Below are 144,179 nucleotides of genomic sequence, written 5' to 3'. Positions count from 1 at the left end.
TTCCCTCCTACTTTTCTCTCACCTTTTAGTCCTTAGTATCCATATCACTTCTCATCTACCTACTGGCTTTTACCGTCTCCCTCTGATTCCCTCTCCATCACTCCCATTGCCTCCTCTGCCTCTCTGTTACCTAGTCGCCAAAACCCTTCCTTCATCTTTCACCCATTTCCTTAGTCCCCCATTCCCATCCTCTCTACTCACTCTCTTAGCCCTCACACACCCTCCACTGTATCTCATCACCCTATCAGTCCCAGCTCCATCCCTGTCTCTCCTTCCTTCCCTTGTCTCCTCCCTCCTCCCCCACCCTCATTAGGTCCAGTATCACTCGCTCTCTCTCCTCCACCCACAAGGTCCAGTGTCATTCACCCTCTCTTCTCCCTCCCTCCAGGAGGTCCAGTGTTGCTCACCCTCTCTCTCTTCCCCCCCTACGAGGTCCAGTGTTGTTTGCCCTCTCTCTCCTCCCCCCTCTATGAGGTCCAGAGTTGTATCATTCTCCCTCTCTCTTCTCCCCTCCCTGCAAGGTCCGAGATCGTTTTCCCCATCCCCTTCCTCTGGTGCTGCAGTCTTTAATGTGTACGGGCCACCAGCAGCATTAGCAATGTAAGCACACTGCCTTCGGCCTGCCCCAGAAGCCTTTTCTTCAGTGTCCCACCTACATGGGAACAGGAAGTTGCAAGAAAGAGAAGGCTTTCGGGGCAGGTCGAAGGCAGTGTGCTTACATCAAAGAGGTTACATCGAGAACAGGAGATGGCATGACATCAAAAAGTTGAAGCTGAAGCAGCCCCGCCTTCCCCATCCTCAAAGCAAACAAACCTAGCAGCTGCTGCATCCACTTTGTCGTTCTATATTGTTGGTAGCATTTCTATTTGATCTTCCTTATATTTTCAAACATACCTGCTTGTGCAGCATACAGATGTACACAGAGGAAGTATTGGTTGCATCGGTTAGAGTACTAATTTATTCTAAATTGTAATCAGTGTGTCATGTGGAGGGGCTGGTTATAGGGACTCCCTGTATTTGTGCAGAGATTTTTTTCAACTAGTTAAAGGTCACCAAAACACATATCACGTTATGAGAATCGGGTGCTCAGAATTCATTTATAAGTACAAATGGGTTTTTTTAAACCTTAATTAGGTTGAAACCTGGGAGCATTTAACATTTTTTTCCTGTACATACTTCAAAAGAAAAAGATGGTATGTGAAAACGTGTTCCTTTTGTTTTGTGGAATGTAGTGGTATATTTAAAAAATGCAATTAATCTTTTTATTACTACTATTTCAAAGACAGGTATTGAATAATGAGGGAAGATCTTGCAGAGGTTCTGTCCAAAGTCAGTCTAAATGTGCCAACATTGACAAGTTCTGTTGTATATATTTATTTCTTTCAAGTCTGTGTGGTTATAAAAAGCATTAAAAAAAATATTTGTCTCCTGGCTATGTTTTTGTATATAGACGAGTATGATTTTATTATGAAGGCAAACAATACACCACCAAAATACAGTAGCCAGCAGCACACTATTAGTCATCAAGTTCATACAAAGTTAATTATGTTCAGTGGAAAATAAATCTGTTGGCTGCCTACTATGTGAATATTCCATCACAGTTTAATTATTGCTACCAAGAATCAGGGCCGGTCTTAGAAAGTGCGGGGCCCTATGCAGACCAATTTGATGAGGCCCCTCCCTAGCCCCGCCCCCTAGCCCCGCCCCCTCCCTAGCTCCAGGGCCGGCCACCCCTCCCTCCAAGCTCCCAGACCGCTCCCTCTGAGCTCCAAGGCCCCCAGCTCCAGGGCCTCCCTCCCTCCCAGCTCCAAGGCCCCCCTCCCTCCCTCCCAGTCATTTTTTAACATCCCCCTCCAAAATCCAGTACTAGGTATGCCGAGAATACAAAACACTCAGGACCTATAGAGCAATTCTACCATACCATAAGCAGTCATTTCTACTAATCACACAAAGAAAAGGAAAACATCTTAAAACACTACAGTGAGCACTAGAGCATCAATTCACCTATTGTAAAATGAAACCAGACAGAATAGTACAGATCGTCGTCGATCCTGCACAGTCAATGCCAAGTGAAAGCCATGTCTTTTTCACAAACACAGATACACCCTAATCCACTATAGAATAAGTAGTAATATTAAAACTTTCTATTAGACAAAAATTAAACTGAACCCCCAAGATGCCAGACTCTGCATACAATGCAACACCACAGAAACAGAAAATGTCCCCTAGTACTGTGCAAAATATAAAGACAGCAGATGTAAATTTGAAAAAAAAAACCTAACAAATACCAATCACCACTTTACAAATTAACAAATAGAAATAAAACAAATATAGAAAATAAAATACCATTTTATTGGACTAATAGATTTAGCTTTCAGAGGCCAAAACATCCTTCCTCAGGTCAATATAGTATAGTACTGTTACAGTATCCTATCCTGACCTGAGGAAGGGGGGTTTGTTCTCCGAAAGTTAGACAAAATATATTAAAAATGTATTAAAATTAGTCCAATCAAAAGATTACCTTGTTTACATGTTCTATATTATAAACATTTATTAACACATCTACAATACTACTTTATCGTAAAGCAAAAAAATTAAAGTATATATTTTATTTACAGTTTGTTGTCTCAGGTTTCTCCTTTCCTCATCTTCTTTTCACTGTCTTTCTTCCATCCAGCATCTGTTTTCGGTCTCTCTCTGCCATCCAGTGTCTGCCCTCTCTGCTGTCCCCTCCATCCAATGTCTGCCCTCTCTCCCTGCCCCTTCCATCCACATCTGCCCTCTATCTCTGCCCCTTCCATGATCTATCCACCATCTGCCCCTGTCTGCCCTCTCTCTCCCCCCCATCCATTCACTGTCTGCCCTTTCAATCCCTTCCATCCACTGTCTGCCCTCTCTCTCTCTGCCCCTTCAATCCACCATTTGCCCTCCCTCTGCCATCCATCAAGGGTTTGCCCTCCCTCTCGCTCCCCCATCCAGGATCTGCCCCTCTCTCTGCCCCAGCCCTTTTCTCCCACCAGTCCCGAGCTTCAGCCCCCCAACCACTTCTCCCTGTCCCCTTTTCAGCCCCCAGTCCCCAGTTTCAGCCTCCAGTCCCAGTACTAGCCCCCTTATCCCACCTACCCTCCTTTTCAGCCCCCAGTTCCAGCCCCCTTCATCCACACGCCTTGTATTAGGGCCCCCTTTTCAGAACCATTCTCCCACCTGACCCACGCATGCCCCATTTTCCCACCAGCCCCAGGCCCCATATGGCCCCTTCTCAGACCCCAGTGACAGTCCCCTTCTCCCATCCAAGAACCCCAGTCCCCTCCCCACCCATCCCCTTCAACCATCCAAGAACCCCCTCCCCACCCCCTTCTCCCATCCGTGATCCCCTCCCCAACCCCAGTCCCCTTCAACCATCCAATAACCCCTCCTCAACCCCTTCTCCCATCCGTGATTACCCCTCCCACCTCAGTCCCCTTATCCCATTCAAGAACCCCAGTCCCCTCCCCACCTGTCCTCTTCTCCCATCCGTGACCCCCTCCCCAACCCCAGTCCCCTTCAACCATCCAATAACCCCCTCCTCACCCCCTTCTCCCATCCGTGAACCCCCTCTCCACCTCCCCATTTGAGTACCCCCACCCTACCCTTCCCCCACCTGAGAACCCCACCCTTCTCCCATCTGAGTCCCTCCCCCCCCCGACCCATCTACCAGCTGAGCTCCATTCTGCCGCCCACCACCCTCACTGCCTTTAAAAAAAACAATTTGGAAGCGTCGGAGAGACAGTGACAGGCAGCGCCTCGCGTTTGCCCTGCTACTAAAAATCTCTTCGACGTCGTTCGGGCCTTCCCCACATTGAGTCCCGCCCGCTCTCGCAGTAATTGAAAGTTACCTCAGAGGAGGCCGGGACTCAATGTGGGAAGGCCCAATGACGTCGAACAGAGTTTAGTAGCAGGGTGGGCAGACGCGAGGCGCTGCCTGTCACTGTCTTCGGCGCTTCCAAATTGCGTTTTTAAAGGCAGGAGTGACAGGAGAGCAGCGACTTGGAGCACCCCCCCACCCCGCTGACATCTGGGGGGGCGGACCGCCCCCACCACGCCGCTGTCGTGCATCGGATTCGTTGGGAGGGAGGGAGGACGGAAGGACAGACTGGAGCTCGGGCGGGCGGGGCGACCTGAGGCGCGCGCGGGGCCCTATGCAGCCACTTCGGTCGCCTCGCCTTAAGACCGGCCCTGCCAAGAATAATATATAGATTGTTTTAATTCATTTATCCAGACCTTACATACACAGGGTATTGCTTGTTAAACCCAAAGGCAAAACCTAAGGGTGGTTAAACAATTTGGAATAAACTGTTGTCCCGTAGCAGTTGTTTTTTTTTAACTTTTGCAATGTGTGTATGGATGCCTGTTCTGGTGTGTGCATGTTATAACATTTGAATAACTATCTATACTTATGGCTATGGTTTCTGAACATGCAGCATCACTGAAGGACACACTTTTAAATACCTGGTTGGGTATGTATGCCAATCTTATCTTTGTTAAATATTTCAGACATATCCATTGACTTGCTCCCATGATGTTATTGAATTCTATTATTATGTCTCACTGTATTTTCAAATATAAGCCTAATTGAACCCAGTTTGCTTGGAAGTTTACAGCACAGAGAGCGTTCCAGAAGCTTGGGGAGGGACTGAAATCGTTGGTTCGGACTGTGGCTTTTTTTCTGAAGTAATTCCTATATGGAGGAAGGGAGAGGAAAGACTACACAAAACAGTGGAATTCAATAAGTGGCTTGAGTCTTGGTGTAAAGAAGAATGTTTTAGATACATAGGAGCATGGGGTAATACGTGGAAAAATAACAGGCTGTACTGTAATGAAGGGCTAAATCTTTCGATGATGGCAAAAAGGATCGTTGTGGAGAAATTCAGACAGTATGTTTCTAGACATTTAAACTAGAGGGTGGAGGTGAGAAAAGGCAACAAGGGATTTCGGAGTCACCCCCAGAACAAACATGATGGCAGAGGGAAAGTAAAAAGGTTCAAGACTTGAAAGCCCTGGTGTTTGAAGAAAACTTGGATATTGTTGCTATTATGAAGACATGGTTCAATAATTCCCATGAATGGGATGTGACCGTACCGGGCTATAATCTTTTTAGGAAGGATAGAGAGGGCCGAAGAGGTGGAGGAGTGGCACCGTATGTGAAAGACAATAGAGTGGCTGAAATGTGGGGAACCTGGGGAAAGGAAGAAGCTTTATGGATTGTCCTGGAAAGAGAAGACAGAACCTGTATCCACACGGGGCTTATCTACAGACCTCCTGCTCAAACGGAGAAGTTAGACAAGGATCTGATAGAAGATATTCAAAAGATTGGTATGAAAGGGGAGGTGCTACTGCTGGGAGATTTCAATTTGTCTGACATGGATTGGAACATCGCATCTGTGGAATCAGAAAGAAGTAGGGAGATTGTGGATGCCTGTGAATGTGCCTTGCTCAGACAAATGGTGACAGAACCCTCGAGGGAAGGGTCGATGCTGGATCTAGTGCTCACGAACGGAGGAATATCCAATATCCGGGTGGGTGCCCACCTATGTAAAAGTGATCATCACACCGTGTGGTTTGATATAAGGGCAAAGGCGAAGTGCAGACGCACAAAACTCAAAGTACTGGATTTCTGACATACTGCTTTTGATAAAATAGGGGAAATACCTGAAGAAGGAGCTGTTGGCGTGGGAAGGCATAGGAGATGTGGAAAAAAAGTGGTCCAAGCTAAAGGCTGCTACAAATATGGTGACTGATCTTTATGCGAGGAAAGTAAACAAAAACAAGAGAAGCAGGAAGCCTATATGGTTCTCCAAACAAGTACCTGAAAAAATAAGAGCAAGAGAGGCTTTGTTCAAGAAATACAAAAGAACGCATCAAGAGGATCATAGAAAAGATTATCAGATTAAACTCACAGAAGCGAAGATGGAAATACTGCTAGCAAAAGCACAAGAAGAAAAAATGGCTAAAGATGTAAAGAGAGGTGACAAGACCTTTTTCAGATATATTGGAGAAAGGAGAAAAGATAGGAATGGAACTGCGAGACTAAAAGATAATGAGAATGGCTATGTGGAGAGTGATGAAGATAAAGCGAACGTGTTAAACAATTATTTCTCTTCGGTATTCACGGAGGAAAATCCTGAAGAAGGACTGCGGTTGGCTGCCGAGGGAACATCTGGGAATGGAGTGGATACTGCGCCGTTTACGGAAGAAAGAGTTTATAAACAGCTGGAGAATCTGAAGGTGGACAAAGCTATGGGGCCGGATGGGATTCATCCCAGGATACTGAGGGAGCTCAGAGAGGTCCTGGCGGGACCTCTTAAAGAATTATTTAATAGATCTTTAGAGACGGGAGATGCTCCGTGAGATTGGAGACGAGTGGATGTGGTCCCTCTCCACAAAAGTGGAGACAGGGAAGAAGTGGGAAACTACAGACCGGTAAGTCTCACGTCAGTGGTAGGAAAAATAATGGAGTCGCTGCTGAAAGAAAGGATAGTTAACTTTCTAAAGGCCAATGGGTTATAGGACCCAAGGCAACATGGCTTTACCAAAGGAAAATCCTGCCAAACGAATCTTATTGACTTCTTTGACTGGGTGACCAAAGAACTGGATGAAGTACGTGCGCTAGATGTAATCTACTCGGATTTCAGCAAATACTTTGATACAGTCCCCCACAGAAGACTCGTGAATAAGCTGAAAGGGTTGAAGTTAGGTCCGAAAGTGGTGAACTGAATAGGAAACTGGTTGACTGACAGGTCGCAGAGAGTGGTGGTAAATGGAATCTGCTCAGAGGAAAGAAAGGCGAGCAGTGGAGTTCCTCAGGGCTTGGTGCTGGGGCCTATTCTGTTTAATATATTTGTGGGAGACATTGCTGAAGGGTTGGAAGGAAAGGTTTGTCTTTTTGCAGATGACATGAAAATAGCTAATAGAGTGGATACCCTGGAGAGAGTAGAACCGATGAGAAGGGATCTCCGAACGTTAGAAGAATGGTCGAGGGTCTGGCAGTTAAAATTTAATTGATGAATATATCCAGAAACCATAATTCAAAACAACATACTAAAAATATATAAATTTGTGCAAACTCAAAAAATAAAAAACAAAAAAATAAAAAATAACCACTGTTTAAATGAATAATTTTGTGCTCAGTTTTTTTGGTGTGTTACTGTAACCCAAAGAATTGAGAAGCATATACACACATTGCTCACATCATCGCACACCCTGCCTCCAGCCAAATATTGTCATTTAGTAGCAAACCTTTCAAACACTATATGAACAAGTGTTAGAACTACTTAGCTTAGATTGGATGTGGATGGAATTACTGGTCTTCACTCAATTCCCAATGTGAATACAGCACCACAATAGATCATAGTTTGCGGACGCTGCACTGAGTCAATTGTTACTGTAACACTTTTTCATTTGAATCTGTGCAAAGGTGAATTTTCAAAATTCCCTGTTCCCAGCATAGGCCATGTTTCGCCAGTAAATCGGCGTCTTCAGGGGAACTGATCTACAAAATTTAATGCCAAGAAGTGTAGAGTGATGCACTTGGGGTGCAGAAACCCGAAAGAGAGATTCCGGATAGGAGGGGTAAGATTAGTAAGCTCGACTCAGGAGAGAGACCTTGGAGTGTTGGTGTCTGAGAATCTAAAGGTGAAGAAACAATGCGACAATGCGACGGCCGTAGCCAGAAGGATGCTAGGCTGCATAGAGAGGGGTATAACCAGCAGAAGAAAGGAGGTGTTGATGCCCCTCTACAAGTCATTGGCGAGGCCTCACTTGGAGTATCATATTCAGTTTTGGAGGCCATATCTTGCTAAAGATGTAAAAAGACTGGAAGCGGTGCAAAGAAAAGCTACAAAAATGGTATGGGATTTGCGTTGCAAACCGTGCGAGCAGAGACTTGCTGACCTGAACATGTATACCTTGGAGGAAAGGAGAAACAGGGGTGATACAGACATTCAAATATTTGAAAGGTGTTAATCTGCAAACAAATCTTTTTCGGAGACGGGAAGGCGGCAGAACTAGAGGACATGAATTGAGGTTGAAGGGGGGCAGACTCAGGAGTAATGTCAGGGAGTATTTTTAAACAGAGAGGGTGGTGGATACGTGGAATGCCCTCCCGCGGGAGGTGGTGGAGATGAAAACAGTAATGGAATTCAAACGTGCGTGGGATAAACACAAAGGAATCCTGTTTAGAAGGAATGGATCCACAGACTCTTAGCAGAGATTAGGTGGCGACACCAGTAATTGAGAAGCGAAACCGTTGCTGGGCAGACTTCTACGGTCTATGCCATGATCATGACTGAATAGTTAAGGATGGGCTAGAGTGTAAATTTTAAGGGGTTTCGATGTTAGCTTCAGAACTTAGTACAAGAACAGTGCTGGGCAGACTTCTATGGTCTGTGCCCTGAGAATGGCAAGGACAAATCAAACTTAGATATAAAGTATCACATACCATGTAAAATGAGTTTATCTTGTTGGGCAGACTGGATGGACCGTACAGGTCTTTATCTGCCATCATTTACTATGTTACTATAATAATGTGGGCTATAAATGTAAATTAAAAAAATAATCCTTTATCCTCCACCTTTTATGGCACTGCCTATTCAACTGGATGGTGATGGCACGAGGAAGGCAAGTTTGGTCCAATGAAGACTAACTCAAAATAACCTATTCCTTAGCTGGACTCTAGTATTACTGTATTGAAAATGTGACCATACCATGCCTTTGTGGTTATGTTCCACTAATAAGTTAAACAATTAACTGGCTTTCTTAAAAGGATTATATAACATTTGGATGCATGACTAGGAACAAAAACATACACATATATGCAAAATCACAATTCCTCATAACAGCCACAAATCAACCTTTTAGGGTGGATAGTGTTCACAATGAGCTTCTTTTATCAACCAGATAGAAGTTTTCAGTTTTGGCATATTATAAGTTATCACAAGAACAAAATATAAGAAAATCAATGGACTGCATTAGGGGCTTATGGCCCTTTTAGTTATTTTTCAACAAATGAGAGATCTGCATGAAACCAAATATTTAATTTGACTTATAAAACCACTTGTTCCTGAAACATGCGCAAAAACAGAATAATCCATTTGTACATCTAAAATTTAAACTTCTACAAAAGAGATGAGGTGAAGATATTATTCCATGTGCCCCAATAAAAGGATAGTTTAATTTTACTTCCATTTAATTTCAATATATTCCATCTTTATAGGCTTCCCAAGGCAGATTACAACAACAGTTAACATGAACCCATCAGGAAACAGGATGCCCTCGCTGAGATTAGGCCTATTACTGTATTGTATAGAACAATGAAGAAAAATTTGCACAAAATACAGAGTTTATTACTGCTGTTTCTACCAGCTACAATCATTTTAATGCTGATTTAGTGATATTCAATTTTATTTCATGATATTTATAAAATCTGTTATCCTCCACTTTTTAAGGCACTGCCTATCCAACTGGAACAGCTTTAGACTTTTTACAGATGAACCATGCATAGGCAGTCCATTATTTTTAAATAAGCTTTTGCTATTTTTTTCAATAGTGTTTGCCATTGTTTTGGGTGAACTAAAATGGTGGCAAGCTCCACCTTACTGGCTTCAGCCCCCATAATGGACTAGATAAGCTCATGCCATCTGCTGTTCTCAATCAAACCTCCTTGGCTTACTTCACTAACCAAGGAGGCCCAGACAGATTAAAGAATTAAGCGCCGGAGGAAGAGGAGGGGGAGAGCGATCCCAGATCCTGCAGGGATGGGAGTGGAATTAAAGGTAGATGCCGCACCACTCAGGGCAATGCCAGAAGTGGCAAGCCATGAGGGGCGGTAATGCCCCCCAAACTACATTTGTGCTCCCAACCACCTTACTCCCTGTTTGTAGTTCTAAGGATTTTGGGGGGGGGGGGGGGGGACAACCATGTCATCTTTCACCTGCAATCGGCTCCATGGAAAGACAAAGACTGGAGTGGTCCAACACATGCAATGGAGCGACTCAAAAGTTTTGATTGTGTTCTAAGCTGGAGAAGATTCTTACATGGGATCACTTATTGCCGTCACCTATGATATGAGGACATGCATGCTATCCTGCCTTGGGAAAAATTGCTAGTTGTCAGTTATTTGGATCATCTTTGTACAGTCAAGAATTTCCATGGTCTACATACTCAAAGCTGGGGTAAAAATCCATTTATGAACAGATATATATCTTTCATATCTTGTCTTTTATTTAATACAGAGAATTTCACTTGCATCAGCAACCAATTCTTGGTAGAATCAATAAATGCACATATATCTAAAATTGTGTCAGTGTGGTACAAATTGACACATGCAGCATTTGTACTTAATTGAGGTCCTGTTCCATTATTGATATTTCAGCCTTCCATGGATTGTATATTGCACTTCATGAGCCTATCATATTTTGGGCTCTGGGTGGTTTTGAAACAGGTGGGAAATCAGGAGACGAAAGGCAAATTTTGGTTCCAAACAAGGCAACTTTATTGCTAGCAAGTGAACAGTACCGAGTAGTCTCGGGACACTGTGTGTCGCGAATCACCTGACACTTACAATTATACTTCCCTACTGGGCCTGCGCACTAGGCCCCTTACACATCACATTTGGCATGCGCAGTAAACAATTGTAGTTCTTACAGTACAAAATTGTAGTCCCAGTACGTACACACGTCATAACAGCGAAATGATACTGGCAAGAAAAACGAAACTTAGCAGCTTATTCTTCACACACACACACAATGCTCCTGTCTAGCACAGGAGATAAGGTTCGGCTCAGGAATGCAGGGGGTGTCAGCACCCTCCAAGGTCGCGTTGCTACATGTAAGCTGGTCTTGTATAGGCCTTGCAAACTACTGTTACAAGCTATAAGTCTAATAATCCTGCATTCTGTCCTTACATTAGTAAACAGCAAACTTCTTTCGTTAGTAAACAGTAAAACTGGATAAGGCACGAATGTCCAGTGCAGTAATAAAGTATGGCTAAACAGCCAAAAGCAGAGGTAGAGTGCATAAGTATAAGTCCATCAGTAGGCACAAACATGAGGTTGTTCTGTTGTTCAGTAGTATTCGGGTAGTACTCATAGTATTCGAGTAGTATCCGGCGTTCCACTCCTTCATTCCCCCCTTTTGATACTTGAACATCCATTCTGGTGGAGAGTATCACCTCCATGGACCCTGAAAGGGAAAGAAAGGACAAGAATAGTTAGCGAAGGAGGCATCAAGCGAGCCCTAAGCCCTTGCGCAGCCGTCGGTTGCTTCGCCGGGGTTGAGACGGAGGGTCCCTAGAGGAATCCCCCCCCCCTTTGTAGCCGGTCTTTTGCTGGCACAAGGGTAATGGCCCATTAAGTGACTCAGGGGGTTCAAAGTGCACATCAGCCACAAGGTGCTTCATCGTAAGCTTCATCAGACTGAGGAATGGGGGAGTACATCTGGAGAGTCATAAGTTGGGCAGCAGCCCGGCGATCAGCGATGCTTTCCATGGTGGAGCGGAGACACCTGAAAACTAAGGGAAGAGATAAAGGAATTAGTAAACAGGACAACAAGAACAGGCCACCCATGACGAGGAGGCCTTGCAGGCTCCCGGAGGTTGGCAACCAGCTGGTTAGGGAGGAGGTCCAGTCCCACGCGCTGTTCCAGGTCTGGACGGGGACGTGGGCTAATTTGACCATCCGGTCAGTTATCTCTTTGATGACATGGCTCTGGTCATCAATCTGTAAGCAGCAATTACTGAGGTTAAACTTGCCACACACCCCGCCCTCCTGGGCTAGGAGGTAGTCAAGAGCCAAGCGATTTTGGTAAACCGCGGTAATGAGCTTAGTGTTTTGTCGGGCTAGGATATTAAGGGCAAAGGCCGAATCGTTAGTAAGGATTTCGAGCACGGCCTGTAGGCGAATAATGCGATTCAGCATATAGATAGGGGTTCGGTACCCATATGTGCCATCTTCAGCCCATGTGGCCGGTCCATAGTAATGAATGATGCGTTCTGGCGGCCACTCGTTGTCTTTCCAGTCTCCAATTTGGACCTTGGGCTTGGTGTTTAGAAAAGACCGTTTACGTCTGGCAGGGTTATCTGGCCCCTTTTCCACGTATAGGGGGATACCCAAAGTTTCGCCGACTAGCAGGGGCAGAAGGAAAAAGCTAGGTCGGACAGTACCCAAGAGACAGGTACCGTACCAGCGGGCCGGGAGCTGTTCGTAGGCCCTGCGCCCACAGATATAGTAGTAGCCCCCCGGGGCTACCCACTTGAGGGAGGCGTTTCCTCCGTATGTCCATGTCGTGTTCAAGGTGGGTTCTGTCCAGATAGGCTCCGGGACGGGCCGGTTATCCGTTTGCCACCAGGTCGTCCGGCTTCCATTATACTGAAGGACCCCCGTGCAAGCAGAATCTCCCACTGGTACAGAGTACCGCTTCGATGGCGCTCGACTAGCGCAGAGGGTGCCTATGATATTTGTTCTTAAGGCCCATTCGTACGGCTTCGGCCGTTGGGGAAAGGTAATGTTAGTGGTGTTGAGTGCATCCCATGTTTGCTGTCGAATCTCTCTCGCTTCCCAGGGCCATTGTTCACCCATGTCAGTGCCTCCACAGACAAAACAGTTGGCAATTCCCAGGGAGAGGGCAATGTTTTCGGCCAAGTTGAGGAACATATTCCGGGCTTCTGGGGAAATGGGGAATTTAGTCTCGGTCTGCTCAGCACGAGTGATTTCATCGAACACCTCTTGGTAGCCGACGACAGTAGTCTGGTAGTGCGTAGGAGGCTTTGTTTCGAGGCTCTGATATATGGTAATATATGTCAACGGATCCATTCCTCCTCCGTCAATGCCAAGGCCCCACGTCCCTCTCCATGGCATATCGTGTCCTCGAATGGGCCAGTCTAGGGACACATAGTTCCCAGAACCTCGACGAAACTCGCCCAGGCCGGTGCATCCGGCATATCCTCCACCCGTATAAGCACATACTCGGTCCCAGCCCGAGGCTCGAGTGTCACCGGCACATGGGAGCCAAACCCACGGGGAGCAGCATCTCATATCTGGACTGAAGGGGCAGACATACTTGTGGTCGTTCATATATGCCTTACGCCAACTCTGGCTGCCACATTTGCGGGACCACGGGTGTTTGTCCATGGCGACACAGACGTCGAAGGTTAGGGTTGCTACAGTTTGGATGCCACCGACGAGGATGCGAGTGGAGTTTATGTAATACAGAATGCCATCTCCCTCGACTCCCGGAGGCCCGGCCACATACGCAGGGAGTCCTACGCTGAGGGTGACATTGTAGTACCTTGGCTTGGTAGGGCTATGGCAGATAGTGAGATTGCCTTGGAGACATCTGTGGAACTGTTGGAGGCCATTCGGGGTAATGAGGGCACACGTCGGTAGAAGCTTGCAATCGCCTTCTGGGGGTTGCGTCTGGTGGATGAGGGTGGTAACCAGGTGATATCCTCCCTCTATACGATGGCGCACCAGGCGCAAACATTCAGTGCAATTCTTGCTCAGGGTGGTAGGATAGCTCGGGACTGCGCACAGGAGAAGGAAGATGCTCAGCATTATAGATTTGGTGGGAGGTATCCGAGCTTTTGCAGCAAGAAGATAATGAGGCCCACGATGAAGGCTGCGATAAACAGGGAGCCAAAAACGCAGTGGGTCCAGAAGCTGAGTTCCTGTTGCTGGGCAGGCATGAATCTGGTGGGTCACGTCTTTCTGAGAGTCAGCCGTAATGGAGCGTCAGGATGTTGATGCGCAGTCCAACGCTTCGGGGTGCTGCTAGTGGGAGCAGCAGGTTTCAGTCGGGTCCAATGTATCCACACTGGATTTCCTGCAATTTTAACAGCGGTTGGGGTCGTTAGGAGAACAAGGGAGGGTCCTTTCCATTTGGGTCTCAGACAGTCGGAGTCATCCCACTCTTTTACCCATACCTCATCTCCTACCCTGAACCGATGGGTGGGACTGGTGAGAACCAAGGGAGCTACTCTTTCAGTGTATTGCTGGATGTCTTGCACTACCTCATGTAATGCTTTCATCTGTTTCACTAGGGAACTCTCACCCTGTATCTGCAAGGAGTCGGGAAAAGAAGGTAGTGGTGGTGGCCTAGCATACATCATCTCGTAAGGAGTAAGGCCTGTAGCCTTGGGGGTACACCTAAGATGCAGCAAGGCCAGTGGAAGCAGATCGGGCCATTTAGCTTTTGTTTCTTGGCACAGCTTGGCTAGCTGGTTCTTCAGGGATCGGTTAGCCCTCTCCACTACTCCACTGCTTTGGGGTCTCCAGGCACAATGCAACTTCCAATCGAGGCCCAGTCTGGTACTGAGCTGCTGTGTTACTTCGCTGGCGAAAGCGGGCCCGTTGTCAGAATTTATTTGCTTGGGGAGACCGTATCTGGGTAAGATTTGATGAAGTAGTAGGGAGGTGACTTCTTTAGCCATCTCCGTTCTGGTAGGCTGGGCTTCAATCCATCCGGTGTAGGTACATACGACGACGAGGATAGCTTTATAGCCCCGGGCTGGGGGCATGTGTGTGAAGTCAATCTGGCAGACTTGGAAGGGGCTTGTGCCTCAGAGGACATGTCCTGGCATAGGAGCGGGCCCCGCTCGAGGGTTGTTCCGGGCACAAGTTGCGCATCGGCTGGAAGCATTTTTGGTCCACAGGGACAGTTTGTTGATGTAGTAGGTCTTCTCGAGTAGGCGCCCCAGAGCGTCCCTGCCCAGGTGGGTGCGGTCATGAGCCTCCTTGGCCACCGTCCAGGCCAAGGCTTCGGGTATCCATATGCGCCCATCCTGTAGTATCCACCAACCGTTGCGTGATTCTAGGCCCTCTTGTCGGGCCCATTCCGTTTCCTGGGGGGTGTAGATGGGGATCTCTGCAGGGAGGTGAACAACGAGTACAGGGTCAGAGGAATGAGTAGAGTGAGGGAGCTGACTTGCCCTTTTTGCAGCATCATCCGCCCGTTGGTTACCGCGGGCAATGGGATCCGTCCGGCCTGTGTGGGCCCTGCAGTGCATCACAGCCACCTTCTTCGGTTTCCATACTGACTCGAGTAATTGGCAGATCTCAGTGGCATTTGCAAGTCCTTTCCCCTCAGCAGTCAGAAATCCCCTTTCCTTGTACAAGGCTCCGTGCACCTGAAGGGTGAGGAAGGCGTATTTAGAGTCGGTGTAGATATTAACAACTTTTCCTTCAGCCCACAGGAGGGCTTTGGTGAGGGCGATCAGCTCCGCCTTCTGGGCTGATGTTCCGGGCGGCAGGGCCATAGCCTCGATCACATGGTCTTCAGACACGACAGCATAGCCAGCTCTTCGAATTCCCTCTATCACCTGGCTGCTTCCATCGGTAAAAAGGGTGATGCCCCCTTGCCAGGGTTGGTCCTTCAGGTCAGGTCTGCTCGAATGCACAGTGGCCATTACCTCTTCACAGTCGTGGAGTGGTGGTTCAGGGGCCGGAAGGAGGGTGGCGGGATTAAGGTTAGTTGTGTCCAGGATCCGCACCTCCGGATTTTCACACAGGAGGGCTTGGTATCTAACTAATCGGGAGTTGGTCATCCATCTAGGTCCGTGGCTCTCGAGTAGGCCGCGGATGGTGTGGGGTGTGGTCACAAAGAGTGTTTGGCCAAACGTGAGTTTATTGGCCTCGTGTATCAGCAGACAGGCCGCCGCAATGCTTCGGAGGCAGCCCGGCCATCCTCGTGCCACGTTGTCCATGCTCTTGGAGAGGTATGCTACAGGGCGTTGCCAGGTGCCGACCAGTTGGGTAAGGACTCCAAGTGCCAGTCCCTTCTTTTCGTCGACGAACAAGTGGAACGGCTTAGTCACATCTGGCAGTCCGAGCGCCGGTGGGGCCACAAGGGCCTCCTTGAGGTCCTGAAGGGCTTTCAGTTCGGGTTTCTCCCACTGGAGGTTTTGGCCCTCGAGTTCAGGTCCTTTTAGCTTGGCGTACAGATCATGGGTCAGAACAGCGAAGTTGATGATCCATATCCGGCAATATCCAGCGGCTCCGAGGAGTGCTCGCAATTCCTTCTTATTTGCAGGAGTGGGTTGGTTGCGGATAGCTTGGGTTCGGGGGGTACCGAGCCTCCGGGTTCCTTCTCGGAGGCGGAAACCCAGGTATTCGACTTCGATCTCGCATATCTGGGCCTTCTTGCGACTGGCCCGGTACCCCTGGGCTTCCAGGGTTTTCAAGAGGTAAAGGGTAGCTTCTGCACAGTCCGTGTATGTTTCACGGGCCACCAACAGGTCATCCACGTATTGGACGACCGGCCCATACTCGTCCTGATACGTCTTCAGGTCCTGAGCGAGTTGGTCGCCGAAGAGGGTGGGGGAGTTCTTGAATCCCTGGGGGAGTCGTGTCCAGGTAAACTGCTGCTTATTACCAGTCTGTAAGTCTTCCCACGTGAAGGCAAACAACTTCTGGCTGTCGGCAGCAAGGGGGATGGAGAAGAAGGCGTCCTTCAAATCAATGACACTGTACCACTTGGTCTGGGATGGCACTTGGGCTAGGATGGAGTATGGGTTTGGTACGAGGGCAACTATGTCGGCTACCTGGTTGTTGACTTTCCTCAGGTCCTGGACGGGTCTGTACTCGGATGTTCCTGGCTTCTTAACGGGCAACAATGGGGTGTTCCATGCGGATCTGATTGGTTTAAGGACTCCCTGTTGAAGGAGTTTCTGTAGATGTGTGTGCATACTATGCCGGGCTGCATAGGGGATATGGTATTGTCCTTGGTTGACAACTTGAGCATTTGGTTTGAGCTCAATCCAGATGGGGATAGCGTTAACGGCCAGTCCTCCGGGGTTTACTTCTGCCCATACATCGGGCACTTCATCCATTATGGCTCGCCTCTGCTGGGCAAAAGGGGATTTCTGGTCGTAACGACAGTCGCCAGGCCCTACAGTCGGGGGAGCATGTAGTCTCCACTCTTCTCTCACTGGACAGATAAGTGTTACTGGCCGATCTTCAAAACGAGCTTCCACTTCACCCGTGGTCCTGAACTTCAAGGTGGCCTGGAGCTTACAAAGTAGGTCTCGACCAATCAAGGGGACGGGGCATCCAGGAATGTGTATGAACTGATGAGACACCATCGTCCCTCCGATCTGGACTTGGCGCTCCTTGAGGAGGGGGGCTGCAAGGGATTTCCCGGAGGCTCCCACAATTGGTATAGTCTCTCTCGTGGCTGGGGCTATAGCAGTGGTGATAACGGAACGTTGGGCCCCTGTGTCTAGTAAGGCCTTCATAGACTCTGTCCCCACTCGAATTTCCACCAGAGGGTCAGTGGGGACTCTGCCCTCCCGGTCTCTTCATGCGGTGCTGTCTCGGGTAGCCTCCATAGCCATCTGCCATTCCCTCCGGTCATCCCGTCCCCTATCTCTTCGACCCCGGCTCCGGCCTTGTCTGGGGGCCCCTGCACGGTTGTCCGTCTCCTCCTCTCTGGGCCGGTCCCATGGTTCTTCTTCTCTCGGGTGGTCCCGTATCTCCTCTGGGCAGTCAGCCCACCAGTGGCCTTCTTTTCTACAATTCGCACACTGGTTACGTCCTATGGGGGACCGCGTCCCTCTTGTTCTCCTGCCTCTCCCCTTTGGTCTAGACCTCATTCGTTCCTCCAGCACCGTGGCCAACACATCTGCTTTCTCCCGCATCCGCCTGGTTGATTCCTTTCGGGCTTCCGTCTTCTCTTCCTGATCGCGATATCCGAACACGCGATCAGCTATAGCTTTCAGTTGGCTGAGGCTCATCCCTTCGAACCCCTCCGTCCTCTGTAGCTTCCTTCGTATATCCGGTGCTGACTGGCTAACAAAACTCATAACCACGGTTGGGAGGTTCCTGGGGTCTTCGGGGTTTATTGGGCTGTGCCTTCTGAATGCTTCCATAAGTCGTTCAAGAAAGTCCCCTGGACTCTCGTCCTTTTGTTGGACTACACTGTGAATTTTTCCCATATTGGTGACCTTCTGCTTCCCCTTCTTTAAGGCGGCCAGGTACGCCTGCTGGTATCGGCGGATAGAGGTTTGGCCTTCAGCGGTTCGATAGTCCCACACGGGGGCAGCCATGGGCGCCTCCGTCTCTATTAGGTTCTGCAAGTTGGCATGGGTAGGGTTCGCATCCCGGACAGCTTGCTCCATATTTTGTTGCAAAAGGCGGCGTTCTTCGGTGGTCAGGATGTGGGCGCTCAACTGCCTAAGGTCTCCCCAAGTCGGATTATAACTGTATATAATGCCTTCCACCAGCTCCACCAACTGCTCGGGTTTCTGGTCGTAGGACGGCCCATGCAGTTTCCAGTTATACAAGTCGGCACTTGAGAAGGGAACGTGGCTATAAACTGTCGATTCAATGGGCTGGCCCCCCCCTTCCGCCGGGTTAGGGGTATAGGTGGTAGATTGTCGAACTGGGAATAAGTTAGTGGCTCCCTCTTTCCTGCTCGAAGGAAGGGCACTGCGTGGACTCGATTGGGGGAACCGAGTAATGTTCTTCACGACTCGTTTACTCTTCCGTATGGTTGCGGGGCCAGGTGACTCAGGTGATTCAGGTGAGTCCGGACGGGACGTCTCTCCGGCATCCGACTCTGACCCGGAAGCCTCAGCGTTATCCGGGCCCTCCTCCAGGCTCGCGATGTCGGGGTATATCGGGGCATACGGCGGTGGCGCGATGTCGTCTTCGTATGCTTCCGCCGTAGCAAGTATCGGGGCCTTCGGGAGCTTCTTTTCGGGCAAACCCTGAACTTTCCCTAGGGTTTTCTTTGGGGGTTTCATTCTAGGAAGTGTGTTGGTCGTACTGGGCGTGGCTCCTACCTTACCAATGGTAGCAGGGGGCGTGGTCTCAGTGGCTTCAGCGCTAGGGGCGGTGGGCCGTATGGGGGCGGTCCCTGCGGCCTTCTGAACGGCAGCGGTTGCCGAGCTTTGGAGAGCGAAGGCATGGGTCGGCAGGGTTCTGAGCTTAGTTTTCCGGCCCTTCCTCTGCTTTACCAACATGAGGGCGGCCTTTTCTACCTTCCGTTGGGCCCAAGCCGGCGGGTCCCGGACTACATCCAACCATGCTTCTATGTATGGAATGTCTTCGGGACAGCCTGGGTTTCCCTCAACTATAACAATATTCATGACCGCCGCCACTTTCTCATACTCGAATGACCCTTCCGGGGGCCATTCGGCAATTCCTAGCCCTGGCCACATAAATTGACATCTCTGTATCATCCCGGCCCTGCTACATTATCTAGGTCGAACACTTCGCTAAAGTGTTCCGTCATTAAATCTAACGGTGAAGACCCACCCCCGCCCATCCTAACCTGAGTGCCAAAGGACAGGTGACGGACAAAGGGGGAAAGGGGCGGTGGAGGAGTAAGGGGTCTCGTTCCACCAGACACAAAAGGGTCAACACTCGGCCTGACCAGGACGCGGTCGCCCGGCCTGGAACTGCAAGCCCAGTCACACACTTTCATACGCCACAAGAAACCCTCCCATTCGCCGCTCGGTTTCGTCGTCGAAGCCTAGTGAGTTTCGGGACCTAGTCGTATACCAATAGTCCGTATTAGTCACTGGCTAAAAGAGGGTGATCACGCCTCTTCTTCGGTCCTTACTGGGCCGGTCACTACGTAGAGTATACTCGCCTGTCCGCCGGGGTCGCAGGCTGCGCCGTCGTACGCTTCTCCCTGAAATAGAAAAGGTGCCTTGTCGGAACCACACAGCCCCCTCTACAGTCAGGCAGAGTTGATCGGCCCTCCTCCGGGAGATGGACGCTGAAATCAGCGGTGGCCACTCACCACCTCCTCGGGTGGGAATCGATGACCCGATCCGACTGCAGTGGGGGAGGGGAAGAATATAATCCGATTCCCCTTTCTACTTCTGTCCCATCTGGGTCGCCAATGAAACAGGTGGGAAATCAGGAGACGAAAGGCAAATTTTGGTTCCAAACAAGGCAACTTTATTGCTAGCAAGTGAACAGTACCGAGTAGTCTCGGGACACTGTGTGTCGCGAATCACCTGACACTTACAATTATACTTCCCTACTGGGCCTGCGCACTAGGCCCCTTACACATCACATTTGGCATGCGCAGTAAACAATTGTAGTTCTTACAGTACAAAATTGTAGTCCCAGTACGTACACACGTCATAACAGCGAAATGATACTGGCAAGAAAAACGAAACTTAGCAGCTTATTCTTCACACACACACACAATGCTCCTGTCTAGCACAGGAGATAAGGTTCGGCTCAGGAATGCAGGGGGTGTCAGCACCCTCCAAGGTCGCGTTGCTACATGTAAGCTGGTCTTGTATAGGCCTTGCAAACTACTGTTACAAGCTATAAGTCTAATAATCCTGCATTCTGTCCTTACATTAGTAAACAGCAAACTTCTTTCGTTAGTAAACAGTAAAACTGGATAAGGCACGAATGTCCAGTGCAGTAATAAAGTATGGCTAAACAGCCAAAAGCAGAGGTAGAGTGCATAAGTATAAGTCCATCAGTAGGCACAAACATGAGGTTGTTCTGTTGTTCAGTAGTATTCGGGTAGTACTCATAGTATTCGAGTAGTATCCGGCGTTCCACTCCTTCAGTTTGGGGCTCTAAATGAACTAGAAAGCTATTCTGAAAGAAATACTAATTATACAGAAACCTTCAAATGTAGGAGCCAGATCTGTAAGTCCCAAGCACCCCCGATTGTTACGTCTGTGGCCGTGACCACCCTCAGACTTACCCTGTTTCTGGGAGTCAGTGGCTGTGCTGGCTTCTGCTTGTCTCTGTGTCTGTCTCTGTCTTAGTTTCTCTCTGGCTCTGTGTGCTGATTGCCCTACTGAACCTCACCTGTGTGGGCTATGCCTTTTCCAAGATGGCTGCCGCCGACTCCTCTATGCCAGCATCCAAGATGGCTCCCGCTGGGCTGACTGCTCTGTGTGTCAAGCCTCTGTTTGGATGCAAGGTGATTGCTGCAGCTGTGCCTCTGGTGTGGAAGGGCTTTATTAATCACTTAGAGACTACAGCCCTGGCCTTTGCATTGTTCATCTAGGGCCCTGGTGTATAGAGTGTTCTGTACACTGTTTCAGTGTTTGCTCTTTGTGAGTTTCTATGTTTGACTAGATAGCTTAGGCACCGTGAGGCTTGTTAGCCTGTGTATAGCTTTGCTAGTGCTCTGTGTTTGTTTAGACTAGCCAGCTTAGGCACCGTGTGGCTTGTTAGCCTGTGTATAGCTTTGCTAGTGCTCTGTGTTTGTTTAGACTAGCCAGCTTAGGCACCGTGTGGCTTGTTAGCCTGTTTACAGCTTTGCTAGTGCTCTGTGTTTGTTTAGACTAGCCAGCTTAGGCACCGTGTGGCTTGTTAGCCTGTTTACAGCTTTGCTAGTGCTCTGTGTTTGTTTAGACTAGCCAGCTTAGGCACCGTGTGGCTTGTTAGCCTGTTTACAGCTTTGCTAGTGCTCTGTGTTTGTTTAGACTAGCCAGCTTAGGCACCGTGTGGCTTGTTAGCCTGTGTATAGCTTTGCTAGTGCTCTGTGTTTGTTTCCAGTGCATGACTTGTTAGCTTGGGCACAGCTTGGTTGTTAGCTGGTGTATAGCTTTCAAGTCTCCTGAGTGTGCTCTGTGTATGTTTCTTGTGTATGACTGGTTTGCCTGGGTATAGCATTTCTATTAGCCTAGGTACAGTTTACTAGTCATTGTGTTTAAACCTGCCGACTGCCAGAACCCGGACAGTCCCTGCCTGTCGGCCCTGCCTGCGCCTAGGTGCCAGGGGGCACTCCTGGATCTTCATTCCTGCTGTTCCTGCTTGCAAGTGCCAGTTCCGGGTTTTCCTGTAAGTCCTACCGGCTGCCAGAACCTGAGGGCTCAACTCTCGGGGAAAGGTGGTCAAGCGTAGGTGAAGCCTAGGTCCAGTGTGTTCCAGTCCAGCGGGTTTCACTCCTGTATATTCCAGTCCTGTGGGGCCCTCCAGTGTGTTCCAGTCCAGCGGGCTCCACTCCAGTGCGCACCCGTCCGGTGCGTTCCAGTTCCGTGTATTCCGGTGTAGAACTCCAGTCCGGGGTTCCGGTCCAGTTTTGTCTCATCTCTACCTTGGAGGTGATCTTGCCTGCCACTGCCGCTCCACGGTAGTGGCCCATGGGCTCACGAACCCAGTGCTCCCGGGGAAGAAGCCTGACAGTATGCCAAGGTCCGCGAGCACGCGACACCGATATTGAGCAAACTCCATTATACCCAGGGAGGGACAAGTTGTACTGTGTTTGGCACCCCCAATAATACCTATGCCTTCAAATACATGTAGCCAGTGCTTGGTTAACCCCGATTCATGAGGTAGATTGCTGGGGGACAGAACAATTTCTGCACTTTATTGAGTCTAGAGGGGAGGGGGGAGGAGGAGACTCTTGAAGGCCCTACATGCATACCCACTACATGACCATTCTTCCACTTTAACCCATCCTTGTTGAGGGGGTGGGGAATAGAGTCTTGCAAATAACTTCACAGTACATGTGGATGTATAATTGAACTTCACTTACTGAACAAACTTTGATCCAATGTGAAGGTTATAATACCTTCTCTGTAAACTTTGCGCCATATTTACTATCCTTTCAAGATGTTAAACAATTGTTTCCTTTCATGGTCTTTCCACCAGGGCATAGCCAGCCCCCAATTTTGGGAGGAGGGTAATATATTCTTCCTTTACCCCCACCCCACCCATGCATTAAACATACCTTTCAAGTTTATTAGGATTTACTAATTCACCAGCTGGCAATGCCATCTAGTGGGGTAAACAAATTAAAAGGAGAAAAAGGGAGGTTAAGTGAATACACACAATCAACAGACAGTGAGGGAAAGAGGGGGAGATCTTCATATATTCAAGAAAAAAAAAGGAGAGAGCAAACCATAGGGCTTTGACACCCCGACCTTTGCTGGTGGGAATGCCGAAGCCCCACCAGCCAAAGAAACCCTGTAGCTGGTTTAGGTCTAGAAGCAATCGGAAGATCCCGAGTGACAGTGCACTAAGCACAACCTCTAATAATGGCTTTAGCTGGTAGAGACCTGTCATCAAAACTCAGAAGACAGACTGTCTTCACAGCACAGCTGTTGTTTTCTCACTGCTTCTTAGTGTTCTAGATTCAGGCGTACGAGTGAGGAGCAGTAAGACCAGGAATGTTATGTCACCCAGACATCCTTTGATTAGCTGAGAACGAAATGGCGAGTATTGCCGGATGAGTTTGGGAGGCAAATCCCATACAATACTCTGAGGAAGGGAAAGCGGGGAACGAGCTGCAATTAAGCACCACACCTCTGGCATCCATCCTTTACACCTGGTGGAATATTTCACCGAGAATGATCAGTGACAGCCTATGTTGTGTTCTAGATCCCCACCACCCTAAACAATACTAAGAGGTTTGCTAAACGTAAACATTGATTTTGTGGATCCCTGTAATTTTAACATTCCCAATGCTTGGAAACAGCAATCCTCACGGTTCCCTAAGGTGAAAAGGGGCGCAACCCAGTCCTGGAGACACACTTAACCCAGTCTGGTTGTCTGGATAATCACAACTGTGCATGAGAGAGATGTGCAAGACACTGCATCTCAAAAGTCAACAGATATATCTCGTACATATTTCAATGCATAGTTTTGTTTTAATATAGGGTTCAGAGACCTCAAATCTGACTCCATCTCTAAATAGCACTAGTACTGGGATAATCAAGAAGTTGTGAAGTTCTAAAAGGAATTGCCACTAAGAGAGACGTTAGGTCTAAGGAAAAGATACCAGCCTTATGACAAACTGGATTTGGATTACAAGTTATATACAATGCAGCGAAAGATAGCCTGATACAGCAAAAGCATTTATGCTTACAGCCTCTGATCATAACGTGAAGTCCACAGAACATCATTTGAGATGAGGAATTTATTTGCCAAGATACAAGTCAAATCAGTGATTGATAACAGGCACGTACAATCAATTAATTATAGGAATATAATCCAGCTGCAAACAGGTGTTAATTAGTTCCTAATCTAATATAATAAAACGCACCGTGAACGTTCTAATGAGGACAACGTTCTGAAGCCATCTGATGTCACTCCCTGGCTGTAGGGTTCGTGGCGTTCGTGGTGTGAAGCCACCCAGCCGTCTCTGCCCAGCCCTCGCGTCAAACGTCATGATGTCGAGGGCGGAAACAAAAACAAACAAATCCGGCAGTGCAGCGTCAGGGAAGGAGGCGGCGCTCCCGACGTCTCCAGCCTTCCCTTCGCTGTGTTCCGCCTTCTTCTGACGTCACGTCAGAAGAAGGCGGAACACAGCGAAGGAAAGGCTGGAGACGTCGGGAGCGCCGCCTCCTTCCCTGACGCTGCGCTGCCGGAACCGCCACGGAGGTAAATTTAAAAAGAAGAAGAAAAAATAAATAGAAATAGGGGAGAGAGAAGAGAATGGGCAGTAAAGTTGAACAATGGGAGCGGGAGGGCAGGGGAGAAACGACAGCATGGATGCGAAGGGGGGGAGCATGGATGCGAAGGGGGGGAGAGAAGAGGGCGGGCCAGGCTGGGATATGGGAGAGAGAGGAGCATGGATGCGAGGGGGGGTCATGGAAGGGAGAGAGGGGACTTGCTGGAAAAGGATGAATGGAGGCGGCAGGGGACAGAGGAGAATGGATGGGCATGGATTGGGAGGGCAGGGCTCAGGGAGAGAGGGGAATTGCTGGAAAGGGATGAATGGAGGGGGCAGGGGACAGAGGAGCATGGATGGGCATGGATTGGGAGGGCAGGGCTCAGGGAGAGAGAGGAATTGCTGGATAGGGATGAATGGAGGGGACAGATGGCCATGGATGGATATGGATTGCAGGGCAGGGCTCAGGGAGAGAGGGGAATTGCTGGAAAGGGATGAATGGAGGGGGCAGGGGACAGAGGAGCATGGATGGGCATGGATTGGGAGGGCAGGGCTCAGGGAGAGAGGGGAATTGCTGGATAGGGATGAATGGAGGGGACAGATGGCCATGGATGGATATGGATTGCAGGGCAGGGCTCAGGGATAGAGGGGAATTGCTGGATAGGGATGAATGGAGGGAGCAGGTGACAGAGGAGCATGGATGGGCATGAATTGGGAGGGCAGGGCTCAGGGAGAGAGGGGAATTGCTGGAAAGGAATGAATGGAGGGGGCAGGGGACAGAGGAGCATGGATGGGCATGGATTGGGAGGGCAGGGCTCAGGGAGAGAGAGGAATTGCTGGATAGGGATGAATGGAGGGGACAGATGGGCATGGATGGATATGGATTGCAGGGCAGGGCTCAGGGAGAGAGGGGAATTGCTGGATAGGGATGAATGGAGGGGACAGGTGACAGATGGGCATGGATTGGGAGGGCAGGGCTCACACTCTCTCATATACAATGTCTTTCTGACTCTCACTCTCACACACTCTGTCTCACACTGTATCACATTCACACTCTATGTGCCACACAGTCACTCACACACTCGCTTGGTCTCATACACTCACTCTCACAGAGAATCTGTGTCTCACACACACTCTCTCTCTCGCCCACACACACACACTCTCTCTCACACTGTGTCTAACATACACACTTGCACACACTCACATTCTCACACACTCTCTCACAAACACACTCACACCCAGACTCACTCTCTCTCTCACACACACACACTCACACTTTCACTCTGACTCTCAAACAGTCACTCTCACATACACTCTCCCAAACATACACACTCCGAGGAAAACCTTGCTAGCGCCCGTTTCATTTGTGTCAGAAACGGGCCTTTTTTACTAGTCTTTTATAATTTCTTTTACCAATTAAAGGTTTTACAAGGGAAAGCAATTAGGTAATTTGTCAATTCTGCTGGTCACATTGGTTTCCCTTGGAGAGAGAGAGTGGCAACCCTTCTCTCTAGCTCAAACCAGGAAATACTCTGATTTTTATAGGTGCCCTCAGGATATGGATAACATCACAGTAGATATACCTGATTGGATCTATGCTAATGTCATGGTTGTCACTGATTGGCTCATACTAATGAGTAGCTTCTATCTTGCTAACATGGTTTTGTCTCTAGCTTGCTTGACCACAAATCTTAAGCAAGACCCTGCATCCAGCTACACCTTTCCTTTCTCACACCATGGCTGACCACAATGTCACTCTGTCCTTTGGACCCCCACCCTTGTGTTTCCTGTTGTTCTCTTTAGAGCTCCAACACTGGGAGTTCAAGCAAGAGTCACTCAGGCCTGTAAGCTTTTCCCTCATTTTAGAGCCTGAACCAAAGTCTAGGCAGGGGACTAAGGCTCATAGCTGTAGCATTTTTATACAGTTTGAAACGCAGCCCAATTAGAAAACACTGCATAGCACATCAACATTCGTATTCATGAGCAGCGAACATGAAAGCCATACGTAAACATTCATTTCATTCTAAGTAACTGTCAGCTCTGCCTGTGCTTTTTAACTCCATCACAGGGGTCATTTAATAACTGTGGAGCACTTTTACTTAAGGGTATCAAGCCCTAATGTACACTTAGCTCGTGAAAATCAGGTTACTGCGAAATGGGTCTTAAATATTTTGCAGTATTTTGCCTGTTAAGTTCACACTAACTCACATATTAGCTATTTTCTAAAAATATTTTTTGGAGGGGGTGTGTCATGCACATAGAAGCGTTAACTAGCTGGCGCGTTGCGCATGCTAACTGGCTAATGATGGCTTAGCGTCCCCCTAAATCGGCACCTAACCACTACACCTCTATTCAGGAAATCTTGACTGCCCCAACTTGACATTTCGTCCTTTAGATTGTAAGCTCCTTCTTGCAGGGACTGTCCTTCTTTGTTAAACTGTACAGCGCTGCGTAACCCTAGTAGCGCTCTAGAAATGTTTAGTAGTAGTAGTAGTAAATGCGGTGCCTGAGCTGCTCCCCACCTACTTGCGCTGCTTTTGTAATGTGAAAGTCAGTGGTTTGCCTCCAGGCACCGACTCCAGGACTCCATGAGCATCCTCAGTTCTTGAGCAAACTGTACAGCACAAGAAGTCCCAACTTTGGTGGCAGGAGGCACGCCACGGATTTCTGTATTACAGTACAAGCGCAAGGAGGCAGGGAACAGTTCAGGCACTGCATTTCTTTGGCTGGCGGCATTTTAGCATCCCCGCCAGCCATTTAAGGGGATGCTGCAAGTTTGGAAGAGGCTCGAGCCCAAGGGCCCCTTCCCCATGGCTATGCCACTGCTTTCCACACAACCTCCAGAACACTTAACTCATTGCCTTTCTTCACTAATTATTGGAGGTTCTCTCTTTTTTCCCAGATCTCAGCTGTATTAGCTTCTAAACCGCTCCCACTTTCAAATTTTACTCCAGGCCTGTACTACTGGGCTCCTTGCTGTACTTGGCAGCAGGAACAGTTTTCTGGGGAACAGCTTTCAGACTTGGGGATCAATTCAGCCAAGTGTGCTTAGGCTTTGCACAATTTTGTGTGTGCACAATGTAAAAAGGAGTTTTGCGCACAAGCTAACCCTGCACAAAACCCTAAGTGCACAGCCTATTTAAAATCATGCTAATAAGGCTAATTTACTATTCAGCACAAATGCAGAGAAGGGTGAAAGCCAAAGCACACCACCAGGGTTTTAACACCAAGTCATAACAGGTGTACAGGATCTGCTACTTGACTTCAGTGATCTGAAGTGCGGCACCACCTCAGATCATAAGTCTCCCCAGACCATGAAGATGAACCCCCAATCTCCCACCCCCTTGAACCCAGAAATGACCCCCTGATTACACTCTGATCTACACCCAAAACAATCTCTGGTAGTCTAGTTTATCCCCAGTCTCCTAACCCATGACTTTCCTCCAAACCAAGATCCCCTGATCCCTTCAAAAAGTACCTGGTAGTTTAGTGGACCCAGCTCTTCCCATGGCCCCCCAGTCACCCCTGAATACCTTTAACTCAGAAAGTAGGAATGAATTCCTACTCACTCTGGCTTCTGTACTGACCTCTTCCAGAATGGCAGCACTTGACCCACACATAGTGAATCTTGGAATATATCATGTGGGGTCAGTCTACTTAACAAGGGTTTGTTTCTCTTATTTGGCAGAGTCTGTGTGTAGTTGGTCTAATAACGCAAAAATACCCTTATTTGGCAGGCTGACCCCTTGCAGTACATCCCAGGATGCTTTATAAGAAGACAGAAAAGAGGAAATAGACCCTTTGCCTCCAAAACCTGGATCTTAAGTAACTAAAGGAACACCCTGGCTACTCACTTGGGTGAATCCATTGGAAATCTGGCTAGAACCTTTATTGCCTGGACAGCTCAGTCTTTTGTAGTCTATGGGGCTCATTGTCAAAAGAGAAAAACATCTAAAAAGTGGCATAAAGCAGCATTTGGACGTTTTTCTTAACAAAACATCCAAATCAGTATTTCCAAAACCCATTTTCCAGATTTTTTTTTTATGCAGTTTGCAGTGCATCCAAATCTCAAGGGGGCATGTTCAGGGCGGGATTTGGGCGTTCCTAAGACCTGGACATTTTTCAGCCATAATGGAACAAAACAAAAACGTCCAGGACAAAATCTAAGATGTTTTGAGCTACACATCTTTTAATAATGACTAAGCCACAAAGAAGTGCATAAGTATTGCCACACTGGGACAGACCAAAGGTCCATCAAGGCCAGCATCCTATTTCCAACAGTGGCCAATCCAGGTCACAAATACCTGTTAAGATCCCAAAAAAGCTCAATACATTGCATGCTACTTATCCCAGAATAAGCAGTGGATTTTCCCCAAGTCAACTTAATAATGGTCTATGGACTTTTCCTTTAGGAAGCTGTCCAGACCATTTTTAAATCCCGCTAAGCTAACCACCTTTATCACATTCTCTGGCAACGGACTCCAGAGTTTAACTACATGTTAAGTGAAGAAAAATGTTCTCCAATTTGTATTAAATTTACTACTTTGTAGTTTCGTCGCATGCCCCCTAGTCCTAGTATTTTTGGAAAGAGTAAACAAACGATTCACGCCTACCCGTTCCACTCCACTCATTATTTTATAGACCTCTATCATATCTCCCTTCAGCTGTCTCTTCTGTAAGCTGAAGAGCCCTAGATGCTTGAGCCTTTCCTCATAGGGAAGTCGTCCCATCCCCTTTATCATTTTCGTCACTCTTCTCTGTACCTTCTCTAATTCCACTATATCTTTTTTGAGATACGGTGGCCAGAATTGAACACAATATTCGAGGTTCCTCTTTCCCACATGCATCACTTTGCACTTGCTCACATTAAACGTCACCTGCCATTTAGACACCCAATCTCTCAGTTTCTTAAGGTAATGTAATTTTTCACAATTCTCTCGCAATTTAACTTTGAATAACTGTGTGTCGTCAGCAAATTTAATTACCTCACTACTTATTCCCATCTCTAGATAATTTATAAATATGTTAAAAAGCAGTGGTCCCAGCATAGACCCCTGAGGAAACCCCACTATCTACCCTTCTCCATTGAGAATACTGACCATTTAACCCTACTCTCTGTTTTCTATCCTTTAACCAGTTTTTAATCCACAAAAGGACACTACCTCCTATCCCATGACTCTCCAATTTTCTCTGGAGTCTTTCATGAGGCACTTTGTCAAACGCCCTTTGAAAATCCAGATACACAATATCAACCGGCTCGCCTTATCCAATTGTTTGTTCACCCCTTCAAAGAAATGTACTAGATCAGTGAGGCAAGTTCCCTTTACTAAATCCATGTTGGCCTTCTCATTAATCCATGCTTTTGAATATGCTCTGTAATTTTGTTCTTTACAGTAGTCTCTACCATTTTGCCCGGCACCAACGTCAGGCTCACCGGTCTATAATTTCCCAGATCCCCTCCGGAACCTTTTTTAAATATCGGCATTACATGGGCTACTCTCCAATCATCCAGTGCCATGCTCGATTTTAAAGATAAATTACATATTACTAACAATAGTTCCGCCAGTTCATTTTTAAATTCTATTAGTACTCTGGGATGAATACCATCCGGTCCAGATTTGCTACTCTTCAATTTGTGCCCTAAATGACCAGATGACCACTGGAGGAATAGAGGAATGACTCCCTTACTCCCCCAGTGGTCATTGACTCTCTCCTACCCCTCCCAAAGATGTAAAAGAAACAGTACATACCAGCCTCAGATGTTATAGCCAATCCTATTAGTGCAGCAAGGATGTCCCTGGAATAGCTTAGTGATCGGTGCAGTGCACTGTGGAGGAGACCCAGGCCCATAACCCACTCTGTTACACTTGTGGTAGAAAGTGTGAGCCCTCCAAAACCCACCAAAAACTACTGTATCCACATATAGGTGACATCTGCAGCCATAAGGGCTATTGTAATGGTGTACAGTACATTTTTGGTGGGTTTTGGAAGGCTGACTCTACAAATTAAATTCCAGTGCTGTTAAATGTCTATATTTGTATACTGTTTCACGGTAGTTCTGTTATTAGGTTTCAATTTACTGTTTTCAAATTTACCTCATTTATTGTATTTATGTTTATTCTTGGTAATTTTACTATTGTTATGTTAACACAATTAGTTTTATGTTAAACTGTACCTGATGTACAACGCCTTGGGTAAAATCTCTTCACAAAAGTGGTTCATAAATTCCAATAAATAAATAATATATGGGAGCAATGGCAAGATGTGTACCTGGAAGCTTTTAGGTGAAGTCCATGCATAACCCTCTAGGGCGCCTCACTACCCTGCTGGGATGTCTGTGTGGCCAATCTACTAAGAATGCTGGCTCGTATAATTTACAGTTTACAGCTTCCCCACTACAGTGACCAAAGCAGTTTACAATAAAAACATAATCATAACACAGAAACAGAATTCCATTAAAATAGTAACGCTCACTCAAACAAGACCAACCATCCATCCCATTCAACTCCATATTCAACGAAACAAGCACTTTTCACAGATAGTAATTGTATCAGAAAACCAGTCCCTGAACACAATGCACGACCTGGTACATACTGCACCAAGTGATCTTTCAATGTAGATGGCACTCCCGTATAATATATATTATGGGTTAGAACAAGTACTTTAAATCACACCCTACAGTAAACAGGCAACCAATGATGAGTTATATATAATGGAGTTACATTCTCATACTTCTGCGCACTATGCAAATGTACTGTTGGCCGGCCACTCTCCCACAGGTAGAATTGCATAAGTTACAAACGTTGCAAATTGAAGTGTTTTGCAACGTTTGTAACTTATGCAATTCTACCTGTGGGAGAGTGGCCGGCCAACAGTACATTTGCATAGTCTAATTGAAACATAAACAAGCTATGCAGTAAAGTAAACAAAAAAAAGAATCAGAATCCAAAAAACTAGACTGTCGTAATTTCCTTTGTGTCAAATAGCCACGATGAATTAAGCCAGCCACATGAGATAAAAATGATAATTTATCATCAATCAGAACCCCAAGGTACTTGAAAGAATTAACCACTGGTAAAACCTGCCCAAATAATTGCACTGAGGAATGCACCACTTCCTGACCACCATGTACCCAACAAATCACTGTTTTATCTACAGATCAGTCTATTCTCCACCAACCACTGCTCAACTACCACAACCCCAGTTTGTAAACCTACCAAGTTTAGATTAACTTGCTAAACCAGTAACAAAACATCTGCATACATGTAGGAACTAAACCCATAACTCTGAACCATGCCCTCCAATGGGGCAACAAAAATATGAAACTAAATGAGTGACAAAAAGCTGACCCCTGCGGCACCCCACAACGCAGAGACAGAACATCCGAAATTTCCAGCCCCTGCACCACTGCAAATGAACGGTTGAGTAAAAAATCCACAAACCAGTGCAAAACCAACCCATCTACACTGAACATACGCAACTGCTCCAACAACAGACCATGATTTACTGTATCAAAAGCAGAGGCAAGGTCTAAAGATAATGGCTTGATTTTGTGCGTTTTTCTCTTGGGACTTTTTTTTTTTAATTGACCAAAAAGATAACCACCAGAGCACAAAAACATCTAGCAAGTGGCCATTAAAAAAAAAAAGTTTTGCTGTTTCAAAAATGGCTATATTTGCTATTCGGATTCTGGACATTTTTTTTGTTACATGTGTACCCCGCGCTTTCCCACTCATGGCAGGCTCAATGCGGTTTACATATTGTATACAGGTACTTATTTGTACCTGGGGCAATGGAGGGTTAAGTGACTTGCCCAGAGTCACAAGGAGCTGCCTGTTGAGCAAAACATCCAAAAAATGCACTTCCACGTCTTTCGTATTTTGTAAGAGCTGACATATTAGGTGTTTGTTGTAGCATGTGCCTCCATATTCTCCAATGGGCCTGGGGAGATTAGTTGAAGAAACTAATTCTCCTGTGGGGGATACTTTGTGTGTGTGTGTTCAGGGTGTGCAAAGCCTGGGGTCTTTCATTAATCCTTGGAAACCACCAGGCAGTGGAAAAGGTGCCAGTATTCAATACCTCCCCTGAAAAAAAGCCCTGGATATATCTGAGATAAAGATTATGTTCTTGGGATTAAAGAGTATTTTTTTTAACAATGTCTAGAAAATAGTCTTACCATAAGTTACTGTATGGAGTGCCTGGTTTCTTGTATTTTGCAATTACTGTAGTTTCTTAGTAGTGTTATTTTAGTCAAAAGATAATTACACCGTGTAAACACCTGGACATTGGATTATACCAATCCCATTTTTGACAATCTCAGTAAGCACAGGACTAAAATTATTTTTAGAATTAAAGCAAAAATGTGTTGCTGATTTTAATGTGTGCACTAACCTTGGCCACGCACAATTAAGTGAATTTAAGACTTACTACCCTAGGCTTGTCTGACTGGAAGAGAGGGAGAGGAAAGATGATTCTTCAACTTCTGATTCAGATCTAATACATTCATACTGCATTGAGATTCACAGCCAAGTTCATGCAGCCCAGCTTCTCCGCCTGGCATTCCACACACGGCCACGTCAAAGACACATACTGGAATTAAAGGTCATTTATGCACCTACTAACTACAATGATAGTCCTTCATAAACATCTGTATTAGGAAAAAATAAATTAGTTTTCACAATATTAGAACTCTCCCAAAAGGCCTAGGGAAGATAATGAAGTAAGAAAATGAAGAGGAATGTGAATCTTTACTTAATGTTGACCCATTTCTAGACATGCAGTACAAAGATTATTTCCCCCCTGTGAATGATACACTGTACCAGCCCATCCCGAAGCCAGGGTCACTTCAAACCAAAAGAGGATCTGAAATCAGCATTTATTTATTGCATTTGTATCCCACATTTTCCCACCTCTTTGCAGGCTTAGTGTGGCTTACACATCATGAATGATGGAAATACAATTTGTTACAATTTGATTATGGGTTACATGGTGAGAAATTATAAGAAGACAAAGTAAGATAACATTATGAGGCAATAAGAACTATAGGATAAGAACTTGAAGATAACTTCATGTGACATGACACATTTCTAGCTATGAGGGAGGGGTTTCATATGTGGTGAAGGTACGTAAGATGAGAGTGCAAAAGGAAATATTATGAGACATTTCTAACTATATATAAGGAATTTATGTGTTTTGATCCTTGTGATATATTTTGTCAAAAAGATGGGTCTTCAGTAGTATGCGTATTATTACCCTCTGTTAAAAAGCCAGTTTGTCAACCCAGAGCTTTTCCTTCCTGAAAAACAACCCCTCTCATGCAAGAGCCTCTTAAGGGCTTTTCCCGTGCCTGGGACACAGCAGAGGGGGGAGAGGAGGAGGCGAGAAGTAACTCAGGTGTATTTTATTGAAGCGCACGTAGAAGGACAAAGAGCCAGTCAGTGGGTTAATTCAGCCCATTCTTGCACACTTAAGTCCCCGCCCCTCCCCCCCCCAGCTTTCTCTGCGCACTTTTTCTTTTCTGTTAAGTCGCCGCCCCCACCGCCGCGCGTGGCCAGTAGCAGCCAGAGAGTCAGCTTCTGGGCGCCGGGTCTGAGTGAGGAGAGAGAAAGAGCGCCTCCTCCTGCCTGAGGGGAACAGCCCGAGAGAGACGTGTCTGGAGAGCGCCGCCTGCCGGCGAGGCCGCAGGAGGACAGCCTCCCTCTGCTGCAGTAGTCATGGCTGCTGATGCTGCGGACGAGCGGTCTCCCCTACTTTCGGCGTCAGGCTCGGGCAATGTGACCCCGTCCGCGCCCCCCTACATCGCCGACAGCGGCTTGAGAGGTAAGGCTGGTGGGGGAGAAGGCGATCCATCTGTGTGTGTGTGTGCGCGTAACCGCAGCTCTGGGTTCCGCTGGCGCTCCTCTTTTGTATTTTCGGGGAATCGGGAGGACGCCCGGCGGCACCCCGGGGCCTGAGCCAGTGCTGAGGAGCAAGTCCTCATGTCCTAGCAAGAGGTAATGGTGTGGGAGAGAGAAGAGGGAGCTGCTAAGCTTTCGATCCTTACAATACGGTGACCAGAAAGCATTGTACTATCAAGGACACAACTGAACCAGTCCTGGTTTTTTCGCTCTGATCAGTGGCACAGTGCTGATCTTCAAAGAAGAGACTGCTGCTGCGGCCTCGGCCAGCTGGTAACGTCCGTGGACTTTGCTTTCCTTTGAAAACCCTTCTTACACCCTTTTTGCTGAATCAGCCATCCACCCGCTTCCCCCCTCCACGAACTGTAAATTGAAAATGAATGAGCATCACTGGATTTCCTTTCATTTTAAATAATTTGTTGCTATATTGGTCAAACGTATCAGAATGATTGGGGGGGTGCCCTCCTTGTACATAGTGTAGGAGCTTGTTCAGTATTGGATGGGAGGGGGAGTTGTCGCCTATGATTTGGGGGGGGGGGGGTAGAGGTTGTGATATGTCTTATTACTGGAGCAACAAAAAGGGGATGCTAGTAACTGTCTGTAGCTTAGGTTTCAGGATCCCTCGTTTTTCTAAGGTCAAGAGGTACTATGCAATAATAATAACATCTAGTTTCTATTTGCTGGGCAGATAAGAGGTAATTTTCTGAATAAAACTAATGCAAACTGTTATCAAGGTGCAGCAAGGACTGTGGTCCATAGGTTTCTATAGATGAGTTTGACCTGATCTTTCAAAAGTGAAATTTTATAAGCCAAAACATCTTAGAATCACCATCCTTTTTTTTTTTAATCATTTTTGCCTGTCTTCCTTTTTAAAGGGCATTCATACATGCATGCCTCACTGCTAGAATCGCTGGCCCAAAAAGGAAAAAAAAAACCATGCCCAAATGTGATCATTTGTGGGGGAAAAGTGACTGAAGTCACCAGAAAAAAAAGTTTGAATGAATTCTGTTAGAGCAAACAATTTGCAATGCAATAATTGGAGGAGTGTGGTAGCCGTGTTAGTCCACTCTTAAGGTTATCAATAGAAATCAAACAAAATAAAACATGGAAAAGAAAATAAGATGATACCTTTTTTATTGGACATAACTTAATACATTTCTTGATTAGCTTTCGAAGGTTGCCCTTCTTCCTCAGATCGGAAATAACCAATGCAATAATCAAACCACATTCTTTTATGTGAGAAAAGTAGTTACACTATTTCAGACTGCTTATTGACCCATGAAGTGAAAAAAATCAGCCATTCTAAACATTTTGGATCCGCTACTTTAGTCAGTCGACTTTTCCCAGAAACGGTAACAAATATGGGGTTAGTTCTATATGGAGGGTGCCAACATGGTGTGTCAATGACCAGAATACCAGCAATGTGCCACTCTATAAAATGGTGCTGAAATGTAATGATGCACAGTTTGAAGGTGGACATACACTTGTTTGGAGTCTGGGCTGGACATACAGTTACATGCGCTATAATGTACTCATTCTAAGCACACACATTTACACCAGCTCTGTGGTTGTTGTAAGTGGAAACATGTTCTCTTCTACACTAGTAGTCAATAAAGGAACGTAAACTCCTACTTATTGCACTGAATATAAAGCTCTGGATGCGCTGTACTTCTGGGAGATGCCATCTATTATCTAATGTCTGTTTATTCTCCAGTGATAAAATTACAGAAAGAGCACGTTTGAGAGAGGGTTTTATTTTGTTTTTTTTTATGTATGTCTAGTTCAGCGGTTGTCAACCCAGTCCTTGGGTGCACACCCAGTCAGGTTGTCAAGATGTCTACAGCAAATATGCACAAGATATGCATTTTTGACGAATTATTCGCCCATCCTAAAGGCTTGAGAAAAAATTGATTAAAGATCAGAATAACAAGTGAAGACAATACACCACCACAATAAATACATTAAGGGGTCCTTTTACTAAGGCACGCTAGTGATTTTGGAGTGTGCTAAAAACGCTAGTGGGCCTTTGTAAAAGACCCCCTAAATAAATATGAATGTAAATGGCCAGAATCTGCCTCCATCATTAAAGCTGCACAAGCGTTCTGGTGAGTAGAAGGAGTGAGTGAGAATCCACCAGTATACACAGGGAAGGAAGCAACAGAATTTTGAAAAGGAGAAAAAAACCTCTTCAAAGAATTAGATCAGTAAACAAGGAAACACAAGTGGCAAATGCAAACGTACAACGGGCAATTGTACACTTTGTTACTCCAGGAACCATTCACTTCACTGGTCAAAACCAGACACTGAATGATTGAACTGAACCCTATGGATGAATGACTAATAGTTGCAGCCCAGGACATCACATTATGGACAAGTGGGTGCACGGTTAGCATTTAAAAAACCTGGTGTAACAGACATCTGTAGATTCTGTAAAAAATAACTGGATATAGATACTCCATCTCGAAGCTGGTTGCAAAGTTCTGATGGAAGAAAATTTCTATACAGGATGGCACAATAAGGTGGCATATCTCATCCATTTGAAACTTTTTAAACATTACAACATTGCTGTGCTGGAAAAGCCCTGGGATCATGACCCTAAGAGAATTATGGAGAATAAAGTCATTATGATCACTTAGGATAGTGGTCTTCACTACTTTGGAAGTTGGGGCCACTTGGGATTCAAAGGAGCCAAAGGAGGGCCACCAGATATCTTCCCATGCAGGGCCACAACACTGCTGTGCAGTGTGTGACAATGACATCCATCACTTCCAGCTCCCTTTGAACTTTTCTTCAAAGATATCGGGGTTTCATCAAGGAGGTGTGTGTTTTCAAGTGCATTCTCTTCTTCTATTGAAAAATTCCTTGTTCTTCAAGCATGGAACTCTTCCTCCAATCCATTTCCCCTTTCCGACCTAAGCTTGGCTAGAGAAGCAGAGAGTAGTGGGGAAAAAATAGAATGAGAATGGGGGCTGCACTTCTCCCATGCTATCTTGAATTCATATACAGTCCTTATCTCCCCCACCTTCGCTGGGAGGCTGTTCCACATAACCACCACCATTTCTATAAAGAAATATTTCCTTACATTACTCCTGAGTCCCTTACATCTGCACCCTGTTCCTTTTCATTGAAGATCTTGTTTTAAGTTGAAAGAGGCTTGCATCCTGTGCATTTAACATAGGAATAAGTATTGCCATCTTGGGACAGACCAAAGGTCCATCAAGCCCAGCATCCTGTTTCCAACAGTGGATAATCCAGGTTACAAGTACCTGGCAAGATCCCAAAATAGTACATTTTATGCTGCTTATCCTAGAGTGGATTTTCCCCAAGTCCATTTTAATATTGGTCTATAGACTTTTCCTTTAGAAAACCATCCAAACCTTTTTTAAACCCCACTAACCTAACTGCTTTTACTACATTCTCTGGCAACGAATTCCAGAGTTTAATTACACATTGAGTGAAGAAATATTTTCTCAGATTTGTTTTAAATTTACTACTTTATAGCTTCATCACGTGCCTACTAGTCGTATTTTTGGAAAGCTTAAACAAGCGATTCACGTCAACTCGTTCCACACCACTCATTTTATAGACCTTTATCGTATCTCCCCTCAGCTGTCTTTCTTCCAAGCAGAAGAGCTCTAGCCGCTTTAGCCTTTCCTCATAGGGAAGTTATCCCATCCCCTTTATTATTTTCGTTGTCCTTCTCTGTGCCTTTTCTAATTCCACTATCTTTTTTGAGATGCGGTGACCAGAATTGTACAAAATATTTGAGAGGCGGTCGCAATATGGAGCAATACTTAATATTCTATTTGCTTTCTTAACCGCCGCTACACACTGAGCAGAGGGTTTCAGTGTATCTGCAACAATGACACCTAGATCCCTTTCCTGGTCGGTGACTCCTAGTGTGGAACCTTGCATTACGTAGTGTATAATTATACTACAGCAAGAGGCCCTCACTGGATGCCCACCGGAAGGGTGGAAGGCCAGATTTTAGGACTAAGGCTGTAAAAATACCAGCTTGGTTTAAAAATCTATGACTGGCTGAGCAAGGACATGCTTTTCCTGTAAGTTAATATGTGTCCCCGCTTGGGATCCATCCACTGGAATAGTGGTGGGTCAATTTACATACCTTAAACAGCTTAAACTGCTAAAAGGCACTGACTAGGCCTCATTAGAATTTAGTGTGACATTCAAAAGCAGTGCAAAAGCCAAGATCAAGGAATTGATGGCTAAAATCCTAAGTCAGATCACAAGATGATATAAGACAGAGATGTCCATGTTTGGATGTTTGGATGTCCGTATCTAGGGAAGTGTTTACAAAAAGGGAGCTGTCCAAGAGAGGAGGGAGACTTTCCTGTGAGCAGGGTCTTGCTTAAGAAGCGAGCTAAAGACAAAACCATGTTAGCAAGATAGAAGCTACTCATTAGCATGAGCCAATCAGTGACAACCATGACATTAGCATAGATCCAATCAGGTATATCTACTGTCATATTATCCATATCCTGAAGGCACTTATAAAATCAGGGTATTTCCTGGTTTGAGTTAGAGAGACAAGGGTTGGCACTCTCTCTCCAAGGGAAACCAATGTGTCCAACAAAATTGACAAATTTCCTAGTTGCTTTCCCTTGTAAAACCTCCAATTGGTAAAAGAAATTATAAAACATTAGCAAATAATTAACACCTGTTTGTAGCTTATTATATTCCTATAATTAATTGATTGTACATGCCTGTTGTCAATCACTGATTTGACTTATACCTTAGCAAATAAACTCCTCATTCCAAATGATGATTTGTGGGCTTCACTTAATGATCAAAGGCTGTAAGTATAAATGCATTGTATAACTTGTAATCTAAATCCAGTTTGTTATAAGGCTGGTATCTTTTCCTTAGACCTAACGTCTCCCTTAGAGGCAATAACTCCTTGATTACCCCAGTACTAGTGTTATTTAGAGATGGAGTCAGATTAAGGTCACTCTAGCCTTCTTGGGGGGGGCTCGGGACCCCCCAATTCTCAACATTGGTGACCCTCCGTTCGATTTGAACACGCCACCAGAATTTTTGTCAAAGTGGGGTTACTTATAGTTCTTGACTAAAATTCTGTTGTTTTATCTTCCAATTGATTGCTGTCCCTCATAAAGATCCAGAATTTCCTCCCCGGTGTTTCATACCCCTTATTACAGCATTCTGCTTTCTCTCTCTAAGCTTTCACTCCTTCCTGTGGTTAAGCCACTGTCAATTTCCCTTCCGTTATACTTTCCTATCGCAGTCAGTGAATTCTGTCCGTCCTTTCGTATACTCAGTTCTTTTCTCCCTGTTCTCCTGTCCCTCTTCCTCTTATGTTCATTCTCGTTATGTTCTTCTCCATCCCTGGCCGTTTTGATTGTGGTCCTACTCTGGTCTGTGATACTCAAGGTAGTTCTCTATAATCTTCTATCTCTCCCTTCCAATCATTCTGGTTTGTGTGGTATCTGTCTTATGCTTCAACACTGACAGGCTTGCCCCCACCTCTGTTCCTGCTCCCTCAGATGCTCACTCTCGCCTATTCTGTTTCTGGCCACTGTTGATTTCTCCCCATCCCTGTTAGAAACTGTCCTGATGTGTTGTTGTGCACGATTTATTGTTTAAATCTTCTTTCTAGTTGTGCGTTGGCTTCACATTTAAAACTGCGTAGTAAGTCTTGCTTCCTTATCTTTCTGTTACTGCCAGACTTTATGGGCACTCTTTCTCCGCCCCCCCTTCCTTCCTGTCATACAGCTTTCATAGCATAATTTTTGGCTGAATTTATAAACTGCTGTTTTATTTTTGCTTTCTAAAACTGTTTCTGAGACTTTCAGAATTAAGATGCTTTATTTGGCAATCTAATCTGTTGCCCGGTTTCGTTAAAAGTCAGAGACAGGGTTTTTTTTTGTTTGTTTTATGCTGCAAGAGACAGTTTGGTAGATCTTATCGTGTTCCACAATGTGGTTATGAAGTTTCAAAGGTTTGATTAATACAGGAGTTCACGATACTAAATCTTATCTCTATTTCTCCTGCGTAGTCCCTTTCCTTTTTTTACTGCGACATTTTTTTCACTTCCCCTTTTCTCGCTTGGGCGTAAACTTTTTTCCTGTTGTACTCCTGTACAGACTGTTTCTAAGATGCTCATTATTGCTTGGCAACAGTTTCCGGTGCTTATTTCCTGTTTCACTGAATCTATTGCCAGTCTGTCAGCCTGATTTCAATTTCTCCCTTACATTCTATTTTTCAAGTGGGTAGAGCCCCTGCTATTGCTGCACGTATTTTATGGTTTCTGCATTTATCCCTTAGCTGGTGATTGTTTTAGCAGTTTTTTCAGCAGGTGCCTAGCCGTCCTTCTCTTACTTACTCTCCTCCAGCACTGCCCCTCCCTTTCTTGATGGTTGCTCTGTCTCAGTCTCTAGTGGTGTTGCACTTTTTTTCCCCCTTGCTATCCTTTATATTAGCTTAAATAAGACTTGCTCACCATGCTGTTACAGGGCTTTCAAAATTTATTTTGTGTATATTTCATGGACTGCTTATTGATTGATATGTTAAATCCATTTCTCTGAGCTATCTGCCAGCGTTAAGTTTAGCTCAGCCTTATACAACTGCTTACTTATTGGTTCGCTACGGTTGTCTGTCAATATTTTTAATCCCACCCACTTCCCTTTTTAGGCATGATACTTTTCTTTCAGACTTTCGTGCTTGAATTGCAGTGCTCATTTTTGTATTTTGATTTGTGGCTGAAACTACACAACTTTTTACTTGTTTATTTCTAATTAAATTGTCTTCTTCACTCCTGACATAACTGAACGAATGAATTTGTACTGTTTGCTTTTGCATTATAGGCTTCTTCACTGTCAGCTGTTCCGTTCTAATGCTTTTGAGTTTCCTTCTCCTGGTTTGTTGAGTGGAAAATATATTGTCTAGTGAATGATGAACGTGGAATTTTTCACATTTTTTGTCCTGACTAAGGTGTTCCAACTAAAGGCTCTTTTTATGACTGTGCCTTCCCCGAAGAGCTTACATTTGTTTTGTTTTGCTTTGGAATATTTCGTTTTTTCTCTATTTTTCTACCACTTCTATAGTAATTTTCAGGGGCTTTTCCCCGGGACATACTATACTTTTATTGTTTTCTTATATACTAGTGTCACGCTATAATCATTGGGTTCGATACCGATGCCTGGGGCTTACATCCATCAAAGGTTACCCTTAAATGGATGACGGTATCTCAATTAGTAGAAGCAGACTTCCATTCCATTTTCGGAGTGGCCTGCGGATTCGGCATTATTGCCCACATATGCGTTACCTAGTACAGATGAGCGTGGGTGCAATATAGAGACGTCTGACGCATTTCGTTGCGAGTTTGGACAAGTTAACGAGGGCTTCTCAATATTTTTGAACTGTTAGTGGTAGACGAGCAAACTCCTAACTTTTTCAATGTTTTAGGAAGGTTAGTAGTAGAAGAGCAGACTCCTAACCAGGTTAGTGGTAGAAGAGATGACTCCTGACCATAAATTTTTGCTTGGTTTATAAGGTTCATTGTGGAGGTTAGTTGTAGAAGAGTAAAACTCCTAATCAGCGGAAACTCTGTGGACCGCTGCTCCTTGATTCATGATACCTTGTTCGCTGGTTTCTTGAGTTCTTTTGGGAGTGTTTGCGATATCCCTTTTTGGGGATTCTACCATGGGTTGGAACCCATGGCCAATAGTAGCAGGAATAACTCTTGGCAGGCAGTAGCAGCAGAGAACACTCCTGTCTTTAGAAGCACACTCTGGGGAGTAGTTTTCATTAATTAGGGGTAGAGTAGTATAAATATATAATAGCTGACACTACGTATTTATTTACTTTTGTACTGTCTCTCTAGGCATATTTCTGTTTACAGTTTTTGTCTTGCTTTCTCCTAATGTCACTTGCGGTCAAAGCGTTGAGCTTTCCGCCAATTAGTAATTTTTATTTTGGGTCCCTTTGTTGGAATACATTAATAGATGCGTGAGTATGAATGTGTTATGTCTCTGCATGTTCTACTATCCGGATAATCATCACATGTTTTTGTAAACTGTTAGCACATTATCATTTCTAGGTCTCCTTGCTATCTCTGAAGCTGCCTTTTGAACCACTAACTTTGTACCAGGTTCTAGGTCTGGTCAATATATATATTATTATTAATCTAGTTCATTTTTTCTATAGCATGTTACAGGTCTGAAGCTCATTTGTAGACCACTTGCTCACTAGGTCCCGTGGTTATACATATTGGGTGATGTTGTTCACTACCCATTATGTCATATCTTCCGCAACCAACACCAGATACTGGTGATCTGACATCTATTCAGATCTCTGGTAAGGACTTTCTGGAACAAACCTTTCTATTTTGCGGTTGACCTCCCTATGCCACCGAGAGTTCAGAAGGGCATAGTGATCCCGCCAACTGTTCTCTTTCTCAATTGATTTTCTGCGCTGGAGATTACATTGTATGAATCGTGAGTATATTTTCATTTATTGTATGTGTTACTATTAAGCTTGCCGTTGTATACTTTCATGGCATGTTGGATTAGCTCTAATTTGAATGTTTTATTTTACCAAATTTAGGATTAAGATTTTGTCCTCAATACACAGGGACGCCTCTGTATGTGGGACAATAACTGTGTCTGTGTATGACTGTGGTTTTCCTTTTCTGTTTGTGTGCTGTGACTTGTGATTGGCTACTGGAATATTTATTTTTATATTTTTTTTTCCTTTTGAAACCCTATACAATTCCTTAACTGTGCACAATTCCAATGATTGCTTTTGAACTACATTAAAAAATATCTTGCTTCCTCTTCTGAGCTTTAAGTTTTCTACATATCAGGATTAGGTTACAGTTTTAATTTCACGTCTATATGTTCCTGTGTGTCCTGTGATAGATGGCATATATTAAACCAGTTAATTATTAAGGAAACATTTCTTTAGTTTTAAATTTGTGCTTTAAGGTTACTCTGCGAGATTACCTATCAACTGCAGTGGTAGTAAATCTCAAAGGAGTGTTTTTTTCCAGGATTGTATATTATTTCATTTAAGCAATGTTTGTTTGATTTGTGACGTGATGTTAAATACCTGATTGTTTTTGACTTCTGGTAAATTGCTTTCACTAGAAATGCAAGCACTTTTTAGTTTTAATTTTATAGGTGTGCGTCCGTGTATGTGTTCTTTGAAAATTACATAATTGTTTCAGATATTTCCTATGAAAGGTTCTATATTATATGCCATCTAAAACACTGTTTCTTTGTGATGTTGGTTAAAATAACTAGTGCTGATGTTCACTTCCTGGTTCTCTATTGGGGATGTGTTCCGTAATAATGTATTAAGTGTTTTAATTTTTCTTTTCACGTCTTATCTACTACTCTCAAACTTCCTTCCCTGCCTCTTAAAGATTTATAGTTTTAAGATATATTATTGTATAGAGTTTCAGCATTTTTGGTTCTCAAACCCCAAATGGCACAGTTAAATTTCGTTTCCGGATTCCATAATACTACGGTGCCTGCCTTATTATGTATGCAATAGGGTTCGGAGATTAACCCTTGCATAACATAATTAACTAGTAAATCTGAACTAAAGAAATTCAGGTTGCTATTATTTCAGAGCTATGTTCAGATAAGACTAGCTACAATTGCCAATTTCCTCTTCATTGAGAACCGTACCTCTGGTAGCAGATAAAGTAATAACCTTCTCCTCTTTTCCTCTCCTGAAGTATTAATTCTATGAAGACTAATTACACCAGCATGAAGTATTAATATAAAAACTTCAACTTACAGTTTTGGTCTGATGTATAGCCCTATTTTCAGTCACCATAATATCCAATGCTTGCAGTGAGCAGTAAACTCAAAATAAGCACAGGAAACACCGTTATTTCGTGATTTCCTTAGGACCGAATGACAGAGATTAACCCTTGTAGTTCTTATTTTCTCTTAAGTTCATTTTTACAAAAGCTTTGAACTCAGTATATGATACAGGAATTCATTACGTGTTTCAGATTTTTAATAACTAGATGGGTTTTTCTATGATTCTGTATTATCCTTGCTACTCTTTGTTTAGAATTCAATTTACAATATAGGCTTACAAGCTGTTCCATTTATCATATGAACATAGCCTACTGGTCAATTGTGTGCATTTATTGCATTATATCTTTAATTTTTTGAATTTTACTAAGACATGCTTCTACGTGTCTCCTGCTTATAAATTGGCTCCTCCTCTGTATTTAAAATATACTCTAAATTGTAAATTGATTCCTGGGAATATATAAGCTTATTTTTAGCTATCCCTCTGAATGTGAATCTTGATATGCTGTCATAATTTAGGGCCCAAATTGTGAAAGCATAGAAAGGATCAGTTTAAAATTTAATATAATTTTCATTTTCCAAATTGGCTGTGAACTATTACAGAGGACTATAGGTTATTGTCCTTCTCATTTGACCTATTTAAACCTTGTAAAGGTCACGTGAGGAGGCCTCATAGAAATATATAGTTTTTACATCTTTCTTTTCTGATATTGGCTTTTCTCTATCTCTCTAAATATCATATTAAGGGCTGTATTTTCCTGGAGCAGACTCTGACCACAATGTTTCCTCAGACTATGCTGACTTCCTGTGCCAGCAACATCTCATCTACAGAGAAAAATTGTTTTCTACTTGTAACTTATGATTTTATATATTGAAACTATGCTCCACATACTGGTGCACCAAGGAACTAACAATACATTCTTTGATTTTTTCTTTCTAATGATCCTGTGCTAAGATTTAAATACTAGGCATTACTTGTATGTCATCTCTATTTAATCAGTACTGTAGGTTGACTAAAGACTGCAAAACCAATTCCTGATCTACCACCTCTATTCCAGTTTAGTACTTCTACTGCAACTGACCTCTGGCAAGAAAAAGGAGCACCAACTTCTCCAATGAGAATTTTCTTTTGTCCAAATGAAGTCATTAATTTAGACCTTCTTGGTTATGCACTTAAATATTCTACTGTATTAAATATTTTTGCAGGCTCATCTTTTCCAAAACCTACATGACACTTTACATATGAGCTCTCTGTTACAACAGACAGCGACCGTGATTCCAGAAGATACTTCCAACCTGGACTAGTTATGAGTTTTAAATTTCTGCACATTAGTCTTCTGCTTTGATTATGACTATTTCCTAAGCTACCCTTCTTTCTGGATCATCTAACTCATAAGTCCTGCTGGCCTCCTGCAACTGAGGGCTCAACTCTTGGTGAATGTTAGTCATCGCAGGTGAAGATTCTGCAACACATTGCCCTCCATACATCAATAACTTGAACATTTACCATCATCTCTAAATTTTAATTTTTACTCTTTTCTTTTGTTCCATATACTTAACCATTGTTATTTGATCATGTCTTCGTAATAATTACCAATCTGTCTCGCACGTTATGCAAGCCAGAAGTGGGGATATATTATGCACATCCCAATTTCTAGTATTAAGAGGGTTGCAATTGACCCCTACCAAACAGGAGATATAATTTTATATATACTATTGCTATTTATGAAAATTGGCTTTTCATTATTTAACCCTTATGGTTTCCCTTTTGTTTTTGCACTTAATTAGCACTGTTTTCTCCATGTTTACATTGTCTTTCATTTCTCTTGACATTTATTCAATTCACACTGATTATGCCCACCAAGATATGGCAATGTATCATTCAGGCATACAGTCATTTTGCTTATTCCTTTGCCAGCCTCTGACTCTTGATGGACTTGATGGTATATGCCTAGAATAAAGACATGGAAAGATCCCATTTTATACACCACAAGTACGTCTTCAAGATCTATCCAAATGATGTTAGATCCCCCAAGGTTGTGGCAATAATCTTTACACCTTGCAAACTATTGGACCATAAGTTTTGGGTCCATGTGAAAGATATACGCAGAACCAGCCTAACCATCTCAAGACCAGTCACTTCCTTCAGCAAGCCAGCCTGAAAATCCAGCCCTGTTAGATCTTCCAGATTCTTCAGCGCTTCCACCGCCTCAACCATGATCGATGAAAGAGAGTTCAGAACTGATACTTCATTTGAGATTAACTGTTGCTGTTTATGGACATTATAGATTCATATTTTGTTTTATTTTCCAGTTTAGCAGCAATCCTGTCTATATATATTGAAAAGGTTTTATTTTTATTTTCCTATTATTTCCTTTATTGTTCTAATTGTTTTTCTAAGAGTTTCCCCGTTATTTCTGTTTATGTAATGCAGGTGTAAACCCTGCTTGTATCAACCTGTTATGCATTTGTTTAACTTTGGTGTAGGCTTACTTAAGCTGCATGTCTTTCTGTAGGTTTGGCTAAGCTCCAAGTGGGGTAACGGATATATAAAATGCTTCCCATACTTCCAGGTCATTATGCATATGTCAAGATACATGCATGACCTTTGTTAATATAAATTTTCCTAGGATTGACCCTTTTTGCTGTATGAGGCAACCTCATACTTGCTATCCACTTTTTAGTGCTCATGATTGGATGCTAATGATGAGTACTAGTAAGGTCCAGGAATTCCGATCTGTTTAAGGATTCTGAATACCGACAACCTAAAACAGCCTGCAATCTGAGTACTAACCATATATTTGTTGAGCCCATAACAATGCTTAATCAAAACCACTATTCCTTCCAAAGACCACTGAGATACATACATTAGATTATCTCCCCATGCACTATGCAACAGATACAATAGAAGCCATAGAAAGACCTGAAAGTGGAGGAAGTGACGTCAGCCGACGGCATGGTAGCCTGAATTCACAGCTCCCTTCCCCAAAGCTGTAAAATTGGAAACAACACGATCCAAACGGCGATAAAAATTGCAAAACTGTAAGAAAATACTTCCTGGCATACAGACGCTATGAGTAAAGCGGCCTCGACCCGGAAAAAGGAGATGGAAAAAGCGGAGAAAAGCGTGGCGAGTAAGGCCTCCAGACACCGCGAGTCCCCGGAGCGCGGGTCTCCTTCGGATTCAGATTCAGCGTTATCTATGGCTGAGACGCGAGCCCCCCCTTCCAAGAAAGGACTGTCCGTTGAGCTCCGTAAGTTAACTGCTACGATACAGTCGGAGATTAAGCAGTCAAAAGTAGAAATTTTAGAGCGCATGGATACGCTCAGCTCGGACCTCAGAGAATTGGGCGGTAGAGTGGAGGAGGCAGAGTTAAAACTAGATGAGCACGCTGAACTGCTTGATAAGCACACTAATATGTTACAGACTATGGAACAAAAACATGAGCTCCTGCAATATAAACTAGATGATATCGAAAACAGGGGACGAAGAAATAATCTCCGTTTCCGAGGAGTCCCAGAGGGTGGAGACACAGAGAACGTGGCAGAAATAGTGCATACATTGTGCTCTACTTTGTTGGGCCCTGAGGCAGATGAAATGAGATGCGAGCTGGACAGAGCGCACAGAGCTCTTGGAGCACGAAAAGAGCAGCAGACAAGGGACATCATTGTGAGATTTCACAAATATGAGATTAAGGAGAGAATTTTAGCCTCAGCTAGGAAGACAAAGAGCCTGGAGTATGGTGGAGCCCCGGTTCAGGTCTATCAGGACCTCTCGTTATTCACGCTCCAGATGAGGAGGCTGATGAGACCGGCGCTGGAAGTTTTGAGCAAACAACAGATACAATATAGATGGGGCTTCCCCTTCTCATTAAATTTCTCTCTGAAAGGCACCAAATATCGGGTGCAAACTCTTCAAGAGGCATGGGACGCCTTGCACGCAGCTGAGATGGTGTCCACAAAGACTGCACCTGGAGTGATGGCGCCAGCTACCAAGACGAGGCTTCAGCGATGGCAGAGAACCCCGGGACCCGCAAGGCATAATAACCAGAAGCGTTGAAGCAAGTTGGATCGGGACACTGGGGACATGCTTCCAGGAGATTACCTTGATGGGTAGGCATTGCCGCAAATGCCAGTTGACTCTGAACATTGATGGTAGGGTTGACAACAACCTTAAAATGTATGATTTTGAAGAATGTTGAAATGGTAAATTGAAGGGAGGGCATAGTAATGAAAGATGTAAGGGTGAGGATTAAGTGGGATCGTGAATGAGCTGATATTGATGGGGAGGGATAGATGTGGGTTTGGGAACTATGTGGTGGGTGAATAACTTCCCAAAGACCCACTTGGAGGACATTGGTCTTCCAATTGGTGTGAATGGAGGGGGTGGGAGGGAGGGAGGGGGGGGGCGGGAGGGAGGGGGGGATAGTGAGATATGGGAAAATAAGGGAGAGAGAGGGGCACTGCTGGGTATGCAGGGAGTATATTTTGCATTATGGCACTGTATAGAGATATCATGCAGGGGTGCGATAGAACAGCTTTATTACAAACTACGGTGATTGATACAGACTTAAAAATTCTCTCCTACAATGTAAAGGGCCTAAACATGCCTCAGAAGAGGCAAAAGTTTTATAAGGAAATAAAGCAGCATAGACCACATGTGGTTCTCCTGCAGGAGACGCATTTGGTGGGTAGACATGAAAGGCTTCTTTCCCATCCAGAGTACCCAGTAGTGTATTGTGCATCAGCAACTGGGTCAAAGAAAGGAGGAGTTGCGATCTTGATTCATGCTGCGGTTGGGGCGCAGGTTCTTAAGGTAAAACGGGATGTGGGTGGACGCTATATTTTTATGCATACCAAGATTGATAATGTGGATTTAACCCTGGCCTCTATATATGCGCCTAACACGGGACAGGCTGGGTTCCTGGAGAAGGTTAGAAATTCCTTGGCTACTTTTGCGCAGGGCTCACTAGTAATAGGGGGGGACTTTAATACAGTGATGAACCCGAGCATAGATCGTTCAGGGCTCCCCAGAGGCGAGGGTCATAGGGAATCTTTGGCCTTGAAGTCTTTGGCGCTTTCGCTGGGCACAGTGGACCTATGGAGGGTAAAACATCAGAGGGTACGAGACTACACATTTTATTCTGCAGTACATAACTCTTACTCACGCATAGACTATATATTTGTGGATGCAACCCTGGTGGAGCATGGTCCTGAAGCAGGGATAGGTAATGTGACTCTGTCGGATCATGCCCCCATATGGGTGACTCTACCAAATATTAGGGCCGAAAAAAAAAAATAAAAGATGGACACTGAATACTGGTCTTCTGCGGGAGGGAACAGTGGTGGATGGCTACAAGCAAGTGTTGAAAGAGTATCTTGAATTTAATCTAGGCTCAGGACCCCAGCTTAGTATAATATGGGATGCTATGAAGGCGGTGACCCGGGGATATTTCCTACAATTGGCCAGTAGACAATCGAAAGCTCGTAGGGCGCAGATCGCGGAATGCCTGGAAAGCATTCGTTTGCTAGAGGAGCAGCATAAGGCTACTGGCGCAGCTAGGGTTCTGAGAGAACTTAATTCCCAGAGAATGCGCCTTGACTCCATATATTCAGAACACCTAAGCATGCTACAGGCAAAGAATAGGGTGAGCTCATATGCATATGCTAACAAAATAGGGCGCCTTCTCGCCATTAAGTTGCGCAGGCAAAAAGTTGAGCGGAATATCATAAAGATACGAGATGGTGGAGGAGATACCTTAAGTACATCCGAACAAATACGACACAGATTTGGGGAATTTTATAAAGATCTATATGCCCAGGAGCTCAACCCTTCGATGGAATTGATAGATCATTACTTACAGGATAGTGAACTTACCTCTCTGAGTCACCAGCAGCAGACAATGTTAGATGAGCCAATTACTCCCGGGGAAATCCAGGAAGCAATTAGTAGTCTCCCCTCACATAAATCGCCCGGGCTTGATGGGTTGCCCAATGAGTTCTATAGGAAGTTTGCCCCTGAAATAGCTCCGCTCCTAGCAGATTTGTTTAATCAGGTGGGGAGAGGGGGGTCATTACCTCAATCAATGATGGAGGCATGGATAGCGGTCTTGCCTAAACCAGGCAAAGATCACTCTGAATGCGGATCCTACAGACCTATTTCTGTGCTTAATGCAGATGTCAAAATATTGGCTAAGGTACTGGCGAACCGTCTGGCCCCTATTTTGCCAGTACTTATTCATCCAGACCAAGTGGGTTTTGTTCAGTACCGAAAGGCGATGGACAATATTAGAAGGGCGGTGGATATAATGAACTTGGCAAAAAACAATCAGAAGCCGTTATGTCTTTTAAGCCTCGACGCGGAAAAAGCCTTTGATCGGGTTCACTGGCCCTTCATGTATAAGGTGATGGAAAATATGGGGTTTGGAATACAATTTCGTAGCTGGATTCGGGCCTTTTACGAGTTCCCTAAGGCCTGTGTTCGGGTCAATGGAGGAAATTCAGACTTATTCAATTTACACAGAGGTACTAGGCAGGGATGCCCTTTGTCTCCCTTATTATTTGCAATGGTAATGGAGCCTTTTGCAGCCCGTGTGCGGTCTGATCCTGATATCTCGGGAGCTAAGATAGCGGATAGAACACATAAATTGGCCTTATTTGCAGATGATGTATTATTGTTCGTCACTAGACCCTTGACCACATTCCCGCACTTAGAACACATGATACAGCAGTATTCAGCGGTGTCCGGATTTAGGGTCAACATGGCAAAATCTGAGGCCCTGAATGTGACAATTCCGGAGGATGTGGTGGAGTCTTTAAAGATTTCATCCCCATTTCGGTGGGCCCACAAACATTTAAAATACCTGGGGGTGAATCTGACTAGGGATCCTGCGGAGCTCTTTAATGCAAATTATAAGGGGTTGGGTAAAATTATCATGGAAGATCTAGAGAGGTGGGGAGATTTGGGAACATCATGGTTTGGCAGGATAGCTATTCTTAAAATGAATGTCTTGCCAAGACTGTTATACCTTTTTCAGGTGCTGCCTGTGATAATGCCCAGGCGATTCTTAGCTAATTTACAAGATAGGCTGGTGCGATTCGTCTGGGCAGGAAAGCGTCCTAGGCTAGCGAGGTCGCTCCTATATAAGGAAAGGAAAAGGGGTGGACTTGGGGTACCTAATCTTGCATGGTATTACAGGGCAGCGCAGGGGAAAGCAGCACTGGAATGGTATCAAGAATACCCGGACCGCCAATGGGTGCAAATAGAACAACACTCTGTGGGTGACAAACCTTTGAGTGCACTAATGTGGCTGCCAAAATCCTTTAGAAGTATAAATGAAAGAGCTTGTCCCTCCATAGCGGTAACGCTCCATTATTGGGATAGTTTGTTCCCTAAGAGACAATGTATATTGACTCGCTACACGCCGATAGCCTTTAATCCTTTATTTTTACCGGGGACGGTTACGGGGATCTTTACTAAATGGTATGAGATAGGGGTGAGAACCTGGGGCCAATTATTTGAAGCTGATAAGCTGGTATCTTTCGACACATTGCGGGGCAGATATCCTGGGGTGGAGGGAGGTGACTTTGCATACCGTCAATTAGTATCTCTCCTTAAAAGCAAGGCGGTGAGGGAGGTGATGCAGCGTGAGAAATTAGAATTGGAGGGGATATGTGAGCGACATGCTTCATCTAGGGGATTGATAGGTTCCCTGTACCATAATATAAGCAAGCAGGCGCCCAGTTACGGGGCACATAGGAAAAGCTGGGAGCGAGAGCTGGGGACGAGTTTGGGAGACCCTGGGTGGGAGAGCATAGAAAAAGCAGCTGTGAAGGTGTCAACCCATGTACCCCTGCAGGAGAATGCTATGAAAGTATTATATCGGTGGTATCTCACGCCTGCCCGATTGAGGCGGATTTTCCCAAATGCCTCGGGCATGTGTTGGAGAAGGTGTGGCCAAGAGGGTACTATGGGACACATTTGGTGGAATTGTGTTAAAATTCGTGCCTTTTGGAAGGCGGTACATTACAGGCTGCAGGCTTGGATAGGGTGTACAGTGCCCTGGGCCCCTGAGGTGTTCCTATTTTCAGCTAGGATTGCAGGCTTACTATCCTGTCAACAAACTTTGGCAAAGTATGTGGTTGGTACAGCAAGGGTGGTTGTAGCTTCACAATGGAGGAGGGAGGGAGTTCCCCCGCTGGCTAAGTGGCTTAATAAGTTGAGGTATGTACGTGAAATGGAAAGATTGGTGGCTGAGCATAGGCAACAAATGGGGAAATGGCACTCTGTTTGGAAATACATTCCTGTAGACGCTCTGACGAACTAATATGTCTGAGAGAAGAGTGCCTAGTTAAATATATTAAAAAAAAAAAAAAAAAAAAAAAGAGGTAGTGCTCAGCGGTGCTCTCTTGGCGGAGAGGGGTAGGGGGGCGGGAGGGAGGGTAACCTCTGTTCTATTAAACAGTTGGAAAAAAACAAAAATGTTGAAGTTTAAAAATGTTGATATCGGAAAGTTGAAACTATGATGAGTTATACTGTACAAAGCACTAGTGGAATACTGTATTAGTCAAAGGTAAATGTAATCTGCTGGATAGTATTTTGCATTCTTTGTGTTGTTTCAATGAACAATAAAGACTTCATACAAATTCAAAAAAAAAAAAAAAAGAAAGACCTGAAAGTGTTTATTAGTACGATCCACCTTAAATTGCTATTACCCACATACCTATACTTCATGAGATTTTGTAGATGAACTAATGGATTTGTCCCATTCATAAAACCTCTCTCACTACAGGTTTGAGTAAGCCTCAAGAGGGGTAACATCAAGATTAAGGCCCAAGGGATTGGATAATATAAAGGGAATTCCATATGCCCAAATAATATATAACCTGAGAATGAAGTTTCCTATCTTGCACCATACCTTCTAGCAATTTGTAAGACCCAAACTCCCCCTCTCGTTTGATAGCTTGCCACCTTCTGGAATGGATGATGACGAGCTTGACGAGCTTTGTGTCACCCCTCTCCAGAGGGGGTGACAAGTGGGGAATGTATAATTATACTACAGCAAGAGGCCCTCACTGGATGCCCACCGGAAGGGTGGAAGGCCAGATTTTAGGACTAAGGCTGTAAAAATACCAGCTTGGTTTAAAAATCTATGACTGGCTGAGCAAGGACATGCTTTTCCTGTAAGTTAATATGTGTCCCCGCTTGGGATCCATCCACTGGAATAGTGGTGGGTCAATTTACATACCTTAAACAGCTTAAACTGCTAAAAGGCACTGACTAGGCCTCATTAGAATTTAGTGTGACATTCAAAAGCAGTGCAAAAGCCAAGATCAAGGAATTGATGGCTAAAATCCTAAGTCAGATCACAAGATGATATAAGACAGAGATGTCCATGTTTGGATGTTTGGATGTCCGTATCTAGGGAAGTGTTTACAAAAAGGGAGCTGTCCAAGAGAGGAGGGAGACTTTCCTGTGAGCAGGGTCTTGCTTAAGAAGCGAGCTAAAGACAAAACCATGTTAGCAAGATAGAAGCTACTCATTAGCATGAGCCAATCAGTGACAACCATGACATTAGCATAGATCCAATCAGGTATATCTACTGTCATATTATCCATATCCTGAAGGCACTTATAAAAATCAGGGTATTTCCTGGTTTGAGTTAGAGAGACAAGGGTTGGCACTCTCTCTCCAAGGGAAACCAATGTGTCCAACAAAATTGACAAATTTCCTAGTTGCTTTCCCTTGTAAAACCTCCAATTGGTAAAAGAAATTATAAAACATTAGCAAATAATTAACACCTGTTTGTAGCTTATTATATTCCTATAATTAATTGATTGTACATGCCTGTTGTCAATCACTGATTTGACTTATACCTTAGCAAATAAACTCCTCATTCCAAATGATGATTTGTGGGCTTCACTTAATGATCAAAGGCTGTAAGTATAAATGCATTGTATAACTTGTAATCTAAATCCAGTTTGTTATAAGGCTGGTATCTTTTCCTTAGACCTAACGTCTCCCTTAGAGGCAATAACTCCTTGATTACCCCAGTACTAGTGTTATTTAGAGATGGAGTCAGATTAAGGTCACTCTAGCCTTCTTGGGGGGGGCTCGGGACCCCCCAATTCTCAACAGTAGCTATAGTTTGGTTCCTCTTTCCCACGTGCATCAGTTTACACTTGCTTACATTAAACGTCATCTGCCATTTGGATGCTCATTCTTGTAAGGTCCTCTTGTAATTTTTCACAATCCTCTTGCGATTTAACAACTTTGAATAACTTTGTGTCGTGGCGCAAATTTAATTACCTCACTAGTTACTCACTTCTCTAGATCATTTATAAACATGTTAAAAAGCAGCAGTTCCAGGACAGACCCCTGGGGATCCCTGCCATCTACCCTTCTCCATTGAGAATACAGACCATTTAACCCTACTGTCTGTTTTCTATCTTTTAACCAGTTTTTAATGCACAATAGAACACTACCTCTTATCCCATGACTCTCGGTACTTTGTCAAATGCCTTTTGAAAATCCAGATACCTAATATATCGACCGGCTCACTTTTTATCCACAGGTTTGTTTACCCCTTTAAAGAAATGTAATAGATTGGTGATGCAAGATTTCCCTTCACTAAATCCATGTTTGCTTTGTCTCATTAATCCATGCTTTTGAATATGCTCTGTAATTTTGTTCTTTATAATAGTCTTTACCATTTTGCCCTGCACCGACGTCAGGCTCACTGTCTATAATGACCAGAATTGAACACAATATTTGAGGTGCGGTCGCACCATGTAGCGATACAAAGGCATTATAACATCCTCATTTTTGTTTTCCATTCCTTTCCTAATAATACCTAACATTCTATTTGCTTTCTTAGCCACAGCAGCACACTGAGCAGAAGGTTTCAACGTATCATCAACGACGACACCTAGATCCCTTTCTTGGTCCGTGACTCCTAACGTGGAACCTTGCATGACATAGCTATAATTCGGGTTCCCTATTTCCCACATGCATCACTTTGCACTTCTTTTTGAAAGTTAAATGCTAATGTATTGGATGTCCTCAGTGTACTTACTCCAAAGCCGATATCAAGTTTGATCATATTATGATCACTGTTATCAAGGGTTCCCATCACCATTACCTCCTGCAGCAGATCATGTGCTTCACTAAGGACTAGGTCTAGAATTTTTCCTCCTCTTGTTGGCTCCTGTATCAGCTGCTCCATAAAGCAGTCCTTTTCATCAAATTTTACCTCCCTAGCATTCCTAATGTTCTCCGAGGACAAGCAGGCTGCTTGTTCTCACTGATGGGTGACGTCCACGGCAGCCCCTCCAATCGGAATCTTCACTAGCAAAGTCCTTTGCTAGCCCTCGCGCGCCCGCGCGCACCGCGCATGCGCGGCCGTCTTCCCGCCCGAAACCGGCTCGAGCCGGCCAGTCTTCTTTTGTCCGCACTCGGTACGGTCGTGTTTTCGCCGTGTCGAGCCCCGGAAAGTCGACCTCGCGCGTCCAAATTCTGTTTGAGCGTGTTTTTTTCCTTCGGGAAAGCTTTGTTAGTCGGGAAGTGCTCCGGAAACCCTTCGAGGGTTTCGTGTCAATCCTCCCCGTACTTCCAGCTTTTTGCCCCGGTAAGTTTTCTTTCGTCGTCGGGGTAGGCCTCTTTTCGGCCTCGGTCGAGATTTTTTCTCCCTCTAAATTTTTGGTGCTTCCATTTCGCCATTTCGGCTTTTGATTTCGCCGGCGTGATTTTTCCGCCCATGACATCGAAGCCTTCCAGCGGCTTCAAGAAGTGCACCCAGTGCGCCCGGGTTATCTCGCTCACTGATCGACACTCGTCGTGTCTTCAGTGTCTGGGGGCCGAGCACCGCCCTCAGAACTGTAGTCTGTGTTCCCTTCTTCAAAGGCGGACTCAGGTAGCGAGACTAGCCCAGTGGAACGTGTTGTTCTCGGGCTCTTCGTCGGCATCGGCACCGGGATCTTCGAGTGCATCGACGTCGTCAGCGTCCAGACCATCTTCCTCGGCCGCCCCTGCATCGAGTGCATCGAGGCATCGGGCCTCTGCATCGGCGCCGAGACATCGGATAGCTGCATCGACGTCGGTGGTACCAGGACCTCGTCTGCTGATGTCGTCGGACGGTGGTGCATCGGGTGGAGTGCAGGTGAGGGCTGTCCATTCCCCTGCTGGTGGCGGTGAGCCCTTGGGTGGGTCTCCTCCTACCCTGAGGGCTCCTGCGGTACAGCCCCCCCGAGATCGACCTTCTTCAGTCTCGGCCCCGAGGAAGCGACGGATGGATTCGACGTCCTCCTCGTCGGTGCCGGGGAGCTCCGGTGACATGCTTCGGAAGAAATCGAAGAAGCATCGACACCGGTCTCCTCCCCATGTCGGCACCGAGAGCTCTGGGTCGCCGAGGGATTCGGCACCCAGCAGGCATCGGCACCGAGAGGACCGCTCACCCTCTGTTCAGGAGGTGTCGATGCGCTCCGCTCTGGACAGCCCGGTACAGCCTCCACGCCCGGAACAGGTACTGACGTCGACGCCTGCATCGACCTCACAGCCTTTCTCTACAGCCGCTCTAAACGAGAGCCTCCGGGCCGTTCTCCCAGAGATTCTGGGAGAGCTGTTGCGCCCTACCCCTCCGGTACCGGCGGTGCTTGCGCCTCCGGTACCGTCGAGCGTGGCGCCGGCTGGCCCATCGCCCAGGTTGAGGTCCCCGACGTCGGTACCGCGTGCGGTACCGACCGCGGCCACCTCCCAGGAAGGCTCCCCGACTACGTCGGCGGAGGGAGCTTCGCCGATGCGGGCGAGGGAGTCTACCTCTCGACGCCCCCATCGTGGACGTGGCTCCACTGAGTCGAGCAGGGCGAGGTTGCAGACACAGGTTCGTGAACTTGTATCTGACACCGAGGGTGAGGCCTCGTGGGAGGAAGAGGAAGATCCTCGATATTTCTCTGACGAGGAGTCTGAGGGTCTTCCTTCTGATCCCACTCCCTCTCCTGAAAGACAGCTTTCTCCTCCCGAGAGTCTGTCTTTTGCTTCCTTTGTCCGGGAGATGTCTACGGCCATCCCCTTCCCGGTGGTTGTGGAGGACGAGCCCAGGGCTGAAATGTTTGAGCTCCTGGACTATCCTTCTCCACCTAAGGAAGCGTCCACTGTTCCCTTGCACCATGTCCTGAAAAAGACATTGCTTGCGAACTGGACCAAGCCATTAAGTAATCCCCACATTCCCAAGAAGATCGAGTCCCAGTACCGGATCCATGGGGACCCAGAGCTGATGCGCACTCAGTTGCCTCACGACTCTGGAGTTGTGGATTTGGCCCTAAAGAAGGCTAAGAGTTCTAGGGAACATGCTTCGGCGCCCCCGGGCAAGGACGCTAGAACCTTAGACTCCTTTGGGAGGAAGGCCTACCATTCCTCTATGCTCGTGTCCAAGATCCAGTCCTACCAGCTCTACACGAGCATGCACATGCGGAACAATGTGCGGCAGTTGGCGGGCTTGGTTGATGCTCTTCCCCCTGAGCAAGCCAAGCCTTTTCAGGAGGTGGTCAGGCAGCTGAAGGCGTGCAGAAAATTCCTGGCCAGAGGAGTTTATGACACTTTTGATGTTGCGTCCAGGGCCGCTGCTCAAGGTGTGGTGATGCGCAGGCTCTCATGGCTGCGCGCCGCCGACCTGGAGAATAGAATCCAGCAGCGGATTGCGGACTCGCCTTGCCGTGCGGACAACATTTTTGGCGAAAAAGTCGAACAGGTGGTAGAGTCTCTCCACCAGCGGGACACCGCATTCGACAAATTCGCCCGCCGGCAGCCTTCAGCTTCTACCTCTACAGGTAGACGATTTTTCGGGGGAAGGAAGACTGTTCCCTACTCTTCTGGCAGGCGTAGGTACAATCCTCCTTCCCGACAGCCTGCGGCCCAGGCTAGGCCCCAGCGCGCTCGCTCTCGTCAGCAGCGTGCGACTCAGCAAGGCCCCGCGGCTCCCCAGCAAAAGCAAGGGGCGAGCTTTTGACTGGCTCCAGCAGAGCATAGCCGACATCCAAGTGTCCGTGCCGGGCGACCTGCCAGTCGGAGGGAGGTTGAAAGCTTTTCACCAAAGGTGGCCTCTCATAACCTCCGATCAGTGGGTTCTGCAAATAGTCCGGCAAGGATACACCCTCAATTTGGCATCAAACCCTCCAAATTGTCCACCGGGAGCTCAGTCTTACAGCTTCCAGCACAAGAGGGTACTTGCAGAGGAACTCTCCGCCCTTCTCAGCGCCAATGCGGTCGAGCCCGTGCCATCCGGGCAAGAAGGGCTGGGATTCTATTCCAGGTACTTCCTTGTGGAAAAGAAAACAGGGGGGATGCGTCCCATCCTAGACCTAAGGGCCCTGAACAAATATCTCGTAAAAGAAAAGTTCAGGATGCTTTCCCTGGGCACCCTTCTCCCCATGATTCAGCAAAACGATTGGCTATGCTCTCTGGACTTGAAGGATGCCTATACACACATCCCGATACTGCCAGCTCACAGACAGTATCTGCGATTTCAGTTGGGCACCCGCCACTTCCAGTACTGTGTGCTACCCTTTGGGCTCGCCTCTGCGCCCAGGGTGTTCACAAAGTGCCTAGCTGTGGTAGCAGCGGCACTTCGCAGGCTGGGAGTGCACGTGTTCCCATATCTCGACGATTGGCTGGTGAAGAACACATCCGAGGCAGGAGCCCTGCAGTCCATGCAGATGACTATTCGCCTTCTGGAGCTACTGGGGTTTGTGATAAATTACCCAAAGTCCCATCTTCTTCCAGTGCAGAACCTCGAATTCATAGGAGCCCTGCTGGATTCTCGGACGGCTCGCGCCTATCTCCCAGAGACGAGAGCCAACAACTTGTTGTCCCTCGTCTCCCGGGTGCGGGCGTCCCAGCAGATCACAGCTCGGCAGATGTTGAGATTGCTGGGCCACATGGCCTCCACAGTTCGTGACTCCCATGGCCCGCCTTCACATGAGATCTGCTCAATGGACCCTAGCCTCCCAGTGGTATCAGGCCGCTGGGGGACTAGAGGACGTGATCCACCTGTCCACGAGTTTTCTCGAATCCCTGTATTGGTGGACGATTTGGACCAATTTGACTCTGGGACGTCCCTTCCAAATTCCTCAGCCACAAAAAGTGCTGACCACGGATGCGTCTCTCCTGGGATGGGGAGCTCATGTCGATGGGCTTCACACCCAAGGAAGCTGGTCCCTCCAAGAACGCGATCTACAGATCAATCTTCTGGAGTTACGAGCGATCTGGAACGCTCTGAAGGCTTTCAGAGATCGGCTGTCCCACCAAATTATCCAAATTCAGACAGACAACCAGGTTGCCATGTATTATGTAAACAAGCAGGGGGGCACCAGATCTCGCCCCCTGTGTCAGGAAGCCGTCAGCATGTGGACCTGGGCTCGCCGGAACGGCATGGTGCTCCAAGCCACATATCTGGCAGGCGTAAACAACAGTCTGGCCGACAGACTGAGCAGGATTATGCAACCTCACGAGTGGTCGCTCAATTCCGAAGTGGTGCGCCAGATCTTCCAAGCGTGGGGCACCCCCTTGGTGGATCTCTTCGCATCTCGAGTGAACCACAAAGTCCCTCAGTTCTGTTCCAGGCTTCAGGCCCACGGCAGACTGGCATCGGATGCCTTCCTCCTGGACTGGGGGGAGGGTCTGCTGTATGCTTATCCTCCCATTCCTCTGGTGGGGAAGACTTTGTTGAAACTCAAGCAAGACCGAGGCACCATGATCCTGATTGCTCCTTTTTGGCCGCGTCAGATCTGGTTCCCTCTTCTTCTGGAGTTATCCTCCGAAGAACCGTGGAGATTGGAGTGTTTTCCGACCCTCATCACGCAGGACGAGGGGGCTCTTCTGCATCCCAACCTCCAGTCTCTGGCTCTCACGGCCTGGATGTTGAGGGCGTAGATTTTGCCTCTTTGGGTCTGCCAGAGGGTGTCTCCCGCATCTTGCTTGCTTCCAGGAAAGACTCCACTAAGAGAAGTTACTTCTTTCATTGGCGGAGGTTTGCCGTCTGGTGTGACAGCAAGGCCCTAGATCCTCGCTCTTGTCCTACACAGACCCTGCTTGAATACCTTCTGCACTTGTCTGAGTCTGGTCTCAAGACCAACTCTGTAAGAGTTCATCTTAGTGCAATCAGTGCATACCATTACCATGTGGAAGGTAAGCCGATCTCAGGACAGCCTTTAGTTGTTCGCTTCATGAGAGGTTTGCTTTTGTCAAAGCCCCCTGTCAAGCCTCCTACAGTGTCATGGGATCTCAATGTCGTTCTCACCCAGCTGATGAAACCTCCGTTTGAGCCACTGAATTCCTGCCATCCGAAGTACTTGACCTGGAAGGTCATTTTCTTGGTGGCAGTTACTTCAGCTCGTAGAGTCAGTGAGCTTCAGGCCCTGGTAGCCCAGGCCCCTTACACCAAATTTCATCATAACAGAGTAGTCCTCCGCACTCACCCTAAGTTCTTGCCAAAGGTCGTGTCGGAGTTCCATCTGAACCAGTCAATTGTCTTGCCAACATTCTTTCCCCGTCCTCATTCCTGCCCTGCTGAACGTCAGCTGCACACATTGGACTGCAAGAGAGCATTGGCCTTCTACTTGGAGCGGACACAGCCCCACAGACAGTCCGCCCAATTGTTTGTTTCTTTTGATCCCAATAGGAGGGGAGTGGCTGTAGGGAAACGCACCATATCCAATTGGCTAGCAGATTGCATTTCCTTCACTTACGCCCAGGCGGGGCTGGCTCTTGAGGGTCATGTCACGGCTCATAATGTTAGAGCCATGGCTGCGTCGGTAGCCCACTTGAAGTCAGCCTCCATTGAAGAAATTTGCAAAGCTGCGACGTGGGCTTCTGTCCACACATTCACATCCCATTACTGCCTGCAGCAGGATACCCGACGCGACAGTCGGTTCGGGCAGTCAGTTCTTCAGAACCTGTTTGGGCTTTAGGATCCAACTCCACCCCCCGAGGGCCCTGTTTGTTCTGTTCCAGGCTACACTCTCAGTTAGTTGGTAAAATTTTTTTAGGTCAATCTCTGTTATGTCCTCGCCGTTGCGAGGCCCAATTGACCATGGTTGTTGTTTTGAGTGAGCCTGGGGGCTAGGGATACCCCATCAGTGAGAACAAGCAGCCTGCTTGTCCTCGGAGAAAGCGAATGCTACATACCTGTAGAAGGTATTCTCCGAGGACAGCAGGCTGATTGTTCTCACATACCCGCCCGCCTCCCCTTTGGAGTTGTGTCTTCCCTTAAGAGTATTGTCTTGCTACATACTGGACTGGCCGGCTCGAGCCGGTTTCGGGCGGGAAGACGGCCGCGCATGCGCGGTGCGCGCGGGCGCGCAAGGGCTAGCAAAGGACTTTGCTAGTGAAGATTCCGATTGGAGGGGCTGCCGTGGACGTCACCCATCAGTGAGAACAATCAGCCTGCTGTCCTCGGAGAATACCTTCTACAGGTATGTAGCATTCGCTTTACATTTACCCAGTCAATATTGGGGTAATTGAAATCACCCATTCCTTAGCTTCAGCAGCAGATGAATCCAGAAACTGGTGGGTTGTGTCCATCTAACAGCAGATGGAGATAGAGGTTACTAGACCGAAGTTAGTGATACCAGACAACCAGCTCCTTCAGTAGTCAGTATATCTCTATCTCCAGCAAGAGGTGGATGACCTCTCTTCAACTCCTGCATTCATCTTTTGTGGGGCAGCTCCTGAGCCTTTGCCAGTTGAGTTTGGGGGCAATTGGCGGAGTGGTACCATCCTTGGTGGCATACCTGGTTTCCAGGTCCCTGCTTCACCCCTTAGTTCCCCTGCCTTTTGGCTCTTCTGCTGTCTTGTTTTTGTTGTTGTTGTTGGCCGTGCCTCCCTCACCAACCATTAAAAAAAAAAATTATCAGACAGCATGGAGAGCACACACATAGCGGGACCACTGCTAACAGGGAGATTAGCCAGCACTTGGGGACCCTGTTTGGCGGCGCCCTGTGTTGTGAGTTACTGCTGCTGCTTCTCGCATGGTGAGTAGTACCACTGCTTTTTTTTTTTATTCTGTCTTGTTCCGAGGCACGTCTATGGTGGTGGAAGCATTAAGCTTTGTTCCCTGCAGGAAGAGGAATCCGCAGCAGGAATCTGTGGCAGGCTATGTAGAGCTTTTAGCGGCAAGCGTTTCTCTTCCCAAGCAGTCTTTTTCCTGGTGGAGGTGTTGAGAGTGCTCACCATTTTACCTGCTCCCGCTGACGGGGTTCCCACTCTGCAGGTTTTGGCAGGTTTGGAATCCTCCTGGCTGCTGGTGGAATCTGGCACTATGTCAGCAGGGGGCTGTGGTCCGACATGCGCTGCTTCTCCAGGGTTCTTGCCCAGGTCTGCAGGCACAGGGGAAGATTTTTCCACAGAGTTTATTTTGCTCCTTCAGGCCTACATTCTTAAGCGGACCTTGCCTATGCCTCAGTCAAACCCCTTGTTGGAACCTACAGGGGGTTCTTCTGGGGATTTGGGATGCCTGATTCCTTCCCCTATTGAGGATTCTACTCTTTAAGAGGAGGCGCCTGACCTCTTGCTCTCTTTGAAGTGGGGGGGGGGGGGTCTTTGGGCATCATCTTCCCCTCTCCCTCACTGGTGGCAATTTATAGGGAGTTCCTCCGACAGTCTCGCGTCGATCAGCTGGAGGAGGGCGAGTTGTTCCAGGGGGAATCTGATGACCCTTCCACGGTTCGCCTTTTTCATAAGAGCCAGTTATCCTCCTTGATTTTTAACACCTAGGAAGCTTTTTCTTTGATATAGACTCGTTGAATTCTTTCTCCTCCCCCTAATTGTGGTGATCTAATGAAGAGAATAGAATTTATTTCCTTTGGATTTTTTTTAGAATGGGTGTAAAGGTTTTCTTTTTTTCTCTGCTTTTCTGACAACAAGTGTACTACTTGTCTTAATGTCAATTAATAAATAACAATTTTGATCTTTCAAGGCAATTTTTATTCCCTAAAACAAATGCAGCACCAACCAGTGCTCTGGCCTGTGTGGATACCAGTTAAAATGACGAGCTCCTGGAATACTTTAATTCCTGTCCAGACGAGTACAAAGCCCACAAAGGTTCATAAATCTGAATCCTCGAACCTTAGGTTTAGTGAAGCCTTACCTTGAAGGAATTAAAAAATCAGCATAAACAACTCAATTTTCAGATCTTTCAATTATTTGAAAAAGATTTTACTATTAGCTTTTTCTTTATTGGCAAGTCCCTTCAAATGTTTTCTTAATGTATTACATCTAATATGTCTTCCTACTTTGTTTATTAGAGATTGTTTTCTAACAAATAGCATGCTAGAAAGAATTATGTAAAAAGGATGACTGCCCATCTGTCTATTGGCAAAATAACTCATTTCATTTATTTTGTATTCTGTACTATTCAATAATGTACTAGATGAATCACAGTCTAATACACATAATAAAGGAAAATACTAAAACATACAAAGTCTATAAAACAAAAAAGCTATAAAAGAATCCACCCCAATACTTTTTAAATCAAGCACTAAAACAGAGGTATTCCTTTGTTACGAGAGGCTTGGACATAACAAAAGGCTTTAATTGCTTTCTAAAATTTAAATTATCAGACTTTCTTTGCTGAACAGAAAGCAGAGGTGGGACTAGCTAATGAAACAGCAGTTCTACATGTAATGAATAATTCTTATAATCCTGCACATGGCACTGAAGGAACATTCAGTTAAGAAGTACCAGTAAACGTACACAATTTATTTACAGTAGTCTCGATTATTCAACGTAAATCGGACCGACAGGTGGTTGGATGATCAAAAATTTGAATAATACGGAAAAAGTGGATGAGGGATACAAAAATAGGCATATTTCAAAGAAGCAGCAGCAACAAGAGTTTACAAACTTAAGGGTCCTTTTACCAAGCTGTGGTAAAAGGACCCCTACAGTGACATCGGTGTGCAGGTTTGCTGCTTGCCATGGCCCCCTTTTACCACAGTGGGTAAATTCAAATTAGGTCTGATGTACTGCTACAATCCCCTTTCCAGCGTTCTGTCCGGTTTAGGTCAATTAGATTATGCTGCTTAGCACAGCGCAAGATAAATCAACCCTATAAACAGGGTAAAAGGCTTTAAAAACAAACAAAAAAAGGAAATAGCTGTGCAATAAGTTACATGTTCAAACAAATCCGCAGTCAAGCGGAGAACTTGAACGCCCCACGGGAGAACACAGGTATATGAGAAAGTGGGATGTTTGACCAAGGCAAAACAAAACCTGGAGAGATGAATCTCAAGAGCACTTGTTTATTGATGGAAAAAAAGACTCGACACAAACGTGTTTCGGCCGTAAGGCCTGCATCAGTAGTCTCGCTCAACAGTGTTCCGTAGGTCTCAAACGCCGACAAACAGCTGATGCGTGCGCTAGGGGACACGTGATGTGTTGGCCTGTGAAGCAGGTCGTAGACGAATAGATTGTTCGCATGAAAAGCTTTTCATGCTTCATGCGAACAATCTAATCTTGGTCAAACATCCCACTTTCTCATATACCTGTGTGGTACGTTACCCACTTGCCTGTGCAGCTGTTTCCCAGGCTTACTGCCACCTTTTTAGGAGGCAGTAAGGGCTCCTCAGCTTACGTGGCAGAAGTGTCGCGCGGTGGGGGAAGGAGCTACTGCCAGGTTCCTGTGGTAGCCTGGTGATAGTTGCCAGATCACCATGCGGCAAGCCTGCGGTAGGCTTACCTTGCTTTAGTGAAAGGGCCCCTTAATGTGCTCCAAACATTTACCTAGGACTGCTGCCTCTATCAACACTGTGATGTCACCTAGGTCTATGAAATGTTGGATAAGCTAGACTTTACTGTATTTATTTACAGAGACTTGATATACTGATTAAACAAAATAAAAAATCTGAGAGAATTCAACTAGATGACCTGGAGTGAAAAGGTAAAAGTTAAGTTAGTCCCCTATACTCAAGCTGCAAACAGTGGTTTCTTGGTTAACTTTCAGTGATGTGGTTTGCTATTGCCTTCCCCAGTCATCTTCACCTGTGGTAACAGCCCTGCTACAAAATTCAAGCAGGTCTGAGAACTTCACACAAATGAAAGAAGGCTGAGGAAGCTAATTAGAAACTAAAAAGTTTAGCTGGGAGATAAAATACATGCAGGCTGTGTGGTTTTTGTTGAGGAAAAAAAACCCTTAGATTAAATGACAGAGAAAATATTAAGGGCTTGATTCATCAAGGTTCTTGTTTCATTTTGTGTCTATGGAGCAAGAGCTTCATGAAGCAGATTCTGAAGTGGCCCAGAGGAGTCATAAAGAAATTAGTAAAACGGTGTTAACTTATTTGCTGCCTGCTGCCGAAGCAGTACTCTACTGATTGACATTTTTTATCCATTGCAAAAAAAAAAAAAAGCCTTCCATTAGCATTATTATTGTGCTTTATCCTAGAAAAATGCCTTAACAGTAGTGATTTCCAATAAAGCTTTGAGGTGACTTGAACTGAGCAATAGTTATGACCCAAACAGCCTTCTAAGAAGTCATTGGGATAACCTGTATCTTGAAACTGAAACATCAATGGGGAGAGACTGGATGGTGGCTTTTATTAGTTTTAGTGATTGCGTGGCTTGTTAGAAAGCTTGGTGGTGAGATGTGGAGCAGGACCTGGGTGCTGGATTTGGTGTTGGTCTTATGGGAATCCTGGAGAAGGATGATATATAGTAACATACATAGTAAATGGTGGCAGTTAGAGACCTGTGTGGTCCATCCAGTCTGCCCAACAAGCAGCCAAAATTGTACCTGCCACTCCGTATAGGTTACATCTTTCTGTGCCCTGTTAAATGACCTTCACACTTTGTTTGGCTTTAATTCCATCCTTTGTATATAGAGATTCTCTGTGTTTATTCCAGGCATTTTTGAATTCCATTGTTGAGGTAGTGATCATTAGTTCTATATATTAAAAGATATATTTAGGACTGATGTGATGGGAAAGGGTTGACGGCTCTGGCAGGGGGTGTAGGGAAGGGGTCAGGATCTGGTGTTCGATCCAGTATGGAACTTCATGTGCTTGTTTACCAGAAGTGGAAGAATCTGAACAGGGCAGCCTGGATGTACCTTTTTTGATCTTTTTCTGTTATTTACTAACCCCCCCACCCCCGTTTACTAAGCCGCACTTAGTAAACGGAGGGGGGATGTTTTCTCAGTTGAAAAAGGGAGGAGAAGGAAAATAGATTGTGCCATGTCCTACTTTATTCAACTGCCATATACCTTGCCTTGATTTAAGTAATAGAACTGTGAATAGGCTGTAGATATTATTTTTAACTAATTTAACAAAGATACATTTTGTCAAAAAGTTAATGACTGCATAAAAGAAGTAAAACATTTAAAAAAAAAAAAAAGCACTAACAAATTCTCATCTCAAAAACAGTTCAATAGAGGGCCACAGGGTTGGAAATACTGTGTTGCTTCTTTTTTCCAAGTAAAACCACTTTGTTTTGGGAACAACATTTTCTTTGTCCTATGTAATGACTGGTCTGCTGAGCTAAAGCAGATAAAGGAGACTTTATTCAAGAGAAGACTTTAAAGTGTTTTATTTTTGTGTGACCAGATTGTCAGATGGTTTCAGTTAATAAGAACTCGTAGCCAGATGAAGAAGAAAGTGAGGCACCCAAACTGTCAATTTAAGATGGTCCAAGAAAAAAACCTGGTAGTATCTTGCTAAACAGACAAAAAGCTAATGAGTCCTTGCTTTGAAAACAGTAAAAAAAAATAAAATACAATTCAAAAGATGATCATGGTGTGAAAGTTTATGCAGAGAAGCTGGCTAGATTTTCTGCATTGGTCTTTCAAGGGGATTCCAAACCATTTTCTAGGGATAAAACTGGATTAAGTTCAGGTGATTGATCTTAGTGAACTGGTACTGTTCAGTTTGATACCATTCACCCAAGACTTTAAATATAAAATTGCAGCACTAGTAGCAAGCCCTGGAGAGTTTGAAGTTCCAAATTTAAGCAACTTGTATATCCTCTTCCTTTTGCTTGCATTGTTTTGAAATAATACAGTAATCCTTTAGATTTAATGCTAAAAGGATGCAAGATCTTATATGGGTTTTGGTATTTCATTGATACAAAGTCCATTTTTAAGATACACTTCACCAATCAAACCTGTCTTTCTGTCCATTCATACACATGTACCAGGTAATAGTGGGTAAAAGCAGCTGGGATTCTGGGCCTGTGGTGAGGTTTATGGGAGTAGATATGGCCTACTGAGCCAAGGTTCAGAAGAAAAGGGAACATTTATTTATTTATATCAACAGGAAGTGTGCCTGACTTACAGGCGCAAAACAGGATTACAACCAAGTATTGTACACATTCCTGATTCAAGCATTCCTGAGGCCTTCCTTTTTTCAGTCTGGTCCTCCCTCTTCCCTTCTGGTCCTGAGAGGTTTTAATTTCTTTTTCTAGCTATGGCCTTGTTAAGGTGGCCTGAACTAAAGGAGGACGAAGATCCCTTCTGTATACACTAGGACATAGATGAAATTTGGTAGATGTGATTTCAGCTCTTGTGCCAGATTTCATTCCGGTCCACTGCAGAAGGCATCCAGACCAGAAGGTGAGGCGGGTTACCATCTCAACTGACTGGTGGACAGGTTTTCTGTTCTCTGTACTGGTGCTTTGCGAGAATGATGGAGTCAGTTTTTATACTGCATATAATTTCATTCCCCATACAATTCTGTTACTAATATGGCCATATGCACAGTGATTAAGTGCTACAGAATAAAACTGTTGTAATATAATTTTTTATTTTGGATAAAGCTTTTAGGACTCTGACCATTGCAATATTTTGGCATATAAGTGGAATTTACTGTTACCTTGTTGATGTTGTCTTTGCAGGTGAACTGCCGCCTCCATATACAGCCATTGCCAGTCCTGATGCAAGTGGTGTTCCTGTAATAAACTGCCGAGTATGCCAGTCTCTTATCAATTTGGATGGCAAGCTACGCCAGCATGTGGTTAAGTGTACAATCTGCAATGAAGCTACGGTAAGTACATCCTATATCTGAATGCAGAGTTAAGGCAACCTAGTAAGAATATTACTGGCATTACCAAAGTTAGAGGCGCACTGGTCTCTCTTGTGCCTTGGGAACCTTCAAGGAAGCAACTTATTATTTTCGGTAATGCATTTGTGTGCTAAGTAGTCTTTCATCTCTTACATTTTGTCCTTGTTGCATTTGGACTATGAAACGGAGCATATATAGTTCCAGTGAAAAAGACAATGGATTATGAACTCTCAACATCAAGTAAATCAGTTTTGTACTTCACCTTTCTTACATATGAGGCATATTATCATTTAATATCAAAGACAACGGAAGGACCCAATTATTTTTATTTTCCCCAGTTAACCAACATATGCCTCACATAGTTTCTTTGCTTAAATAGCTACAGATGACTTCAGCAAACTAAAATAAATTTGAAACTGATTTGTTGACTCTAACCTGTTTTTGTTTACTTCAGTAATCCCATCTGTTTTCTTGCTGTGTCATCCTACTTCTTCCCTATTTCACCTTTTCTCTGAAGCCCCTACTAGTTGGTGACATATTTCTTCACTGGTTCAAGACTTATCGCTTTACTCATACTACCCCTCTCCTCAAGTCGCTTCACTGGCTCCCTATCTGTTTTCGCATCCTGTTCAAACTTCTTCTACTAACCTAAAAATGTGCTCACTCTGCTGCTCCCCAGTATCTCTCCACACTCGTCCTTCCCTACACCCCTTCCCGTGCACTTCGCTCCATGGATAAATCCTTCTTATCTGTTTCCTTCACTACTACCAACTCCAGACTTCGCACCTTCTGTCTCGCTGCACCCTACGCCTGGAATAAACTTCCTGAGCCCCTACGTCTTGCCCCATCCTTGGCCACCTTTAAATCTAGACTGAAAGCCCACCTCTTTAACATTGCTTTTGAGCTCTTTAAGTCTGCCCCACACGCTTTATGATGAAGACCACTGACAAATTTAGTAGCCGCCATCTGGACAGACTCCGTTCAGTTTCCAGAATTGTACATAATATTCTAAATCATAGGAGCCAACTCTGTGGGTGCTTGAGCACCCCCAATATTGAGAAAATACCTTGTAAGTGTCCAGAGAGGGGTTATTTCCATTGGGCTTAGCACCCCTAATAATTTTGAGCAGTTGAATCTAAATGAGGTCTCACTTGAGTCTTATACAGGAGTATCATCTCCTCCTTTTTCCTACTGACCATTCCTCTTCCTAGGCACCCAAGCATCCTTCTAGCTTTCGCCATCACCTTTTCTACCTGTTTGACCACCTTAAGATCATCACATAAGATCACATCCAAGTCCCACTCCTCTTTCATGCACAAAAGTTCTTCACCATTTCCTTGGGTTTTTTGCAGTCCAATGCATGACTGTATTTTTTAGCATTAAATCTAAGCTGCCAAATTCCAGGCCACTCCTATATTTTATTTTTGTTACATTTGTACCCCGCGCTTTCCCACTCATGGCAGGCTCAGTGCGGCTTACATATAGTATACAGGTACTTATTTGTACCTGGGGCAATGGAGGGTTAAGTGACTTGCCCAGAGTCACAAGGAGCTGCCTGTGCCTGAAGTGGGAATCGAACTCAGTTCCCCAGGACCAAAGTCCACCACCCTAACCACTAGGCCACTCTATTGCTTTGCTAAGTCCTTCCTCTTGTTATCCACATCATCAGGGGTGTCTACCCTATTGCAAATTTTAGTATCATCCACAAAGAGACAAACCTTACCAGACAGCCTTTCAGTAATACTGCTTACAAAAACATTAAATAGAACCGGCCCAAGACCCGAACCTTGCGGCACACCAATGGTAATATCCTTTTCCTTAGAATGAGACCCATTTACCACTACCTTCTGTTGCCTTCCACTCAACCAGTTCCTAACCCAGTCAGTCAATTTAGATCCCATATTGAGGCACTCAGTTTATTTATTAGCCATCTATGCAGAACCGTGTCAAAGGCTTTGCTAAAATCTAAATACACCACATCTTTTGCTCTGCCTCAATCCAACTCTCTGGTCGTCCAGTCAAAGAAATTAATCAGATTTGTTTGACAAGACCTGCCTCTAATGAAACAATGTTACCTTAGGTCTTGTAATCCAAAAACTACTATTCTCTGTTTTAAAAGTTTCTGTTAATTTATTTTTTTATTTTATTTTTTATTTACTACATTTATATTTACTTACACAGAAGTCAGACTTACCAGCCTGTAGTTCCCAATCGCTTCCTCACTACTACTGTTTCCGCTTTTGTGGAGAAAGGACAACATCTGCTCTTCTCCAGTTCTTTGGGACCACTCCTGTCTCCAGAGAAGCATTGAAAATGTCAGCTGTGGAGCCACTAGAGCTTCAGTACCCTCGGATGTATGCCATCCGGCCCCATCGTTTTGTCCACCTTTAGTTTAGCCAGCTCCTCACGAACACAGTCCTCTGAAAATCGTTCAGGGACTACCACCCCTTTCTGTTCCTATTTGTGCTTGTCTTCTGTGGTCCTGCTTCCGGCCCTTCAGCTGTGAATACAGAAGAGAAATATTTGTTAAGCAATTCTGCTTTATCTTTATCAACTTCTACATATTCCTCCCCTTTACATTTGAGTCTCACAATGCCACTTTTGCACTTCCTCCTGTCACCTATCTAACAGATGTCTTGTTCCCCCCCTCCCACCATTTTACCATAGTGGCTGGGGTTTTTTTCTCTCTTCCATTTGCATCTTTGCTTTCCTGACTACTCTGCCCACTTCTCTTAGCTTTTGCAGTTATTTATTTATTTGTTGTATTTGTATCCCACATTTTCTCACCTATTTGCAGGCTCAATGTGGCTTACATAGTACCGTAAAGGCATTCGCCAAGTCTGGAAGAGAAAACAAATACAAGGTTATATTGTGGTCGAATAAAGATATGTGTGTCAGGTACAATGGGGGTTGAGGAGAGGAAAGGTTATATAGAGGCATATTTTCAAAGCACTTTGGGAGGCTAAGTTCCATAGGTTTCTATGGAACTTTGGGAGGCTAAGTGCTTTGAAAATGAGCCTGAATGTGTCCATTACGAGCTTTGGTTTTGCTGTGTTGCAGAGTGTAGGTATCTATGTTGGGTCGGTGGGGTATGCCTTGTGGAATAGGTAGGGTTTTAGTGATTTCCTGAAGTTTAGGTGGTCGTAGGTTGTTTTCACAGCTTTTGGCAGTGCGTTCCATAATTGTGTGCTTATATAGGAGAAGCTGGATGCGTAGGTTGCTTTCTTGTTTATAAAGGCTAACCTCTTTTTTTTTTTTTTTTCCTTTACCTTTTTAGCTACTACTTTTGAGAACTAAAATGGCCTCCTTTTTCTTTCTTTTTTTAATTTACTTTCCTTATAAAAAGAATGTTGCCTTTAAATAGCTCCTTTCAGTTTTGCCCTCTGCTTTTCAGCTTCTTCCAGATGTTCTCATCCAGACAATTCCTTGAGGTAATTTCTCATCTGAATAGTTAGGTTTTTTTTTTTTTTTTAGGTCTAGAGCCTTCGCTTTTGAATGAACCCTCTCCTCACTTGTTTTAATATTAAACCACATCATCTGGTGATTGCTGGATGATCACCTACTGTAACATCAGAAATACTCTCCCCATTAGTAAGCACTATAGATGTAAGCCTGGAACATAGTCAGTATAAAGTGACTCTTTTGGATTTGACAATTCTTAGAGAATTCCATGGAGCTAGGTCCTTCTATTTCAATCGACATTTCAGGTGCTTTTGATCTAGTTGATCATGAAGCGATGTTGAAGTTATCGGATCATTATGGAATAGAGGGAGAAGTATATAGCTAATTCAGAGGTTTCCTAGCCAATAGATTCTATTGAGTTAAAATGTCTGAGGATATTTCCTCCTCCTGGAAAGTCAGTTACGGAGTGCCCTACGGCTCATCCATTTCACCTATTTTGTTTAATATATTGATGACATCACTAGGGTCAAAATTATGTGCCATGGGTTTGCACCCATTTATATATGCAGATGATATCACAGTTTTTATTCCCTTCAAAGATGATTTACAGGGGATATTACCTGAAATCAAAACTAATCTGAATGTTGTGGAATCCTGGGCAACAACTTTTAGGTGAAAGCTACACTGGCAAAAGACAAAACTGTTAATATTAAGTAGCTCTTAATCCACTTTCTGATACAGTTTTGATAATTGATGGAATAGTGTGTACTTGCCAGCAGCAACTGCTTCTACTACTAATCATTTCTGTAGCACTACTAAGTGTACGCAGCACTGTACAAATTATATGCAGGTACTTTCTCTGTCCTTAGAAGGCTCACAATCTAAGTTTTTGTGTGTGTGTATGTTTTTGTTTGGGGGGGGGGGGGGAGTTGGCCCTGGGGCAATAGAGGGTTAAGTGACTTGCCCAAGGTCACAAGGAGCTACAGTGGAAATTCAACCCAGGTCACCAGGATCAAAGCCTGCTGCACTAACCATTAGGCTGCTCAACTCCACTCCGCTGCGTTTACAGGCTTTCACTTCCACTGGAACTAAAAACCCTACTAAGCACGGTTTGCCATCTGCAGAGCCTGGGAAGGAGCGCAGCACTAGGATTAGCGTATCTGTGTCTCCTCTGCTGGCCTGTTTCCTGCTGCTTGCTCTCTCTTCTCCCACCCACTGCCCTGAAGGCTGAGGCTGCACTTTTTGTGTGTGTGTGTGTGTGTGGGGGGGGGGGGGGGGGGGGGGGGGGCAGGAAACATAGAGCTGCTGGACTGTAGAGAGGGCAGAGGAAACATGGAATTGCTGGGCTAGAAGGGTTTGGAAGAGAGAGGACACAGAGTTGCTGAATCATAAGAGAGGAAGGGGAGTTGCTGGACCATAAGGGGGGGAGGTGGATGGAGAGGAGAGAGGACAGGGAATTGCTTGACTATAGGGGTGGTAGGAGACAGGGCCGGTCTTAGGCAGAGGCGACCGAGGCGGCCGCATAGGGCCCCGCGCCTAAGGGGGCCCCGCGCGGCGTGCCTCGCCTCTGCCTCGCCGACCACGCTCGTCTGCCCTCCACCCATGTCCCGCGACGCGAGTCTCCTCGTTCCCCTGCTGCTCCCCCTCCCTCCAGCCACCTGAGACATCTCCCGTCTAACTCCCCCCCTCCCCGCCCCGCCCCGCCCCGCCAAACGACCCTCTTCTATCGCCCGCACCTCACCTGACCCGACCCAGCATTTAAAAAAAAAAACCTTCAAGCGGCGGTGCCGGTGCCTCGCGTCTGAGGGCAGAAAACTCGCTTCGTCGTTGGCCGGCCTTCCCTCAAGTCCCGCCCTCTGATGTAACTTCCGCAAGGGCGGGACTTGAGGGAAGGCCGGCCAACGACGCAGCGAGTTTTCTGCCCTCAGACGCGAGGCACCGGCACCGCCGCTTGGAGGTTTTTTAAAATGCTGGGTCAGGTGAGGTGTGGGCGACAGAAGAGGGTCGTTTGGCGGGTCGGGGGGGGTGTCAGACGGGAGATGTCTCAGGTGGCTGGAGGGAGGGGGAGCAGCAGGGGAACGAGGAGACTCGCGTTGCGGGACATGGGTGGAGGGCAGGGGGGGGGGGGGGGGGGGGGGGTTACTGGACATAAGTGGATGGCAGTTGGCAAGGGGGGCAGGAGGGTCGCTGGACATGGGGTGGATGGAGGGGAGGAGGGCTTCTGGACATAGGGGGATGGCAGGGAGGACAGGAGGGGCGCTGGACATGGGTGGATGGCAGGGGAGGGGGTTTCTGGATGTAGGTGGAGGGCAGGGGCACAGGAGGGTCGCTGGACATGGGTGGATGGCAGGGGAGGGCATAGGAGACGGGGGGTTGCTGGGCATGGATGGCAGGGGGACAGGAGGGTCGCTGGACATGGGTGGATGGCAGGGGAGGGGGTTTCTGGACATAGGTGGAGGGCAGGGGGCACAGGAGGGTCGCTGGACATGGGTGGATGGAGGGGAGGGGGTCTCTGGACATAGGTGGAGGGCAGGGGGCACAGGAGGGTCACTGGACATGGGTGGATGGAGGGGAGGGGGTCTCTGGACATAGGTGGATGGCAGGGGAGGACAGAGGGGATAGGGGGGGGGGTTGCTGGACATAGATGGATGGCAGGGGGGACAGGAGGGCCGCTGGACATGGGTGGATGGAGGAGAGAGAAGAAATGCTGGACATGGATGGAGGCGAGGGAAGAGTGAGGAAGGAGATGAGGTGAGGGAAAAGGATGAGAGGAGAAAAAGTGCACATGGATATAGAAAATAGGCAGAAGCTGGATCCACTGGACAGTCAAGTCTGCGGAGGACCCAGCTTTTACTTACGGATGTAGGGCAAGAAATGAAGAAGAAAGGCGGAAAGTAAAGAAATAAATGGAAAGGAAGCCCTGGAAACGGAGTTAAGAGGACAGATAGCAGCACAATTGGATACTGAGCCAGCATGATCAGAAAAACAAAGTCACCAGACAACAAAGGTAGAAAAAACTATTTTATTCAGGATTTATTAATTGGAATAAGTTAGTTTTTGGAAATGTGCATCTGTGATATTTTTCATGTAAGTTTTAATTTTTGTAGTATTACTACATACTGAGTCTGACTTCTTGAGGTAACTTTCCAGTTCAGTATTTTGCATTCGTGTTTTTTTCAGGTATGATCAAGGAAGGTGCAGTATTCTGCTAGCGTATAGTTTGCAGCCCTTTTTGTTTGTTTTTTTTCACTAGGTTGTGCACTGGTGTTTTAGAGCCCGGTGTAATTACAGTTGCCTTTCCACGCCACGCATAAGGTTGTAGCTCGTCCTGTCCTTGGAATTAGTGCTGTTTATGGGTTGTTAAGGTTATGAGTGTGTTTTTGCACACGTTTGTGTATAGTGTTTTGCAGTGGAGAGATTGTGTGTTGGCCTTACTAAGGTGGCACCAAACATCGGAAAGGGTGTAGAGCCTAAATCATGACACACTCTCTCTAAAAGGGTGTTTTGTGGCTCTACATGAGAATTGTGATATTATGATCCCTTGCTAGCTTCATATTGTTGATAATCTGCATTTTCCGTATGGCTGGTATATTGGTGTATAAGGTATTAATTGTGACTTTTTTTTTATTTTTACTTATTATTTTCTGTGTGTTGTCAGACAATTATGGATGACAGAGTCGGAGTCTTCTTGAGTCAGAGAGTTGTGGTATATATTTTAAAACAATTTTAATACCTTGGTGGTCTATATGTTTTTATATTGTACATTATATTTTACATATCACTTAATTTTATTGTATATCTTTTCATTTCATTTTTATTTTATTGCATATATGGGTTACAGAGTAATAGGGGAATTTGAAAGTACTGAATCTTTTCTTAATATTTTTCCTTTATTCTCCTTTGTTATGAGAATTGGAACTACTAATTGTAGTGGACTTGAACTGAATAATTTCTGGGGAGGGGAGGTTTCATGATAGCATTGTGCTTATTATTTCAATCAGTTTTTTGTACAAGTTTAGCTTCATTTGTCTTTATTTGAAATTTCATAAATAAAAAAATGTTCTAAAAATGGAATAATTTTATCAATGGGGTGGAGCTAGGGTGGGGGCGGGACTACAGTGGGGCGGGGCTATGGTGGGGGGTGGGGCTAGGATGGGGCCCCACCAAATTGGTCTGCATAGGGCCCCACACTTGCTAAGACCGGCCCTGGTAGGAGAGAAGGGATGTGAAGCTGCTGGACTGTAGGGTGTGGGGGGACATGAAGCTGTAGGACCTTAAGGGAGAGGGGACAGGAAATTGCTGGCCCATAGGGGTGGGGGAGGGGACATAAAGCTGCTGGACTATAAGGGTGTGGGAGAAGAGAGGCAACACAGAGCTGCTGGATCATGGGTTGGAGGGAAGAGGGGACACAGAGCTGCTGCACTGTAAGGTATAAGGTATAGAGCTGGTGGATCACAGGGGTGGGGGAGCAGTTGCGTTCCTAGGGGAGCTGACACCCGGGGCGGATCACCGATGCACCCTGCCCCCCCCCCCCGGGTGCAGCGCGACCCCTCCCCCCCCCCCCGGCGAAAGGACAACCCCCCCCCCGGGTGCATGCCGCTGGGGGAGGGAGGATGCGGCGCGCATGTCCGCTTTGTTTGTTTCCATGCTCCCTCTGCCCCGGAACAGGAAGTAACCTGTTCCGGGGCAGAGGGAGCACAGAACGAAGGTAGCGGACAGGCACGCGGCACCCCCCCAGCGGCGTGCACCCGGGGCGGACAGCACCCACCGCCCCACCTTGGTACGCCACTGTGGGGGAGAGAGGGGACATGGAGCTGCTTGACTATAGGGGTGGTGGAGGGAGAGGGGACAAGAAACTGCTGCACTATAGGGGTGGGAGAGGAGTGAAGGAGGGAGGTAGAGGAGGGACGTGAAGCTGTAGGACCTTAAGGAAGAGGGGACAGGATGTTGCTGAACTGTAGAGGGGGAGGGGTCATGGAACTGCTGAACTATAGGGGAGAAGGGGCATGGGGTGTGAGGGGAGGGAGGGAGGGAGGTAGAGGGGGGACTTGAAGCTGCAGGATCTTAATGGAGAGAGGACAGGGAGTTGCTGAACCATAGGAGTGGGGGGAGGAGATATGGAGCTGCTGGACTATGGGGTGGGGAAGAGAGGGGACACAAAACTGCTGGATCATGGGTTGGAGAGGAGAGGGGGGGACAGAGCTGCAGAGCTGCTTCACCATACGGAATGGGGGACAGGGAGCTGCTGGACCATAGATGTATAGGAGAGACAGGGTGATGCTGGATAATAGAGGTGTAGAGGAAGGGACAGGAATATTCTGGACCATAAAGGTGGAGGGGAAGGGAGAATAGACAGAAAAATACTGGACCAAATCAAATGTTATTGTATACCGTTAATATCCCGTTTCCAGGGTTACAAAAGTACATAAGTATTGCCATACTGGGAAAGACCAAAGGTCCATCAAGCCCAGCATCCTGTTTCAAGCAGTGGCCAATTCAAGTCACAAATATCTGGCAAGATCCCAAAAAAGTACAAAACATTTTATATTGCTTACCCCAGAAGTAGTGGTGGATTTTCCCCAAGTCCATTTAATAATGGTCTATGGACTTTTCCTTTAGGAAGCCGTTTTTAAACTCCGCTAAGCTAACCGCCTTTACCACATTCTCTGGCAACGAATTCCAGAGTTTAATTACACGTTGAGTGAAGAAACATTTTCTCTGATTCGTTTTATATTTCAACGGTTTTTATTGATGTACCACGTCAAACAAAACCAAAAAGTCAAACATTTTGTAAACATTCAGTCATGTCATAATTGTACATATGCATCTAGTCATCATCATTATTTTACATCCTTTCCTTCCCCTTCCCCCCCCCCCCCCCCCCCCCAACCTCTCCTTTATTTTACTCCTTTACCTTTATCTACTTATTTCATGGTAATTATACTAGCAATATCTATTACAGGTCTTAACCGGTCCAAAATCCGAAGCAAATATCTGCTGGATGTCTCACTATCTAGGGCGTATCCAATTTGTTAAGCACCGCACTTCTAGCCTTGTGGGAGATATTTTGTAAATATTTAGACCATATATTAACAAAGATCTTTCTTTTCTTTGTGTTACCGTAAGCCTCCCTGGCCTCCCAGAGCATTTCTCCGATTTGTTTTAAATTTACTACATTGTAGCTTCATCCCATGCCCCCTAGTCCTAGTATTTTTGGAAAGCGTAAACAGACGCTTCACATCTACCTGTTCAACTCCACTCATTATTTTATAGACCTCTATCATTTATTTATTCAGAACATTTATACCCTGCTTAATACCACTTAAAGCAGCCTCGAAGCGGCTTACAATGAACTGATGAGCCAATTACAATGACAGTGGAAGGGACAAAGGAAGAAGGAAAGAGAAAATGAAAGGCTTTGGCAGATCAGAGGATATCTCCTCTCAGCCGCCTTTTCTTTAAGCTGAAGAGCCCTAGCCGCTTTAGCCTTTCCTCAAAAGGAAGTCCTCCCGTCCCCTTTATCAGTTATGATGGAGTTCTGTTAGAGGCAGGAGAGTGTTTGACGCTATTTGGTTCTCCACTGCTATGGTATCGACAGTACTGAGATAAGGACCACGTATAACAGATCTCAGACGTTCTCTCTATCTCCACCTGCTGGTAGGGGGATATAACCCACAAGTCTCTGGATTGATGTGTTGGGACTAATGGAAAGAAAATTATCAGGTAAGAACTAATTTTTCCTTTTCCAATTGACTAGCAGATTCATCTTTTTCCCTTATGCCCAAGCTGGGCTGATGAGGGTCACATGGCTCACAGTGTTAGAGCTATGTCTGTGTCGGTAGTCCACTTGAGATCAACCTCTGTTGAAGAGTTTTGTAAAGCTTAACATAGTAAATGACGGCAGATAAAGACCTGTACGGTCCATCCAGTCTGCCCAACAAGATAAACTCATTTTACGTGGTATGTGTTACTTTATATGTCTTCAATCCATACATTCATATCTCAGAATATCCGAGGTGACTGTCTGTTTGGTCAGACAGTTCTGCAGAATTTGTTTGGTGTCTAGAATCCAACTCCACCCTCCTAGGCCCATTTTTATTCTGTTCCAGGCTGCATTGTCCTTTATTTGTTGTTTTCAGTGAGCTTGGTAGCTAGGGATTCCCAAATGGAGTGGCCTAGTAGTTAGGGTGGTGGACTTTGGTCCTGGGGAACTGAGGAACTGAGTTCGATTCCCACTTCAGGCACGGGCAGCTCCTTGGTGACTCTGGGCAAGTCACTTAACCCTCCATTGCCCCATGTAAGCCGCATTGAGCCTGCCATGAGTGGGAAAGCGCGGGGTACAAATGTAACAAAAAAAAAAAAATCCTGTTTGTTCTCGGAGAAAGTGAAGTTACTCATCTGTTTCAGGTGCTGTCCAAGGACAGCAGGTCCTATATTCTCACACCCTCTCCCACCTCCCTTAGGAGTTATATTCTTTAGCTTTGACATTGTACTACTGGTCCTGCATGCTCATGTTAGGCAGGAAGGCACTTGCGCAGTGAGCAGTTCTTAAAATGATAAAATGCTGAGTAGCGTCTGCACAGAGTGCCATTGTACGATGTCGCTGATATGTGAGAATACATGTCCTGCTGTTTTTGGAGAACACCTACTACAAGTAAGTAAATTCGCTTTACTATGGGATAGGAGGCAATGGCGTGTTGCAGATTGGGAACTGGTTAAAAGATACAAAAACAGAGAATATTTATTTATTTATTTATTTGTAGCATTTGTATCCCACATTTTCCCACCAATTTGCAGGCTCAATGTGGCTTACATTATGCCGTAATGGCGATCGCCATTTCCAGGTACAGAATTACAAAAGGTATTGCATTAAGGTGCATACATACATGGTAAAGAAGAATACATTATGGCATTGCATAGAGGTTTCTGAGTGATAGAGTGAATTGTAACATAAGTTAGGTCATCGACTATAGAGAGATCATTTTTGACATAAGAAATAAAGTGGTAGTGCGTATTGAGTAGTTTTCATTAATAGCAATGAGGTTAAACAGTCAAGTGACTAGTTCGGTTTTGTCTAGTTCATGTAAAGTCTATTTTGTATTTAGGATGGATCGTTATGGTAAGCCTTCTTGAACAGGTCAGTTTTCAGTAGTCTACGGAAGATTGTTAGGTCATGCATTGTTTTTATGGCCTTCGGTAGTGCGTTCCGTAGTTGCGTGCATATGTAGGAGAAGCTGGATGCATATGTGGATTTATATTTGTCCTTTACAGCTGGGGTAGTGGAGATTGAGGAATGTGCGTGCTGATCTTTTTCTGTTCCTAGTAGGCAAGTCTATGAGGTCTGACATATAGGTCGGAGCTTCCCCGTGAACGATTCTTGTGGACCAGGGTGCAAACTTTGAACGCAATTCGTTCTTTTAATGGGAGCCAGTGTAGTTTTTCTCTTAGGGGTTTGGCGCTTTCATATTTCATTTTCCCGAATACGAGTCTGGCTGCTGTGTTTTGAGCAGTTTGAAGCGTTTAATGATTTGTTCTTTGCATCCGGCATAAATGGCATTGCAGTAATCTAGATGGCTTAGCACCATCGATTGTACCAGGCTGCGGAATATTTCCCTTGGGAAGAAAGGTTTGATCCTTTTAAGTTTCCACATTTGAGTGGAACATTTTCTTTGCAGTGTTTTTCGCATGGTCTTCAAGTGTGAGATTTCGGTCAGTTGGGACTCCCAGAATTTTCAGTCTGTCTGAGACCGGAAGGGTGTAGTCTGGGGTGTTCATGGTGCTGGGTTTGTTTGTGTTATATTGTGAGGACAGAATGAGACATGGAGGCATATTTTCAAAGCACTTTGGGAGGCTAAGTTCCATAGGTTTCTATGGAACTTTGGGAGGCTAAGTGCTTTGAAAATGAGCTTGATTGTGTCTTTTCTGCGTTTAGCTTTAGTTGGAATGCATCCGCCCATGAATTCATTATTTGGAGGCTGTGTTTGATTTCATTTGTGATTTCGGTTAGATCGTGTTTGAACGGGATGTATATCGTGACATCGTCTGCATAGATGTACGGGCATAGATGTAGAGCTAAAAGGCCAGTTTTTTCAATAGAGGAGGGTGAATAGTGGAGTACCACAGGGATCTGTACTGCAACCAGTGCTTTTTAACATATTTATAAATATATGGAAACAGGAACAACAAGTGAAATGATCAAATTTGCAGATGACACAAAATTATTCAAAGTTGTTAGATCACACGCAGATGAGTACTGCAAGAGGGCCTTGTGATGCTGGAGGACTGGGCATCCAAATGACAGATGAAATTTAATGTGGATAAATGCAAAGTGACACACGTAGGTCAGAATAATCCTAATTATAGATACAGTGCTAGGTTCCACATAGAGTCGCTGCCCAGGAAAAGGATGTAGGTATCATTGTGGACAAAAAGTTGAAATCTTCTGCTTAGTGTTTTACAGCAGCCAACAAGCAAACAGAATGTTAGGAATGTATTAGGAAAGAGAGAGAGAATAAAATATCATAATCCATGTAAAGCTCCATGGTGCAACTGCACCTTGAATATTGTGTGTAATTTTAGTCACCGCATCTCAAATAAGATATAGTGGAATTGAAAAAAGATACACAGGAGAACAATCAAAATGATAAAGGGAATGAAACAACTCTCTTGAGAAAAAACTAAATAAATTCGGGCTCCTCAGTTTGGAGAAAAGATGGCTGAGAGGAGGTATAAGTCTGTAAATCCTGTGGAATGAGTCAGTGTGATTGTTTACTCTTTTTCAAAAAGCACAAAGACTAGTGGACATGAAGTTACAAAGTAGTATGTATGTTTAAAACAAATAGGAGAAAATCCTTTTTCACTCGGTGGCTTTCCCCAGAACAACCTTAACAGGTTAGGGCTTTTCAGCTTGGAAAAGAGATGGATGAGGGGAGATATTGAGGTCTACAAAATCCTGAGTGATGTAGAACGAGTAGAAGTAAATCATTTTTTTTTTTTTTTTTTTACTCATTCCAAAAGTACAAAGACTAGGGGACACTTGAGGAAGTTACATGGAAATACCTTTAAAACAGGAGGAAATATTTTTTCACTCAACGAATAGTTACGCTCTGGAACTTTTTGCCGGAGGATGTGGTAACAGCAGTTAGTGTATCTTGGTTTAGACAAATTCCTGGAGGAAAAGTCCATAGTCTGCTATTGAGACAGAAATGGGAAGCAACTCCTTGCCCTGGGATTTGTAGTATGGAGTGTTGCCACGATTTGGGTTTCTACCTGGTTGTGACCTGACTTGGCCACTGTTTGGAAAACAGGATAGTGGGCTAGATGGACCATTGGTCTGACCCAGTATGCCTACTACTTATCATTCTAAAGCACTACTAGACGTACGCAGTGCTGTACACTTGAACATGAAACTCTTATGTTCTTATGTAACAACAGTTTATGGCCTTTCCCTCCAGGAATTTGTGCAAACCTTTTACACTAACTGCTTTTACTTCAGTCAGATGATGAAGTAAAAGCAGTTAGTGTAAATGGGTTTGTAAAAGGTTTGTACAAATTCCTGGGGGGAAAGGCCATAAACTGTTAAGATTGTTCTGGAGAAAGCCACTGCTTATCCTGGGAGTAAGGTGCATGGAAACCTTTTTGGATCCTGCCAGGTACTTGTGACCTGGATAAGCTACTAGGTGTGATGGATCTTTGGTTTGAACCAGTATGGCAATTCTTATGTTCTTATGTAACTATGTTTTTGCAACATGAGAATTCAAGTAGTAATTTCAGAAGCCCACACAAAAGCTATGGACAGTGGTCCTTAAAAAATATTATGACAGAAGAAGAATACTAACTGAAGATTCTACTTCTAATATAATAATTTGCTATGTGAACGTTCTAAAGTGTCTCACTGGTATCGTAACCACTTGCTGACGTCACTGACCAGCAGTAGATCCCTGCTTGCCTGACGTCAGCAGGGGGTTACGATCCCAGTGAGAGACGCGCGTTGAAGAACAGCAGGAGTGGGCAGAGACGTCCCTACGTGCACGTCGCCCCCCCCCCCCCTCTTACCGGGGTCCCGGCGGCAGAAGTGAAGAGCCTCGCGAGTCTGCTGCCTTCCCTACTCTTCGCTCTCAGCTCTGACTCTGGTCCCGCCCTTGCGGAAACAGGAAATGAGGGCGGGACCAGAGTCAGAGCTGAGAGCGAAGAGAAGGGAAGGCAAAAGACTCGCGAGGCTCTTCACTGCTGCCGCCGGGACCTTGGTAAGAGGGGGGGAGGGGAGGATAGCAGAGGGGGGTTAGCGATTTTGGAGGGGGCGATGTGCACGTAGGGGGATGGGCGGGGCCAGTGTCGGGGAGGGGTTGGCCGCGGGTGGAGGCATCGCAAGGACGTGTCTATGAGACAGAGAGGAGGGGAGGACTGGAACTCGGGGGAGGGATAGAGGGAGGGAGGGAGGGCCTGGAAATCGGAAGGGAAGAAAGGGGGCCGTGGGACTTGGAGGGGACAGAGGGAGAGAGCGAGGGAGGGAGGGAGGGAGAGAGGGATAACCTTGCTAGCGCCCGTTTCATTTCATACCGAAACAGGCCTTTTTTACTAGTATTCAAATATACTCCTTTCAGTATTCAAAACAGGAAGAATTATCATGAATTCAGGCAACCAGGCCTTTTTATACTGTTTGCTATTTGCATGAATGCTTCCAATTTACCCTGAGATTTTGGGACTTCATTAAAACATTCCTAAATGGAGCTGCTTGTGCATTTTACTGCCATGGTAGGATTTTGCCTTCTATTAGATTCCCCAAATCAGTGGAGAGTACATTCAGAATCAGAAACTTATCAGGACTACAGGAATATGTCACTTTGTTTCACCCACCCTGTCTCTTGTATTTATATTCAGACTGTTCATCCTCCTTAGCCAGATTTACTTAATTCTCCCACTCTGTCATTGACCTTCTTTGTCTTTGCATATTTAGAGAGAGGAAGGTAGGGGTTTGATTGTGCATGCTCACATATATATAGCACCTACAAGGGCTGATCTTGTCTGTTAGGGTCATTGCTATATCTTCTTATAATAAAAAGTTTCATTAAATACAATGAAAATATATTAATAATATTTGTGATGATATCTTTGAAATAAGTGTTTTTTTTTTTGGGGGGGGGGGGGGGTTACAAATAATTCTGTTAGGGGGTCTTTTACTAAGGTGTAATAGCATTTTTAGCTTGCGCTAAATGCTGAGATGCCCATTATATTTCTATGGGCGTCTCAGTGTTTAGCAGCAGCTGATTTTAGTGTTTTGTGTAAAACAATTTTTATTGGTGACAGAAGAAACAAAGAATGGTACAATCCAGTAGGACCACATCAGATACAATCTTTTTTTGATAACTAGCTATTGCAGATTTCAAACCAACACAATCACCATTTTAGCGTGAGCTAAAAATGCTAGCGCACTTTAGTAAAACACCCCCTTAATTTGCTAAGAGTTCCGTCTTTTACACCAACCAGTTAACATACATGTTTTCATAACCTGTAATATCACACTGCACATCTTACAGCTCACATTATTTTTGTTTTCATTTCCTATCCACTATTTTCAGTTCTGTTGAGCCCCCCCCCCCCCCCCCCCCATGCACACTACCACCTCTCCTTCCCCCCATTACTACCATACTAGCAAAGGACTTCACAGCTAGAATGTTTACCAACAGATTTTGCAATCTGGCTGTCATCACTGATATACTCTCCCTTCTCAGCAGATCATGCATCCGATTTCACCACATTGTTAGACTGGGAAGTGTCTGTGCTACCCACTGTATCAAGGGGAGATCTCTTGGCAGTCAGACATGTTTTCCTGACAGTTCAGCTGCATTGACACCCAGTGAAATGCAAAATATTTTATGACAATTTTAAAATCAGATTATTTAATTATCAGATTTTTGTCATCCTATGTTTTTGGTCTTTAGGTAAACTTATTTAGTCTCAAAAGAAGCTTTTTTTTTTCCCTAGACATCTAAACATTAAGAGAGCAGTACCAGAAATTATAGATCATTGCTGTAATTTTCCTTCTGGTGGTATAAGTGAGAACAAATATAACAAAATTCCAGTTTATGTTCTTACTGTAGCCAGCAGCCAGAGAACATATCTATTTACACTAGCCGTTAAGCCCGTTAAAACGGGCAAGATTTGTGTTTTGCAAAATGTAATAATTCTCACCTCCATCCATCCATGTCCAGCAACCCTCCTCTCTCCCCTGCCCTCCCCTCCCCCGATCCATGTCCAGCAACCCTGCTCTCTTCCTTGCCCTCCCCCCATGTCCAGCAGCCCTCCTCTCTCCCCTGCCCTCCCCCCATGTCCAGCAACCCTGCTCTCTCCCCTGCCCTCCCCCCCATGTCCAGCAGCCCTCCTCTCTCCCATGCCCTTCCCCCATATCCAGCAACCTTCCTCTTTCCCTTGGCTTCCCCTCCCTCCGTCCAGCAACCCTCCTCTCTGCCCTGCTCTCTTCCCATGTCCAGCAACTTTCCTCTCTCCCCCCTGCCCTCCCCCCCATGTCCAGCCTCTCACCTTCCACACGGAGGTGAGAGGCGCTCTCATGTCAGTGCAGGGGGCCCGGCATGGAGGGGGAAGGGAGCAGCGACATCGGGGATGGAGGGGTGGAGGTTGGTGCGCCGACGATGTTGCTGCGGCTCCAGCGGTAGCGGCCGTTTTCCTCTCTGTTCCGCCCTCTGACATCATCACGTCTTGACGCGAGGGCGGGGCAGAGAGGGAAATCTCTACTGTTCATTTGCGGGTGAGTCGGTCACTTGTCATTTATATAGTTATATACAGTGGGGGAAATAAGTATTTGATCCCTTGCTGATTTTGTAAGTTTGCCCACTGACAAAGACATGAGCAGCCCATAATTGAAGGGTAGGTTATTGGTAACAGTGAGAGATAGCACATCACAAATTAAATCCGGAAAATCACATTGTGGAAAGTATATGAATTTATTTGCATTCTGCAGAGGGAAATAAGTATTTGATCCCCCACCAACCAGTAAGAGATCTGGCCCCTACAGACCAGGTAGATGCTCCAAATCAACTCGTTACCTGCATGACAGACAGCTGTCCGCAATGGTCACCTGTATGAAAGACACCTGTCCACAGACTCAGTGAATCAGTCAGACTCTAACCTCTACAAAATGGCCAAGAGCAAGGAGCTGTCTAAGGATGTCAGGGACAAGATCATACACCTGCACAAGGCTGGAATGGGCTACAAAACCATCAGTAAGACGCTGGGCGAGAAGGAGACAACTGTTGGTGCCATAGTAAGAAAATGGAAGAAGTACAAAATGACTGTCAATCGACAAAGATCTGGGGCTCCACGCAAAATCTCACCTCGTGGGGTATCCTTGATCATGAGGAAGGTTAGAAATCAGCCTACAACTACAAGGGGGGAACTTGTCAATGATCTCAAGGCAGCTGGGACCACTGTCACCACGAAAACCATTGGTAACACATTACGACATAACGGATTGCAATCCTGCAGTGCCCGCAAGGTCCCCCTGCTCCGGAAGGCACATGTGACGGCCCGTCTGAAGTTTGCCAGTGAACACCTGGATGATGCCGAGAGTGATTGGGAGAAGGTGCTGTGGTCAGATGAGACAAAAATTGAGCTCTTTGGCATGAACTCAACTCGCCGTGTTTGGAGGAAGAGAAATGCTGCCTATGACCCAAAGAACACCGTCCCCACTGTCAAGCATGGAGGTGGAAATGTTATGTTTTGGGGGTGTTTCTCTGCTAAGGGCACAGGACTACTTCACCGCATCAATGGGAGAATGGATGGGGCCATGTACCGTACAATTCTGAGTGACAACCTCCTTCCCTCCGCCAGGGCCTTAAAAATGGGTCGTGGCTGGGTCTTCCAGCACGACAATGACCCAAAACATACAGCCAAGGCAACAAAGGAGTGGCTCAGGAAGAAGCACATTAGGGTCATGGAGTGGCCTAGCCAGTCACCAGACCTTAATCCCATTGAAAACTTATGGAGGGAGCTGAAGCTGCGAGTTGCCAAGCGACAGCCCAGAACTCTTAATGATTTAGAGATGATCTGCAAAGAGGAGTGGACCAAAATTCCTCCTGACATGTGTGCAAACCTCATCATCAACTACAGAAGACGTCTGACCGCTGTGCTTGCCAACAAGGGTTTTGCCACCAAGTATTAGGTCTTGTTTGCCAGAGGGATCAAATACTTATTTCCCTCTGCAGAATGCAAATAAATTCATATACTTTCCACAATGTGATTTTCCGGATTTAATTTGTGATGTGCTATCTCTCACTGTTACCAATAACCTACCCTTCAATTATGTGAACTGAACTTGAATTGTACATGCCTGCAGGTCACATTTTCCCAGACCACTAAACTAAGCTATGCACTTGATACCTGCTTGGCATTCTTCACATGTAAGAAAAATGTTGACCTTGGTGCAGTGTAAAACATTGGAACTATAGAACTATGAAGTTTATTAACGCTAAAATAAAAGGTTAACATAATTTCTTAAAGATATAATACTGATATGTACATAGTAAAAATATAGTAAGAATAAATGCAGCATGACAGGGTTACAGTTGCCATTTAGGTCCAAGAAGTAAGTGGCTCCTGTTTTGAAAACTTTTAAGGTGTAACATGAACTATCTTCGCAGCAGGAAAAAGACTTTCAATTAGCGTCATTATAGGCTTAGAGGAATTCAGGTTGTGTGCTATATGAAACACATATTAAGTAAACAATGTCAGTTTGCCCCCAAATATTCAGCCCACAGCAGTCAGTGATTTTAAAGCTGATTTGAATTTCTGTTTTGCCAGCCCAAAATTTGGATTCGCTCATCTTTTGGTTTAAACCAACCCTCCCAACAAAAAGTACAACCACTCTCTATTCTCTGCCCCTCCCCCCCAAAAAAGCTGCTGCCCTCCTACCACCCGTAGGTCCTCTCCAGGCCTATCTTAGAAGCCCTGGTGGCCTCCAGGGCGGGAGCATCCCCGGTTGCTCCTGCTGATGCTGGTTCCATTGTCTAAATGGCTGCTGTGACCTCCTAAGTGGTGGCTTTTTTTTTGGGGGGGGGGGGGGCTGCAGCTCACTTTTGGTTGAAGGGATGTGCTGCCTGGTTTTGATTTCAGACAAAACTGTGCAGTGAATTTTGGCTGCTGGTTCATTTTCAGTTGAAAACAAACCCCTCAGTTTTGGTCACCCTCTATCGCTGACAACCGTGGGCTGAATTAGACCCAGAAATTCAGACCTAGTGTGAGCACCAGCATTGAAAAGCTGTGTTATGTTATGCTCACGGCAGTTATTAAGGTGCTAGCTGATATTCAGACTGATGCCCATATAGCTGTGTGTAAAGTTAAGACAACCTTTTTGCTGTCCTGTCTAAATCTGGGTAGTTATCCAGTTAGTGACTGAAAATCACTGCTGACTGGGTAAGTTCTTGCTCTGCTCTGGCAGTAACAGCTGATATTAAATACTGTCTGATAATTGCTGAATATTAGCCAAAGGCAGCTTAACTAACTGGGCAGAAGCCTCTCCTGCCCAGTTAAATCATTTTGAATATCTACTTTTTTTTTTTTTTAATCTAGAGCTTGATTCCAAACAAACATAAGGCGTGTTTATTCTATCATTTGTATTTCACCATATGCTCAGTGTATCTGTCTTCATTAAAACCATCTGCTGCTGCAACTCAGTTGCACAAAATACTTTTTTTTTTTTTTTGAAAGAACAAACATGAAACATGTTTTACCCTTCATATTTTTCCTTCAATTGATATGGCTTTTGTTCAGCATTTTTTTTGTAAATATCTTATTTTCAAAACAGAAAATTAATTGATAAATGGCAAGTTATGTGAAGTAATATCAGAACATAATAGTAATCCAACATTTTGTATAATCTGCTGCATTTTGCCATATTATGTTTTTGTCTTTAGCCAATCAAAAACCCTCCTTCTGGAAAGAAGTATGTTAGATGTCCTTGTAATTGTCTTCTTATCTGTAAGGACACATCACGGCGAATAGGATGTCCTAGGCCTAACTGGTAGGTGCTAAATTTGCCTTATTTTTTTATTTTTATTTTATTTGTTGCATTTGTATCCCACATTTTCCCACCTCTTTGCAGGCTCAATGTGGCTTACAATACATCATGAATAGTGGAAATGAGAAGAGACTATTGGTATTACAGAAGGATTTTTGGTTATTTGATAATGATAAGCATTATAGTGAAATAACAAGAAAACAATATAAGATAGTTCTGGGTACATATGGGGATTTCATATGCATTGATCTTTGTGATATGTCTTGTTGAAGAAATGAGTCTTCAGTAGTTTGTGGAAGCTGGTTAGTTCATAGATCGTTTTTAGGTTGCGCGGCAGCGCGTTCCAGAATTGAGTGCTCATATAGGAAAAGGTTGATGCGTGCGTTAGTTTATATTTTAGACCTTTACAGTTGGGGAAATGAAGATTAAGGAACGTGCGAGATGATTTTTTAGCATTCCTGGGTGGTAGGTCTATCAGGTTTGACATGTAGGCTGGGGCATCGCCATGGATGATTTTGTGAACTAGGGTGCATACCTTGAATGCGATGCGTTCTTTGAGTGGGAGTCAGTGTAGCTTCTCTCGTAGGGGTTTAGCACTTTCATATTTTGATTTCCCGAATATGAGTCTAGCTGCAGTGTTCTGGGCTGTCTGGAGTTTTTTGAGTATTTGCTCTTTGCAGCCAGCGTAAAGTGCATTACAGTAATCTAGATGACTGAGTACCAATGATTGAACCAAATTACGGAAGACGGTCCTTGGGAAGAATGGTCTTATTCGCTTTAATTTCCACATTGAGTAGAACATCTTTTTGGTAGTGTTTTTCGCGTGATTTTCTAGTGTTAGGTGCCGATCAATAGTAACTCCAATAATTTTTAGGGTGTACGAGATTGGTAGGTTCAGTTTTGGTGTGTTGATGGTGGTAAATTTGTTCGAGTTGTGTTGAGAAGTGCGTATTAGGCATTGGGTTATTTCTGCATTAAGTTTCAGCTGAAATGCATCTGCCCATGAATGCATGATCTGTAGACTTTGGTTGATGTCATTTGAAATTTCCTTTGTCTTGTTTAAATGGGATGTAGATCGTTACGTCATCAGCGTATATGTATGGGTTGAGGTTTTTGTTTGATAGTAGTTTGGCCAAGGGTATCATCATTAGGTTGAATAAGGTTGGTGAAAGGGGGGATCCCTGTGGAACTCCGCATTCAGGTGTCCATGTGGCTGATGTAATTGAATTTGATGTCACTTGATATGAGCGTGTGGTTAGGAATCCCTTGAACCAATTGAGAAAGTTACCTCCAATTCCGAAGTACTCCAGGATATGTAATAGTATTCCATGATCGACCATGTCGAAGGCGCTGGACATGTCGAATTGTAGAAGTAATATGTTCTTGCCAGTTGCAATCAATTGTTTGAATTTTGTTATAAGAGTTACTAGTACTGTTTCGGTGCTGTGGTTAGACCAAAATCCTGAGTGGGAGTTGTGTAGTATTGAGAATTTGTTTAAGTAGTTTGTGAGTTGTTTGGCCACTTTTAATATTTTGACTTTTCATTTGTGTTCATTGAACTTAAAGGGTGAAAGTAAAATTTGTTGAACATAAACTATTTTAATTAAGCATAGTAGCATGGCAGATGAGAAACGGGTAAAGAACAATTGACTAATAAAGTCAGCCCAGTTACTGTGGTCCAGATCACTAAGGGGGGATGGGATTTGATATACCGCCTTTCTGTGGTTACAGTCAAAGTGCTTTATATATTCTCTGAGGACAAGCAGGCTTATCTATTCTACAAGTGGGTGATGCCGACCTGTGTTGCCTGATCCAAAGTAGAGCTTTGTGGAGCCCAAGACACACTCCACCACACATGCGCACGTACCTTCCCACCCACTGCTTGAACGTGGTCGTGGTCTCCTCAGTTATTTTTCTACCGTGGTGAGGGAGAGGGTGTGTTTTTCTACCGTCTCCTCATGCCGCTCAGTCCTAAAGAACTTTTTTTTTTTTTTTTTTTGTGCCTTTCAGCAATTTTTTTTTTTTCATCCAGAATTGTGTTCCCAGTTGTGGAACTCCCTCTTTGTCTTTCCCTTATATTTTTAGTTTATTTTGCCCAGCTTTAAGTTTCTTTTCTTTTTTGTTGTCTGGCCACTCTTAGGCCTTGGCTTTGGCCAGGAATTTTTCCCGTTTTTTGCCTTGCCTTGCCCCTTTTTCAGGCACCATTGCTTCATTTAATTTAGCCAAGGAACTTTTTTCCTTCTATGACCATGAAGGTTCCCAGTGGCTTTAAGTGCTTTACCCAGTGTAGTCGGATGATCTTTGGGAAGGACAACCCATTCTTGGTGTCTGTAGTGTCTTGGGCCAGAACATAGCCCCACTAACTATGTTCTCTGTCTTCGCATGAAGAAGAGGACCCATATTTCCAGAGAGGCTCATCGAGAGAAGAGTTGTGGAGCCAAGTCCGGTTCCTCAACATCGGCATCAAGGTCGGAGGCGTCGGCATTGACATTGAGCCTCACGCCAGCATTGGGAGCGTCAATAAGCATGGCTGCTGCTAGACCCTTAGACACTGGGAGCAGTGAAGCATCAAGTGGGTCTCCACCTGTCTCGAGGCCTCCTGCTGTGCAGTGCCCCTAGGACTGTCCTTAGTCAGACCCAAGCCCAAGGCGACGTGTGGATTTGACATTGTCCATGTTGGCACCAAGGAGATTTGTCATTGGTTGCCCTCGACACATGGTGCTGGGAACTCCAGGGTGTCAAAAGATTTGGCACCTGAGAAGTATCGGCGCCAGGAGGCCCACTCCCCCCCTCCATACAGGAGATGCCGATTCTCTGCGCCTGAGCCGGCAACCCAGCCTTTCCCGGTGTTGGCCCTCGATGAGTGTATCCGGGCCTTGCTGTTGGATGACCTCATGCTTGTGCCAACCTTGCCTACCTTTGTGGCTCTGCTTGCCCTCAGCCTGTGGTGTGGCGGAGGAAGCTGTTCTCAAGGACATGGTTCCTCTGCGTCGAGTTAGGTTCAGTTTCACCACTCCCAGGAGGTATTGTCTGATGCTGAAGAGGAGCACTCATGAGATTCAGAGGAATATCAAAGGTACTTTTTCCTCTGAGTCCCGTGGAATTCCCTCTGAACACTCCACTTGCCTTTCTTTCATTTCCTTCCCTTTCCTTTGAAAGAGAAGAGAAAGGGAAATGGGACCTGATACACCAACGTTTTGTGGTTTTTGCAACTACATTCAAAGCAGTTTGTACTTAGGGCAATGGAGGGTTAAGTGACTTGCCCAGAGTCACAAGGAGCTGCAGTGGGAATTGAACCCAGTTCCCCACGATCAAAGTCCGCTGCACTAACCACTAGGCTACCTCTCCACTCCAAGATGCTCGAGGTCCTGGACTATAGGTCTCCTCCTAGGGGAGGCTATGACTGGCCCTCTGTTGGTCCCAGTACTGCCCGACACCCAGTATTGGATCCACAGCCCACCTGGTTTTTATAGGCCACAGTTGCTTCACAATCCCATGGTGGTGAAATCCATTCTCAACAGACCAAGAGTTCTAGAGACTGTGCTTCAGCGCCCCCATACAGAGAAGCCAACACCTTGGACTCTTTTGGGAGGAAGATGTTCCAAGCCTCAGAGCTCATGTTCCTTCAGCATGTGCCCCCAACATTCCCAACCCCTACCACCCTCATCCCCCAAAGCCTGCCACCCAAGCAGGAGCGGCCCGACCATTAGGCCATCTGAGACAGGGGCCTCAGGCGGCACTCTTTAGGAGCGGCATCTCAGGGGGCGGTTTTGCGGCGTTTTAACTGGTCACGGTGACTTTCCAAACCCAGCAGCGATGCCCATACATTGCCCTGCCACCACTGGCACCCGCCTCTTCCCTTTACTGTCGCCGCCTGAAGTAACTTCCTTTTTCACTCAGGCAGCCACAGTAAAGGGAAGAGGTGGGTGCTAACTGTAGCAGGGCAGTGTATGGGATTCGCTGCCGGGTTTGGAAAGTCACCGTGACCAGGTAAAACGCCCGGGAGGGGGGGGGGGAGGGGCATGTAAGCTCCGTCTTAGGCAGCATCTTTCCTTGGGCTAGCCCTGCACCCAAGTTAGGATTCTCAACCAGCCCTGGATGTGTCGAACAAACAATCCTTTTCGTAATGCTGTAAGGCATTCCATTTCAACCAGTAGTGACACCTTCAAATGCCAATCCTGTACTGTAAGTCCAAACTGCTTCTTCCAATGAGCAGCAATAATACAATATGCAGCAGCCAATCCCAGACATTGAATTTTTTGCTACCATCAAGATCACTCTGAATTCCCCAAGCCCAATAAACAATGTTGAATAGAGAGATTTAAAAAATTCTACTACTACTACTACTTAACATTTCTAGAGCGCTACTAGGGTTACACAGCGCTGTACAAATTAATAACTAAGGACGGTCCCTGCTCAGAAGAGCTTACAATCTAAAGGACGAAATGTCAAGTTGGGGTAGTCTAGTTTTCCTGAATAGAGGTGTTGTGATTAGGTGCGGAAAGCGACATTGAAGAGGTGGGCTTTGAGCAATGATTTGAAGATGGGTAGGGAGGGGGCCTGGTGTATGGGCTCAGGGAGTTTGTTCCAAGCATGGGGTAAGGCGAGGCAGAAAGGGCGGAGCCTAGAGTTGGCGGTGGTGGAGAAGAGTACTGAAAGGAGGGATTTGTCTTGAGAGCGGAGGTTACGGGTAGGGACGTAAGGGGAGATGAGGGTAGAGAGGTAAGGAGGGGCTGCAGATCGAGTGCATTTGTGGGTTAGTAGGAGAAGCTTGAACTGTATGCGGTGTCTGATCGGAAGCCAGTGAAGTGACTTGAGGAGAGGGGTGATATGAGTGTATCGGTCAAGGTGGAAGATAAGACGTGCGGCAGAGTTCTGGATGGACTGAAGGGGGGATAGGTGGCTAAGTGGGAGGCCGGTGAGGAGTAGGTTGCAGTAGTCCAGGCGAGAGGTAATGAGAGAGTAGATGAGGGTTCGGGTGGTGTGCTCAGAGAGGAAGGGGCAAATTTTGCTAATGTTGTAAAGGAAGAAGCGACAGGTCTTGGCTATCTGCTGGATATGCGCAGAGAAGGAGAGGGAGGAGTCGAAGATGACACCGAGGTTGCGGGCAGATGAGACGGGGATGATGAGGGTGTTATCAACTGAGATAGAGAGTGAAGGGAGAGGAGACGTGGGTTTGGGTGGGAAAACAATAAGTTCAGTCTTGGCCATGTTCAGTTTGAGATGGCGGTTGGACATCCAGGCAGCAATGTCGGATAAGCAGGCCGATACTTTGGCCTGGGTTTCCGCAGTGATGTCTGGTGTGGAGAGATACAGCTGGGTGTCATCAGCATAAAAATGATAGTGGAAACCATGAGATGAGATCAGGGAGCCTAAGAAAGAGGTGTAGATTGAAAAAAGGAGGGGCCCAAGTACAGATCCCTGAGGAACTCCAACAGAGAGCGGGATAGGGGAGGAGGATGAACCATGAAAGTGTACTCTGAAGGTACGATGGAAGAGATAAGAGGAGAACCAGGAGAGGACAGAGCCCTGGAACCCAAAGGAGGACAGTGTGTCAAGAAGTAGGTTGTGATTGACAGTGTCAAAAGCGGCGGATAGGTCGAGGAGGATGAGGATGGAGTAGTGACCTTTGGATTTAGCGAGGAACAGGTCATTGCAGACTTTAGATAGTGCCGTTTCTGTCGAGTGTAGGGGGCGAAAGCCGGATTGAAGCGGATCGAGGATGGGATGAGAGGAGAGAAAATCAATGCAGCGGCTGTGAACGGCGCGTTCAAGTATCTTGGAGAGGAAGGGTAGGAGGGAAATGGGGCGGTAGTTGGAGGGACAGGTAGGGTCAAGAGATGGTTTTTTTGAGGAGTGGTGTGACCACTCAATACTTGTTTGCTCCCACCCCAGTTCCCCCCTCCCCCCCCCAAAAAAATCTGTAATGTCACACAGTCGCCATATAAGAAAAAAGGTATCCACCTCCTTCCTCTCGTATCTCCAACACCGATCAGATACCATACGATAAATGGAATGCAACTGAGGCGGAGTGAGATACCACAGAGTTAACACTTTATAAGCATTTTCTTGTACCAAAACACAAATGGAGGCTCGTGCCACTTTAAAAAAAAAAATCTGATCCCAGTCCTTTTCCCCAAAACAAATCCTCAAATCATGTTCCCTTTTGGACATAAAAGAAAATTTAGCATTAATAGATCTCTGAAAATATTGATAAAGGACTGAAAGGGGATGTGGAAGTCTCCTCGGAGCTAACCAGAAATTCTCAAAATGTTCACCTCCCACTGGATTAGATTGCAGCCAACCCTGAGTAGACAAGGAATAAAGTCCCCTACTAAAAGCCCTTTGAAGAAGAAAGCCATAAAATATGCTTCAAAGGGGTAAAAGGGCAAAAAGATTGCTCCACAAGAGTGGTATTTTTTTTATTATTATTTTAATTTTTATTATTATAATAATAATTATGAAACAAACAGCTTGCACAAAATACAATGCACAATAGACACACTTTCAACAATGCAAAAGCATACATTTTCGGTCAGTTTAGTTTGTTCCCCCCCCCCCCCCCTCAAACAGTATATTCACATCAACCAAACCTATTCATCTTCTATTAATCCTACTATTCATTTTGTATCAATAAGCTTTGCACAAACCAAACTCAATTCCCCCTCCCAGACAACCTCTTCTACACCTGGACCTGTCCCCTAGGTCTTTGGGACAAGTGCCCTCTCTCCCTATCCCTCCCCCCTCTTTTCCTTTTCCCCTGTCGTTCCGAGCCCCAATCAGTACTCCCAGTTCCCCAGCATCTTATATGCGTGCTAAACAATGTTGAAGTCTTATCCACTTCCCCTTACGCCGCAAATCCGTGAGGCGCTCCATATGTAAAAGCTGATCCAATTTGACCTTCCAGTCCCCCAGTGTCGGCGGGTCCCCTGCCTTCCAGCATCTTGCTATAAGGCATTTAGCTGCTGCCAACCCCCATCTCATCAATTAGCTTTTTTCCCCCAGGTGTCCCTCTCATTGTATAAGCCCAAAAGGCACCCCAGAGGGCTGCACACCAGAGAAGTATTCAACATAAGAACTAAAGCTTTCATCACTGCCTGCCAAAATGGGACAACCCTGGGACATGACCACCAGATATGCAAGAAGGACCCTCTCTGGGACCCACATCTCCAGCAGAGATCCGACATACCGGGATATATACGCTTCAATCTCTCGGGTGTATAATACCATCGAGTAAGAACTTTATATGCATTCTCCTGTATCAGTACACACACCGATGCCCTCTGGACCTCTCCACAAATCGTTTCCCATTCTTGGTCATTTAAAGCGATAATTTAAGTCCTCTTCCCACACCCTTTGGAAACTAAATGGTTGTGGATCCCATCCCCGCAAGTATTTATATATCACAGAAATGGGCTTGGGTACCTTTTTCAGCAGCCTCCACGGGTTTTCTAAGCTTTCCCTTTCTTGAGGGCTCCCTCCTCTCCACCCCAGTTTGCCCACAAAATGCCGGACTTGTAGATAGGAGAAAAGATCCTCCTCAGGTAAACCGTACATAGATCACAACACCTCAAAGTTCTTCATCCCATCCCCCTGTAGCACATCACGAAAATATGTCAACCCTGCCTGCTCCCACCTCCAAAACACAGCATTGGTCCTCCCCATCGCAAGGGTGCTAGAGAGGAGACCCTGTCCTTCTGTCCCCATTTCTTCCTCACCTCCCCCCACAACTCCAGAATGTGCCTCAAAAATGGGTTGTGGATCCCTACCAATGCCCTCCCAGTTCCCTCAGTGGTCTATAAATAAGTGTTCAATGGGCGGTCAAGGCTATACCCCTGCTCCATCTGACTAGCTGGCTTTAATCTCCCTCCCTCCCAATCTAATATCGCCCTTAATTGAGCAGCCACATAATACCATTCTAGCATGGGTACCGCCCTACCACCCTGCTCCGCTGCCCCCTATAACACCCGCCCAGCCAGGCGTGGTCTTCTGCCCCCCCCCCCCCCCCCAATGAACTGCTGTATGTTGCCCTGCAACTGTTTTAATGTCTGACTGGGAACTGCCACCGGCAAAGATTGGAATAAAAATAACAATCTGGGCAGGACATTCATCTTCACTACAGCAATACGCCCCCACCAGGACAAATACAATCTCTTCCATCTAGACAGCTCCACCCGGATATGATCCACTATTTTCCCATAGTTTAAGCTATATACTCTACCCAGTTCCCTAGGTATTTGGATCCCCAGGTATCGAATTTGACTCTGTGCCCATCTAAAGGCGAATTGTGCTTTCAAGCTTTGTTCTTCCACTTTGGTCAAGGTAATTCCTAACAATTCACTTTAATCCATGTTCACCCGTGAACCCGCATATCTCTCATAGTCCCTGAGGATCCTCAGCACCATCAGCAGTGTATGTTCAGGTTGTGTCACATAAAGTAGCACATCATCTGCAAATAAAACAATACAATGTTCCTGTCGGCCCACCTTAATACCCCTAATATCCGGGTGGTTTCATATCAGCTCTGCTAAGGGTTCTATATAAAGTGCAAACAAGAGAGGTGACAGTGGACATCCCTGTCTGGTACCCTTACCAATAGAGAAGAAAGAGGTATATCCTCCATTCATATAAAGCAGCCAGCCACTTCCCAAAATTGTCATCCAAACCCATATTAGTCATCACTGCCCTCAAGAATCCCCAATTAACCCGATCAAATGCTTTTTCAGCATCTATGGCCAACAAGGCCGTACTGGGTGTAAACCTTTGCGCCTCCCAGATCAGATGAAGAGTGCATCGGACGTTGTCCCCAACTTGCCTCCCCGGGATAAACCCAGATTGATCCACGTGGATCAATTTCTGTAACACCCTTGCCAATCTGTTAGCTAGAATTTTGGCCAAAATTTTTGCATCAACATTCAACAGTGATATTGGTCTATATGAGCTACAGACAGTTGGGTCCTTTCCCGGCTTAGGCAAAATCGTCACCCCTGCCTCCGACATAGACCTCGGGAGTTCATTGTACTCCATTGCCCACTCGTACCAAAAGATGCCCTAGCTCCCCCATGAAGCTTTTGTAAAGTCTTGCAGTATATCCATCCAACCTGGGAGCCTTACCGTTTGGAAGCTTCTTAATCACCCCTTGCACCTCCCCCAGTCTAATTGGTTCCCCCAACTGCCCTCGTTCTTCCTCACTCAGACTTTGTAAGTGGACCTGATCTAGATAATGCGCAACATCAACCTCCAGTTCCCCCTCCGGGGCCCCATAGAGCTCCTTATAATATTTCAAAAAACATTTTGCAATATCTGCATCTGCATAGTGTCACCCCCCTTTGTAATCTTTCATCTTTTGAATTAGAGTTTTAGTCCTTCGAGCCCGTAAACAACGGGCTAGCATGGCGCTTGATTTATTAGCAAATTCAAAATATTGTTGCCTTAACCTTGTTCTCATGAAATCCACCTCAGCCATCTGCAGCTGTTTTAGTGCTCCCCGTACTTTATTAATCTCCTCCCCCACCTGTGATGAGTGGTTCCTTTTATGCAATTGTTCTAAATAAATCAAACGTGTTCATAAGGTAAGTGACTGTTGCCCCTTTTCTTTCTCGCCCCCCATTTAATCAGTGTTCCCCTCACCACCAGTTTCAGTGCGTCCCACAACACCGTATCCGCCACCTCTCCATTATCATTAAAACTGCAAAATTCTTGTATGGTAGATTTAATTTCCTCCCGTATCTTGTCATCCCCCAGCAAGGAGTCATTTAATTTCCAGAAGCCCTGACGAAATGGTGTCAAATCCAAGTCGGGGCATGATCTGAAATTTGAATAGGTTCCATCTCAGCCTCGTCCACCATGTTCCAACTGTTGCGATTCATCCACAAGCCATCTGTTCGAGTGTAAGACTGTGCAGCATGTGAGTAGAAGGTATAGTTCCGCTGCACCCCGTGTAACAGCCTCTAACAGTCTACCACTTCCAGCTCTTTCAAGAAATGTAACAATGCCTTCCTCCCCGGGCCACTGTAGTACCCTCCCCCTGTGGAGTGGTCCAAGCAAGCATCTGGAGCGCTATTAAAGTCCCCAACCACCACCACTTGTCCGCTTATAAATCCCTGAATTTCTTCCAATACATCCTGAAAAAATTTCCTTTGTCCCCCATTCAGAGCATAAATGTTAATCAAAGTGATCTCCTTACCCTGCAACAGCCCTGTAAGGGCTAAACACCTGCCACTAGTGTCTCGAAACTCCCGTTGAATCGTGAACCCGTAATTCTGTCGTATCAATATAGCCACTCCCCCTTCTTCTTACCTCCATCTCCCTGGTGCACCACCACTTCCCGGAATGGCCTGCGACGCAACATATGAACATCCCTCACTTGTAAATGTGTTTCTTGTACAAACGTCACATCCCACTTCAACCTTGTCAATGCCTTGAGTACTCTACTTCGCTTCCCCTGATTATTGAGCCCGTTTACATTCCAAGTTCCCACCAACAATGATTCCCCCTTGTCCCCCCACCCCCTCCTCTATGCTCCTCCCAGAGGTCCCTCCCTGATCAGCCCCTCACCCCTCCACCCCATCCCTCCCCTTTCCTTGTGCTGATCTCAAATCTATTCGATCAGCCATCTCAGGAAGAATAACTACACCTCTCTGAAGGCTTAAACTAGTTCCACATACCATCCCACCCCTCCTCGTTTCCCAGTGACCCCCCCCCCCCCATTCACTCCTCAACCATTTCTTTCCCCATCCCCTAAACAGTTATGCCTCCATATCGTTCCCTTCAACCTCAGATTCATACTTGTCACTCTTTCAGACCCGCTTTACCAACCCTTCGTAGCCCTAATATCCATGGGGGTCAAATCTCCGCCAACCCCGCCATTCACACCTCAGACCCCTTCCCCTCCTCTCCCTTCAAAGTCAAGAAAATAGGACTTCTCCCCCAACAGTTTGTCATCTTATCTGTATATTGTTCTCTGCTCACAGTCCACCCTCCTCGGGGCGCTCAGGAGGCAAGTTTATCAAACTGCTTTCCGCAGTCCACCACCCGTTGCCAGGCCGAATTCGCTCTAGGCTCCATGTTGGCTCCCGACTGCTTTGCCTGTTCTGGTACGCCAATGCACCCCAAGGATCACAGTGCAGACCAGGCTTCTTCCGGAGTTTTCACCCTTTGGGATTTGCCTTCCAATATCAACCATACTGCAAATGGAAAAAAAACACCTGTAGCGGATCCCCTTTGACCTCATAAACACCGTGATCTCGCGGAACGATCTGTATTTTTGTATGGTCATCCATATCAGATCCTGGTAAACTCCAATCTTTTAATTTTTCCACAAAATCTCTTTTTTTCGCCGTGCTTTAAGAAGAATCTTCTCCTTAACAGGAAAGTCCAGAAAGCATACCACAATATCTCTCGGGGATGAATCTCGCTGTGGCCCAGCAACCCGATGTACACATTGAATGCGGAGGTCTGGTTGCTGGCTCTCCTCTTCTGGGTTTAATATATATAAACACAGCTCCCGTATCACCGCCTCACAGTTGCCAAAAATATCCAGTTCTGGTATTCCTTTAAATCACAAGTTATTACGTCTCAACCTATTTTCTATGTCCTCCAGCTGTTCCTTAAGTTGTTGCAATTCACCACTGTCCTTATTGACTGTTTTTTGGAGTTTCCCCATATCCGATTTTAATGTCGCCATCCCCTCCTCCACCTCACCAACTCGGGTCCCCAACTTGCGGATTTCTGTCCTGATATCCTTCAGGGCCTTTTGTACATCCGTCCGGACCCCTGTAGGTCTGCTTTTAAGTCCTGAAACCAGCCCACGACATCCAATTTAGTAATCTCACTGGTTTCCTCCATTTCTTCAACTCCATGTGCCTCCCCCGAGTCGGGGGAGGCCTCCGCTATCTTTGTCTCCTTCTGCTCAGGGCCTGTCGGATTCACCCTCAATTTCTCAGTCTGCACCGTCGAAAAACGGAATCACTCAAGGCTCTTCTTCAGCGGCATTATGTTAGGACTGCTTTCTGCCCCTCCAGACCCCAAAAAGCCAAACTTTTCTGTGGGATTAGCGTAATTCAGTAAAAGCCCCAGCGGAGATCCGCTCTCAAGCAGCCATCTCGGTCAGTGACGTCACTTCCCACAAGAGTGGTATTATCTCAGGTAAGGTAGGAGTGGATAAACATGTCCTGCTGCAGTATGTGCAGCCTGTGTCACTCCTTGTGTGTGTGAGTGAGACTAACAAGTTAGTTACTTCTTCCATTAAAGGCCTGGTTGAAGAGCCAAGCTTTCACCTGCTTCCTGAAGTAGAGGTAGTCTTGTGTTAAGTGGAGCCTTTCAGGGAGTGCATTCCATGTGGGGGCTACTCCGGAGAAGGCTCGCTTGCGGATATCACATGTCTTTTAGAGAGTGTGTGGTTAGTGATTAGTCCTTGAGAGGACCTTAGTGCCTTGGAGGTGTGTAGAGGATCATCCTATTCTTCAGGTACTCTGGACCATTTCCTTTAAGGGCCTTGAAGAGCAGACATAGAGTTTTAAATTTAGCCCTGTATTCTACTGGTAGTCAATAAAGTATTTGCAAAAATGGTGTGATGTGGTTACATCCTTGTAATCTTCTATTAGTCTTGCTGCAGCATTCTGTATTAATTGGAGCTGGTGCAGACCCTTTGTAGTCAGACCGTTCTAGAGTGCATTACAGTAATCCAGTCTTGATGTTATCATGGCATGTACAACTGGGATAAGATTTATCTTCTCGCTGTAAGGAGAGAGGCAGCATAGCTGTCGCAAATAGTAGAAGCAGCTCTTGAAGGTTGCTTGGATTTGGGGAATCAGAGTAAGTGTTTAATCTAACTGTATTCCTGACTTGTGATATAAGGGGGAGTTGTACTTCCCAAAAGAGATTTTGATATTAGGTATGTATCCACTTGTGTTAGGGACCAGAGAAGCTCGGTTTTACTTGGGTTCAGGCAAAGTTTGTTGTGTTTAGCCCGTTCTTGAATTGATGTTAGGTAGTCAGGTTATTCAGGGCTGTAGGTAAGTCGGGTTCAGTGGGTATGAGTAGCTGTACATCATCCACGTAGATGTAGAACTGAGTGTCCATTGACCGAATCAGCTCAGCTAGTGGCTTGAGGTAGATATTGAACAGAATAGGTGATAGTATCGATCCTTGTGGCACCCCACAGGTCAGTGCCTATGGTGGCGATGAGTTGCTGCCAAACATTATGGATTGTTGCCTGTCTGATAGATAGGATCAGAACCAACCAAGTACTGTTCCATTGATACCTGTTTCTGTCAATCATGCTAGCATGATATCCTGATCCACAGTGTCAAAAGCTGCTGAGAAATATAGCAGTACTGTACTAACAGAGGCAAATCCTTTCTCGGTTTCTGTGAAGATCATCTAGTAGGGATGCGAGGATCGTTTCTGTTCCATAACCGGGTCTGAATCCAGATTGACATGGATCTAGCCAGTTTCTCTCTTTTAGCCAGTCATTGAGTTGAACACAGACTGTTTGTTCTATAAGTTTCCCTAGAAATGGGATGTTGGATACTGGCCGGTAACTTTCAAGTTTGTCCTGGTCAAGGTTGGTTTTCTTAAGCAAAGGGTGAACCACTACCATTTTTAATGCTGTTGGTAGTTGCCCATTAGAAAGAGAGTTCACGATTTTTGTGGCACCTTCTATGAGGCCCATACTTGCCTGCTGCACTATCTTTGATGGGCAGGGGTTGAGAGCAGGTAGGATTTTGTCAAGGCTCTCCTCTGTCATTGGGCTAAGTGTCTCATCTGTCAGGAGGGGGCGAGTTTGTGCACTCCTGATTAACTGATAGGAGACTGGGTGGGATTGCCTGTAAATCCTGGAGAAGACTTTTAATTTTGTTGGCAAAGTATGCAGCAAAATCATTGCAGTTCAGTTTAGACTGGGCAGGCTGGTTCTGTTGTGGGGTTGAATTGGCAGCATGTGCAATGCATTGAGAGAAATATTGTGGGGGTCTTTTTCTTAGGCGTGCTGGCGTTTTTAGTGCGCGTTAAAAATAGGCATGCTCTAAACACTAAAGACACCAATGTATTCCTATGGGCGTCTTTAGCGCGTGCCTATTTTTAACGTGCACTAAAAACGCCATCGTGCCTAAGTAAACCCCCTTTGTAGTATTAGTAACTAAGGGCTGCTTTTACTAAGGTGCACTAATAGATTTAGTGCTCACTAAATGTTAAGAAACTCATTTTATTCCTTAGCTCACCTTAGAAAAAAGAGCCCTTAGTCTCATTGCCTGAAATGAGACATGTGCTAAAATAGCCCACGTTCATAACTACTCTTCTAAGTTTTCTTTGCCACTTTCTAGAGGCAGTCTAATACCTCTTAACATACCATTATCAGGGAAGCCAGCCCCATGGAACAAAAGGCCCAGTGCCTTCTTAAATAATTTTGATCCAGTGAAACAGTGGAGGAGTTTGATCTGACTGTTTTATTAGAATCTTAATGCAACAGCAAAGATTACTAAATAATCAGTAAATTTGGTCCATTCTGTTCACTTACTGCTGAGTTACTATTGGCTCTGTTGCCATTTTTCCACTGCATCATGATCCTATAGAAATCTCTGGCAAAATAGATTGGATGTGGTATCATGATTTTCTTCAGATTCATAGAGTGCTTCTTTCTCACATTGTAATGAAAGGCTGCCAGTGTTCCTTAAGATCAGCTGCGGAGAACTAGAACTTAATTTATTTCTAAAATAAAAAAATAAATAAAAATAAATCAATTGGAGATCAAATTGTTGGTAAATGGTGGTGCCTCTCCTTTTTGACTCCTTATGTGAAGTCCCTGTGGCAAAACTTTCCCATCCCTGAAAACTGAACTATATTTGTAATTTTAGGCCCCGTCTCCTTGCTCCCTTGGAATATACTGGAAGCATACACAATTTACTCCCCTTCCCTCTTCAGATACCTCAGTTCATAACCTATTAGCCATAAGTTGATACAAATTATGATTGAAATGTATAAAAAGTAGTTAAAACATATTTGGTCGGGCATTTTATCTGTTAGTCCCATGGTGTGTACTGGCCATTAGTGGGATAGTAGATTATTTAGTGTAATGACAGTGTTATTTTGGATTAAAATGATTTATGTTCTTTTTATGTTTCCATTTTGTTTTTAAGTATGTTATGCTGTTCATCATTTTAATGGAGTAAGAGTTTGGAAGTGTAAGTAAATAAATACTATTCTTCCCACAGTAGACGGATTATTAATCTTGGTCCAGTGATGGTAATTCCGGAAGAACAGCCTGCCCAGCCTGCCCTAACAGTTCAGGCAGAAGGGACCAGAGTAGTGTGTGGACATTGTGGAAATACATTTCTGGTAAGTAATCTATTGTTTAAAGCATTAGCTGCCAAAGTTTTGCCTCAGACTCCAACACTGATATGGAATGGAATTGTTTTTTGTGTATTGATGTTTCTAGGACCTAATAATTTATTTAAAATACTTACAGCCCACTTTCCCATTTTCCAAAAATGTCCAAAGTGGTATACCGCACTCTTTATTTATTTATTTTAATATGTATAGATAGATATAGCAACCAAAACCCGATACGTCTTCTCTCTCCCACCTCCTTCAATTAACCACAGAATAGAAAAATAGTATAATCAGCAAAAATGATTCCACTTCTCTCATCAGTTTAGTCAAGTTTGTTTAGCAAGATCTTCCTCTTGTAAAACAATAGTGCCTAGAATCCAGTAGCCTACTAGTAACAAAATAGATGATGGCAGATAAAGACCCGTGTGGTCCATCCAGTCTGCCCAACATGATAAACTCATTACATATGGTATGATGTGATACTTTATATGTATACCTGATCTTGATTTGTCCTTGCCATTTTCAGGGTACAGATCATAGAAATCTGCTCGGCACTGTCCTTGTTCAAAATTTCTGAAGTTGTCAAAGCCCCTGAAAAGCAACACTGCAGCCCACCCAAATGTATTGAGCCATGATCAGGGCACAGACCGTAGAAGTCTTTCTCAGCACTGGCTTTGCTTCCCAGTTAGCAGTGTTGCTATCTAATCTCCACTAAGCATCTTTGGATCCATTCCTTCCAAACAGGATTCCTTTGTGTTTATCTCGCGCATTTTTGAATTCCGTTACCATATATATCTTCACCACCTTTTGTGGAAGAGCATTCCAGGTACCTACCACCCTCTCGGTGAAAAAAATACTTCCTGACATTATTCCTGAGTCCAGCCCCCTTTCAACCTAAATTCATGTCCTCTAGTTCTACCACCTTTCTGTCTCTGGAAAATGTTTGCGGATTTATACCTTTCAAATATTTAAACGTCTGTATCGTTTCATCCCGGTTTCTCCTTTCTTCCAGGTCAGCAAGTCTCTCCTCATATGTCTTGCTACAGAAACTCCATACCGTTTTTGTCACTTTTCTCTGAACCTCTTCAAATCTTTGTACATCCTTAGCAAGATACAGCCTCCAAAACTGAACACAATACTCCAAGTGGGGCCTCCCCAATGACTTGTACAGGGGCATCAACATCTCCTTTCCTCTGCTGGTTATACCCCTCTCTATGCAGCCTAGCATCCTTCTGGTCACAGTCACTGCTTTGTTGCATTGTTTTCGTCACCTTGAGATCCTCGGACACCATCACCCCCAGGTCCCTCTCCTGAGCCGAGCTTACCAATCTCTGCCTTCTATCTGGCACATCTCTTTTTGGATTTCTACACCGCAAGTATATCACTCTGCATTTCTTTGCATTAAATTTTAACTGCCAGACCATTGACCATTCTTCCAATGTATGGAGATCTCATGGTTTCTACTCCCTTCAGGGTATTCACTCTATTGGCTATCTTCGTGTCATTCGCAAAAAGGCAAACTTTTCTTTCTAACCCTTCAGCAATATCTCCCACAAACATATTAAACAAAATAGGCCCTAGCACTGACCCTTGAGGCACTCCACTACTCACTTTCCTTTCTTCCGAGCAGATTGCATTTATCACCCTCCTCTGTTGCCTGTCGATTGACCAGTTTCCAATCCAGTTCACTACTTTGGATCCTAAGTTCAGCCCTTTCAGCTTATTCATCAGTTCAAAGTATTGCAGTATTCTTCCATGTAACCGTATTTAGTTTTCTTCTTCCTCTTAATCCCAGCCTTGTTGAACTGTATTATATCTGCTGTTCTCCTGCCTCTTTTTTTTCCTGTTTCAGGTGATAAGTTGAATGATGTGTGGGCTGCAGTCAGTACCTCTTTTAGTTTCTTCAACATTTCTTTACCAGTGAAGGTATTCAATAGAAATAAAACAAAATAAAACATGGAAAAGAAAATTAGATGATACCTTTTTTTTATTGGACATAATACATTTTTTGATTAGCTTTCGAAGGTAGCCCTTCTTCGTCAGATCGGAAATAAGCAAATGTTGGTAGATGACAGTATATATAAGTGAAACATCAAAGCATTTCAGTGACAGTCTAACAGGATGAGGGACAGGGAGATATGCATAGAGATAGGAGGGTGACAAAGCAGTACAATTTTATGGTTTAAGTCCTTCTGGTAGGTGTCAAAATATTTAATCATTCTGACTTCAAAGGTCTTACGTTCCTGTATTGTGTAAAGTTCCCTTTTAGGACTTAACAAAGATCTGGGTTTTCTAGCCCAATTTAAAACATAAAATTGTACTGCTTTGTCGCTCTCCCTGTCTCTCACCTAACCCACCCTCAGACTGTCACTGAAATGCATTGATGTTTCATTTATATGTACTGTCATCTACCAACTTATTTCCAATCTGTCGAAGAAGGGCTACCTTCGAAAGCTAATCAAAAAATGTATTAAGTTATGTCCAATAAAAAAGGTATCATCTAATTTTCTTTTCCATGTTTTATTTCTATTGATTACCTTTAAAAGTGGGCTACCACGGCTACCACATCTCTTTTCCAGTGAAGAAACAGACTTCGTATTATGCTTTTCGCAGAAGTCTTAAAGTTTACCTTTTCCAGCAGTTTTTGAATTAGGGTAATTTTTTTGTATTTTTCTTATTTTCGTTTATCTAATTCTATTTTATTGTAAACCACTCTGAATCCTTTGGGGGAGAAAGTGGTCTATAAGTACAGGATTAGATTATTCTGGGATGTACTTCGTCATATCTCCATGCGTTATCTATGATGTTGTGCCAGTATCTTTTAATACTAGCTCTTCACTGAACAGTACTGTATTCACTCCACAATCTCTTTTATCCTTGCTTTCTTCTTTTGGTTCATCACCCTCTTTAAAACTGAGCAAAAGCATATGTTTAAAATATCTTCTTGTTTCTGTACCTCCTCTTTACTCAACCTGACTTCTCTTGTAATTCCTATGATTTTCCCATTTAGCTTTATTTGTTTTACTTATTAAAATTCATTTTTATGGAGGATCACGTGATGCGTTGAGAGCGTCGGCAGCGTAGTGGCTGAGCTCCAGGGACCCCACTCTCCATACGGCTGAAAAATTACGGAAAAAAGAAAGAAATACAATTTCTAACCTTGTCTATCGCTGCGGGAAGGTGCATGGACCAATATTTGGTCGCGATGCCAGCTGGAACAGCGAAACGCAGCGTGAAAACAGAGAAGGGGAAATCCTCACCTCCACAGGCGGAACCTAAAATGGCGGACGGAGCACAAGTGGTATGAGATGATTTCTCAGAGCGCCAGCTGGCCCAGATCTCAAAAGTGATCGAAGCAGCCCTGGAAACGAGGTTCGACACCCTAGCAGTCCACCTGGGAAAATTGGACGCCACTATAGCGGGGTTAGCGACGCGTACCCAAGCGCTGGAACAGCGTGTGTCGCACATGGAAGACAGGTGGCATGCTACCGAACCGAAGATCACAGAGCTGGCAAAACAGGTTAGCATGCAGGCAGCGAAAATCGATGATTTAGAAAATCGAGCGCGACGCTCCAACTTGAGGCTGGTGGGCATTACCGAGTCTGTGATGGAGAAAAATCTGGGGCCGGCACTAGAAAAATGGCTCCAGCATGAATTTGCATTATCGGACAGTAGGGGAAGCCTCAGCATTGAAAGAGCTCATAGACTTGGACGATATCAGGAAGGAAAGAAACCTCGAGTTGTTATTCTTAAAGTTCATAATTATATCCACAAAGAGGAAATCATGCAGGGATTTAAGTCCAAACGGGGCAACCTGACATTTGAAGGACATGAGATTCTGATTTTCCCAGATTACTCGGCTGGATTACAGGAAAAGAGAAGGAGATTTCATCCATTATGCACAACTCTAGTGGAGAAGAAGATTCGCTTCACACTGTCCTACCCTGTTGTCCTCAAGATCTACAGGAATGAGAAATGGCATAGTTTTGATTCAGAGCAGCTGGCTACAACCTTTGTAAACAGAGAAATTGATGACCAGGTCCCTACTCCATGAGGAGTGCCAGTCAGCCAGTTCAGGATGATTTTACCACGCAGAGGAGTGGACTTTGGACAGTTTTTTTGGGGACACTTATGTAGGTAAAAAGTCTGGTGGAAAGGGTATGTGATGTTGAGTAACAGTGGTATAACCTTGGATTTGGGGAGTGGGGTCCCTAGCAGATGAGTGACCCTAGTGACACCAGAAGATGGTGCACAAGAATGGTTATAGGGAGGGGGGGTTGGGGGGGGGAAAGATGGAGTGAATGAGCTGGAAGTGAGAGTGGAGATGTTGGCAGTTGTTCTTGCTGGGAGAATGGGAGGTTGGGGAAAAGATAATCAAGGGCTTTGCAATTGGAGGCAGACACCCTCGGGGGAGGCTGGGCTCCCGGGGTTACCTGAGATGGGAGGACTTGGGACAGTTCAATTCTTAATTTTTAGAGATTCAGGGTAGAGATCGGTTGAATATCCTTTCTTGGAATGTGGCGGGGATTACTTCCCCGGTGAAGAGATACAAAATTTTATCACAATTGAGGGCGCATGGAGCGGATATCGCCTGTCTCCAGGAGACAAAATTGTCCGATGTAGAGCATGCCAAACTCTGTCAGCAGTGGGTGGGGGAATGTCACTACTCCTCCTCCGGGAATCGAAGAAGTGGAGTGGTTGTTTTGGTAAAAAAAGGTATCCCTTGCCACTCCAAATTGATATACAGGGATACGGAGGGGAGAGTGGTGCTGGTGCACTTTAATTACCAGGGAACAAAGTTTTACCTCTGCGCTGTTTATGGCCCAAACACTTATTGTCCGCAGTTTTTTCAATCTTTAATAGCGCTGGGATTACAATATGCGGATGCCCCGTGGGTATGGGCGGGGGACTTTAATCAAGTCATAGATCCAGAGTTGGATAGATCTTCCCCAGGGCTATAGCAGCGCTGGGCCATGGGAGAGGTCTGTCGGCTTTGTGTAAATCGCTGCAGGTGGTCGATCCTTGGCGCTTGCTGCACCCTGATACCCGGGATTATACTCGCCAATCTAAAGTGCATTCCACTTGGTCCCGGATTGATTATATTTTGTTGACCCAGTCCTGGTTTTTTAGAGTAAGGAACGCCTTCATAGGTCCTACTGAGATTTCGGACCACGCTATAATTGGATGGAGTTGGACTTAGATGTCAGTGGGTCCTGTAACAGATATTGGCGCTTCCCTTCCTATCTTTACCAAGATCCAACATTTGTAGATCATATGAGAAATCGATGACATTTTTATGTAGAGACGAATGCACAACCTGACGTGGCGCCAACAATATTTTGGGAGGCCTCAAAAGCAGTTCTTCGGGTAGAGGTCATTGCTTTTATGAGCGCACGTAAAAAACGCTTGGCGACGGGTATCATACGTTTAGAATCGGCATACAGGGTTGCAAAGAGACGTCAAATAGCTAATCCATCTAAGGAAAACCAAGAAAACATGACAGCTGCTTTGGTAGCACTGAACACAATGATTCATGAAAAATATCAGAGTTTATTCTATGCTAGGCGGCTTAACTTTCAAAGATATGGAAATAAGTCTGGTAGGCTATTAGCACAAGTAGCTAGAGTTAAGAAATCAAACCAATTTATTTTGTATATCCAATTGCAAGATGGGTCCCGGCTCTCGCAGCCAGCAGAGATTGTGACTGCGTTTCAGAAATATTTTACAGGGATATATTCTCAAACAGGGGAACATCAGGGCCCGCTGATACAAGATTACCTTGAGGATGCAGGTATGCCGCGTTTGGAGCCGTGAATCCGCGATGCCTTGGCTCTCCCCATTAGGGCGCAGGAAATCCAACAGGTGATAAAGTCCCTTCCTTTGAAGTCGGCTCTGGGCCCAGATGGCTTTTCGAGTGAATATTATAAAATCTTGGGCCCGGAGTTGGTAGGGCCCCTAACTTCGTACTTTGACTCTGTGGTGGAACGTGGCTGGTTTTCATCTGGTGAAAATGAAGCACTTATTACATTGATTCCTAAACCAGGTAAATCCCCAGACCAAGTAGAAGCCTACAGACCCATATCGTTGTTAAATGTGGATATAAAAATCTTGGCCCGAGTTTTGGCAGACAGGCTTGCACGACATTTGCCATCCCTAATTGGAAATTACCAGGTTGGTTTTGTTAGAGGTCGTCAGGCAACGGTAAATGTACGAAAAGTGCTGTTGTCTATTGCACATAGCCATGCCATAGGAGAGCGGCTGATGTTGGTAAGCCTGGATGCCGAAAAAGCATTCGACAGGGTGCAGTGGGCCTACTTGTTTCAAGTGCTGGGTCATGTTGGCGTGGGGGGCTGGTTCATGGAGGCGGTTTCAACACTATACAATAACCCCTCTGCTCGAGTAGTTGCGAATCGGCTCCAGTCTGCTCCATTTCAATTACAGAGGGGTACTAGGCAGGGCTGTCCTTTGTCCCCACTACTGTTTTTATTATACTTAGAGCCACTGCTCAGAACGATCATGAGGGACCCGGATGTTGTGGGGATAAGTATGCCATCACTGGAGGTCAAAGTGTTGGCATTTGCCGATGATATCCTTCTGACATTGACCAATCCTGCTTCGTCGGTGCAGCACTTAATGGCGAATTTAGATGAATTTAGTTTTTTGACGGGGTTTTCCTTAAATTATCATAAGTCTGTGGCCCTCCCTATTCAATCGGATATTAGAACGCAGTGGGAGGGAAATTTCCCCTTTCAATGGGCGAACTCCAGTATTAAATATTTGGGGGTACATATTCCCGCAGATTTACTGGAGCTTTATGAACTCAATATGGGGCCGATAAAGCAGCGAGCGGTAGAGTCTTTGCAGAGGTGGCAGGCACTCCCTATTACTTTATTGGGACGAATAGCTCTTTATAATATGGTCCTTTTCCCCAAGTGGACTTACGTATTTCAAATGTTGCCATTTCATTTGAGGCCCCGGGATGAACACTGGCTGCGGAAAAAATTGACTTATTTTTAATGGTAGGGAAAGAGGGCCCGTTTGCCTTTTTGTAAAGTACTGTTACCACGCACAAAGGGGGGATTGGGACTCCTAGATCTAAAACAGTTTTCTCTGGCTAGTAGTATGAGACATCTGTCCGACTGGTTCCGCTCTACTAATTTTTTCTCTTGTACAGGGGCAGAAGTGGCAATTTTGGGAAAAATGCATTTTTCTTATTGGCTCCATGCGCCCTCCGGAGAATTACCGGGGTTGAGCCCTTATCGACCGATTCTTTCACCATTGAGAGCCACATGGAGATGGATGGGCAAGATCCATCGGTTAAATACAAGGATTTCGGCTTTACTGTCCCTAGGGGGTAATTTGGCTTTCCCGGCGGGTGGCTCTTTGGTCCCCTTTCAGAGGTGGGCTACAGTGGGAATTAGGTACCTATTTCATGTGGTAACTGAGCAAGGGACATTAAAAACATTTGAAGATTTGAAGAAAGAGTATGGTTTGAGTGTGAATGACTGGTTAGCATATAAGCAAGTACGGCATTATGTAAATTAGTTACCGGCAGAATCATTAACCAATGTTTCCTGGGAAAAATTTGATGAAATATTGGGTCTTGAGGCACAATCGCGAGTGCCCTTGAGCTATTTTCATCGTGGTTTGAGGGACTCTTTGCAACAAATTGACTGTCACCGGGTGGCGCAAGCCTGGAATGAGGAATTGCAGGTTAATCTCCATCCTGAGCAACTTGACAAATGCCTTAAATCTATTTCTACTCTCACAGACAATGCTGCCTGGTGGGAGCTACAATATAAATTTCTGCTTCGGTTACATGTATCTCCGCACAGAGCATATAAAGCCACGCTTCGAGACTTGGACAGTTGCCCAAAATGTAATGGTATCACGGCTCATTTGGGGCACATGTATTGGACATGTGCGCCAATTAATGTCTTTTGGACTGAATTGAGCAGACATGTCTCCCAAATTTGGAATCATACATAGAGACCAACTCCTAAACAACTGTTTGATCTCTTTGAAATGCAGCAGCCTGCACCAGCAGGATTTACAGCATTCTTGAAAAGGGCAGTATTAACTGCAAAGCGTGTCATATTGCAACTGTGGTTGGTAACAGACCATCCGAGTATAGCACATTGGAGGTCCGCAATGATTCAAGCTTGTGCTATAGAAAAGAAAGGTATAAGAGACTTAGCCTCCAAGAGAGGCGATCAATTTTGCCGCACCTGGAGGCATATTTTCAAAGCACTTTGGGAGGCTAAGTTCCATAGGTTTCTATGGAACTTTGGGAGGCTAAGTGCTTTGAAATATGCCTCCTGGTCTCCATTTTGGGACACTCTCACTCCAGTGGCAAGAAGCAAGATATTGAACTCTTGAAGTGATTTTTTTTTTTGGGGGGGGGGGTAGGGTTAGAGGGTGGGAGGGGGGAAGGGGGGAGAGGTTGAGTTCGAAAATGTTAAAAAGTTCAGGCAGACCAAATGTTGTAATTTCCTTTTGAACTGTTTGCATATGTTGAATTGCCTGAATAAAAAGGATGATTTAAAAAAAAAAAAAAATTCATTTTTATCCCCTATCTTTACTGATTGGGTAATATTCTCTTCCATCTGAGTCATTAGTAGTCTAATTGCCTTTCATGCCTGTCTTTTGTTTCTGCTAGTAGTTTTGTTGGTCTTCCTTCTGTATTTGTTTTTGGTGTTATCTTTTCATCTACTTTGGTCAGCAGAGAGATCTTTATATCACCCATAAACATTTTTACAAAAACTATTTGTTGCCATATCATTGGGTTTCTTTTAAAATTGTTATCTAGTATTATTAGCATTTGTATAGTGCTACCAGATGCTGTAGTTCCTTTGTATCTCTTAGATTCCCTGCTGCTGACAAGGCTTCAGAAATGGGCCTCTCTGAAGTCTAGCACCTCTGTTATAGTATTGCTTGATTCTCTTTCAATGTTTACACTAAACCACATGATATGGTGAATACTATATCCTAGTTTGTCTCCTATCATAACCTCTGTGACACTGTCTTGATTTGTCAGTATCAAGTCCAATGTTTCAAAACACAGAGAAGAGCAGACCAGCAGTATGAAGAATAATGTGGTTTATTAATAAACAAATACCCGACATGGCCACGTTTCGCCCAAAGACTGCTTCAGGCGAAACATGGCCACACCACTTTGTTGTTCATACTGTTGGTCTGCTGTGTGTTTTGCTGCATTGCTGGTGTTGCAGATCACCACTTCTGCTGGTTTATTTCATCCAAGTCCAGTGATACCTTTTCAAAAATGGTCTCCTCAACAGATCCTCTGTTTTTAGTTAGTCCTGCACCTGGTACTTTCCAGTCTAAATTTGGTAGATTCAAAAACCAAAAAACAACAATAGAATTGTGCTATCAGATAATCATCAGCTTATGAATTCTCTGGACTAAATATAAAAATACTAACAATAGCCAGAAAGAAAACCTCAGTGCTAAATGCACCCCACATATCCAATTTCTCTTCCAAATGGGGTCTACAGCTACATCAGTCATTGGTTTTCAAACTTATCAGTCAACAGTTTTTGAAAAAGTAGAGTAAAAAGCTCTGAAAAAAAAAAACTCCACTATTACTTTGTCCAGAATTCCCTACTGAAACAGTCCAATAATAGAAATAGAAAAATGCTCCCTTCTTATAAAGATACCAGACTTCAGCCTACACAGCTCCCATGAGGTTACAGTGAAACACTTAATTCACTCCCAGTCTGGTAAAGATTAAAGCCGAAGCCTCCACAGTCATACCCGACAAGGACCCCTTGTTTCACCTAATGCTGCATCAAGGGTTGTGCTAAGGGGAACGTATCAGTGTAAAATGGCGCCAAGGCTAGGCATCCCCAAATGAACTCCCTGGGGTGCAGTTTGCACTCTGTGGCCCTGAGGTTGAGTTCCTCTAGGCTGTTAGTCTCAAGGATCAGTCCGTGGACTTTTACTCTGAGCTGGTAAAGGTTCCTTCTTCAAGGGCTCCAATCTGTGGGTCTCAGTCCTGGTGGGAAGTACCAGTCTCTGGCAATTGCAGTTCCCCCTGGGCACCTTCTGGTATCCCTTTAAGGATTCTTTGCTCTCTTCCTAGGGCGATGTGTCTGCTTTTTTGTTTGTCCTTTTATGGGAAAAATGGGCGCCCATCTTTTTTTCGATAATACGGTTTGTGCCCGGCAAATGCATCGGATTTGTGCGGATCCGAGCTGGGCGGTTTCGTTTTTCAGCGATAATGGAAACTGAAGGCTCCCAGCTCAAAAACGAACAAATCCAAGGCATATGGTCGTGGGAGGGGCCAGGATTCATAGTGCACTGGTCCCCCTCACGTGCCAGGACACCAACCAGGCACCCTAGGTGGGCACTTGTAACAATGAAAAAAAAAATTAAATATCTCCCAAGTCCATAGCTCCCATCCCTTGGGTGCTGAGCCCCTCAAATCCCCCCCCAAAACCCACTGCCCACAACTCTACACCATTACCATAGCATTATGGGTGAAGGGGGGCACCTACATGTGGCTACAATGGGTTTTGGGGGCGGTCTGGAGGGCTCCCATTTACCAGCACAAGTGTAACAGGTGGGGGGGGGGGGGGATGGACCTGGGTCCACCTGGGTGAAGTCCACTGCACCCACTAACAACTGCTCCAGGGACCTGCATACTGCTGTGATGGAGCTGAGTATGACATTTGAGGTTGGCATACAGGCTGGGGAAAAAGTTGTTAAAGTTCTTTTTTTTGGTGGGAGGGGGTTAGTGACTACTGGGGGAGTCAGGGGTGGTCATCCCAGATTCCCTCCAGTGATCATCTGGTCATTTAGGGCACTTTTTTGGGACTTGTTTGTGGAAAAAAAAAGGGGTAAAAAAAAATGACCCAAATTCACGGTAAAACGCCTTTCTTTTTTCGATTATCGGCCGAAAGTGCCCATCTCTCCCAGTCCCACCTTCACCACGCCTCCGACACGCCCCTGTCAACTTTGCCTGTTTCCGCGACAGATTGCAGTTGAAGACGCCCAAAATCGGCTTTCGATTATACCGATTTGGGCGCCTTTGCAAGATGGGCGCCCATCTCCCAATTTGGGTTGAAATATGGGCGCCTAACACTTTTGAAAATAAGGCAGATGGTATACTATTGTTTCTATTGCAACCTTGCTGTCAGGATACCCTTTCTTCTCTGTTTTGGTGATATCTTTGAAAGATACCTTGTTCCGAACCACGTGCTTTTGAACGACTTATAGCCTTCCACCAGGTTCTAGTTTAAAAGCTGATCTTTCTCCTTCTTAAATGCCAATGCCAACAGCCTGGTCCCACCCTGGTCCCGGAATAGGCTCCCCGCTTCCCCAGAATGTTGCCCAGTTCCTTACAAGTGTAAAACCCTCCTCCCTGCACCATTGTCTCATCCACGCATTGAGACTCCAAAGCTCTTCCTGTCTCTTGGGATCTGCACATGGAACAAGGAACACTTCGGAAAATGCTACCCTAGAGGTTCTGGATTTGAGCTTTCTACCTAAAAGCCTAAATTTGGCTTCCAGAGCCTCATTCTCACATTTTCCTATGTCATTGGTACTTGCATGTACCAAGACATTCAGCTCCTCCCCAACACTATCTAAAATCCTATAAAGTTGACTCATGAGGTCCTCCACCTTTGCAACGGGCAGGCAAGTGACCAGGCGATCCTCACGTTCACCAGCCACCCAGCTATCTTACATGCGTAATAATTGAATCACCAACTAAAACAGCCATCCTAATCCTTTCCTCTTGGCAGAAGCTCCTGGAGACACATCCTTGGTGCAAGAGATATTTCATCCCCTGGTGGGCAGGTCCTGGCTACAGGATTACTTCCAGCTGCACCAGGTTGATGCTGTCCTTTTAGAAGACTTCCCTCCTCCAAGGCAGCACAGGGGCTGCCAGACTGCAAGTGGGATTTTCTTTACAACATTCCTGTAGGCCTTTTCTGTGTACCTCTTTGTCTTCCTCAGGTCCTCCAAGTCTGCTACTCTAGCATGAAGAGAGTGTACTCATTCTCTGAGAGCTAGGAGCTCTTTGCATCGAGCACACACATATAACCTTTCACTGGGAGATAATCATACATGTGACACTCCATGCAAAAGACTAGATAGCACCTCTCTCGCTGCTGGACTTCTGTCTGCATCTTAGTTGTTTAATTAAAACTTCTTAAGGTACTAGGGATATCAGATGAATATAAGGAGCCTTAAGATTATGTGGTGTATTATGTAATTTATTAGTATTTGCTTCTCAGAAACTAATTACATGTAATTAAAACTCTAATGAAAACTCTCCTTTTGTTGTCCTAATTAAAATAATTGACTATAAATGAAGAGTTGAGGTAGGGGTGGGTGGAAATGAGGACTGAAGTAGGCCCTGCTGTGCCTTCTAGAGTCTTATCTGTTAATGCTGTGTTTAAAATTCAAGTTTTAAAACTATGGGAAAAAGGGTATGGAGACTAGCTAATAAAGTTTGCTTCTTCTTCTTCTTTTTTTTTTTTAAATTCTAACTTTGTTTATCAATATTTTACAATTCCTCTTTAAACCCAATCTTTAAGTTTCCAAGCGCAGAGCAAAATAACATCACTTACCCAGAGAAAAGCCGTCTTCTCCTAGAACTTCTCAGAAAAGCTTTCTGCATGTAAAAACCAGGTGTAAAAAGCTTTTCTAAAATCACCCTCACTCTGTGTTTGCCTAAGCCTGTGAGAGGAAGTCCTGCTCATGAGACAGACACTGAGGAAGGCTTTATGCATCCAACCCGTGTTTTGGCTGCAAAAGAGATTAAAGGAAAACAGAATTTGAAAGGTGAAATGAAACAATGATAAGATGGATAATGAAGATACAAACAGATTAAAAAAAAAATGTAAACCTGAAGAAGAAATGTAAAAACCAGAATAAACAAAGGAGGTGAACTGCTTCTGTAGAATAGGAATATAAACCTGATTAAGACAAAAGGTCTGAAAAACGTTATCTGATTAGCTGACACCTTTAGTGTACAGTATGGTGTGTATTTTTGTAGCTATTCTGTACGCAGCATGTGTTCAGTGCATTTGTCTTGTGTCACTCCAGAGACCCTGTAGTCCCAGAGCTAATGACTTCCCCAAATTTTCCAAAACTATAGTTTGACCTGGGATTGTAAATATTGTCCGTACTAGTGACTGTAGTTTTTCAACCATGCTTGAGAGATTACTTTCACTGTGTTATACAGATAGAACATATGCAATGTCAGCTGGTCTCCTAATTCTGGAGCAAGTCCTGGGAAATGCTCTTCCATGGAAACCACCATCTGGGGTGTCAAAAAGATTTCCCATTTATGGAAGCAAGCACAGGCAGATTGAAGCCTGAGAAGCTAACTGTTTTTACAGGGATCCCTTTGTGACATTTGAGATGAATGAAAATAACTGTTTTCTCAGGCTAGAATCTTTTCCTTCTCTTTTTTTTTTTCCCTTCGCAGTGGATGGAATTGAGGTTCAACACACTGGCAAAATGCCCACACTGCAGAAAAATGTAAGTTCACTTTAAAATTGCTCAGAAATACTAAGCCTGGCTAAGGATAGCAAAGGAAGTACGATAGCTTTTCTCTTCTAGTTCTACTAATTTGCAGTGCAAAAACAAAATAAAATAACAATAAGAAACACCGGTTGTTATATGAATACTGATCCATGTCATTGTGCTGCTCATAAACAGGGCCCTACGTTTTCATTTTAAACTCTGTGCTGCCACCAACAGTTCCAGGCTTTACCAAGGTAGGTATTCAGCTTTTAGAGGTTTTCACCCTAATTTTGCAACATTCAGCATGCAGGATTTATTTGGCTTTTGTACAACTCATGTCTGACCTAAATTTCCCTTAGTCCTGATATTGAGTTGTCCAAGCACACATCCTAGTATGATTCTCTGGACTTTGGGTCACACCTTCATTGCTTCCGCGGCCTCTCTGCTTCCCTGTCCCAGTCAGCATATGAGGAGAAGCTGATTGGCATCCATTTACAATATAAACCCTAGTATTTATTCAGTAGAGTAGAGAGTTGCTTTTTATACTAATTTGTCTTCCATTTTTGTCGTTATAATAAACACTGATGAATCTTCAGGGAAAACTAAACATGGAGTGCTTTGCTAGAGTAAGTTAAATTATAGGGCCCATTTATTTATTTATTGGAATTTATTAACCACCTTTATAAAGAGATTCACCCACATGGTGTACAGCAGATATAGTTTAACATAAAACTTACAATTTTGTTAACAGCATAACAATAGTAAAATGACCAACTATAAGTGTATTACAAACTCCTGCAGAGGATTTTTAAGCAAGAGGAAGCCAAGTTTAATAGCAATTGTACACAAATACAAGTATAAACACAATTGGTGTGATAAACTTGGAGATGACAAATTAAAACCTAGTAAAATAGTATCAGAAATATGCACATTTATCACATTTATTCAGCAGGTCTTAACTGGGTAGGAGTGGTTTCTACCTGAATAAGTCCTGCTCACTGGGTCGTAACCAGATTTTTATTGGCACTTATTCTAATAAGGTTACTGAAAATCCATTTAGACTACCTTGGCATTATTTGGGCAGAATCCAGGTGGTCCTGGTGTGGAGTCTGGACAGAGCTGGGACTTACCAGGTTAATGGCAGTATTCAGTGTGCTAACTGGGCAGCTGTCTAGGATAAAGTTAGGACAGCATAAAGACTTTCCTAAGTTTATCCAGTTAGTTGTCAGGATAACTGCATTATACCCAGATATTCAGCGCTGGTATCTAGCTATGGCCTGACAATTCATATCTGGATATAAAAAGTCCACGGCAGCCGATGTTTAACACTGAATGCTGTGGGCTGAATATTGGCCTGATAGATTTATATATGTTTGTTGTATGTTTCATGTATTTTTATTTTAACATCGGATGCTTTTTTTATACATTTTGGGCAGCTGTCAACTGGGAAAGTGGTGTAGAAGTAGAGGCTGACTGAATTTTGGTTCTCGTTTTGGTGACGGTGCCGAAACTGGCCCAAAATAATTCTTAGTGAGAGCCAATGTAGCTAATGCCAGAATGAAATGGTTGGAAATACGGCAGAGCAGAACCCTATCACGTAAGGTGGACTTGATGATGGCAAGTGCTTCAATATGTGGGCTATTTGTATATAACAAATCTATATCTTAAGTTAAAAGGATGTATTTGTGAGATCTCCATCATAGTTATCTAAGAGATTGATAAAATGTGATGACTCTCTCATAGTTGTAAATCATAGTATATAAGGTCTTAGAAAAAAATCAACATATTTTGACTTTTTTTTGTTGACTTTTAGACTATTAAGGTGCACAGTGGTAGTCCCGTCCAAGATCTTAAACACAAAACAAGATAACTTTAAAATCAATATGAGCGCAAATAGGATGCCAGTGGAGGGAAACCTATAAAGGAGTAACATGAAAAAATGTTTGTTTAAATATCAATCTAGCTACTGTGTTTTGTAATAATTGTAACCGCTTAAAATTCTTGGACAGCTCAGAATAAATAACATTACAGTAATCCATTTGAGCTAAGCCAAACCCTATCACGAGCGAGTATGTCAAAAGAGTCTTCGTGAAAATAAGTGCGAGTAGTTCTGATTTTTTTAAGGACATAAATCTTTTTGTACAAATTATTTATCTGAAGAGCAAAAGAAAGAAACCTATGTAGAATAACTCCTAATATATTTGCTGATCATTTGATAGATAACATTTCCCCTAAGCTCGGGGGAATAGATATGGGCAAAGGTTTATCATCCTTAGTAAACCAGAGAATGTTAGTTTTAGACACATTCAGTTTTAGTTTGTGAAGTCACCCAGTCATTTGTTTTAGATATACAAGCAGATGAGATTATAGTCAATAAGTGAAGTCGATATAAGCAGGAATATATCATCATACAAAAACAAATTCTCATTCTGTTCCAGGAAATAGTGTTTAGAACACAAAGACGTTAAATAGCAAAGGAGAAAGTGGAGAACCCTTGGGTGTACTGCATGGAGGGGTCCAATTTGTCCTCCTTAACAGTATAGGATCTGTTAGCTAGGAACCTGTGAAACCAATTTAATACGGAACCTGATATACCAAGTTCACTGTGTCGTGCTTTGATGTACATGTCTTACTTACAGTATTTGTACATTTTCTTTGTTTGAAAGGAAGAGGTCAATTTGAAGAAAGAATTTGTTGTAAAATGAGAAATAGTAACGATTGTGATTCTTTTAGGATAACAGCTTTTAGAATATTTGTGAAGCAACAAAAAATGAGTACTATGGAACTAATCTCAAGACTGTTATAAATAGAGCAAAGGAGTTGTCTCATATTGTCCATTTTTGATGGAAGAAAAGAGACCAGGGGCTTTGACAGGTTTAACATCAGGGGCATTTGCTGAGTATTTTAAGACTAAAGCAAAATTGGTTGTAGAACAGATAGAAAACCAGTCAACTACTCTGCAGATGGATGATAATTTTACTGTGATAGCTGATTCTGAGATAACTGTGCTCTTAAAAACTTTAGAAGATATTGTAGTTGAAAATTTAATTTTTGCAGAGCTCTCAGATGTTCATAAGGAAAACCCCTTAAAAAGTAACTAAACAAAACTGACCTAAAATCTCCCAATAGGGACACATACCAAAAGTATTGAAATATTCCACTATCATAAATGGGAGTCAGGTATTATCATTGGTCACTATAATAGAGTGGGAGGAGAAAAAAACACAAAAAACTCCCTACCAGGGAGAAAAAAATTGCCGATTCAAAAAACACCTTTCCACACTATAAGAACAAAATGAGAACTCATGGAAAAATATATACATGTATCTAAAGCTCAAAACTTAAGTGTAAAAATACACCAAAAATGCAAAATCTTGCCCAAAATGGAACCCCACTTATGCCAGTAAACTAGCTGCCTAAAGCATAGAGAAGAGGTAAACGATGAAAAATGAAAAGGAGGATTCTGTGGCTCAGAGAGAAGTGGCGTCTTTTCCAGCTAAGTGACTCCATGTGGGGCTGGTTGGGGTCCTTATTTTCTTCCTCCTTTTCATTTTGGTTTAAAGTTACCTTTTAAGGGGTTTTCCTTCATCTTAGAGCTCTGCAAAAATTATTTTTAAACTACAAGGATCCTTGGGGAGAAATACAGACTTTCTAGACATTTAAACTAGATGGTGGGGGTGACAAAAGGAAACAGGGGATTTCGGAAAGTCACCCCCAGAATAAACATGATGGCAGAGGGAAAGGTCATGTAAATATAAAAAACTACCCAAATTCACTAAGCACATGGAAAGCTATGTGCACAAATGCTCATAGTCTAAGTAAAAAGGTTCAAGACTTGCAAGCCCTGATCTTTTGAAGAAAACTTGGATATTGTTGCTATTACGGAGACGTGGTTCAACGATTCTCATGAATGAGATGTGACCGTACTGGGCTATAATCTTTTTAGGAAGGATAGAGAGGGCCGAAGAGGTGGAGGAGTGGCTCTGTATGTGAGAGAGAATATCAGAGCGGCTGAAATGTGGGGAACCTGGGGAAAAGAAGAAGATTTATGGATCGTCTTGGAAAGAGAAGACGGTACTTGTATCCACATGGGAGTTATCTACAGACCTGCGCAAACGGAGAAGTTAGACAAGGATCTGATAAAAGATATTCAAAAGATTGGTATGAAAGGGGAGGTGCTACTGTTGGGAGATTTCAATTTGTCTGACGTGGATTGGAACGTCCCGTCTGCAGAATCAGAAAGAAGTAGGGAGATTGTGGATGCCTGTCAAAGTGCCTTGCTCAGACAAATGGTGACGGAACCCACGAGGGAAGGGTCAATGCTGGATCTAGTGCTCACTAATGGAGGTAGTGTTTCCGATATCCGGGTGGGTGCCCACCTATGTAATAGTGATCATCACACCGTATGGTTTGATATAAAGGTGAAGGCGGAGTGCGGACGCACAAAACTCAAAGTACTGGATTTCAGACATACTGATTTTGATAAAATGGGGGACTACCTGAAGAATGAGCTGTTGGCGTGGGAAGGCGTAGGAGAAGTGGAAAAGCAGTGGTCCAAGCTAAAGGCTGCTATAAACATGGCGACTGATCTTTTTGTGAGGAAAGTAAACAAAAACAAGAGAAGCAGGAAGCCTATATGGTTCTCCAAACAAGTAGCTGAAAAAATAAGAGCAAAAGAGGCTTTGTTCAAGAAATACAAAAGAACGCAACGAGAGGATCATGGGAAAGATTATCGGATTAAACTGAAAAAAGCGAAGAAGGAAATACGGCTAGCGAAAGCGCGAGTGGAAGAAAAAAATGGCTAAAGATGTAAAGAGAGGTGACAAGATTTTTTTTCAGATATATTGGAGAAAGGAGAAGAGAGGAATGGAATTGCGAGACTGAAAGATAATGAGAGAATGGCTATGTGGAGAGTGACGAAGAAAAGCGAACGTGCTAAACAATTATTTCTCTTCGGTGTTCACAGAGGAAAATCCTGGAGAAGGACCGCGGTTGGCTGCCGAGGGAACGTCTGGGAGTGGAGTGGATACTGCACTGTTTACAGAAGAAAGAGTTTATAAACAACTGGAGAATCTGAAGGTGGAGAAAGCTATGGGGCCGGATGGGATACATCCCAGGATAGTGAAGGAGATCAGGGTGGTCTTGGCGGGACCTCTTAAAGATTTAGTTAATAGCTCTTTAGAGACGGGAGAGGTTCCACGAGATTGGAGACGAGCGGATGTGGTCCCTCTTCAAAAACGTGGAGAAAGGGAAGGAGTGGGAAACTACAGACCGGTAAGTCTCACGTCGGTGGTAGGAAAAATAATGGAGTCGCTGCTGAAAGAAAGGATAATTAACTTTTTTAGAAACCGACTGGTTACAGGACCCGAGGCAACATGGCTTTACCAAAGGAAAATCCTGCCAAACGAATCTTCTTGACTTTTTTGACTGGGTGACCAAAGAACTGAATGAGGGACGTTCGCTAGATGTAATCTACTTGGACTTCAGCAAAGCCTTTGATACGGTCCCCCACAGAAGACTCGTGAATAAGCTGAAAGGGTTGAACTTAGGACCGAAAGTGGTGAACTGGATAAGAAACTGGTTGACCGACGGGTGGCAGAGGGTGGTGGTAAATGGAATCCGCTCAGAGGAAAGGAAGGTGAGCAGTGGAGTTCCTCAGGGGTCGGTGCTGGGGCCTATTCTGTTATACATGGCTCAATATGAAGAACAGCATGTATACAATTCAGTTTTTACACAACATATAGCGGTATGGAAAAGATATATTGACGATGTCCTGCTAGTTTGGAAAGGAGACATGGAACAGTTGAAGTATCTTTGTGACCATCTCAACAGTTGTGACACTAACATTACTTTTGATATCTCCGTGGGTATCCATCGTGTGAAGTTTTTGGATATTCTAATTGAAAGTTATGATAGCGGTTTTCATACTCAATTATACCGCAAACCTACAGATACAAATTCTGTCTTACATTACTCCAGTTTTCATCCAGTTGCTCAGAAAGAATCAATCCTGTATGGACAATTCTTACGGGTCAGAAAATTATGTGACACTAATGAGGATTTCATTCATCATGCAGATGATATGAGAAGATTTGTACAGCGGGGGTATCCTAGAAGAATTATTAACAGAGCGTACAAAAGAGGTGCAAATAACCATAGATAATGGCTATTAGCTCCCAAGGGGCAGAGACCTATTGATAATGATACTGTCACCTGTGTACTGCCATTTTCCACCAGAGTAACTCAGATTAAGAACATCATAAGGAAACATTGGCCGATGATGCATTTGCACGGTATCCCCAAGGCACCCCGATTTGCATATACTAGAGCTCGTAACCTTGGTGAGATGCTTAAACACCGAGGGTTGGAGGTAGTTCCCCTGGATGAGAGGGGGGACAGTAAATGTAATCGTTGTCTATACTGTGGATATGTGTGGGTGACTAAATCCATTTCACATCCGGTTACTAACCGTACAATAGAATTACGTGGTAGGACTGATTGTGACACAGTGCAAGTTGTCTGTGGTATCAAATGTCCATGTGCGAAATGGTACATAGGACAAACTAGAAGGAAGATCAAGCAACGCATAGGTGAACATCTGAGCAACCTCCACACCCACAAGAAGGAAGCCCCGCTAGTGGGGCATTGGGACCTGATGGGACACCGAGAGGAAGATTTGTTATTTGTTGTATTATTTTGTTTTCAACAATCCCGTGGAGGCAATGTTGTTTCCAATTTGCTGAGAAAGGAGGCTCAGTATATTTATTTATTTATTACATTTGTACCCCGCGCTTTCGTGATAGACTACACATCCCAAGGGTTTGAATAAAGCTGTTGACTGGTGGGGCGGTCACACACATCTGAGAGGTAATTGGGGTGGGACTTTAAAGATTATAAACACTCAGAGCGCATGCTCCGGCGTTTTTCCGATCGCAGAAGGGATGTTGACTGATCTTCACCTGGAGTCTCCATGAAAATGGCAGGTAAATTGTACAATACATGTAAAAGATATTTATACTGTAAAAACAATATAGTAGTGAACAATACTTGTATTTTGTGTTTTAATTTTAGATTTCGTTCTCCTGAAGATGCCTACTGGTGAAACATGCAGCATGTTGAGAACGTGAAAGTACTGATTAAGAGTTAACCAGCACACACTTAGTACTGCACTATAGCACTAGCACGAGGAAGAAAAAAAGTAAAAAAAAACTATGAAGATAAGCATGAATTGATTGGTAGCCATTTTATCCACTGGTACACCTAGCAATTTAGTGGAATACATCTGATGCAGTGGTGCTAAGTATTACTATAGGGCATACATTATATAAAATTGAATATTGACCAGTTTTCCAGATTTCTGTATGTCATTTACTGTCAGCTCCATCAGCAGGTAGGAAGGGAGGGTAGTGCGATGATGGTGGTTTCCAGTGGCATGATACAAGCTGTTTAATGGCTGAAATCCATGCACGGTATTCTGTGCACTATTATTTATTTATTTATTTGAAACATTTATACCCCGCTTTTTGCCATATAAGCAATATAAGGAAATATTTGAGGTTTCTAATTCTTCTATATAGTTAAAATTTAATGCCAAGAAGTGTAGAGTGATGCACTTGGGGTGCGGAAACCCAAAAGAGAGATACCGGAGAGGAGGGGAGAGATTAGTAAGCTCGACTCAGGAGAGAGACCTTGGGGTGTTGGCGTCGGAGGATCTGAAGGTGAAGAAACAAGGCGATGGCCATGGCCAGAAGGATGCTAGGCTGCGTAGAGAGGGGCATAACCAGCAGAAGAAAGGAGGTGTTGATGCCCCTCTACAAGTCGTTGGTGAGGCCCCACTCGGAGTATTGTGTTCAGTTTTGGAAGCCGTATCTTGCTAATGATGTAAAAAGACTGGAAGCGGTATAAAGAAATGCTGCTAAAATGGTATGGGATTTGCGTTGCAAACCGTACGAGGAGAGACTTGCTGACCTGAACATGTATACCTTGGAGGAAAGGAGAAACAGGGGTGATGTGATACAGACATCCGGAGATGGGAAGGCAGTAGAACTAGAGGACATGAATTGAGGTTGAAGGAGGGCAGACTCAGGACTAATGTCAGGAAGTCTTTTTTCACAGAGAGGGTGGTGGATATGTGGAATGCCCTCCCGTGGGAGGTGATGGAGATGAAAATGGTAATGGAATTCAAACATGCGTGGTATAAACACAAAGGAATCCTGTTTAGAAGGAATGGTTCCTTGGAATCTTAGCGGAGATTGGGTGGTGACACCGGTAATTGGAAGCAAAACGGGAGCTGGGCAGACTTCTACGGTCTACGCCCTGATCGTGACTGACTAGATAGGGATGGCCTGGAGTGTAAATTTTAAGGGGCTTCGATGTTAGCTTCAGAACTTAGTACAAGAACAGTACTGGGCAGACTTCTATGGTCTGTGCCCTGACAAAGGCAAGGACAAATCAAACTCTGGTATACATATAAAGTATCACATTCCATGTAAAATGAGTTTATCTTGCTGGGCAGACTGGATGGACCGTACAGGTCCTTTATCTGCCATCATTTACTATGAACATCCAGGGAGGGGGTGACAGAAAGCGGTCCAATAGAACCCGCGTCTGAGCCAGAATGTCTGCGTCTGTGTTTGCGAGCCTGATCTAGCCTAAGAGGCATCAGACCTCCATCTGCACCCTCTAGAGACACTACATGTCCCCCTAAACCAGCCAAGGGAGGAGGAGGACGGAGAGAGCGCTTCAGCAAAAAAGCCTGATGCAATAAGAGGATGAATTCAGGAGAAAAGCCTGTCCCTGAATCAGACATGCTGCCCTCCGCCGCAGCAATCATTCTAGAAGGACCAAATCCCCTAGGGACGTTCTCAGCCACCATACCAGCGAAATCTGTGCATTTTGGGGTCGTAGGAGTCTGAGCAAGCACCAGGGAACCAGGGGAAGAAACAGACAGCGATTCCAAAATGCGCGCGGGAAACTGGCGCTCCAGAAAAATATGCTCCAGCATCTCTTCTGCTCGAGTCTGAACAGCCAGTGGAGCAAATACACTCTGTCGACCTGCACTTCCGACAACGGGCACAGCGCTTAACATTTTCGGCCGCCATAGCCACAGGCAGCGTGATAGTAAAGACAGAGGTAACAGAATAAAAAAGAGCTGCACTCACCCCAAGCTGAGCAGCCAGACAAAATCCCTCAATCTCAGAATTCTGCCTTTGCAGAACTGCCTGTCTGAGCAGAGGAAAACTCCCATACTACTACTCCCATACTACTACTTATCATTTCTATAGCGCTACAAGGCATACACAGCGCTGTACACCTTACACAAAAAGACAGTCCCTGCTCAAAGAGCTTACAATCTAGATAAGACAGGTAAAACAGACAGAACAATTAAGGGTAAGGGAATAAAGAGGTGAGGATAAAAGGACAGGGCAAGTGAGTAGTGGTTAGGAGTCAAAAGCAGTGGTAAAGAGGTGGGCTTTAAGTTTGGACTTGAAAACGGCCAAAGAGGGGGCTAGACATACAGGCTCGGGAAGTCTATTCCAGGCGTGAGGTGCAGCAAGATAAAAGGAATGGAGTCTGGAATTAGCAGTAGAGGAGAAGGGGACAGATAAGAGAGATTTATCTACAAAACGGAGTATCTGAGCAGGGGGCAGAAGGAGAGACGAGTGGAGAGGTACTGGGGAGCGGCAGAGTGAATGCACTTATAGGTCAATAAGAGAAGTTTGAATTGAATGCGGAAATGGATAGGGAGCCAGTGAAGTGACTTAAGGAGAGGGCTAATGTGAGCATAGCGAATTTGGCAGAAAATGAGTCACGCAGCAGAGTTTTGGACTAATTGAAGAGGAGAGAGATGGCTAAGAAGGAGGCCGGTGAGAAGCAGGTTACAATAATCAAGACGAGAGGTGATAAGAGTGTGGATAAGGGTTCTGGTAGAGTGCTCAGAGATGAAGGGACGGATTTTGCTGATGTTATAGAGAAAGAAACGACAGGTTTTGGCAATCTGTTGAATGTGAGCAGAGAAGGAGAGAGAGGAGTTAAAGATGACCCCAAGGTTACGAGCTGATGAGACAGGGAGAATGAGAGTGCCATCCACAGAAATAGAGAAAGGGGGGAGAGGTAGGTTTAGGGGGAAAGATGAGAAGCTGACATGGTTTTGTGGTTCGCTCTCTGGCGTCGTCAGGGGTTTAACTAGAAGGGGAAAGGGAAATGGGACTTGATATACCGCCTTTCTGAGGTTTTTGCAACTACATTCAAAGCAGTTTACATATATTCAGGTACTTATTTTGTACCAGGGGCAATGGAGGGTTAAGTGACTTGCCCAAAGTCACAAGGAGCTGCAGTGGGAATCAAACTCAGTTCCCCAGGATCAAAGTCCACTGCACTAATCACTAGGCTAAAAATCCATTCCCTTAAAATCTTTCCAAATATTTTCCCAAATCACTATGAGGTCCTTTCACTAAGGTGCACTGAAAAATGGGGTGTGCTAGTGTAGGCGTGTGTTTTGGGCATGTGCAGATCCATTTTTGAGCGCACCTGTAAAAAAGGCCTTTTGGTTTTTTTTTTAATTTTTGCCGAAAATGGATGTGTGGTAAAATTAAAAATACATCAAAAGGAGCAGGAACAGAGCACTGCTTGAATCGCTCTCTGTTTCCTTTTTCTTTTTTTTAAAGTGAGGAAGTTAGCAGAGAGCAGTCAAAGGCACAGGGAGAGAGGGACTTTCACAGGGTGAAGCAGGGACAGGCAGGCAAGCCAGTATGCTTCTAAAGGGGGTCAGAGACCACACAGTCACCCCTGGTCTCAACTGGCTACCAGCCCAGGAGACTACACAGGCCCTGAAAATATCCAGGAGCTGGGACAGGTCCATCTACCACCTGCTGGAGATAGAGATATACTAAAGAGCTGAGGGGCTGGCCGGCTGGTATAGCTCCCTTGAGTTTGTTTTTCTACCTCCACCTGCTAGTAGGCGGACACAACCCACTGGTTTCTGGATTCATCTGCTGATGACCCTATGGAATCTTAGTTGATATCTTAGCTCCTAAAACTACGTGCCTCCATTTACATCAAAGAAAACATGGCATAAATGCCAGCACCTAGATTTAGGCACACTAGGCCATCCTATATAATAATTCTCACCTCTAACGTTCTGACTTGTTGCCTGGGACCGTGGCTCATTCCGAGTTGGTCTGCTAGGCTCCATAGATCAGGCTGACATCACCGTAGCCATTATGATGTCAACTTCAGAACCGGGGGGGGGGGGGGGGGCATGCCTCACAACTGATCCATGTCCAGAGGAGGGTCGCTGGACATGGGTGGCTGGAGGGGGGGCAGGGGAGAGAGTAGGGTCGCTGGGCATGGGTGGCTGCAGGGGGAGAGGAGGGTCACTGGACATGGGTGGCTGCAGGGGGAGAGGAGGGTCACTGGACATGGGTGGCTGCAGGGGAGCTGAGGAAAACCTTGCTAGCACCCATTTCATTTGTGTCAGAAACGGGCCTTTTTTACTAGTATTCTATAACTATGCGCGTAAATTTTGGAATGCCCACAAAACACCCATTTCCCTGCTCATAACCACACCCCTTTTTGCCTGCACGCTGCATTCCAGAATGTACTTAGCAAGTTGTAAGCGTAAATTCTAATTGCCAATTAGTGCTCATTATTGCTTATTAAGAGCTGTTATCAATGCTGATTAGCTTGTTAAGCCAATTAAGTTATGTGCATTGTTATAGAATACGCTTGGGTTTCTGTGCTGATCTGTAGGCATGCTGTATAGAATCCGGGGGATAGGGGGCAATTCTATAACTAGGTGCTACAGTTTAGGTATTCAAAATACACAGAATGTGAACCTGTTCTATAAAGTCTTGTTATAAAATGGTAGCTTAAATTGGCAGTTTTTTGTCAACATTTATGCATACCCACTTACATCATGTCAGTAGCAGGTGTAAGTGACTGGGTTACTTTAAAGCCCTGTATATTGGCCAAACCAAAAAGAGTTTGCTCCAGCTACATTACACCCTTCTCCGAAAACTGCGCTAGTATATTATAGGGCCACATTTAAAACGGTCTTTGATTTTCAAGGTCCTCAGATAAAATAGGCTAGAGTACCTAAAGTTAGCTATTTGCACACCTTTGAGGCCTCTAAAGTCCTTTCAAGGAGCATCATTATCTCTACCGCTGTCAAAAGAAATTTGCAGAATGTAATACTCACCAGTGAGCCTTCTCAGAAGTAGCCCCCACGCCCTGCAACTCACTCTCAGAGGGGCTATGCCTAACTTAAGACTACCTCTACTTCAGGAAGCAAACGAAAGCTTGGCTCTTTTTCCAAGCTATTAATACACGTGGTGACTGACTATCCACTCACACCGCACCTGAACTAGTCCAGTTCTTCATTTTTATTCAACTTTACAAATAATTTTGCTGTCAGTTTAGCCACTTATCTATCCCAATGACTTTTTACTACCTATCATGTCCTGTGTAGATATTTCAACTGCACTTATCCCCTTGGCTACCTGTTAAGATGTTTCATATTATTATATGAACAGAGTTACCATTGTGTCTGTTATTTGAACGTTCTAATGTGTGCCTATGAAGGTGTTTTGTTTGTTTTGTGCTGACAATGTGAGTATCTGATCGGTGGAATACAAATGTTCTTCCATGCTGCCTATTATGGTGTCATTTATATTCTGGCCCTGTCTGGGCAGTACCACTGAATATGCGGATCAGACCAGACTGTTGCTGGGCATTGGTACTTTTGACCACCACTAGAACTCACAGAGCCATTTTAAGGCATGTGGCCACTAGGGGTAGGAGCAAGTGGGGATTGTTGCTGCCTGTAAGACACCCCTTTCCCTGAGCAACCAGGGATATATGTAGGCCCCAATGCAGGGGCCTGGGGGTGGCATCTCGGGGGGGGGGGGGGGGTTTAGAGAGGAGAGTTCAGATTACCATGGTGGGGTGAAGGGCAGAAGAGAGGGGAGCACATGCAACAACGCCGGCCACTACCCAGAAGCTATGCGGATACCAGACAATATTCGGTGGCAGCACTCTCATAGATAAGTGACCAAAGTTAGGACTGCTTTTTATGTGGTCCTATTTAGCCACTCAGCAGTGTGGGCACCAGCACTGATTATTGCCTGCTTCTGCATAGCTCCTGATTCTGCCTCTGTCTCTACCTCTGCCTCCAGAATGTCTTTCTCCTGCCCACTTTAGAAATGGCTGGTCAGAGCCCATATTCAGCGGCACTGCCCAGTTAAGTGCTGCTGAATATTAGTGGCCAGCCCATGAGTGTATTTAAGTGGGCAAGAGCCTCTTCTGCCCGCTTAAATTGCTTTGAAAATGAACCAGCATAAGTTTTATGTATAATTGTACCTGCTGTACATCACCTTGGGGTGAATCTCTTCATAAAGGCATTAATAAATCTCATTAAATGAATGACTAAAATAGTGCTGTTTATAGGCATTCTTAGCACCTAATATTAGGCAATTCCTAGCTAGTTTTTAAACAAAACAGATAGTGGTGGCGGCACTGACTGCATCATACATATGTTCAGTACCTCTGACTATAATGCTTATTTTGGATGTACCATTCATGTTTTGCATGTCTATAAACCAGTATAATACAGTCTCGATTATCCAAAGTAAACAGGACCAACCCGTTGTCAGACAAGTGAAAAGTCAGATAATATGGAAAACACTGCATAAACTCCTCAAACAATGCATAAACAAAGGCATAGAATTCCCGCTTTTAAAAAATTGTTCTAAAAGAAAGATTTGTTATAGAAATAAATGTGATGACATCACTGGGGGATCTGTCAGATATGCCAGATGGTCCAACAATTGGGACTGTACTGTACTTAGACTTCTATTATGCGTAGACGTCTAAGTTTTGATTTTACAGAGCTGGGATATGGACATCTAAAACTGAAGAACATCCATATGGCAAGGGGGCATGGATCTGGGCGTGTTTTGGACAGGACTAGGGCAGGCCCAAAAATAGATGTTTATTCCCCATTTCAGATGGGGAATGAACATATAAATGGGGAATAAACATATGTGTACAAAACAATGGACAATAGGGAGTTAGTGCTACCTGGGACTTCCAGATTTCAGAAAGTGATCCCATTGAGCAGTACTCCACTGGAGGGATTAAGGGAGATCATCATCTTCATCCTCCAGTGGTTGATATCCCCCTGAAAACAAAACTGACGAGGAATACTGGGCTCTGACAGCTTCGGGAGAAATAGATGTCAATACTATCCATTTTCTAATTAGATGGTGTCACAAAATGCCTAGCCAACCACCTGGGGCCACCCCGCGGCCACTTAGGGAATCTGTCCCCAACACAGCTCAGGTCTGCCTGCACTTTCCACTTGTGCTCTACACTAGCACCCTCCTCCTACCAACTGGGTCCCAACTGCCTCTGGGCGAGTCTCCTGCTCTCAAAGTGTTCCCAGTGATTTCTAGGTTACTGGGGCCACAGTCCCAGTGGTTCCACAGTTCCTAGAAAGCACTCACAGACCCAACACACAACCCACCAGGATTCTTAGTCAGACCAGATAAGCAAAGGTAATAAACTAAAATTGTTTATTGTCATAAAAATATTGAACAGTGAACCATAAAAACAGATGGAACAAAACAGCACATAACGGTAAATGGATCTAAACATTTGTTTACTATTTAAATAGTACCTGGGAAGATCAGGATGTATAGCTGCTCACAAATTACCAAATATAACTGATCACAGGGCCTCAGTAAAGAGATCCTTCTCCCTTTTCTCCTTGGCTAAAACTGGAGAAAAAGCCAGTTCATTCCAAATGAATTGAGCTCCTGGGCCAATCGGAGCCCAGAACAAAATGTTTTTAAAATAGCTGCTTATTTTTAGGATAAGCAGCATAAAATGTCTTGTACTGTTTTGGAAACTTGCCAGGTACTTGTAACCTGGATTGGCCACTGTTGGAAACAGGATGCTGGGCTTGATGGACCTTCAGTCTGTCCCAGTATGGCAATACTAATGTACTTATGCACATCACTGCAGGTTACCTCTTATCTGTGTTAACAGTTTTTAGCATAAACATGCAGCACCGGCTGGCCAAACTAGAGAAATACACTTCAAGAAATACTGTTTTACAGGCTTAAAACCCACTGTTTTGTCACAGATGGTATATTTAAAAAAAGAAAAACTTTAATGGCTACTGCTATGTACTCAAGTATGGCTGAATTTTAGTGAAGTATACCATAGCTGCGTAACTCAGTGATGTAGTTCAACCATTTTTTAAAAATTTCTCAGAATTTGTAAAGAAGCCTTCTAATTTTCATAATTTGCAGTCTTTGCCAGTGACTTGCATTACTCAGTCTGAGCTTCCATTGATTGAGCAGTGTTTTAAGAGGTCATTATGTTTGTTTGTTTATTAAAAATACTTGATACACCGCAGTTACCAGCAAGAGGAAACACAGCGGTTTATAATCAATTATAAAATAACAAAGAAAAGTAACGCCATCACTAAAGCAAAGTTAAGATAAGGACAAGAGACAAAACAAATCAAGAGTTACAGAAGCATATTCAGTCGATGGCTGACAGCACTCTAATAGCATGCCAAAGCGCAGTGAAAAAATGAGTCCATAACAACGTCTTGACCAAACTTCAGATGGAAGGTTGTTTCCAGAGTTTAGGGGCTATAGAAAAACAAGACTGATCTCCAGATAGTTTCATAATGGGCACGTTTAGGAAGGGTCAATACAAGAGAATTAGAATCGAGTGATCGGAGTGCCTAGGTGTGAGTATATGGGATGACCAATTAGGAGAGATACGAGGGGTTTCCTAAGTTATAAGGCGCTTTAAGCTTAAAATGACCTTAAAATGAGTACAATACGCATGAGAAGGGGGTAATACATGATCAGTCTTTTTTGATCTACAAAGAAAACGTGCACAGGTATTTTGTAGGGTTTGTAGTTGGCATAATTGGGAATGCAGAATACCTAATATATCTTGAAGGAATCGTAGAATATATATCAAAATGTCATTCATAAATTCTACTAGATGAAACCCTGTATTGCAGGTGTTAATTCACGTATATTAATGAAAAAATGTGGAGAAAAAAAGACTTCAGAAACCATGGAGAAATTTCTTTAAAGGAACACCTTTCAAGGTTTAGAGAACTCCTCTTCAATCACTAGTCTTCACAAAACAAGCTCCACTTTTCTTATTCATGAAATACTTGTACACACACCTTTAACAATACAATAAGGTAGAGGCTAATTTCTACGCCATATATGTGGTGAAATACACTTTCATATAATACTTAGCTTGAGTAATCTTAATGTCACCAGTCTGTGTTCTATTCCCCAGTGTCCAGTGATCATAAGCCCTATGATCACTGGACACTGGGGAATAGAACACAGACTGGTGACATTAAGATTACTCAAGCTAAGTATTATATGAAAGTGTATTTCACCGCATATATGGCGTAGAAATTAGCCTCTACCTTATTGTATTGTTAAAGGTGTGTGTACAAGTATTTCATGAATAAGAAGAGTGGAGTTTTTTTTTGTGAAGACTAGTGATTGAAGAGGAGTTCTCTAAACTTTGAAAGGTGTTCCTTTAAAGAGATTTCTCCATGGTTTCTGAAGTGATTTTTCTCCACATTTTTTCATGAATATACGGGAATGCAGAATACCCACATAAATAGATTACAGAATATAACTTGGCAGCTCTCTTTCAGAAAACATTTTGGGAGGTTTTTGCCTAGGGCATTGCTGTTGACTCTAAGTGCTTGGTAATGTTACAGTTACTTTTTGAGAGGTGATTTTCTTGATGTCAGATTTTCTTAAAAAAATAGCAAGTGTGAATGTTCAGTCTTTCATATATTGCTCAGTATTATGCATATTTCTTAATTTTATAAACTAAAAAGTATACATACACAGGCCCATGCTTTCATGTTTAATTGCTCATAACTTTGCAGTTTCAGTGTACATCCTTTGTTCTACATGTGAATTAATTTAAAAAAGTTTATACCCTAGCCTTATGAAAAACAAAATTTATATTTTTCTACGTAGAATACAGTACTTGTAGTTACGGATTGTTCATTGGTGTTTTTCTTTGCACCAGATAAGGTATCAGAATGTCTCATCCAAAATCAAAATGCTTGATAAATTGTGTTATTTTGCAGTTCCTCTGTTGGTAGTGCCCTCCCACGTAGACGCTGTTGTGCGTACGTTACGATTGGAATGATATTTATCTTTCTTGGCATTGGTCTAACTGTGAGTATTATGGCTTTTGAAAAATTTATTTTAAAAAATAATTTTAAATGAAGACTTTGTTTACTCTAGAGCTTCCCAAACTATGGATCAGGACCCCAAATGGGGTTATGACCTAGGTGGGCTGTCCATAGGTAAAGGGCCAAAGGGTAAAGCTTCATGGATTTGATATAGCGCCTTTCTGTGGTACAACCAAAGTGGTTTACATATATACAGGTACTTTTCTCTGTCCCTAGTGGGCTCACAATCTAGTTTTTTGTATCTGGGCCAATGGAGGGTTAAGTGACTTGTCCAGAGCTACAAGGAGCTACAGTGGGAATCAATTCCAGTTCCCCAGGTTCTTAACCTACTACACTGACCATCATGCTACTCCTCCAACTCTGTGCTCATCCTCTTCTTCCTTAAATATTGAAACTTGTTTCTTTGGAAAATGAATGACAGAACATGATTTAATTCTGAACATTGATAAGTCTGTTGCTGTGTGGCTTACTAGAAAAGACAAGCCTTTGACCTTCCTTCAATAAGTGATCGTCCTTGCAGAATGTCATTCAAACTTCAGGTTTTCATTGCAATTTTCCTCTCTTCAAGTGATTTAAGTTGACTTCCACTAGAAAGGGAGCTTTATTCTATAATTGTGTGTTTGTGTCTCTGGATATTTCTGCCGCCTCTGACACTATTGATCATAACATCTTATTGCAGCGGCTTCAAGCAATTGGTATTTCTGGGATGGTACATCAATGGTTTGCTTCCTTTCTTTCTCAGAGACAATTTTGTGTGATTAAAGGGTCGAATCAATCAGAAATCATGGTGTGTCCATCAGGAGTCCTGCAAGGGTCTGCTGCTTTAATATATTTCTGAGGCCTTTGTGTTTTGTTGGGTACATTGGGGCTTGACTATAGATTGTATGCAGATATCCAGATTTTTTTTTTTTTAACTAGAACTGCCTTATTCAAACACTTTGGAGTTTTTGATCATGTTTGAATATGATTAATGAATGGATAAAGATTCATTGCTTAAAGTTAAATATTAATGAAACAACTCATGATTCTATTAGGCCATCCAATTCCAACATTCCCCAAGTCATGTTTGATTGATGGTGTTGAAATTCAGTTTGTTCAACAATCAAGTTATTAGGTGTTATATTGACCACTTACTATGGAGCTCATTTTCGAAAGAGAGAAATATCTAAAATGTGGCATAAAGCAGCATTTGGACTTTTTTCTCACCAAAACATCCAAATCGGTATTTTTGAAACTCATTTTCCAGATGTTTTTCTATGCAGTTGTTCTGCAGTGTGTCTAAATCTCAAGGGAGCGTGTTGGGGGCATGTTAAGGGCAGGATTTGGACGTTCCTAAGACCTGGACATTTTTATTTTATTCCATTATGGCTGAAAATGTACAGGACAAAAACTAAAACTTTTTGAGCTGGACCTGTTTTAATAACGACTAAGCCACAAACAAGTGCCCTAAATGACCACTGGAGGAATAAAGGAATGACCCCCCCCCCCTTATTCCCCCAGTGGTCACTGACCCCCTGTCATCCCCCAAAGACATAAAACAAACAATACATACCAGCCTCTATGACAGCCTCAGATGTTATAGCAAGTTCTGTTAGAGCAGCAAGCAGGTTCCTGGACTAGCCTAGTGGTCAGTGCAGTGCGCTATGGAGAAGGGGACCTAGGCCCATAATCCACTCTAACAGTTACATTTGTGTTGAAAAGTGTGAGCCCTCCAAAGCCCACCAAAAAACTTACTATACCCACATATAGGTGACATCTGCAGCCATAAGGGCTATTGTAATGGTGTACAGTAGGTTTTTTTTGAGGACTCGCTATACAATATAAGGGAGCAATGGTGAAATGTGTGCCTGGGAGCTTTTAGGTGAAGTCCACTTCAGTGTCGCCTAGGGTGCTCCACTGCTCTGCTAGGATGTCTGTGTGGCTAGTCTGCTAAGAATGCTGGCTCCGCCTTCATCCCAATGAATGCGTTTTTCACTTGGGACATTTTTTCCCTGACACATCCCGAGACAGACGAGCGCCGAGCAGCTGACCACCTGTCAGAACTGTACGGTACGGCGGAAAAGAGGAGCGCCGTGTGGCCGCTTCATGGCGAAGTCCCGACAGCGATCCCGCGACCGACCCGACCCCGCAGCCAACTGCTGCGAGTCCACGCCGTGCGTGGCGGCTGCGGAATGAGAGGCCCACACCCACCCTGCAAAAAGTCGGTGCCCTTGCGTCTGCCTGCATGCTTGTCTCCCCATCGCACTGAGGCTGACTCGTTGAGATCCCTATCTCCGACCAAAGACACAGCTATCAGACTCAAGGAATCTCAGTGTCCTGGAGCACCGCCACTGAGCACTGACCTGTCCTGAACCCAGCTGCAGAAAAGAAAACATCAGACAAAAGGAGCAAAAATGACTAGCGGTGTTGGAACCAATCAACTATACTAACTGACTTGCTGAATTCAATTGGTACAGCTACCTCTTTAAAGCCACCTTCCTCACCCCCAGTCACTGAAACACCTCCACCCGCAGTTCCACAGGAAATACACCTGAACATCTAATAGTGAGTATACGCAGATTCACAGGAAAACACCTGCGCATACAACTGTGAGCAAGCGAAAACCTTTGAACTAAATAAACCATTCAACAATATAATAGAACCGCACGGCCACTACAGAATATCACAGACATTATCCCAGGACATAGACCTACAATATAACCATCAAAGCGGGTGCCTAGTAACTTAGAGAACCAACATCATAATGTACACCATCAAAATACTCCTAATAATTTACTCCCTATCCCTGATCCACTATACACTCACCACCCCTCTCACAGAAACCAACATCATACCCACAATACATAACTTCAACAGATTGTCCATACACAAGTCACCCCTTCAAACCAACAATAACCGTTCTCTTATCTGCACCCTTCTCTTCCACTGCTAACTCCAGACTCCGTTCCTTTTATCTTGCTGCACCTTATGCCTGGAATAGACTTCCTGAGCCGGTACGCCAACCTCCATCTCTGGCTGTCTTCAAATCTAAGCTAAAAGCCCACCTTTTTGATGCTGCTTTTAACTCCTAACCCTTATTCACTTATTCAAAACCCTTATTTTATCATCTTCACTTTAATATTCCCTTACCTCTTGTTTGTCTGTCCTAATTAGATTGTAAGCTCTGTCAAACAGGGACTGTTTCTTCATGTTCAGGTGTACAGCGCTGCATACGTCTAGTAGCACTATAGAAATGATGAGTAGTAGAGTAGTAATAGTAGATCAGCAATTTCATTTTGAATTCTTTCTGTACTCTTAAGGTGTACACTGTGTGGTCCAGGAAATGCACTGCTCTTTAACTTGTTGATTTAGCTTATTACATCTTCCAGGTTCATCAAGATTTGTTTCAGTTCCTCTGTATCGTCTCCCTTAAATACCATTTCCGGCACAGTAAATCCCTTGTATCCAGTGGTGTGCTGGTAAATGTTTAACAACTGATCCTTTCTCAAAAACAAAAAAAAAATGTATATATGTACGTAACTATTTTACATTTTATTGGTACAAAGGATATGTGTAGGTAGCAACAAAGTTACAAATAATATTAAAACATACAATATTCTTTACTGTAAATTCTGTATGGCCAATTGATTTTTGCAGAATGCTTTGATTCATTTTTGCCGCACTCTTGTGGATCTTTTGCCATCCTATGTTTGGTATTCATCCAAGATTTAACAAATGGAGCTGCATCCCAGTCTGGTAACTCTTTTCCCATTAAATTTTATTGACATTAAATCTGACATATGGTTTACTGTGAAGACCGTTTTTCAACTTGTATATCAATATACCCCTACTGGGAAACTGGAATAAGCTGGACTGTTACAGATTCCTACCCAGATACTGCATGCAAGCAGAATCCTTCACCTCAGTCGCACATGCAGAACATAGACAGACCCTCAACTGATACAAAATAGGAAGCCACAAAAAAACATTCAGACAAAAACCTTTAGACCCCCATGAAAGCCTGATTCTATAAATAGTGAAAATACTGATAAAAGTAACAGAAAATCAAACCAAAATCAGCAGGTGAGCGCTTCCACAGCAATCAAACAAGCAAACCAAAAAGTAGAAGAGAGAGTTCCAAGAAGTACCAGAAGTCCAGTATGTTCAAAATAAAAAGTTTTATTTTCCAATAAAAGTAACATACAACTTCCAGACCCAACGTGGGTTATGTTTTGGCAGTGTGCCTTTTTCAGGGGTCAAAACTTAACAGAATACAAAAAACAATATGGAGAATAACCACAATGTCAGCAGATGAACAGAAAATCAGCAACTGCAGCACATTGTGTTGGTCTGTCTGCTGACATTGTGGTTATTCTCCATATTGTTTTTTGTATTCCATGAATTTGTAACCCCTGAAGAAGGCACATTGCCGAAACAGCCCATGTTGGGTCTGGACGGTGTTTGTTACTTTTATTTTTAAGATATTGGGCTTCTGACAGTTCTTGGAACTATCTCTTCCACTCTTTGGTTTGCTTAAAAGTAACAGAAATGCAATACAAAATTTAAAAAGATGTACATTTCCAAAAAAAGCAAACATCCATGAACAGCATGTCCCCCTCTCTTCCCCATTCCCTTCCATCCATGTGCTGTATTTCCCCCTTTTCCCTTCCCCCCCCCTTCCTCTCGCTTCCCTTCCATCCATGTGCTGTATTTCCCCCTTTTCCCTTCCCCCCCCCTTCCTCTCGCGTCCCTTCCATCCATGTGCAGCTTGTCCCCTTCTTTCCCTCTCATCCATGTGCTTCTTGTTCCTTTCTTTCCCTTCCAGGAGTGTTTCTTGGGTGAAATAAAATGTAGTGGTGCACTGAATTACTGATACCTAATAGCTTACACTCCAACACAAATAACAAAAATCCTGATGTATAGTTTCCGCCACATAAATCCTGATACCTTGCTTCATCCCCAGCTACACAAACCATTGCATCTCTGCCCAGTTCTGGCACAAAAATTCTGTCACCCCAAAAAGAAACAGCTCCTGATACTGACACTACAACAAATGTATCCTGACATCAAAATACAAATGGGCAAATCCTGACATCATTTCATACTTCCTCTCAGTCCAAATACTTGATATCCCAGTACAAGTCCCACATCAATACTAATACCACTTCCCAATCCTCAACATAGAAACTGCCCAACAGACCCACACAAATCTTGATACTCAAAAGAAACACAAAGATCTGACAACCTGCCTCACCATCACAAACAACACAAGCACATAATCCGTAACACACCTATACAGGTACACATTAATCTCCCACACCTTTTCTCCACACAGTCCAACAAAACCTGACACCTCAACATAAATGCACAAACCCTGGCACGTTTTTTCAACACAGGCACCTCTTCTTTTAAAGACTGATGAATATATTACATATGATCAAGTAAAACATTTGCCAACTATCTTTAACTACTAGCCCTTCAAACACTCAAAACTTCAACATCTGCATTTTCTCTCTACAGTAGTGCGATCCTTGTTTCACAGATCATGATATGTAAAGTAGACATCAAAAGAAATAGGAGACAGGACAGAAGGGAAATTTTGTACAGAGCCCCAATCCCATCTGGGACAAACTTTCCCTGTACGCCTCATCTGCACCGAGAAAGAGTGAGCGCCATCCATCTTGCCACCTCCCTGTACTGGCGGAAGCTAAACAGATGTCTAGGGCCCTAATTTCTGGATACCAACGAGCTTGCATCATGCAGGGCTCCAGTATATCCATTAGAAATGTTCCTTAATCTTTATGGCCTCCACTGGGTAGCAGGATCCGAGGCGCCAGTCCACCAGATGGTCTGTGTAGCCTCTGCCCAGGCAGGCAGGGAGCGAGTGCAAAGCCCTACACCAGCAGCCCAGCCCAGCCCACGGGCTATGTAAACACCACTGCTCTTTCTGCAGCCTGATTGGGCTTCCTGCTGTTCCACTCTTACAGGCTTCTTCCTTTTGTATGGGCTGCTTGCCCTCACATCCTAGGCTCGGTTCAGGGCTACGAAACCAGGCAAGCAAAGGCGAGACACTCCTGTACACTTAAGAGAACTGCTACACATGCAAAACCCATTGGGGGGGGGGGGGCATGAATCAGGGAGCTCTCAGTGCTGGCTTTTCTCTCTCTCCCAGTCTGCCTCTCTCTCATCCTTCCTCTCACTTACTCTCTCCTTCCTTCCTTCCTTCTCTCCTAGTTTCTCTGAGTGTGAAGCTGCAGAGGGAGGTAGGGCACATCAGGCTCCCTCCAGCCACTCCCAATCTTTCCCTCTGCTGGGTCCTTCCCATACAGCAACAGGAAGTTATGACAGAGGGAAGGGCCCGGAACTGGCCAGAGAGAGCCTGTTGCAATCGCTGCTGACAGAACTGGGTCCATGTTTTAACAAGCAGCTTGCAAAATTTTGGAAAAAGTAACAACTGGCTGTTGCGAGCCATTGCAAGCCATCTCCAGGACACCAATGCTTACGTCCTCCTCGGTAAAGACCAAAGCAGTCCACTATGGCCTTGTCCTTCCTGAGTTTATTTATTTTATTTATTTATTGCATTTGTATCCCACATTTTCCCACCTTTTTGCAGGCTCAAAGTGGCTTACAATGTATCCCCTTTTATCCCTTGATTTATCTGACTCACAGGCTTTCTATTCCTAAGGAGTGGCCTAGTGGTTAGGGTGGTGGACTTTGGTCTTGGGGAACTGAGGAACTGAGTTCAATTCCCACTTCAGGCACAGGCAGCTCCTTGTGACTCTGGGCAAGTCACTTAACCCTCCATTGCTCCATGTAAGCCGCATTGAGCCTGCCATGAGTGGGAAAGCGCGGGGTACAAATGTAACAAAAATAAAGAAATAAAATAAAATATACCTGAAAAAGTTTGAAAAGAGTTTTGCCTCTATGGCAAGCTTCTTTTCAAATTCACTTTTAGCTTTCCTTATCAATGCTTTGTATCTAACTTGCCAGTGCTTATGCTACTTCCTCTACACAGAAAAAGACAGTTGGTCATTGCATACACTGAGATTCAAAATCAAATTGTATGTGTAAAAGTAAGGATTACAGTATAAATTTTAGGTGTGTTAGTAGATTGTCATCCATGTACTCATGTTTTGAAAATATAAACTGCCTGCACACATGGCCCATAGAACACCTTTTTTATATTGTCAAGTTTGTATGTATTATAAAAATGCACATGTAGGTTACTCAGCTGAAAATCTGCTTACTCGCAGATGACCGACTTACAATAGTTAACTATGAATTTTACACACACACAGGCGATTGATTTGTTGACAGTTTACCCTTGTAAGTATACAATGGAAAACCATCTGTGTAGGATAGGGCATTTAAATGATTATTAAAGCTTTGTAGTTGGGAGGGAAAAAGTATTTTAATGTTTAACACAGTATAATGTTGATGACAATTATTTATTTTATTCTTTCCAGGTTGGTACACAAGATTTTGCCAGACGTTTTCATGCGACATATGTTTCTTGGGCTGTTGCATATCTTTTAGGCTTGATCTGCCTTGTTCGAGCCTGCTATTGGGGAGCCATAAAAGTCAGTTATCCAGAGTACAGTTTTGCATAGACTTGGTTATAATGGCAGACTATAACCATTGAAAAAATCTAGTGATTTTCAATGGTATGCAGTGGACATTTTTAAGGATATTCCTTCCAAGGTTCTGATTGGTTACAACTAGTTCTAAAGCTAGGGATTCTTATAAGAGCAAATACTCATTGCACTATATTTTATGCAAATAATTTGTTTTGCTGCTAGATACTCTATGGAGGTATGTTTACAGGTTCATATGCCTATGTTAAAAATGTTAGTTTTAATCCTATGAATTATATTTTATAATTCATTTTTATTGTTTTAAGATCCATCTGTGTCATTACTTTGGTGTTTTTAAGTACATGAAAGTTAAGGAATAAGAGGTGTTTATAAGTGTTGATACAACAGTTTCATATTTGTGCTCAAATTTTAAGTGAAGCAGTATTAAAGCAGCTTGCATTAAAATCTGAGCAATAAGCTGTTCGCTTGAAATGCTTACTGTATCTTTTACCTAAAACTTCATTCAGGAACTGAAATTTACAAGTGTACTTTTAAGATTGTAATATTATTGTTGGAAAGTGTTATATGTATGCTTTCAGTTTGAGTTAGGAAAATTAATAGAATTTCTTGGTTTACAAATTTAGAAATAGAACCACCAAATATTTGTTTCCACTTTTAGAATGAACTAGATAAATATGATCTTATTAGTGAATTCTGAGATAAATGAATGTTTTTCACATGCAAACTCTAAAGTACGATTTCTACAAGTTCCTCTTTAGGATCTTAGGGGTGGGGGAATGTTTCTTAAGACCGATTTTATAATACTGGATTACCCTTTTTTTAATTTTAAGCGGAGGGTGTGATAAATTCCTGCTTCTGCCTGCTTTTAGCAAATTTCACTTTTGGGGATAAAATACGCTGTCAGTTGTAGTTGTAAGATCTGCAGTTCTACAGTGACTCATTAAAAAAAAAAAGACTTGTACCTTTCCATCAAAATATAGTTAAGTTTAAATGAAACATTATCTTACTACAGAGAACATTAATAGAGAGGTAAATTCTGTTTTCAAATGAATAATTTCTTAGCATTAAGACACTGCTTTTAATTTGTAAAGGTTTGGAAAATGTGGAAGGCCTTTTAGGCAGGGGGTAATTTTAAAAGCCAGGTACACATATAAAACAGGTTTATGTGCACAAATGGCTTGTTATAACATTGAATATATGTGGGTAGACGTATGTATGTAATATCATTTATCATATACTTTTGTTAGCAAGTAGGTGTTCCCTATGGTGCACTTGGAGTGGGGTTTGGAGTTGTTTGTATACTTTTGATTTTCAAAAGTATCTAAAATTTCTTGAAAATTATATGCATACTCAAAAGCAGGTGTAAGTGTATGCATGTAGTTTCAGGGCTTCTTTTACAAAGTGCATAGGAATTGAATGGGCTTCTTCTTATTTGCTGCACCGAGAATTGGTAGCGCAGCTTAGTAAAAGAAGCTCTCAGTGGGGCAGTTTTCAAGGACAAAGTATGTGCATACTCTCTCTTTGAATATTTCTTTAACTTATGTGCACAAGTCAGGCAGACTGTTACAAAATTATTCTCCCTCTGTTATTCTTGGATACTGTGAAGGAGAGCATTTATTTAGATGTTCCAGGAATAGCTATATTTTAAATTATCATCTTCCCTGATTATTATTATAATCATTCAGATAAGGTTCAAGCACAATAACTATGTCCCATAAACTGTATGCTAAATATCTTTGTTTGATGATAAGTTTACAAAACTGAAAGCTTGGCCAGGATTCCTATTGTATGTATATACCTTTTAAAAATACTAATAAAGATTATTATTCAAAAATGTACTTTACTGAGTTTGGGTATATTATTCCTTCCAGTGCAATAGAATGTTAGAAATGATACATGAGTGGTAAAAAGGCCTGTTCATCTGAGGGTATAACTAACTAACACTTGGTCCAAGTTTGGTGTGGTATTAAAAAAAAAATGGGGA

At 44.4% G+C, this 144,179-nt stretch overlaps 1 protein-coding gene across 1 annotated transcript; it reads left to right on the top strand.

The window, feature by feature from the left end:
- The first annotated feature begins 33,926 nt into the window (after positions 1 to 33,926).
- On the top strand, positions 33,927 to 143,973 carry PIP4P2 (phosphatidylinositol-4,5-bisphosphate 4-phosphatase 2). The gene is made up of 7 exons (XM_030216408.1): positions 33,927 to 34,169; positions 67,931 to 68,079; positions 88,428 to 88,534; positions 103,744 to 103,867; positions 117,321 to 117,373; positions 134,514 to 134,604; positions 142,067 to 143,973. Exons 1-7 carry the CDS (start codon positions 34,064 to 34,066, stop codon positions 142,208 to 142,210), a joined length of 774 nt encoding a protein of 257 aa, XP_030072268.1. The 5' UTR covers positions 33,927 to 34,063; the 3' UTR covers positions 142,211 to 143,973.
- The last annotated feature ends 206 nt before the right edge of the window (positions 143,974 to 144,179 follow it).

This window comes from Microcaecilia unicolor, chromosome 1, assembly GCF_901765095.1.
Source record: "Microcaecilia unicolor chromosome 1, aMicUni1.1, whole genome shotgun sequence".
In the NCBI taxonomy this organism is placed as follows: Eukaryota; Metazoa; Chordata; class Amphibia; order Gymnophiona; family Siphonopidae; genus Microcaecilia; species Microcaecilia unicolor.
This window is presented reverse-complemented; position numbering and strand designations above follow the sequence as displayed.

Excerpts from the sequence above, each read along its gene's own strand:
- PIP4P2 (XM_030216408.1), top strand. The coding sequence starts at position 34,064 with ATGGCTGCTGATGCTGCGGACGAGCGGTCTCCCCTACTTTCGGCGTCA. Across the intron at positions 88,535-103,743 it reads GGATGTCCTAGGCCTAACTG|TAGACGGATTATTAATCTTG; the intron begins GTAGGTGCTAAA and ends TTCTTCCCACAG. Across the intron at positions 103,868-117,320 it reads ATTGTGGAAATACATTTCTG|TGGATGGAATTGAGGTTCAA; the intron begins GTAAGTAATCTA and ends TTCCCTTCGCAG.